This window comes from Aethalodelphis obliquidens, unplaced genomic scaffold, assembly GCF_003676395.1.
Source record: "Aethalodelphis obliquidens isolate GAN/ISIS:26980383/991018 unplaced genomic scaffold, ASM367639v1 scaffold11, whole genome shotgun sequence".
Lineage (NCBI taxonomy): Eukaryota > Metazoa > Chordata > Mammalia > Artiodactyla > Delphinidae > Aethalodelphis > Aethalodelphis obliquidens.
Genome location: NW_020837955.1, coordinates 41,108,383 through 41,252,561, shown reverse-complemented (window position 1 = coordinate 41,252,561; position 144,179 = coordinate 41,108,383). Strand labels below are relative to the sequence as shown.

Sequence of the window (144,179 nt, the reverse complement as noted above, 5' to 3'; positions counted from 1 at the left end):
ATTACTTTTCTATGCATTGGGGAAGAATAAAAAGAAGAAGAAAGATGTATTTTCACGGTAAAGGAGAAACAAGCCCAGACCTTTCCCAAGCTTCAGGGGTGAATATACTTACACATGAGAGATTTCAATAACAATTGTAAGACCCCCTGAAGCAGGAAAATGTGTGGACTCAGCAAGTTCCCCTGTATCCACAGCCATCCCGCCTTTTCAGAGAAGGCTTTGCTTGTTAAAAAGGAAAAGATGCAAAAGGGTACTTTTCATCATAGCTGCTGAAGGTTGGAACTTAATTGCTTTTGGACAAAGGTAACTGCACAGGTCTAAATGTCAAACCCTTGAAACATCAATAAAAGGAGACTAGCAAGGAAGCCCACGTGTTAGGAGAGAAAAAGGGGGAAGACAGCCAGGGCGAAATGAAGGAGGCAAGCCTGGGCAGTTCGGCCAGGCAGGGCCTGCGTCGCCCGTCGTGTCCCCCAGGGTCCCCTCGTCTGAACCTCCCCTGACAGCCGCCCAGAGAGGCGGGCGCCACCGCTGCCTCGGACAGACAAGGACAAGGGAGGTCAGAGGGTGAGTTGCTGGCCACCACCCAGGCTGTCAGGGCAGAGAGCACTGGGGGAATGAGGGTGCCCTGTCCGCAGCCTGAGGCACGTCCTGGGCTCAGCGAATCCCCGAGACAAGAGAACTAGAGAACTCAGCTCAAGGAGAGGCTGGGTCCTGAGTGAGAGGACGCAGCGTGGGGAGACGGGTGTGAGGAAAGCAGACGTCACGGCCACCGTTAGGTGACGTTACTTGGCCTCGGAATAATGGATACCACAGTCTTTTACCAAATTTGAGGCCACGAGTTCTCAATCCGTTAGGAAAAATGGCCCTTCCGCAGAGCTAACTAAATTCTCTCCCTTTTAATTGGGGGAAATATCGATACAATAAAATCAGCTGATGTAATAGCATCTGAAAATGTATCTTGCCGTTTGATGACAAAGTGATATGTTTAGGAGACAGAGTGCTGCCTGCTTTTAGGAGCAGAAGGGGCCTCTCTGCTCTCCTCTGCTCTCCACTATCGAAGGTTTGCGTCAAGCTCACCGAGGTCCACGGGCCTCACAAAGAAAAGTAGATCCTGAAAACTGCGAGCAATGAGCACGTCGACCTATCGTCCAAGCTCTCTGCGTGGTTACTTTTCATCACTGTCCTCAGAGGAATGACTGGAGGGACTCTGAGAGTTCTCACCTCAGAGAGAAGATGGGCCACGTGTTTAATTCAAGGACAAGCGAGTCCTCGAAATGGAGCCCGGATGGACGGGTGTGGGTCAGCCCTGAGACACGGCCCCACTGGCTCCGGGCTTGGGCCACGCGTGCTGTCTCTGACGTTCTCCAGGGCTCTCTGCTGTCTGGCAGGAAGGTCTCTGAGCAGAGCCACCCTGGACCAGTGGGGGTGAGAAGTGAGGGCAGCTCGAGTCTGTGCAGCCTCCCATCTCCCACGGCGTCGGCGGCCAGCCTGGAGGGCAGCTTACAGCGTCCCAACCAGGCCGGTTCTAACCACAAACGGCAGAGACGTGAAGACACTTGGTGTGTGGGACACAGTGGGGCCAGAGCCGGAAAGGAAGTTGCCCTCCCCTGTGAACACCACGGGGACAGGCCCAGGGGACAGGCCCAGGCTGGCCATCCCAGCTCCCAGAGGCCCTCAGTCCCCACGCCCGGCGCGGGACTCTGGCACTCGCCCGCTCCCACGGGGCACACACGCTCGTGTACTGCACTGCACGTGGGGCTCGGCTTTTCCCCCGCAGGCCTCTTCCTCCCCACTTCTCTGCGCTCCCGAAGGGCAGCTTCCAAAGTGTAAAGATGCGCTATGAGGCTGCGGGCAGCGTGGGCAGGTGAGAGGTTTGTCACAGGTGCAGGGAGGTGGCGCTGGGGATGCTGAGTTGCAAAAGGAGTGTGCAGAGCTGCGGGCACCCTGCTGCGTGGGGTGTTCCCTGTCACTAAGGCTACAGCAAAGCATTCTGCCGATCTTTCCACCCTTGGGATTTTTGGGGGCTTTCCTTGCTGAGGCCCCTCGATTCCCACCCCTGTCTGTAAACACACACCCACCTGCAGCCCATTCATGCCCAACCCAGAGTTCACGATTTACCACCACTGGGGAAGCCCAGAGAACTCACGGCCACAGGGCAGGTGAGAGGCACCCCCCGCAGGCCGGCACACTGCAAATCCACACAAAGGGCACATGTTGCCGTGAGTGGGATACGCCACAGCAGAGGGACAGCAGGCCGGCCGCAACACAGCAACTTACTTTCACATATTTTATCTGCGAGGCCCTTTGGCTAAATGATGGGTCCGGTACGATGAGTAATTCAGGGCCGCTGGGACTGCTCGTCATGAGCGGGCAGTGACACAGCCACGCTGGGTGGTTTCCAGGTTTAAAAGCCCCGCGCACGGGAGAGGATAGGGTCCTGATGTCTCGGCGGAGCTCGGTGTGTCTGGAAGACAGCAGCACCCATGCAAGGAATGGGAAGGATCGGAAATGCGTGCCCAGAAAGACTGGAGGAACACTGGGAAGTAGGGCTGCCAGATAAAACGCGGAGCACCCCGATATCAGCACGCCCCGAATATTTCACGGGGATACTTATACTCATCCGCTGTTTACTGGGAACTCACATCTCGCTGGGCTTCCTTTGGCTGGTTTTAATTTGCTATATCTGGTTCCCCTATCAGAGGGTGTCAGGGTCGTGGTCTGTAACTCGCTGGAAGGAGGGGCGTATAGCCCAGAGAACAGAGAGGAGCTCTATGGAGAAAGTGACCTCGGGGAGGAGCTGGCTTGGAGGAGGGGCGGGACAGTGCCTTCAGGGTCAAGTCTGCAGCCCTGTGGGCCACCCGGCAGGTCACATCCATCAGCCAGGTGTGACGCTCCGAGGGGGTTCTGGCTGGAGGTGGAGCTTGGGAGCTGCCAGCAGGCAGGTGACCTTGGCAATGGCTAAGGACCTGAGAAAAGCAAAAGTGAAAGAAGAAATGGGGCATGGGGTGAACACTGGGACCGCTGACGCCTAGAGGCTCCCGGAGAAAAGAAAGTCAAACAGACTAGGAAGGAAGAGTCAGACAGATCTGGGAGAACCAGGGGACAGGCAAAGGAAGGGCTGATCGCTGCGAGGCCGTGGGAACCGGCAGGGCGGGCCCCTGGGCCCCAAGACCTGCCTGCCAGGGGGCACAAGTCCTTCCTCCGTGGTCGCTGTGACCCTGCAGTGCAGGGCTGTTGACGTCCTTTCTCCTCCAGTGGTCATGGCAATGGAGATTTCCACGTGTCCAGTTTGGGAGTTAGTCTGCCGTGACACTGACTTTCACTCTCCTTTGGAAAACTACAGCACAAGCTCAGATCATTCACCTAACGGGTCAGATTTTCCAGATTCTGGGTCTCACTGAAGTCCTGGCAATTCAGACCCTTCCAGACATGGGGCCGGAAACTGCACTACACCAATGCTAGTCATGAACATGGTCACGAGTAAGTGGATCTCTGGCCAGTCCTTGGTCCTGAGCTCCCCTGGCCCAGCCCAGGCAGACGCAGACAAGGGCAGCCCCAGACCCTCAGTTGAGATTCCCTGGGAATGTGGGAGTTTTCCCAGCAGAACTGGGAGTTTTGTTACAAACATCACAGGCTTGGTTTGAGGACTGTCTAAAGTAAAAGTCTCAACACGAAATTTTCTGTTTAGTAAAGTCAGTAGAATTTAACATGGTGATTGGACTAGGATCTTTCACCACTCAACTTTTTCCTAAAAAGTAGGTAATTTGTCCTCCATGGCAGGGCAGAGGGTACATGACATTTACTTTAATCTCTCTCTTGTCCTCATGGCACGTTCTTCTCTTGTGTTCATGAGACTGGGGGCTCAGAGGAGACCAGGTGTGCAGGAGCTGCCTGTAAATGGGCACGGATTGCTCAGGTACACAGGGCAAGGCTGTGTGGATGGGCTCAGGTCTACAGGGAACGTGCAGGCACGGGGCACACAGGACCCGGCTTCCATGCCCAAGTTGGCTCCTGTAAACTGAACTTTACATGATTCGAGAACAAGCTTTGATTTGTTGGATGAATGGGTACATTCTGGAAGAAGAGGGTGTACAGTGTGGGGGAATACGAGCCCTGGAAGTTCAACCTCTGCCCAAATGTGACTGGTCTCTTGGAAACTTTCAGTTATTAGATTCAGGGGGAGAAAGCAGGTGGCTGTGGACGGATGTCTCAGTTTACTTGTCTGGAAAGTGGGGCAATAAACCTACTGTTATTCCATCCTCAGCTGGCCGTGTGCTGAGCTTACCTCCTTAGTGCGAGGCTTAGAACCTGGAGAAGGCATTTCCCTGAGCAAAGCAGGGGCCCGTCAAGGGAACAGACGGAGGATCCCAAGCAAAGTGTCCGCACTGGGAATTCCACCCAATCTACTACCGCTGATGCCGACACCGCAACAGAGAGCGGCAGCCGCTCTTCAAGGAATTCAGGAAGTCCATTACGTCTAAGAGTAAAAGGTCCTTTATAACCCATCTCTGTGCTTTATTTTATACGCACTCCTGAAGACCTGTGTGCACACATGTGGACTATAGGCTGAAGTGGATTTCATCAAAGAATTCTGAAAAATCACAAGGACGACATAAAGCCCCTGTGTATCTGAACCTCCCCTGTACTGGTCCACACTGAATTCCCTGCCTGTCCAACTGAACAGGGCCTGATACTTGGGGCAGATCAGCACAGCGAGGGGCTGAGGACATGGCAGCACTCTTCCCTGGCCACTAGGAAGGACCCGTAAGAACACAGGCGTGTCTGTAAGTCTGTTAGGGGATAATTTCAATTTCCTACAGAAGTTGCAAGTTCCAATTATGCAACGTGCCCTCTATGAAGAAAAAGTGAAGAGCTTCTTCTGTAAGAATTTTTTCTCCATTACAATAGAGACAACAGACTGACAGGTGACTGAAGATCCAAGGAAGCTTCTCCAAAGCACATTTTCACCGACCCCAAAGCTGTACTTGAATGTGTTTAAACACCAACAACCCCACCGACCAGTCACCTACTAGAGAACATGAAACTGACCATGTTTCCACAGTTGGGGACAAATAAGACAGGAATGAAGTACAACTAGACTTTTATTGCAGAAGTTTTTTTTCCCTATCGAAAAGAAAACCATCCTTCTTATTATCAAAAAAGAACAAAGGAAGAAACCCCTGAAAACCTCGAAGTGTAACTCTCCATCCTGAGTGGCAGTTACGTAAAACCAGAGATGACAGACGAAGGTTCTGCTGCCTCACCTGAAATATTGTGAACAATGTCTCACAATCAGTTGTTCGTGAGCTTCACGAATTACCAATAATTAATTTTTCCTACACTTGCAGTAGCTGATTGTCATTTCACAGAAGATATAACATCACCGAATCCTTTCTTCGATAAAAATTACGACCTCAGCAGTGGCAAGACAGTTCTGTTGGGATAGTCTTTAGATCTTACCAAAACCAACCAAATTATTATCGCAGAATAACTGTTTATGAGCCAGACAAAAATGCCCAGAAGACAGGAAGTTAACCTCTACAGATACAAGCAAACAACGATTAATAGACACCGAGGATCCTGCCCCAATGCCTTCTCAGTTCCTGCTACTATTTCAATCAGAGATCGCCATGGCCCTAGGGGAGGGTGCTATCAACTTATGTGTAGCAAATACGAATGGTGATCTTCACTCCCTGGGAAAGGTACTAGGATTCTTTTTTGTTCTCATCATATTGTACCTTAATATTCACGGCGATGTCCTGGTGCTACAGCCCAAAGCACTACAATCTCACTGAGGGTGACTCTTCAGCGATGGTGGTTTCTTTCCACCCGAGCCGTCATTTCGGGCCTGTCCACGCGGCTCTCCTGGGCGGACGCCACCCATGCCTTCGTCCACTTGGGCAGCGCACCAACCTCCAGGGCCCTGTCCCTGCCCCTGCCCCTGCCCTGGGAAGCTCTGCTCTCTCCACCCTAGCCCAGCGCCCTGGCGGTCTCTGCTGGTGCCTACAGCGGGTGGGCTTTGATCCATGTGGCTTCCCGTCTGCTCCCTCTTCTGAACTTGAACGTGATCTCCTGGGAGTCATGCCATCTTGGGGTCTTGCATTTCCTGAGGGCGGGGAGCGTGGCGGGGAGGTGCTACACAGGGGGAGGGCAGAGTTTGCAAAGCATCCAGTAACATTGTAGGGACGTTGCCAGAAGGAGGCCAAGGGAAGGCCTGGGCCTCTGCCAGGGGGACGGCTTGGGGTCAGGGAAGGACAGGCCCTCACCACTCTGAAGCTGCCGTGCCTCCTTTTCTGGACCCGAATTTCACTAACAGCCGGAAGAACACCCATCAGGGCCACGTGGATCCACCTGCCGATGCAGGAAGATTCTGAGGCACAGACACCATTTTCAAAGAGCCTGGGGAGCCCTGGCCTGCCCTGCTTTCTCACTCGGCCCTCATCTAGGGTCCTGCCTGACAAGCGCACCTGCAGGGAGTAGGTGTGCTGGGTGGCCCTGGGGAGCCCAGGTGCTGCTGAGGGAGGAGGGGCTTGTGCTTTAAGTGAGGCATGTGAAGAGTTCTCCGGGGCTTCAGAATATGGTCAGGACACCTCCGAGGGGATGATCAGGTAAGACCACTTCCTCTACCTTGTGACTTCCACTCAGCTTTCACCTGGGCTGTGTCAGTAAATCAGTTTGTGACGTCCTTCAAACAGGGTCCGTAAATAAGCCAACACTTCCATCCCGACCTCCAGGGACGGTAAGCCAACACCCTCCACCTAATTGCTTAGATATCCTTGCTGTAGCCTTGGGTTAATTGAACTCAGCAAATATGCCGATCGCCTGGGCACAGAGCTCGGCCAGTGATCAATAACTAAATGCACGTTCTACAATCGTTCCTGAAAACTGAGGTTGATTACACTGGAGATCAAAGCCCTTGGGAACAAGACGTAGACTCGACAAAAACGTCAAATAAAGATGGCGACTCTTCACCTAAAAGCAGCCGCAGGAGAAGCAAAAGGGGAAAGAAAGATCCAGTAAGAAACTTGAAACTCCAGCATCATTTTTTTCCTTCTTTGCTTCCCCGCAAGAGCATTTTTAAAGGTGTCTTTGGACCTTTCTCTTCCCCTCTGTAGCAGGCAACCTAGGTCCTGTAATGGGTGGTGGCCAGACTCCTGGGCAGAGTGCAAGAAAGCAGAAGAGATCGCTGTGTGACCCTGGGTCCCGGCAGGAGCGTTGAATGACAGACTCTCGGCTTTGGAGGGGGCTGCAGCTTGACTTTCTTCCGAGTGCTCTGCTTGGGCTAATTCTGGAAACCGCGTGTGTTCCGGAGCGCCCACTCCCTGGGGAAGGGTGGAGGTGGCCCCGGGAGAAGGGCTGCAGAAGCCGCCCTGAGGCTGCAGGTGTCTGTGGAACAAGGTGCCAGCCGATCACTGCACTTTAGCTTCCATTAAATCCAGCCTCTGCCTCCATTCTGTGAGCAGCTCCCAAACCCGCAGGGCTTTCGCTCTGGCTGCCGAGGCTCACAGGATGAGGACCCTGGCCCCGCCGAGGAGGCCACAGTCTCCCCCACGCCAGCACAGCACATGGAGGATGGACGCCACCTGCACCCGAGACGTTGGGTCTCAGCGCCTGGGTCCTCTACCCTCCTGCGCACAAATGCCCTCTCCTTGGGTTGAGCAGGGCTGAGATACGGTTTAACCACGCCTCTCAACTCACGTGACTCCCAGTAAAGTCCATCCCTCCCGGTGGCCCCAGGCTGGACCAGGAGCCTCAGCGCTGTGAGCTTGTCCAGGGCTGTGCTCTTGGTAGTTCGATCCACACGAAACCGGAGGGAAAGGCACCAGCTGGTCGGAGTCCCGGAGGACAGTGAAGGCAGGGCTTCCCAGGGGGCGGGCCAGCTGGCCAGGGGATCCGCAGAAGCCACTGGCCATTTTGTCATTCCAAAGCCCAGTGTGTCATTTTGTTACCTAATATAAACTGAGGCGAGGTCAGATCCAGAGTTATCTAGTCATCCAGGCTCTAAGACCCAAATACCGACCCACGGCCAGGCTAAGGCGGTTTCTCTTGTACACTGAACCGTCCTTAAGTAGGTTTCTGTTGCTGGCGACCAAACGGCAGAAATTCAGTGGAAGAAAACTGCTTGTATTTGTGGTCCGATGATATTCTATCTGGATCTGGGGTCAAGAGATCAATCAGCAAAATCAAGTAAAAACTGGCTTTGCATCAGTGCAAGATGTCACCCTTGAGTCAAGAGCAAAGTCGGGATTTTCTGAAGCACAACTGTGCACCTTGTCGCATCTAAAGCACATCACTGGGTTGCTTAAATTCTGACACCTCAGTGAGAAGGCCCACCGTCAATTACCAGCGATCAGTTTTCCTGGCTTTGGGCATAATTTCTCTGCCTTTCATTCCCACAGTAGCCCCTTGCAGAGCACACACACACACACACACACACACGCACGCAGCTTCCACCTCCCAGCAAAGCCTTTTGGGAGCCCAGGGAGAGAATCCTGATCTCCCTGGAGAGGCTCCTGGTGCTTCCTTGTAACAAGGGTCCCTGCACAGGGACCATCACTGAGTTTGGGCAAAGCCAGACTGTCCATCCTCACAGCTCATATGCAGAAGGGCAGGGGTCCTTGAGGGGCACAATGGGTGCTGTCACCCTGCACCTCCCACGGGACCCTGCCCTAGCAACGCTTCCCACCTCCTCTCCATTCACCAACTTGTCTTTGGTCTGAAACCCCGGTCCAAGGGGAGCCCTGGGGACAATCCCAGGGCACATGGTGGGTACTCATTTGTTGAGCAATGACTAGATAAGTGAATGAGCAGATGGGCCGGGCTTAAGCAGGGCACGCTATCAAAGCGTCACAGAGCGGCAGACCCGTGCTCCACGCTGACGCTCTGGCTATGAAGGCAAATCCTACAGAAGACCCTGGACGTGCAGCATCTAGAGGAGCAAGAACACCACAGAGCAGAGCCTGGCCTGAGGGCTCGCTCCCCAGCACGTGGGGCCTATCGAAGGCCCAGGACGAGCCTGGCAGGGACAGAGAGGGGGAAACACCGCGATTATGGCGCAGTCTTCTGGGCGGCTCAGCAGTCCCACCCTATCCCACTAAACTTCTGGGAAAGGAAGAAATACGTGCATCGCCAAGGCTGCACAAGTATAGATTTTGGCTGCGTGAACAAGACCTGTTTTGACTGGACCACGACACGGGAGATTCAAGAGGCAGGACGGCAGGGAGCTGGCAGAGGAAGGCACCGTGTCTGACTTGGAGCCAGAAGCTGCCGGGCAGCCTGATGGCTCTGTTTGCTGTTTGAAAGGCCCCTGAAGACGTGCGTGCGACCAGGAGCCCAGGAAGCAGCATCGGGGAGCAAACGGAGCTTCCCATCCAGTCAAGGACTGTGATTCAGATTTCTGGACAGGACGCACGGATCTAAGAAGTCCCTCTCATGCTGCCCACTCCAAAGCTCCCATCGCCTCCAGAATCCACCTCCATCAGTCACTGGCTCTCTGAAAATGTCCGGAATGCACTCTCAGTCTGGGGCCGCGTGTGGCGGGCAGCAGCCGGTCTGGGGCATGTCGCGGGGATGAGAAGCCCACTGAATTTGGGGCCAGATCTGTGTGCGGTCCCTGTGGGCCCCGCAGGGCAGGCAGGAAGGGGCCCCTCTGAAGCCGACCTTCAAGGCTGTCAAGGTCGCGATTTTCATCAAATGAAAATCCTGCCACATCCTTCTCTTCAGTGGCTTCCACTGCCCTCAGGGTTGAGGCCAGACGGCCGGGTGGGTTTGGGCGGTGGCCCCATCTCCCCTTCCAGCCCCCCCTCCCCTCCCCCCCGCACAGCAAACGTGCCAGCCTCCTTGCTCCCCGTAGATTACTGGCTTCTGCTGTTTAGATCCCCCTCTGCACTTGCTCTGCCAGCCAAACTCCTCTTGGGTCTCAGCTCTCTGACCCCAGCCAAGCTCTCCAGCAATCCGTGCCCCGGGAGACCCGGGTACCTGCTTCCAGGCCACCCGCTCCCCACTGTGCACCCTGAGCAACTGCCTTGTCCGTCTCCCCCATGTCTGAGCCCCTCAGCTCCTTGGCTCTGCGGTCCCACAAGCACACGGCAGATGCTCCACGCGTGCGCCTGGACACGTCTGCCTCCTTTTCTCTTGGACGGGCACCCTCCTCGCCCACACTCCCTACACCCTTGCAGAGGAAAGGAGGAACAGGACGGACTCCACTAGATGCCGGGCTGACTGATCCAGGGCAAAGGTGGGCTTTATGCCCTCTGTCCCTATTCTCCCAAGACCCCAGCCGGCACAGGTCCCCCGACCAGGAAGACAGGAAGGCTGACAGGTCACTGTCACTTGCTCTGAACAAGGTGAACACATTCCTCTAAACTGCATTTGAAGGAAAGTTGAAATCCTAGCAATAAATTCAGAATGGTGCCATTGCATGGGCTGGGCAGCAACTTGGCGAGGGGGACCCTCCTGCCCATCCCGTCCGCCCCTATCACATCACACCACACCTGCTGGTGAGGGATGTGCTTCTCCACCTGGATGCTTCGAGGGGTAAAAATCCACTGAAGCACGGAAGTCACAAACCCAAGCCTGGTGACGCAGTGTGGTCCACGGACAGCCTAGGTTTGATGTGCGTTGGGTTTTGAAAGTTTTTCTTTTATTTTTAAAGATACAATTTTAAAGATATAATTCTATGCAGTCAAATGTAGACCTTTAGCCTATGGTTTGATGAGTTTTGACAAATGTATACCCCATGCAGTCAACATGAAGAGCACTGGCCACTTTTCCAGAAACTTCCTTCTTGTCCACTCTTCCCGCACCCCAAGAAGCACGCACTATTCCGGTTTCTATCTACAGAGACGGTTAGCTCTGCCTGTGCTTGAACCTCCTGTAAATGGAAACACAATACTCTTTTGTGTTCAGCTTCTTAAATTCAACAGGTTTCCAAGGCTCATCCTCGTGGCCACGGGCGTCAGAGGTCCACCCCTGTTCACTGCTGAAGAGTTTTCCACTGCACGACTACCACATGCTGCTTACCCATTCTCCTCTTGATACACACTTGGGCTGTTTCCCAGTTTTTTGCTATTATGAGCAAAGCTGCTATGAACTTGGGTGTAAGTCTTTTTTGTGGGCAAGTGTTTTTCATTCACTTCAAGTGAATGCCTATAAGTGGAATCGCTGGGTTCAAGGAGTAGGTGTATGCTGATGACTTAAAAGGATTTAAATTAGTTTGAAATATTTAAAAAGGGGGAGAGTCTACATAAAGCCTGGAGATCTGGCTTCTCTTGGGAAGAGCAGGTCTGCCTGAATTCCTGCTAGGCTGCGTGAGCTGGCCCCTTACCAGCAGCCTGGATGGGCAGCATGCCACACGGCTCCCACTCCACCTCCTTCATCACACAGCCTGTGACTGCCACTCCACCAGGGGACACCTGGGCCCGGTGTCCGGATTTAAAGTGCCTCTCCATCCCCAGCACTCTCGCTCAGAACGCCAACAGATGATTCTGAAATCGGGGTTGGGGGAGCCTGAATTTTCTCCTGACTCAAAGCAAGAAGTTGTAGTAATTCCAAGTGAAACACTTCCTTTTCAGACCACGACTATCCACAGCGGTGGGAGGATTTTAATTTGGTTCGATCTTCTTTAATATGTGGCAGATACACAGTTTTTAATCTTCTTTTATTAAAAGTAAATCCACCCTCCTCGTCCAGGTCTCTTGTGTAACTGCCTAATTAGGGCAGAAGCTTGGCCCAGCTCAACAGGGTGGGTCGCTGTCCCTTAAGAAGGAAAGACTTCAAAGAACTGCCGGCATCTCCTGAAAAATGATAATTGGGAAACAATGTGCATGAATTATTTATAACCGCACCTCCGGTTATTTGGAAGAAAATTTAGGCTGCAAATTGCAACTAAGAAAAGAGCTCGCCATATTTCGGAACTCAAAGAAGCTGCTTTGGAACCTCCCTGCACACCTCAACCATGGTGGATACACACACTATTCGTGTCTGGAGAGGAGGCAGGGGCCAGGGTCCCTTCTGAAGGCCTGGCCCACTTCACGCCTGAAGCAAGGTCGCTTGGGTCTCATCTAAGTAAGTCAACTGTTGCTTCATTTATTCATTCATTCAACTACTTACTGGCATCTACTGTACAACGGTGAACGAAATAAACAAGTCCTCCGTCACGGACCTTTCTTTAGTTATTTATCTTTTAATTTTTGTAAAATATTTGTTTATTTTTGGCTGCGTTGGGTCTTTGCTGCTGTGCGCGTGGCTTTCTCTAGTTGCGGCGAGCAGGGGTCACTCTTCGCTGCAGTGTGTAGGCTTCTCATTGCGGTGGCTTCTCTTGTTGCAGAGCACGGGTTCTGGGCAGGTGGGCTTCAGTAGTTGTGGCACGCGGGCTCAGTAGTTGTGGCTCACGGGCTCTAGAGCGCAGGCTCAGTAGTTGTGGCACACAGGCTTAGTTGCTCCGCGGCATGTGGGACCTTCCCGGACCAGGGCTCGAACCCATGTCCCCTGCATTGGCAGGCAGGTTCTTAACCACTGCGTCACCAGGGAAGCCTCAGGGACCGCTCTTTAAACACCTTCTCTTAATAATGTGGAACTGTTTGATTACAGGATTGTTTTTCTCAACAGGCTCTACCCCTGAATGTTGACTTTTATCAAGATATTTTCTACCACCAGCCCCCAGTGGCACTCAGGATTCAGACTCTCCCTCCATTTCTAAATCATCCCGACAGGTTTTCTAATAGACAGCCTACTTGCTATTTGTTTAGATCACACGGATTCAGATCCGTAGGACAATTCTGTGTTTCCCCTCCTTATAGTTTTGGGGGAGTCTATTCTCTCTGCCACCCTCCACTCAGCTAACTGATTAGTTTCCATCTGGTAAGGCTAAACACTTTAAGTAAAATAGTTCCAGGGTTACAGTTTTCGTTATCGATGCTCTGTCGGTAAACTACCATCAACACCATATAATTATGGAAAATTGTAACAGCAGCACAGCGGTAAACCAAAAAAGGTACCCTTTGGGAATATTAATAAATTGATACTCTTTTCTTTAACAGAAAATTCATGCTTATTTCATAAAATGGTTTGCTCTCACTCTGGGAAACATGATGGCACTCATGAATTTTTAAAGAAATGCTGATTTGAGTACGACCAGGAGCCAGTCATAGGGATTTGTTTACGTGTTTATTCACTCAACAAATATTTACTGAGTGTCTTCTGGACACAGAGCATAGGAGGTGGCCTTGTTAATCAACAAGATTAGACAGAGATGTTGCCTTCGGGGGATTTCTACTCTGGCCGGGGGCCAGCCCTCTCCTGAAAAGAACTTCGGTGGGTCAGGGTGGGGCTGTTGGGAGAGACCACACCAGACCACTTGAAGGTCTACTCTGCTTTTGCCTTCGATATAGACGTCCTGGGTACGGTGGATGCCTCAGGGACCAACGCCCCATTCCTGACTTTGGGAAGTTCCTGTGGGCAGGAAACCACGCCTCTACCTTGCTGAACGTAGTACGGGCATCATCACGACCCCTGAATTGAGCAGAAATCCAGGCAGTCAGCGGCATGGCTGTCGGGAGAAGCTGATGGGTGGGCTCCTTCCTGAGTCTGGAGTCTCCCCCTGTTCCTACCTTGGTCAGGAGCTCCACCTGCGGTTTAGGCAAAGCAAGAGAAGAAGGTAGCAGCGGATACTTCAGCTGTTGGGTCCTGGGGATTCTGCGTCTGTCCTCAAGAGCAGAGGGCAAGGAGAAGTTGGGCGTATTGGCCAGGAAGCTGCTGGGCTTCTCAGTGACCAGGATGGCAACTCTCCTCGGGGCATTTCATTGTCCCAAAATTGCCTTTGTGACTCACTGGGAGGCTCCAGAAGGTGGCCAGTCTAGTGCAAAGAGCCCTGACACCTGTTTCCTCTACCTGTCACCCCGGGCCAAGTCTCTTGCCCCCCTCCTCTGTGGTCTGGGGGCACAGGGCCTGCCTGTTAAGACCCACAGGGGACGCAAGTGAACTCTCGGCCCACGTTCTGCTCTGAGCAGGTGGGAGGGAGCAGCTACAGACACAACCCCCGTGTTCAGGGTGCCGCCCCTGCGCCGGCACGTTCGAGGCACTCACAGCTGCGTGGTACCCTCCGGGGGTGCAAGGTGCCCCTAAGATGCTCACAGCCTAATGGGACAGACAGACACACAAAAATGAGCGTGGAGTTAGAAAGCGGAATATCCCAGAGGGACAGGAGTGTCCAAGAAGGAGCTTTCAAGTGATTCAAGTGTTCTAATTCTATAATTTGTTTTACTGGCTCAACTTGCACCCGAATTTGGAAGCATCAAGAATGCTGGCGGGGGCGGGACCCTGCCTCCACGCATGCGCAGTCGCTGCAAACCCGGACGCGATGGCAGAGGTGACCAGCAGGTGGCGCAGGCGGGGAGGCCAGGGAACAGCCCATCCGCACCTGTCCGGGGCTCCCAGACTCCAACCCAGAATGTTCCCACCTCCTATAAGGTCAGGCTCTCACCCACCCAGCATCCTTCCAGGGTCACTCCAGAAACGGGGTTTCTGGTACCTGCACAGCGCCGCACAGCAACCCCACAAGCGCCAGGACCATTATTTGTTCTCTAATAATCCTCTCCATGCATTATAGTGAAGGGATTAGTAACTAGCATTGTGAGTTGCCTCTGAATTCTCCTGAATGGTCACCCTCACACCTGTTTCCCAGCCTGGAATTCTATTTCATAATCTGTGGACACTCTACCTCTCCCTCAGTTAAGAAATTTAACACTTGAACAGACTTTCCTCGCCTGAAGTGAGAGAGACTATGAATCAGACAGCATGCCACGTGCAGGAAACTGGCTTTGTTCCCGCCGTAGCGATTCTTCCAAACACGTTAAAATTAATTATACTGGAAACTATAACTCAAATTATGTACAAATAAAGTGGTGGCCGAGGGCAGAGGTAGCAGTTAATTAAGACGGAAGACTTCCAGGACATGCTGGCCTATCACTTGCTTCCATGTAATGGATCAGTTATCAGTTATTTAATAAACTGACTGACGACAACTGCTTTGATATTTATGTTTGGGGGAAAAGCGATGGAGAGAGCAAAAGAGGCCGGGAGGGCAGGGAGGAAAGGAAAGGGGGCAATGTGAGGGGGGAGGCCAGGAGCTGGACAGGGTGGGGCCTGCCTGTCCCTGGTGTGGTGACGGTACCTGTGCCCCAGGGAGCAGCTTCGTATTCCTCAGTCCAAGGAAAAATGTCAGTTCCCGAACCAAGCTGTGCTCTGCTCTCTCTTGCCGCCCGGGCTGGCCTCGGGAGCCCCCGGCCCTGCCACTTTGTCTGAGAGCCCGCCTGTTAAGTGGGGTGTCATCTCCACGTGAGGCTGAGACGAGGCCGTGAATGAACAACATGTGCAGCCGTGCTCCAAACCCACCAGGTTTCCAGGATGGGATGTGGGTCTGGTTCACGACCAGCAGAGGGCCTGGCGCCCAGGGGCTGCCCAGGAGGATTTGCAGAGTGAATGACCCTTGTTACTGTGAGCAGAGGGACCATACGCCCTGCTTGCCTTGGATGGTCTCAGTTATGCCCGTCACCGGCCTAATTTTCCATAGTGTCCTCTTTCCCTCTCAAAGCATCAGGGCTCCACAGATCCACTGTGTGTCCACCTGACTAGGAGAGACGGATGGAGGTGAGGTCACCAGGCTGGCATGAGACACGTCTTCGTATGAGACCTGACCCAACAGAAATGGCCTAAAATCCCCCTCAATCTAATTAATGGCATTTAAACAATTAGGGAATTCCAAGTTTTCAAATCCCCAATTATTTCATTCCTTTCAGCATCCTTTAAACCACAGCTGCCCTTCCGGCAGCATGGAAAGCACTGGAAAAAGCCTGGGCCACAGTTCAGGGCAACCTGAGCTCTGGTTCTCTAGCTGTGTGGCCTTGGGCCAGCTCTTTCCCTCTCTGGGTGTGTAAAATGAGCAAAACAATGACCTCATGAGACTTGGGGGAGAGTCCATAAGATAAGAAGAGAGCCTTTCACACCCTTTCTGGAATGCGAATAAACACTTTAAAATATGTTCAGCTCAAAGGCAACCAAACAAGAAGCAACAGAATCCATTTTATTTCTCTTATTACAGACTGGTGTTCTGAGTCGGGGAAGGAAACCTAAGAGGGGCCTCAGTTTCCAGTCCCAGAGACATAAACCCCCAGAAGGGCCCGGCAGTTCCGGGACAGTGAGATGTCGGGGGTTCACCCACCCACCACAGCATCTACCAAGCATGGCTCTGCCCAGGCCCTCAAGGATGCCTGAGACCCGCCCGGACAGCACGCCTCTTGGACTCCACAAGCCTCCATGCATCATCCCTGCTGTGCAGTGTTCCCACGGCAGGTGCTCATGGCACAGAGCCCGCTGTGCTGTCCCTTGGGTGGAGGCGAGGGCAGACTTCTTACCTGGGGGCAGCTGCCTGCTACCCCCAGTGCGAGCCCTGTGTGTGGCGGGGAGACACCAAGCTTTGAGTTCCACCCCAAGTCAGCACCGCGAGTAGGAAGTTCAGCCACGTAGCACTTGGGTACCGAGACAGAACTTGTGCCCTTATTTCAGAGACAACCATTTCCAGAAGCACAGTGAGCCGTGCAGGTGAGGGTCAAGTAAGGATGCTGAGGCTGATCGTGATGGTGACATCACAGGGCACTTGCTCCGGCCCAAGACATGGGTCCACGCACTTTACACACAAACACACTTGACCCTCATGGCAGCTCTCTGAGACAGTATAGGCACTCATCATGCCTGTCTTATGGCAGAGGACTTTTGAGGGACCAGAGAGGTTAAGTAACCTGCCCAAGGCCACACAGCCATAAAATGGCAGAGCCTGAATTCAAGCCCAGGCAGTCTCAAACAACCAGACTTTAGAAAACCACGTCTCCAAGGTCAAAGTGAGCTCACCAGACCTGGGAAGTATTCTGAAACACTGTAATGTTTTATCAGGACAAGCACAGGGAGTGCAGGACTCCATCTAAACTAAAAAGCATTTCCTTTCAAGACAAATGGACACACATTCTGTAAATTCCAAAACTTCACTGAAAATATTTACTTTAACTCCGCACCCTCCCCCCCCCAGAGGGGGTCATGGAACTCCATGAACTGTTTTGGCACTAACTGATGTTAGCATGTTGTGGGTTTGGGATTCCAAACAGGTCTACTCAGAAACTTCATTTTATCTATTATACCTGGGAAATGGCCCTGCATCATAAAATAAGTGCTTAATAAATATTTGTTCATTGAGGGAATGAAATGGCCAAAAAGTTTACTAAAAAAAAAAAAAAGCCTGAGTTGAGCTTTATTTTCCCCAACTGCTATCTCTATAAACACCAGCTGCATCTCCTCAAATACTTATCAATATAGAATTGCAGAACTTTACGTCCTTTGAGAGAGATTCCTTGTTCTGTTACTCCAAAAAAGGAAGAAAAGAAACCTCAAAGGAAATGGATGTCCCAATCTGCTAAGAAGTCAGGTAACAAGAAAATAGGAAACAGGCCCTGAGAATTTGAGTTTATTCAAGTGTGTTTAGAAACGCTGAGGCCAAGCAGAGTCTGGCCACTTTAAGCACAGCGACACTGGACCTGGCCGTGTCAGAGGGGAGTCTCTTGAGCAAAGAGCATCCTTTTATTTGAATGCCGATGATGAGAAGGAGGAGAAGGCTTTAGGGCAGAGCCACCCAGAAGGCTTTTTTCTGGTGAAGGAGCCTTTCACAGGGCTTTGGCACAGTCATGGGGGCCCGGGGGTGCGGGCCTTTCAATTCCCTGTGGGAGGCTTCCTTCTTTATTTTAATCCACCCAAAGGCCTGCTGATCGCCTTCCTGCTGTATCCCAGGTCTGGCAAAGTCACCCAGATGGAAAGAAAGGACAAGGGTACTGATCAGGTGTCTTCCGACTCCATGCAGGAAAGTTTTCAATAAAGACGCAACTCTGTATCGACAGAGCATCAATACCGCTCCATTGCCGGTTTGCATCTAGAAGCTGTGGAACGATGCAGCAAGCTTGAAAGACTACACTTCCCGACTTCTCTGTGGCTCAGACGGGAGGAAACAGACTTAAAATTAAGCAGTGATTTTCAAGTCAAAGTTAGTTAAGTACCTAAGGGGCTCCTAGAAGTGTGTAAAATTCTTGTGCTCAGATTGACCTTTGCCTGTGAGAGTCTGCTTTCTCCTTGGTCTGTGAAATCACGCCCACGGACCCCGAGGGTGCTGACCCTAACTGAGCTCCAGAGAGAAGGTCCAGGGACTCCCTTTGGTCTTAGGAAGCCCAATAATATCATTACCATTCCCAAGATCCGCAGCGGAAAAGGACAAGCAACAGATGCCACAGTGCGCTGAATCGTGCTCCCCCCAAATTCCTGTCCACCTGGAACCTCAGAATGTGACCTATTTGGAAACAGGGTCTTTGCAGATGTAATTCGTTATGATGAGGTCATAATGGATTAGGGTGGGCCCTAAATCTAATGAGTGGTGTCCTTATTAGAAGAGGAGAGACACACACAGAGAAGGACGTGCGACACTGTGATTTATAACATGCAATATACATCTGATCTTCCTCCTGGTTCCTGGCACAGGGCTCCTAAAATGCTTTGAATGGCCTGGGTGATGGGAATGTCTTTTGCTCTAATGAGGCAACTCTGGGGGAGCTCCTGGATGGGGGCTGGTCACGAGAAACACCAAGTCATGTTTAGAAGCTTGACGTTTTCAGCCCTGCCCACGCCCCTACCCCCCGCCCCATTCTCTTGAGAAGGGAGAGGAGCTGGAAACGGAGTTAATGATTGCTCGTGCCTGCTGAAGAGTCCATACAAATCACAATAGTACAGGGTTCGGAGAGCTTCCAGGTGGGTGAACACGTCCATGTACAGGGAGGGTGACGCACCCCAACTCCACGGGGACAGAGGCTCCTGCGCCCAGGAGCCTCCCAGACCTTGTCCTGTGTATCTCTTCATCTGGCTGTTCATCTGTATCCTTTATCGCATCCTTTAATAAACTGGGAGATGTGTTTCCCTGAGTTCTGTGAGCTGCCCTAGCAAATTAACTGAACCCGAGGAAGGGACTGTGGGAACCTTCAGCTTAGAGCCGCTCGGTCAGAAGCACAGGTGCAACCTGGACTTGTGATTGGCATTTGAAGGGGCAGCAGTCTCGTGGGAGGGATCCCTTCACTTGTGGGATCTGATGCTATTTTCAGATGATGTTAGAATCCAGTTAAATTGTAGGATGCCCAGCTGGTGTCACGGAGAATTGCTTGGTGGGGGAAAACCTCCACATGTTTTGTGACCAGAAGTGTCAGTAGTGAAGCGTTCTGTGTAGACGTGAAGGAGACACATAGGAGGAAAGAAAGGCTGTTTTTTTCCCCTAAAACACCATGTGAAGAAGGAAGCAGAGATTGAAGTGATGCAGCCACAAGTCAAAGCTCGCCAAGGATCACCAGGAACCATAAAAGCTGGAAGAGGCAAGCAGGGAACCTCCCCTGGAGCCTTCAAAGGAAACAGGGCCCTCCTGACACCTTGATTTCAGAGTTCCAGCCTCCAAATCTGTGGGAGAATCGTATCTATTCTTTAAGTGACTGAGTTTGTGTTCATTTCCTACAGCAACCGTAGGAAATGGATACAGACGCTGAGCTAAGAAAGTTGTGAAGAGGTTTCTAAAATGCCTCTAGTTCCCTGTCTGCCCGTCTTCCCCCTTCACTGGCTGTGGGATCCTTCCAGATCCTTCCAGGTCCTTCCAGACCTCCTTCCTGCTCATCCCCTACATCCATCAGTCCCCAACCTTCCACATTCTTCTCACAGTCGACTTGCCCACTTTTCGCTTGCTCTGTCTCTTCACCCTGAAGGTCAAGACCTTCTTCACCACACCAGGCAGTCATCAGGATTAAGTGAGGAACCAGAAAGAGCGGGGCCGGGTACACCCCCTAGGACACCCCGGGGAGGCCGTGGTGGCAGCCAGGTGGCCCTCCCATGCCCACTCAGCCTGGTACCTGCGGTCCACCCTGCACCCCATCCCCAGATGGGTGGTCCCACCCACCCCTCCTCTGTGCCCAGGGACCTTCAGGCAGTTCCCACGCATCTGTATCCTCTCATCACCATCACAAGCTTTGTCTCATCATTCACTCATTTTCCTAAAAAAACCAAATACATGTATTTAAAAGGAAACGCTTTGTTTTAAATTTTTAACATCTTTATTGGAGTATAATTGCTTTACAATGGTGTGTTAGTTTCTGCTGTATAACAAAGTGAATCAGCTACACACATACGTCGTATATCCCCGTATCTCCTCCCTCTTGAGCCTCCCTCCCACCCCTCTAGGTGGACACAAAGCACCGAGCTGATCTCCCTGTGCTATGCGGCTGCTTTAAAAGGAAACGCTTTGTCATTAGCGTAAATGGGAAAACCAGCATCGCTAGCCATATATAGTGATGATCTTGACAATCAGCTCAGTGGAAAAGGGGAAGCAATTCTTGCTAAACACTGGCCCCGTGGAAGGCTCTTGGACCAAAGCCTGTTCTCTTTCTGTTAAAAGATGTGTGAAGGTGTTGAAGACACAGTAGCATCAGACTGAGCCTCTCCCCGCTTTGAGCATGAGAAAGACTGGAAGGGGATGAAGAAGGGAAGAATTTCTCCCTTCATGATTCAGAATTGTTCACTGCTATGTTCTGTTTCCACCTAAAACCATCTCAGGACTTTTGTGCATCAAAGGGTACTAGCAAGAAAGTGAAAAGACACCTTCCAGAATGGGAAAAAGTATTTGCAAATTATGTTTCTGATAAGGATCTAGTATCCAGAATATATGAAGGGCCCTTACCACTCAAGGACAGAAAGACAAATAACCCAATTAAAAAACAAAGGACTTAAATAGATATTTCTCCAAAGAAGATACACAAATGACCAACAAGCACATGAAAAGATGCTCGACATCATTAATCGTTAGGGAAACGTGAACAGAAACAAAACCACAATAACATACCACTCATGCCCACTAAGACGACTAGACTTTAAAAAAAAATAGAAAATAACAAGTGTTGGCGAGGATGGGGGGAGGAACAGGAATCTCATACTCCGCTGGTGGGAACGCAAAACGGTGCGGCTGCTGTGGAAAACAGTCTGGGGGAATCCCTCCAACAATTCAGCACAGAACTACTCTATCCCCAGTAATTCCACTCCTAGGTATATATCCAAAAAACTTAAAACAGGAGTACAATAACTTGGACACCACTATTCACAGCAACATGCTTCACAATAGTCAAAAGACAACCCAAACGTCCATCAACTGATGAATGGACAAACTAAATGGAACTGTGGCATGTCCGTACGATGAGATATTAGGGCAGCCATGAAAAGGAAGGAAGCACTGACACCTGCTACAGCCTGGGTGACCCTCAAAAACATAATGGTAAGTGAAAGAGACCAGACAAAAAGCTCACATAATGTCTGATTTCATTTTTCTATGAAATACCGGAATACATCAAACAATAGAGACAGAAAGCAGATTCGTGATCCCAAGGGACTTGGGCGAGGGGGAAATGGGGATCGTCTGCTTAAGGGGTACAGAGGGTTCCTTCTGGGGTGATGAAAACGTGTTGAACTAGGTAGGCACAATAGCGGCACAACACTGAATATACTAAATGCCATTGATTTTTACTCTTTAAAATGGCTCGTTTTAGGTGATGTGAATTTTACCTCAATAAAGACGGAGCATCCCAGGACCACCCCATACTGTACTTTGGGATAAAAGCCACCCTCCCCAGCCCGGCATCCAAGATCGTCATGAATGACAACAGTCACAAAAGTGAGAGTCGGCGAGACACTGGTTGAGCGCTGCATACCCAGGGCTTTCCATTGTCCACTCATTTAATCTCCACGGCAACAATAAGAGATTGGGACCACTGTTGTCCCCACTTCACAGATGAGGAAACTGAGGCGCAGAAACACTGAGTAACTTGCCAGAGTCACACAGCTCAGTAGCTGACGCAGCTTCCTCTGGGGTGGGGCCGGAAGAGGTGTTGGAAATGGTGCTACAGGCGGAATATCCCAGTGGGCACGCACAGCTTCTATACAGGATTCCAATCTCCAAACTTCATCCCTTTCTGCATTAATCATTTCTCTTGATTAAATACTAGTCCTACATTCCGTGGGTCCCATTGTGCTAAATTACATGGTGAGCATGCATTGCAAATTACACTCATTATTAGAAGTCACACGGCAACATTTATACTAATTAAGTTGGGTCCCATTTCCTTTGCTCTAATTTTAAAACCCTGGCAGAACCCCAGCACCTTATGTCTGCGTGTGAACAGCCATAAACGGATGGAGTAGAAATGCACTTTTAACTTCCAGCTATTTAAGATTATTTTAGACTTAAAAACTGCCTCAGTATTATGCTGCTTTTAAAATCGACAGAGCAAATATTTTCTTTAACACATTAGAACACATTTTTGAAAGTTTGTTTCCCCCGAGCGTGGTTGACTTTTTTTTTTTTTTTTTTTTTGCGGGACGCGGGCCTCTCACTGCTGTGGCCTCTCCCGTTGCGGAGCACAGGCTCCGGACGCGCAGGGTCAGCGGCCACGGCTCACGGGTCCAGCCGCTCCGCGGCATGTGGGATCTTCCCGGACCGGGGCACGAACCCGTGTCCCCTGCATCGGCAGGTGGACTCTCAACCACTGCGCCACCAGGGAAGCCCATGGCTGACTTTTTAAATGTGTTTCCCAAAGAAATACAAATGACTGCTACCCAGTGCAATTAGGAGAATATGAAGGAAGAAATAATAACAATAACAGTGATGCTCTACAGAGGCTGTTCGGGGCCAGGCAGTTTGCTGAGCGCTTTACAGGAATCATCTCATCTCAGTCCCTCAGCCACTGAAGAGGAAGGTACCACCTTCCACAGCTCAAGTCACTCCCGAAGTCTCAAAGCAAGGAAGTGACAGGGCAGGATTTCAACCCAGCCTCTGATCCAAAGGCTCTTGCAACGCTTTTCCATACTTCAAACTACGTAGCTACGCATGCCTGTTCGTAGGGAGGCAAAACACATCACACATAAGACGTATCACCCCCAAGTACTGCAGAACCAACTGAGGTTGCTTCGTTCACCAGCTCACGTTCGTTTATGTAGAAGCAACTGCGCGAACACCTGCTATGCGCCAGGCAGGATGCCGGGAGCAGGGACGACGACAGTGAGCAGAGAAGCAGCAGCCCTGCCTTCCTGGGTTCTGAGGTCTCCACTTTCTCCGCTCTTCCGGCCAACGCGCCCACTGCTGCGTCTTCCCTCCTCGGACCCCCCCTTGCAATCGCTGGGGCCCTGAAGCAGAGTGATTCCCACCCCTGCTTCCTCCTGAAGAGTACTCTCTCTCTGCCCTGGTACCTCTGGAGCCCTCCTGCACGGGGGGCCACCTTTACACAAACTTCCTGCAAACAGGAACCTTCATCACCTGTTCCCAGGACGGGCTCCCTCCCGCAGCTTCCCCGCAGCTCAGGTAAGCAAACAGAGGTGCGGTCCAACGCGGGGGGGACACTCACACTCTGTTACAGCTCAGCTTTCCGCTCAGCAGACACACGGCTCCGGATTAGGGAGGGGGCGAGGGCTGGAGTGTGCCTGCCCAGGGGTCACAGACTGTAACTGAAGTCCCGAGGCAGTGGCCAGCCCTCCGGACATCAGACAGGAGGGGCGCTCTTCCTGCAACATGAATGAGGGAGTTTATTTAGGGGGGCCAGGGGGAGGGGAAAGCAGGTGAGACCGTAAGCCCTTCAGCCCTTAGACCCCTTATTACAGAGGAACGTCAAGCTGCCGCGTGGCGGCCCTACTCAGCAGGGGCTGACTTTCACAGACTCCGTGTGTTCCTCGTTCTGAGAACTTTCCCATACGTTATCTCCCTCAGCGCCCCCGGGAGGTCCCCAGGGGCAGGAAACGGAAGGCGCAGTCCTTAGTCTGCCTGTGTTACGGAGCGGGGCCCTGAGCCCACCCAGGATCTGGGGGACAGAGTGGGAGCTACCCCAGGCCACCTCACAGCCCCCAAAGCCATACTGGGAGTAGGTGGATTTAAATCACATCAAAAGGCAGAAAAATCGTGCAAAATTCACCCTGTGCCTGATTGGGATAAGGTACCGTGGGAAAAACAGCTCAGGTTCTCCTAACCGAGAGCCTTTTTCCAGGACGCCAAAACCCACGCCACTCAGTGTGAAAGAACAGGACTTTATGACTGGATGCTCTTAGCTTCCAACTCCCAGAGAAGTGGTCCCTTGCTCTTTTCTGTGTGCTGCCCCATACACAGCGCGCGCAAACACACACACACACACACACACACACACACACACACACACACACACTTCTCTTTAGTGACGAACAGCCAGACGGCACCTAAGTTGGCTGGAAGGTAAGGGACGCACTTTCACCTAAGAGGCAAAGTGCTATGAAGTTTTTCATTCATGATGTTTCTGGGGGCCCACATGCACAGGGGTGCCCTTCTAACGGGGCTCCCGGGGAGAAGGCCGGCCCTGGCACGGCAGTTTCCAGCCACCGGGCACAGGCGCCGCCAGAGGCATGGTCCCGAGTGAGCGAGCAGGTGCAGTCCTTACGGCAACACTGGGATGAACGGCCATCCCTCCAGGAGTGTACAGAGCCTGGAAGGGTTCCCTCTACTTTGCCGGGAAAGACTGACGTTCCAGGATAAACTGATTAAATGAACCACCTCGTAGGAAGCAACCTAATGTTTTTTTCTCAGCAGGAAGCCTGTTCTCACCATATGTATCCAAAGTAGTTCAAAGGCGAGTTGTGTCTGAGTTACCCACAGAGCAGCATTAGCAACTGAAAGTAATCTGAGCATCTATCAAACATACAGTCACTGTGAGAACAGGTGCAATTACAAAATGATACAGCCTTAACTGTAGCAGTAGGAGGAATAAGAGAGAAAGAAGGCAGGAAGAAAAAGAAAGAGAGAGAGACAGAGAAAAAGAAGGAAGGAAGGGGGGAAGGAAGGAAGGAGGGAAAGAAGGTGACAGAGAGAAAGAGAGAGAGAGAAAGAGAGAGAGAAAGAAAGAGAGAAAGAGAGAGAGAGAAAGAAAGAAAAAGAAAGAAAGAAAGAAAGAAAGAAAAAGAAAGAAAGAAATTGAAAGAAAGGAAGGAAGGAAGGAAGGGAGAGAGAGAGGAAAAGAAAGACGGAGGGAGGAAGGAAGGAAAGAAAGAAAACAGCTAGAAAAAAATCTCTTCCTCCCTTTTTTTAATTGGTTAGTCAGCTTTCATGTCAAATATTTCCTAAAATGTCTTTATAATTTCCACGTTAGCTGAAAGATGCATGTCCAAAATCTTAAGCACGTTCTCTTTGCTTAAAGAACATTTAGATATTATATTTTAAGTGAAAGAGAATACTTATATGTTAAATAGCAATTTAACGCATAAGAAGACAGAAAATCTGCACAAATCGTTTGTAGAAACTGCTCACCCACCACCTGCACGGATGTTCCATTTTACAAGCTGGTCGCATAAGCTCACACACAACCTTGACCAAGAATAGAATCGCTGTGACATTCTTAAATTAACAGTGAGAGGCAACATTAGATATTACATTTTAAAAGCTGTTGGGAAATGCATTTTCCTCCCAACCAAAACCAGCGACATAAAGAACATTCCAGAAATCCCTTTTCCCGTCTGTGTTGTGCATCCCCAGATACTTACAGAGCATGGCTTTCTGAACAGCCCCTAGGTGATCAACTCATTCAAACCCATGTCCACAGCACTGGAGTCTCGCCGGCTGACAATTTGAACATTTCCAAGCAGGCTACTGATGCAAAAGGCAATACGTAATTTACGCGGGGATTCCCTCTGTAATTCTCCTTCTGAGGCTAGCGGCTGCAGTACCCAGACTATGTCATCAGAAACCAGAGCCCAAAATCCAGCAGGGGAAAAAGTGTCAGGAGAGATGGCTCATCTCTAGTTGAAATCAACACTTGCAAATAAATGTATAATTTGCAGTGGTGGAGTGCCCTTTTTTCCTTTTCTTTTTTTTTAAGTTTAAAATAAATCAGGAAGAAAGGTGGCAGAGAAGCAGTTTGGCTGCTGGAAGCAAGACAACCCAGCTGCTGGCTGCTGCAGTTGGCGGTCCCAGCTGGGTCATCAAAACCCTCCGGTTCACTGCGCTTGAAAAGGCAGAGGAAGGGAAAACACCCAGCGCCCAGGACAAGCGGGGTTCACAGCCAGGAGACAGCAAGCACAGACATGGCAAGATCATCACGAGTCCGGCATGCTTCAGATTGAGTTTCCAAATAAAAGTTACCACTAATGTTATCCTTTCCCCCGAATTCTTTCAAGGCAAAACTAAATTGAAAGACAACTGAAAGTGAAGAAAACGTGCAGGAAAACTCTTCCACACACGTATGATGCGAGCCTTTCCCCCAAATAGGCTTTAAAGGTAAAAATCTTTTATTCTAGAGTTTTCCACTTAGCTTAGAGAAAATTCTAAGAGAAAATTCTATTCCGGGCATGATGCTGCTTTGAAGAGAGAACTTCTTATAGCAGAAAGATCTCTGTTTTCTCTCTAGAGCACTTCCTAAAATAAAAAGGGAAACGGACTCCCAAGTGTTACTCTCAAGTCTGTTATCTGAAAAACCGAAGCTGCCGAGCTGCTTGTTCTCACCAAGTTCTCCTTCTCTTCCGTTAAAGTGGAAGTTTTTTTTTTTTTTTTTTTTTTTTTTTTTTTCAGATCTTCTTTATCTCACATTCTGTGGGTCAAGCCGTATCCCTGGAAATGTGGCCCCTTCATAAAGAAAGTGCCTTTCCCATGGACACGGTTATCAGTGCACGAGGCAAAAGGCTGCGCAGACAAGTCTGACCAGCTGCACATCTTCAGGAAGGAGCACCGACATAAACGCACCAAAGCGGCACCCAACTTCTCGAGGATGGTTTGCTACGTGTCACCTCTGCTGCTGTCGTTGTTGTCAATACTATCAATTACTCCGACCAGCCCCAGGCACTTTCATTTCGTCCTGAGAATCTGATGTGAAGCACTGTTTACAAAGTGCTTCCTATGTACCAAGGACTGTGCTAGGTAGTCATGTTCTCTTTCACTGAATTCCCAATTATTTCTGCCTCCAATAAAGCAAAAAATCCAGACCGAAGTGGAAAGCCTATAAAAGAAGCACAGGTCGACAACAGTCCTACAGACGTGTTCTGTGTAGCAGGGCCAGTGACCAGGCTTCCAGCAGCTACTGGAATAGCGGCGCGCACGGAATAGATCGCCACCCTGCCTTCCTGGGTGCCCGAGATGAGCACGTTAGTTGCCTGTAAATCCATTCATTTTCTGAAAACGCCACTTCTCGTTCATTTTCTGTTGATAAGGAATTTCTGAAACAATCATCAGAAACCATCTCTACGGCAGACAGCCAATGCTACTCGCCTGCAACAGGATTTGAGATCTCTTTTATTCCCGAAGGGGGCCATTATTTCCACCGGTTGCCATGGTGATGCTGCAGTATCGCTGCTGGGGTTCCACTGCTTCCCGATGCAGTCACGCCACACACTTAAATCAAACCATTTGTATCACCCTGCACGGGTTTTTTCGGAAAACGAACACCTGGCTGCGTAAAACTTAGTTAATTGAACTCATCTTCATCTCACAGTGGTGACGGATGCGGACGGCCGAAAGCGTCTGTGTGTGCCAGCACCCACGTGCGCAGCAAGATCTCAAACAACAAGAGGACACATCCAAAAATTTCTTATTTTTTTCCCTTCATTAACTTAAGGAGAGATTTCTTACTATTTCCAATGACTTGAGAAATGCTTTTCAAAAAGCAAAAGTAAGGAGTTTAGGATGAGCAGATCACACTACTGTATATAAAATAAACAATAAGGACCTACTGTATAACACAGAGAACTACGTTCAACATCTTGTAATAATCCATAATGGAAAAGAATCTGAAAAAGGATTATATATATACAACTTAATCACTTTGCTGTACACCTGAAACTAACACAACATTGTAAATCAGCTTTACTTCAATAAAAATAAAAAATAAATTTTAAAAAATGGGGAAAAAGAAGATGCAAAGCAATTAGTTGCCTGAATCTACTTACATTGGTACTCAACAAATGTTTCTTGAATGCAAAAAAAAAATAAATAAATAAAGGCAAAAGTAATACGACTAGAAATGAGGAAGTGTACATTTTTATTGTTGGGAGTTTATGTTAACTGAACCTCTGCCGTATTCATTCTTAAAGTCTCCTATCTTACTTTTACTTGTAACTAGTAGACACAGAACTGCACACTAATACATGTCCATGTACTTATTTATTAACTCCTGAGGTCTCTAACCTGTGAAGCTTAAATAAATGAAACTACTGATTTGACTTTTCAGTCTTTAAGCCCTGATTTCCTGAGCATGAACCGTTCAAGTGCGGAACTCACTTTGAACTCAGAGATGCTGGTTCTCTGAGGCTCTAGCCCTGACTCCAGATTGTGGGAGGGGTGTCCACCGCGTGACAACCCCAAAGCAGAGGAGGGAAATGGGAGATCGCCAGGAAAATGGCAGGTGGGAGCCTTCCTTTGGAGCACACGGACTTCACCACGTTTCCTTCTGAGCAAACACACAATTTATCTGGACGCTCAGGGTGAGCAGTCGGCTCTCCTTACCTCCTACTGCAAAGGGTCTGGAGAGCCGGCTTGGACTCCTGACACCACAGTGTTCATCGAAAGGGGAGAAATCAAATCACCGGGATTGGATTTCAGAGGTCACGTTTTGGAAAAGGCAGGTAGGTCATTTACCAAAGCCAAACTTCAAGGAAAATGCCAAATCTAAGTTTGGCCCCAATTCATTAAGTTAACCTGAGTTGAACTCATGTTACCTGTGCACTCTGGTCTTTTTTCCTTCCGACACTCTATTTGTTTGGTGTTTGTTTTCTTTTGCCTTTTTCCATTTCTGTTTTTGCCATGACACTAAGATTGGCCAGGCTCAAAGCTGAGAAGCTTGTTGTTTTAGGGACAGAAAGAGAACTCTCTCCACGTAGGAAAGAATGCCGTGGGGGCCTAAGAAACTGAGGCTGCAGCGATGAATAGACACACTTCTCACAACTCCCACTTCATAAAGAAATGAGGGGGAGGAGGTGGGGGAGGGACGGCGTGGGAGTTTGGGATTAACAGATGCAAACTATTACATATAAAATGGATAGGGACTTCCCTGGTGGCGCAGTGGTTGAGAATCCTCCTGCCAATCCGAGAACATCCCACATGCCGCGGAGCAACGAAGCCCGCGAGCCACAACTACTGAGCCTGCTCTCTAGAGCCCGTGCTCCGCAACAAGAGAAGTCACCGCAGTGAGAAGCCCGCGCACCGCAGCAAACAGTAGCCCCTGCTCGCCGCAACTAGAGAAAGCCCGAGCGCAGCAACGAAGACTCAACACAGCCCAAAATAAATAAATAAATAAAATAAAATGGATAAACAGCAAGGTCCTACTGTATAGCACAGGGAACTATATTCAATATACTATGATGAACCATAATGGAAAAGAATATTTAAAAAGAATGTATATATATGTATACACTACCAAATGTAAAACAGATAGCTAGTGGGAAGTAGCCGCATAGCACAGGGAGATCAGCTCAGTGCTTTGTGTCCACCTAGAGGGGTGGGATAGGGAGGGTGGGAGGGAGGGAGACGCAAGAGGGAGGAGATATGGGGATATATGTATACGTATAGCTGATTCACTTTGTTATACAGCAGACACTAACACGACAGTGTAAAGCAATTATACTCCAATAAAGATGTTTAAAAAAAAAGAATGTATATATATGTATAACTAAATCACTTTGTAGAGCAGAACTTAACACACTAAATCAACTAAACTTCAATAAAAAATTAATTTAAAAAATAGCAAAAAAACACCACCAGGGCAAGTCGAGAGAGGCTGTGGAAGAAAGGAACAAGCTTTATATTTTAAGACCCTTAGTGCTTTTTTTCTGCTTTGTGTGCCTTTTTCACTGTGCACTGGGAAAGAAAGAAAGAAAGGGAGGGAGGAAGGAAGGAAGGGAGGGAGAAAAGAAGAAAGGAGGGAGGGAGGGAGGGAGGGAGGAAGAAAGGAGGGCTGTAACATTCAGAGTGATTCCCAGCAGCCAGGGCGCCTCAGCCTGGGTGTGTGAGTACACAGCCTGAGTGTGTGTGGTCTGAGCCATCTCTGCACCTCTCTGACTCCTCCTTCAGGGGAAAGAAGGGTCTTCCTGAGCTCAGCTTGGACACGGAATGAGGCAGAGGGTGGCCGCTGAGAGCTGGGGGGTGTGCTGAATGGAGGGGGACCCACTGACTTGGCTTCCGTATTGAGGCACCACCATTACAAAACCTGGGGAAGCCTCCAGTGCTGATGTTCTGAAAAAAAAAAATCCTTAAGCTGGAGTTTGTATGGTTAGAATCCTGAGCAATTTGAATAGACTTTATCTAAAGTTAGTATAATGCAGGAGAAATGGGGGAACCAGTATCTCCCTCCACATGCCACCCCCTGGTATGCAGCATGCAGCCTGCCCCCATCCGCAATCTTCCCCTAGGGGTTTATTTTCTACGGTGGAAGCAATGTTTTTATCAGGGCAGGTTGAAGATATGCCCCTCTACTATCATATGCACGAGAGTCTTCAGCCCAATTAACTGCCTTTGGTGAAACAGAAGTTAAGTTACAATGTTGCGGAGCGATGGAAGCTTCCGACACCATGCTTCTTAGAGGAGCTTCTTAGAGGAGCTCTCCCCCTTCCACACAATTAGACATCATTCACTGCTCCGCATCCACGCTGGGAATAACTTGTGAGACTTTACATCATCTTGAAATGAAAAGTGAATGGTGCGCTTCCTGGCAACAAGATGTCCATGACATGAATTTTCCCAGAGAAACCTGGCACTCTGATACCCAAGGTTGGCAGCTAAGACAGAAGCAGGTGGAGTAGACTGCTTGCTGAACCCTCAGAGAAAGCTCCCTGTTTCATGCTAACACACATTTTAGAAATAGAGGTCAAAACCATTTCGTTCAAGGTGGTCTGGGATTTTTTTTTTCCCAGTGTGTAGCCTGAGTGTAAACACGGACAGAATGCCAAATGAGACAAGTTAAAAATGATTAGGCTCCTGACCTGACAATTTTCCTCTCATGCTCAGCAAATTCACCACAACTCCAAGCAGTGCTTGCTTCGGTCATCCTGTGATGCCATCCAGAAGCATTAATCAAATATTGCAGCATCATTGGAAAACAGGGGATTTCACAGGTGTTTATAACTATCTATTGCACGGAGCTATCTGAAACTACAGAAGCCTTGGGTACCGTCCGGTTCCAAACCCTGCCTCCAGGCTCTGGGCCATCAGCTGAGTACCAGTAGTTCTGTGGTGCTATCCCGGATCCACAGACCCCGAGAATTTAGGGGCCTCTGGGACCTAAGTCCTTCACATGGAGGCCCTACAAAGCACAGGACTCACTGGTTGTCAGGCAGCCCCTGGTGATTGAACTTGGCCTTCGGGCTGCGACACCCACATTCTGGCAAGCCCCCGGGCTGCACCCTCTCCTCCTGGAGAGGGACCACCATGACCTAACCTCCTCTGCTTCAGAGGGAGAAAAATAGCTCCATCCAGTTCCGATGTATTTCAAGATTCAAGGGCTATGCCCACCAAGCAAAGCCGCCTACTGGCCTTGAAATCCCGTGCCTTGAAAAGGGATATGTTTAAATCAGTCAACTGAAGATGCAGTCTGAGATGAGAGCCTGTTATCAACCATAGGTTTTACACACCAGGAAGAATCACTCTGCCCTCAGCACCGATCCCGTGGTACCACCTTCCATCAGAGCAGAGAACTCTCCGCAGCCTTTCCCAGGAGCCAGGATGACCCCAGTATTCAACCCCCAGCCACACAGATCCGAAGTCATCCTTCTCAGAGAGGAGAACCCCAAGCATGGCTCCTGGCTTAAGGTGCTCTGAGTTCTGAGGATAAGGAGATTTTGAGAGGCACCAAGTCTACTCGTGAGATATACCAACCCACTCGGCTATAGGCAGTTCCCTTGTTTTTGTTTTCCTGGATTTTGCTCCATCCATTTCCCTGGAGAGATGGTGTGCTTTGCCTCTTACTCAACGTGTCTGAAGCCCAGGCAGCAAGGAGGAAGGCCCCTGCAGCCAGGAGCTTCCGGGATGTCACAGAGCCGAGTCCGAGGTCCAGGCTGCAGGGCTCATGAGGGCTGTGGGTCGTGGAGGGGATGGCGCTCTCACTCTCTAAAAATACAGCGATGTGGTGAGACTCGGCTTCTGAATGTAACTCCTTCTATGACAGTGGGCTGCAGAAGTGCTAACAGCTTACCTGCCTGAAATTCAGGGGGTTCTGACCAACCCCCCTGAGCGATAACACAAAACACACTGGGTTTTTTTTGTTTTGTTTTTTTATTTTATTTTTTTTACCTCTTTATTGGAGTATAATTGCTTTACAATGGTGTGTTAGTTTCTGCTTTATAACAAAGTGAATCAGTTATACATACACATATGTTCCCATATCTCTTCCCTCTTGCGTCTCCCTCCCTCCCACCATCCCTATCCCACCCCTCCAGGTGGTCACAGAGCACTGAGCTGATCTCCCTGTGCTATGCGGCTGCTTCCCACTAGCTATCTATTTTACGTTTGGTAGTGTATATATGTCAGTGCCACTCTCTCACTTCGTCCCAGCTTACCCTTCCCCCTCCCCATATCCTCGAGTCCATTCTCTAGTAGGTCTGTGTCTTTATTCCTGTCTTACCCTAGGTTCTTCATGACATTTTTTTTTCTTAAATTCCGTATATATGTGTCAGCATACGGTATTTGTTTTTCTCTTTCTGACTTTCTTCACTCTGTATGACAGACTCTAGGTCCATCCACCTCATTACAAATAACTCTGTTAATTCCGAGATCCTATCCTACTCCACACCGCAGGGGCAGTTCAGGCTAGCATGACTTATTTTGCACATTCAGGTCTTTTTCACCTAATTTCCTTGTATTTTCTTCAGTTACCCATGTCACCTATTCCCCCAGGACTGTGGGAGGGTAAGGCTGCGACCAGCAGCTTGGTGTAGGAAGGTGATAATTAGGGGTCCCAGGCAGTGAGAGCTCTCCGAACCCAGGTGCCTAGCCCCGCCTGCCTCTCCCCCTGGGTCCTGGGGCTGCTCTGAGAGCTGGGTCCAGCTGCCACTCCCCACCGCTCAGCCCTGTGCTGTGCGGGGCTTGAACCTCGGTCATTCTCCTTGGTGTATAAAACCTTTGGTGGATAACAGGTCCTCATGTTAGACTACACCTTTAATTGATTGACCTAAAGCACATCCCTTTCAAGACAAGGAATTTCAAGGCGTGTAGGTGGCTTTGATTGGAAAGCATACCCCTTAGCTCTTAGGAATCTGCCTAAAATGAGTGCAGGGGTGGGTAAGAGAACTGCCATTAAAAACCCAAATGGAGGGCTTCCCTGGTGGCACAGTGGTTGAGAGTCCACCTGCCGATGCAGGGGGCACGGGTTCGTGCCCCGGTCCAGGAAGATCCCACATGCCGCGGAGCGGCTGTGCCCGTGAGCCACGGCCACTGGGCCTGCGCGTCCGGAGCCTGTGCTCCGCAACGGGAGAGGCCACAGCAGTGAGAGGCCCGCGTACTGCACAAAAAAAAAAAAAAAAAAAAAAACCCAAATGGAGTTGAAACATGTAGTTCTGGCCTGGTTTGGGGACCAGTGCACACCTGGAACACTGCTTTCCCCCGAGTTCAGGCAAAAAGTGGGCCAGAAGTACCAGCATGCCCATTTGACACCTGCCATGCAGGCACAAGAGAAAACAATACCAGCTCAGCCTCACCTGTCAAAGAAATCACTGAAGCCAGTCTGGTGTTAGACAGAAGAAATCCTGGGGGATTTACTGGAAATCTTGGGGGTGTTAATTGCCTTCATTTGTTTATTTATATCCCTCTTGCTCCAAAATGGAGCTAAAGCAGTGTCAGGAGTATTAAAGCGTATTCATTCATTCACGTGCCAGCACCTGCGTGCAGGGACAGAGGGACACGATCCCTGTCCTCACAGGGCCTACGTTCTAGAAGGGGAGAGAGTGGGTGAATATGGCCGTTCCAAAGAGTAGTGAGCGTTTCCACAACAATATAAAGAAATCGAAACAGGGTGGCAGAAAGTCACCTGGGATTGGGGGTCAGATACGGAGGGCTGGCAGCGCTGGCGGTGGCGGAGGTGGGGGGGAGACCTTTCCAGAAACTAATGATGGAAGCAGGGAGAAGTAAAGATCTAGCTGGAAATAGATCATGTTCCGGGGGGGGGGGGGGGGGGGGGTGAAATCCTTTATCGCAAAATGCCCCGGGGGAACATTCCAGTGCTCTGACCACCATTTCTCACACCAGAGCCTGCTTCGGGGTCTGAGACCAGAGACTCAGAAGGGGCTCACGGCCTGGGGCTTAATGCTGCAGACACTTTCTTGAACTTGGAAGAATTTTATCTCTGAATTTGTGTTTGGCAAGTGAAGTCTGACGGAACAATTCTGCATCCTGCCAGGGGCTTGGGGCCTCGACTCACACCTTCTGCCCCCTTCCCAGGACTGGTTCCTAAAGGTCCATTTTTGGCCCCTGATACGCAAACGCCACCTGCCAAGTTCCAGGGCAGGTGCCAGGCATCTCTGAGGGTCTCTACTGCCTGAGAGAATCCCCATACCCCCAGGGAGCATGACATTAAGTGGAAGGTATAAAACACTCTGGCAGGTCCAGAGACCACGGAAGAAAGGAGAAAGCTTTTTTCCTGCTTTTTGAACAAGCAATCTGGCATCTTCTGTAGGTGGCCCTGGTCTTGCTAAGTGCCGCCCCAGGCGCTGCGGAGAAGGCAAAATGCTGTTTTCTTTCTGCTAACTGCCTCGCTCCCCACTCTCCCTCAGTCCATTCATTCATTTACTCATTCATCCACTGTATGCGGAGGTCTGCTAGGTGCCAGGCCACCCCTGGGGATTTGAATTAGGACATTTGCTGTCCTCCAGGAGCTGACACGCCCCTACGTGTCACAGGCAGCCATGAGGGCCAAATCCATTGTTCTCTGTCCCTCTGCAAGGATCCAATCAAGCATTAGTTTCACGTTAAGTGTCACACATTACATAAATCATGGGAAAAAGTAGAAAACAGAAGTTTTATATTTTGAAATATGCATTTTCTAAAGCTGAACAGGCAGTCCTATGCCATCAGACCATTCTCTGAATTTGACTTTTCATTCCTCAAGATTAGTATTTAATTCTCTCTTAACCATACCCTTGAAGGAAACCCTTTCCTGTGGATTTTTGGAGAGCACTGCCACGATTTCTCAGACACCACTGATATGGTTCTCTGACTTTCCCAGAATCTGGTGTAGAAATTTCAAGGAACCGTTTCCTCGATCGTCTGTTCACCGTCAGTCCAGCCCGCTGGGTTCTGTGATCAGGGTCGATTTCAACACTTTTTTCAGATTCGCCAGGGACACTGTGATATATACAACAGACACAGTTTTTTTTATAAGGAGTGTTACAGCCCAGCTGAAATAAAAGTTAAATTTTTTAATCTCTAAAATGAATCTCAGAAAGGGCTCACCATGGTCTGGTGAAAATGAAGACTCCCATTTGTACCATCATTACAAAGGCCCAGATACAGTTCTCGATTTTCTGACCAGGTCCTTGGGTTTCCCGCACAGTATTTGGATTTCCGACATGCTGTGTGGATTTCGGGCGCGGTACCTGGATGTCTGGTGTGGTAGCTGAAGGTCTGACAGTGGTGCACCTACACACGGATGGAGCCTCGGAGGTTCCTGCTCCAGGCCTGCAGTTTGGCTCTCAGCGAAGCTGGTTTTCCTGAGCTTTACCAGGCCCGGGAGCAGCCACCCTGAGGAAGGGGTGTCTCTTTTGCAGGGAAACAGCTCGGGGAAGCCCTGAGCCTGAACCTAGGATGTTGGTTAAAGGCAGATCGTCCCTAAAGAAAAGCAACCCCCCAGCCATGGCCTCTTGCACTTTCCAGTGTCCTCACCCAGAACACAGATGACTTTTTGTGCTATTAATGTTGTAGTAGAATTTTGCTATCTCCTGGGGTCCCATCTTGGATGGAAAGAATGCCGGAGCCTTCCAGAGGTGGGCGATTAAGGAGACAGTGCTCTTAGGAGGTGGGCGACTTGATTAAAGCCACTCAGCCAGTCGGGAGAGACGGCGAGCCTCTGACCCCTAGGCCGGCCCCTCCTCTGCTCCTTTTCTGGTCATGCTGTTTGGTTGGACTGACTCCACAGAGCTGCCCACCTGCCCTCCCGCCGCATCCTCATCTTCCTTTGTTATTCTTCTCTGACTTGTACCGTCTCCTGCTGCCTCCGGACCTTTCTGGTCCCTGCATTTGCCATTCTGGTGCTCACCCATCTGGTCAGGCAGCACTGTGGAGATCTGACGCTGGAAGCCCTGGGCGCAGGGCAGGCGCCTGGACTGCTTCTCTGGAGGATCCCTGGTCTGTGCTCGGGCCAGGAGGGAGTGCCTCATGGTAAAGACAGATGATCTTCACTCCTCATGCATCTCAAGGAGCAGGGCTGAGATGCCGCTGAGTAGAAACAGTCTGGCAAGGACTGAGCCTGAGACGGGAGCAGAACAGCTCTGCGGTCCAGAGCTACTGTCACTTAAGGTGATGGACACAGGGGGGTTACTAGAACCCAGCCAGGCAGACAGAGGCCACTCGGGGGGAAAAGCGTGGACCTGCATGGAAACTGATTCTGTTACTAGGCTTTCTGTTAGGGAATCCTACCTACCATGTGGCGTTCCAAGTGGAATGGATTTGTTGCAAAGTGAAAAAAATGTTTAAAAAAATCACACAACTTACAAAAACATTTTTATAGAGAGAGATGTTTTTGGCTGTTTGATAAGACGCAGTCCCCTCTGGGGGAGAACATCCCAGTCACAGGGTGACACCATCACTGCCATTTTGTAAGAGCCCGGGGAAGCTAAGCGCCTTGTCTTAGTGATACTACTGTGTCCCTTAGTCTCAAACCCTCTGAGTGCCACATGGCTCAGATTCTATCAAAAATAATTTTTAAAAGGAAACATGACTTAATCCTCAGCTGCACAGGAGGAAAACATACAGCCATGGGTAGTGAATCACTCATGAAAAATTAAATAAATCCACCCACAGCGGGAAACAGAACGTCGGGTTGGCTTCACATTGGAAGGAAGCCAAAAATAGATCCTGGAAAGAGTGATGCCTCTGAACCTGATCACGCTCACGTTGTGTGCTTTCGGGATCTCCAACTTCATCTCAGCAACACACACTTTGCAGCTGGGATTGTTTTTGGAGGACTCTCACAAGAGGGGAGCAGAGTGGTACTGGGGTTTCCATGGTATCTGATGAGATGAAGCAATTCACCTTCCCCGTCCATCAGTTCTTCAGGTAAAATACACCATAGCAGGCTCCCAGAACCCTTTGCCAGGATGGATTGCAAAACAGTGGAGAAAGGACCTTTGTTTTGTTAACTAATGTATCTGCTTAAGTTTTAAAATCAAAACCCACGGATTCCCAGCTTTTACTTCCCGCATATACGTAAGCACCATCACAGAAAGAAGAAGATTGCTTTTCCAATATTGTTTTCCAGGAATAAAACCCTCTTTTACAGGTTCTTGCTTCTTTGGGGGGGCAGCAGGAGAGCACATACAAATAAGAGAGAGAAGGGACGAGCAAGCACCCACACAGCGGCTTCCTTTCCAGAGCAAAGATCATAAAACCTTTACATCACAATGGACAAATTTCATCTCAGACGGGAAGGCAATGAAGGTGACAGCCCCCAAACACGGAGGATATGCAGCAGTGGTTACTTGAGGGGCATTTCTGCTGTTAACTCAAAATCCAGAGAAGCATTGCCCTCGATCACAGAACTTTATGTCATGAAGGGACCTTTAAAAAGTCCTCACAGGGCTCTTTATGTTTTAAACAAAGAAGGTGTGACTCAGGGCGTGAAGGGACGCGTCCAAGTCATTCAGCTTTCTACAACTAAACTTGATTTCTGACCAATCCTTTTCTAGGCTACTGCACAGAACACACAGTCAGAACTGCTAAAGAAAGGGCTCCAATATCCACCCCGCAGGCAATATTTCCTGATATCAGAACTATAGGATCTCCTGCTGCATTTTTCAAGACCTGGTGGCACAGTCAGAAGCCTGCAGGAGACACCTGATAAACGCTGGGCGAGTGAATGGACAGACTCCTGGCCACGCCGAAAGGAAGCCTGGCAAGCGTGTGGGAAGAGATTAGAAAACTGGATTCGGTCAGCAGATAACACGAGGAAATAGTTTGGAACCCTGGCCAAGATCGACTTAGGCGATCATGAAAGTGTTCCCAAATATAATTATTTACCAGAAAACTGTTTGCAGAATCCACAGGATATGTTCTTAGTTAGTAATGAGCTCTGCTACTTTCATAACAGAAAAATCACATTTTCCGTAATGGAAAATGCGTTGTTGGGTGGTTTTTTTTTTTCTTTTTTCGGCAGGTCTGCACCTTACCTTTGGAGGTGGTCATGAGACCTGACTGGTTTTGAGGTTTGAGAGGAACCTGGGCTCAGTGCAGGGAACACGGGGACCTGTGAGCCCCTTCCCACTGTACTCTCACCCCTCCATGCCTGCCCAAGTCTCTGTCTCCCCATCTTTATGGCGGAGGTGAGAACGCACACCTAGACTGCGCCCAGGTGTCAATGAGGCCCAAAGAGGACGATGAACGCACGTGAGTTACCAGCAATGCCATTTAGGTTTTCAGCATAAGGCATTTACGACGTTATCCGGCCAAACAGGAAATAGATCAAGTCCTGCTTTTGCAGATCATAATTTCCAGCAACGTGACGTTTTTAAAAAGAATTAACTTCTCAGCAGCAACACGGCAGCTTTAAACATATTTACATATAGGTAAGACCTGAACACAAAATCTGTACCATTTCTGAGAGCAGATCAATCTTGGGAGAGTTGTCTGAAATCAGTTGAATACCGTCAACATATTTTTTAAAGGTTGTTAGAATTCCATCAGTCCCCATCATGAAATAACAGGAATCCAAGTTCTGGTTTTAGATTATGTTCATTTCGATTCAAAAAAAGGAGAGAAGCTACTCAGAGAAACCATTATGTGACACATTTTTGTTCAGCAATTCCACAGGGACCTTTCCTTTCCCAACATTTTAAATAGTTTATAGCAAACTCTGCATCGCAATAAGCAGTCTTTAAAAAGTCACTCCCGATTGGCAATTTTGAAACAGAAAGCACCGAGTCTCCTGCTGGCTGAATGTCCCGATTCACAAAGGGACGTCCCCCGTGGATGGGACTGCAGCTGGGGGCGAGGTGCCATATCCAGTGGAGGCTGGTCCGTGACCCTTCCCTGTGGTAGCAGGACTCCTTCCTGACTCTGTGGCCCAATGGGTCTGAGAACGTTCTCTGTAAGTCACACACCCAACGGGTTTATAAACATCTTGTCTTCTTTCCCCAGTGTGAACGCTGCCTTTAGCCAGGCAGTCGGCACAGATCTGCAGCTGACGATGCCATCTGTCCCTACAACGTCAGCTACACAGACGGGACAACCTTGGCCCCAGACTCCTGGCCCCGCCCTCGTGAACCCAGACACCAGCTCCTGGAAAACCAGCTTGCTGCCCGGCCACCTAGGTACCTCCCACTTTCTCAGTGAGTCACTTTTAACTGAAATGCCACTTCACAAATCTAGTTGCTAAGGAAAATTAAGAGGGCGGTTTTGATTATAAAAATAGAAAATGTCCAACTTAAAATGGGTGGGATTTTGATGTGTCATCCAGGCAACCCAGGGCCCCAACAATAGCTGGGGATTGTTTCCCTAAAAAGTGAGCCTTACTCGGTTTCCTAGCAGCCCCAAAGCAGACCGTTCCTCTGTACCATCCCCAGGCACCACCTGGCCGAGCCGCGGTGCATTGAACAGTCTCCTGAAGCATGAGTACCAGATTTCCTGCCCAGGGCTGCACAAAGTTAACCCAAGTGCGTGCCAACGTTGCATTTAACGGAGGCGTCCTGATAATATTCTTTAAGCCAATTTTTAAATATCTTAGGAGTTACATTACATAAAAATAAACCATGACATAAATCCCAAGGGACAAGAAAGGCTCCCCTTTCAGTTTCCCTTTACCTCTTGTCCTACGGGGACGATGCTGGGGAACCATCCTGGCCTGCGAGAATCCATGTTTTCCTGTCAGCAGGAACAGGATTTCAAGAAGAACAATTCCAGCTCTGAACTGGGTCTGCTGGGAGCTCAGAGATGAGACACGCGTTTATATAGGAGAGCTATGTTCCTGTTTCCTCTAAATGGAAACTCTGACAGCTCAACATCCATGCCTTTGCTATATGACAAACAATTACTTAGTGGACGCTTTTAGGAGGTACTTCTTGGAAGAATGTTGAAACTTTCCTGGGGGAAAATGGAAATGGAAATAAATGAGGGATTGAGCTGTTTGTCACCATCAGATCCAAAGGCATTCTTCCAACTGGCTGTCAGTTTCTACTCTCAGTTTGCGGGAGAATAACTGCTTTGTTGTTGGGAGAAACACATTTTGCTTGGATAGGAAACCCACGCAGTCCATACATGCTAATAAAACCCCGAGAACGTGGCAAAGGAAGGAAACAGGGATTGAATCTCTTAGAAAGTTTTCAAATCTCCTGTGCTCTGCCCATCCTGCTTCTCTGTTCTTCCTACAGATTCAGAAACCAGGACAGGACATAGAGCACCTGTTCTGCCAACAGAAATGCAACCCCAGCTGAGACGGGCAGAAAGGATGCTTGAAGTATTCACCCCACCCTGGGAGAACAAGGCCCCTGCAGTTGATTTAAAAACCTTCAGGTTCTTTCCTTTTTGCCTCTCTACCATGGTGACTGTTCAGACCAACACCAAAGAAGAAACATGACTTGGAAGAGGAAAATCACATGCGTTGAAACTGATAGAGTTGGAATCGTAGATCCTTACAGAGGACAAGGCTAGTGAATGAATATTCTAAGTTACTTTTAAAATTAAATTCACTGTTATTTAACATTAGCACTTCAATTTGGTTTTCTTTTACTCCTTGGGTATTTCCATGAACCAAAGTGAGATCGCCAAACTGCAGTGTCATTTAATTTCACTTACTGGTGGATACGCTTTGGTACAACAACGTAAGACCTCAACGAGCCTGGAGAAAATATTTAAACCTTAATTATGTGTCTTCCGTACAGTCTTAATTCTGAAATTCCACTGCATTTTTTGAACGCTATGCAACCGAGACCCACAGAGTTGCAGGCATTCCCCAGTTGAGGGAACTCTGGTCGTACCTGATGATCGATATGAACTATAGTATTACTTCCCAAATCTATTTTTAGATACTGAAAAAAAGAAGAAGAAAAATATGAGAATGGGTGGTTGTACTAAAAAGACTCCTCTTCCTCCAGTTTAAAATCGACTTTTTTTTTTAAAAGTCAAATATCGGGCTTCCCTGGTGGCGTGGTGGATAAGAATCTGCCTGCCAATGCAAGGGACACGGGTTCGAGCCCTGGTCCGGGAGGATCCCACATGCCGCGGAGCAACTAAGCCCATGTGCCACAACTACTGAGCCTGCGTGCCACAACTACTGAAGCCCACGTGCCTAGAGCCTGTGCTCCACAACAAGAGAAGCCACCACAATGAGAAGCCCGCACACTGCAATGAAGAGTAGCCCCCGCTCGCCACAACTAGAGAAAGCCCGCGCGCAGCAACGAAGACCCAATGCAGCCAAAAATAAATTAAAAAAAAAAAAGTCAAATATTAACACAGAGTGTCTTTTGTTAAACGAAAGATCAGGGATTATTTCTAGACAAGGAAATGCCTTTAAATATCCATTATAATACAGCGAATACATCACTACCCAATTAAATTCCTTCTTTAAACAGCGGAAACAATTTGCATCATTTTCTGATGACGTAGACAAGAACCATTTTACTAAACGCTTAGACTTTGGGTTATTTCACTTAAATGTCACACGAATCCTAGGAAGAGCTGACACCTGAGACGCTGGCATGTTCACTCCTCTGGAGCCACTGCACCGAGTGTGGACGGTGGCCTGGGGTGGCCAAACCTCAGGGCATTTACTCTCTCCCCATCTGCCCAAGGTGACCTAGTTATTTAGTTCTAACTGACTCAAAAGCAAGTTTCCAACCTCACCAATTAAAAATAAATTCCTTTCTATTGGCTGAAACCCTGACGCTCTGGAAGGATTCTGAGATGTTTGGCAGTGAACGTGCCATGGGCTAAAAGACCTTCAATTCCAAACACAGGCAGCGCCTAAGGTAGCCACGGTTGGGGAGTTCGTGCTTCCAACACACTTTCCTCACGTGGAAGAGAAAGACTCTGGAAATCAGAAACGCTCTTAGTCTAAGGACTCACAGCTCCCTAAGCACAACTTTACTTTCCTATTGCAAAGGAGGCAAAGGATGGGACCAGGTGGAAGAGACGCTGCCTGAAGCTGGTGGCTACTAAGCACCTGTGATAGAACCAGAGGTCAGAAGTCGCCTCCCGGACACAGGCTCAGCTGCCTTTGGACGGGGCATGCACTTCTGAACGTGGGGCTGGTTTGAGACACTGGAGGCTAGGGGCCCCTAGAAGCACAGGTCATGGGCTCACTCAGCTGAGAGTGGCCAGGAAATCCTAGAGCAGGTGGATGGCACCTGGGGGTGGAGGGGCCAGTGCTGAGTCGAGAGCTGAGGGAAGCAAAGGTCAGACACTTCTAACGCATCATAACCTGCGCCTTGTATTTCGGAAGGAGATGAGTCTGCGGGGCCTGCCCTCAAATGTTTAATTTCAGCGTGGTCAGGATCCACTGCTTTTGATGGCAGCAGGTTTAACATCCATCCCAACCCACACGAGCGAGCAAGACCTCTCACTTGGGCTTCTGAGGCAAAGGCATTGCTGACTTCCTCTAAGTAAGCCTCCATCCCAGTAATATTATTCCAGTAATGACCCTTCTCTTTGATCCCACCGTGACCATTTGCCCAAGCAAAGCGCGCCATTCGGAATCATCAACATCCGATAATTACAGGGTAAAGAACATGGACAACAAACTCAGTTGAGCAGGTAGGAAGTGGAAGTTTTCCTCTTCTCTGTCTTGATAAATCTTTGACTATATTTAGCATTTTTTGAGATAAGGAGAAACAGTCTGTACAACCAAAATGCCCTTGATCACACCAGGAATCACCATATATGCACTGATGCCCAAACGAAAGGCACACCCCCGAAAAGAGGGGCCAGCCGGGGCCAAAGAATCCACCCGTCAGCCTTACACTCATTCTTAACAGAGTCAAGGTATTTCAAATAAGGTGCTTCATTTGAGAAATGCAACATCCCAGCGGCCCACACCCTGGTTCACTCATAAGAGGTGCGTGCCTACCAGGGCAGACCATGTGTTCCCTGCCCACAGGCTGCAGCCAGTTCAAAAGCTCTTAGATGGTCTTCGCTCAATTTCCTTAGGAAACCTGACAGCATTAAGTTGATTAAGCGGACACAAAAAAGGCGATGGTGTTTCTTTTACTAAGTACTAGGACCTGGAGGCCATGGAATATTGCCTCAAAAGGTAAAAAATTATGGAATGCCAACACTGTTGTTTTTTTTTTTTTTTCCCACTAAAAGTGCAATCTGGAAAAACTCCTTTTCAGCAGTTTTCCCCACAGCAGATCAATTTAAGAAGCAATTACCATCAATGCAATTATGTGCCACTGTGCCGCCAACAGTCCCCGAATGCGTGCCACCGCGATAAGGCGAGGCCCTTTCAAAAGTAAGGACAAGTCAGTGAGGGGCAGGCGTGTGGAAATTGTGTTCTCAACAATACATTTCAGGATTCTGAGCAGCTGAGCCAGATTCTGAACGCGAAAAAAAAAAAAAAATGATGTAACCAAAAGTGTGATATGAGCCTGTTCAAGCCAGTGAAGGCATAAAACTCAAATATAACGCGCTGACCATATGGCCTTCTTTCTCTAGAAGATAATACTTCTCAAACATTGAAAGCCCAAACATTTTTTTTTTCACTAGTTAACTACACATCAGAGAAAATTTTTTAAAAGTTTTGTACTTACCAAGGGAAAACGAAGGCTATAGTCTGAAAAAGAAAGAAAAAAAGAGAGGGTCAGTTTTCTGGTTTAAAAAAAAATAATGCTCGTTCTAGCCACTGCTTTTGCTACAGCACTAGTTGAATGTGCCCGTCTTTGCCTCAGGATTTGGGGTCTTCTTGAGGCCTTTTAGTCTCTGTGATAATAACTTCTTTTTGCTGCCATCATCAGCTTTCAAAAGTGTCCTGCCCCGAATGCTCCTGTAGGCTCTGGTTGATGGCGGAGCCTGGCAGCTGCCCTGGATCTGAAGTGTTAGCCTCTGGCCCCTAAGGCGTTCCATCTGTTAGCGGCTCCTTCTGTGACCTACAATGTCCCCTCCCACCCCCAGCCATCCCTTCAGCCCAGCTCCCCACAGACAGCCTCTTAAAACCCACACAGGACACCCGCCTTCACCCCAGTTTTCCAGCTCAGTCAGGATCCAGCTTGCTCGTTCCCCATTCAGTTAGCTTCCATGCTCTTCTGGCTTTCAACAGCTTTACTGAGAGATAATTTACATCCCATGAAGTCCACCTGCTTAAAGTATACAACTCAATGGTATTTAGTACCGTCACAGAGCTTTGCCACCATTCTCACCATCTAATTGTAGCACATTTTCATCATCCCAAAGGAAACCCCCTGCCGTTTAGCTCATGACTCCCCCACACCACCCTCTCCCCACCCACTGGCCCCTGCAACCACTGATCTATTTTCCGACATGGATTTGCTGATTCTGGAAATTTCATATAAATGGGATTGTATAGTATGTGGCCTTTAGTGACTAGCTGCTTTCACTTAGTATGTTTTTGTTTGTTTGTTTGTTTGTTTGGCGGTACGCGGGCCTCTCACTGTTGTGGCCTCTCCCGTTGCGGAGCACAGGCTACGGACGCGCAGGGTCAGCGGCCATGGCTCATGGGCCCAGCCGCTCCGCGGCATGTGGGATCTTCCCGGACCGGGGCACGAACCCGCGTCCCCTGCATCGGCAGGCGGAGTCTCAACCACTGCGCCACCAGGGAAGCCCAATGCTGAGTCATTTTAATGTAAAACAAAACCCAGCGATAGGCAGAAGCAGGGCTACAGCCTTGAGTCAAACCCAACTAAAAACCACAAGGCAAAAAAACCAGTCAACGGGTGGTTAAATAAATGAGTAAAAGGACCGTGGACTAAATCCCAAACGAGCCCGATTCATAATTTTGAATTAAACTTTGAAGTGATTTTTAAAGCAAAGCAAAAATACATGAAACAGTGGGCTCTACAAACAGATCACAGATTATATTGGCCTGGGGCTCACACATGTTCACATGAAACCACAGCCATCAGCTTCTCTAAAGTGCAGAATTAGAGCAAAAATGAAGCAACCAGAATATCCTCTGAAGTCAGCCTTTATCACACGAACACTTCCCCTAGCCCACGGCCCTCCTGCAGATGGCTACCGTAATACTGAGCGAATAGCTAAATGGTGAAATAAGCACATTAAAAACGGGGGGTGGGGGAGGCTGGCTCCATGGACAGACCCACGTCCCTCTGGAGGGGGTTGTCTCTGAGGAGCTTGCACGGGGCAGTGCCACAGCTGGAAAGGCTCCTGGTCTTAACTAGAACAGCACCATCCTCTGAAAACGGAAACGAGAGAAGCTACTGATTCATTGGGCCCGTCGAGTGCGTCGGTGGCTCCTGTGGCATCTCACCCACAGCCCACAGCCAGTCCTAGGAGGCAAGATGAGACCCATTTTAAGGATGAGAAGACGGAGGCTCGGTGAGCTCCTTGACCTGCGTCACACAGAACAAGGAAGCAGGGATGCTGAGACCAGCCTACAATGTGGTTTCCTCCGGTTTGCTTGTTTTTTCTTTTCTTGTCTCCACCGCCCCCCACCCCCCGACCCGCAGCGAAGCTGTAATTCCTCCAGGGACCATCTTCCTTTTCTTTACATTCCTAGTGTGTGGGGCACTGCCTGCCAGGAGGAGGGCCCACAAAATGACCTTCTGTTCAGGGCGACATGCATACTGCAGAATTTTGAAAAGTCCCTTCTAACCCTAGAAGGAGCTCCACTGTGGTCTATGGGCCGGAAAGATCTAGAAAGGCCCAGGCTGGCCACATACTTCCTGTGGGGAGAAACAGCCCTATGGGAGCGGCTGGGTTCACAGAAGCCCTGGGCCTCCTGACCACGGAAGTGTGGAGGTCTGGCCCTGGGGCCTACAGGGGCAGCCGCTCTGCTTCCAGGGAGCAGAGGCAGGAGGATGCCCAGCTAGACCCTGGGAAAGAGGCCAAGCGAGGCCACGGAGCAGGGGAAATCCACCGTGGGGGCGGGGAGGGCAGGCGAGGTCATGGGGGCAGGCACTCCCACAGGAAGTGGCTGCACTGCAGGGTTGGTCCTGATCGCTCATGAGATATGGAAAGACCCGGCAATGTTATTGTGCGTGCAGACCTTGCTAAGGCTAAGCAGAGAACAAAACGGCACAATTTAGAAGCAGTCCATCGGACCTGCTCTATTTAAGGAAACAATTAAAATTATTCCGACTTGTCAAGCTCTGAGATGGACAGAACTTGGTAATCTTTCCAAGCTCAGACAAAAGTAAGATGCCTTTTGTACACACCCTGGGCCTGAAGCATTGTAAACATTCGAGGGGGGGGGACTGCATGCTGCCGAGGGTGTATCTACAGGCTTCTCTTTTAAATGCGCAGCAGCATTTTAAAAACTTGGGGATGCTCACCCGCATTTTACTTTTTTTTTTAATATATAAATGTATTTATTTTTGGCTGCATTGGGTCTTCGTTGTTGCGAGCGGGCTTTCTCTAGTTGTGGCGAGCAGGTCGTTGTGGTGTGTGGACTTCTCACTGCGGTGGCTTCTCTTGTTGCGGAGCACAGGCTCTAGGCGCACGGGCTTCAGTAGTTGTGGCTCGTGGGCTCAGTAGTTGTGGTGTGCGGGCTTAGTTGCTCTGCGGCATGTGTGATCTTCCCGGACCAGGGCTTGAACCCGTGTCCCCTGAATTGGCAGGCGGATTCTTGACCACTGCGCCACCAGGGAAGCCCCTGCATTTTACTTTTAAATGTTTATATATGTATTTCTACATGTACAGGGCACCTAAAATGTGAACTTTTAACGATGGGTTAAAATCTTAAAAAGCAAGGCCACACAAATAAAAATCTAACACACATAATTAGACACTATGGACCCTAGACTTGAAGTAATCTTTCTGGAATTATCAGACCCCAGAGTGAGGCTCCTCCATCGTCGTGGCACTCTCCTGGGCTCCCGTGTTCCCCAAGACCGGCTTCTCCTGACTCACTGGTCAGAGCCCTTGGAATAGCAGGAGTGTCATTCACTCTCAGTCATGGTGACACTCAAGCACAACAACTAGGACGATTGGGGGTCCAACGAGCAGGAAAATCACTACACATGGGAAAGCAACTGAAACCCCATCACATCCACCAAAGGCAGTGGAAATGGATGAAACCACTGCTGCTTCAGCATTGTGTCCAAGCAGGACCAAGTTCACCCTGCTTCCTGCTGCTGATTCAAAGGACAGGGAGAATGCAAAACGCCTCTGAATCATCCCTTCAGGTCCTCACTGATCTCATACTCTGCCAAGTCTCACAGTTTCCTTGTTTACCTTCCAGGCATCAGCAAAGCTGTTAATTTCTGTATTTTCTAACGCATGAAAGAAAGGCTGAAAGGAAACCTCTCTGAATGATGAGCAGTTTGGGAGAATCTTTTGCCCATCCTGGAAAAGGGGGAGGGTCCTTAAAACGATGTTGCCAAGGCTGAAAAGAAGTCCATTTCCCTAGGCACCCGTTCTGTAAATCTATGACGAACGAGCTGGACTTCTAAATATTTGGCAACTTTTAAAAATTATTCATGGGCAGCTGCTCAGAAGACCCATGCGCATCGCTGCCTGCTTCTCAAGAGTGTTTTCTGAAGCACAATCCCCAGCCCCCAAAGTGCACATGAGGGCACCTCCCTACCCCACAGTTGGGGGTCCCCTCTTTGGACTAGGAAACTACGCAAATTAGCACGCCAAGGACTCCGTTTTTGCAAGTACAAACAACTGCTCGTTTCCCCTTTTCCATGTCTGTCTATGCCATGATCACTGCCATGGAATTTAGGAACACAGGACGTGGATTCTCTGTGCTCGCTTCTGAAGCCCCAGAGGGGAGGGTGGTCTATCCTGGCTCCCGTCTCACGGGCCATCTGTGCAGGTTGCAGGTGTGGGTCAAGCACATGTCCTGCCCCCTGCCTGGTGCCAGCGCTCTCTGGGCTCGTCCTCCTGCCCCCAGCTTGGGCGTTATTAATTCACATGCCCACCTCTCTCATTCGGCACAAACGCTTCTTATATAGTGGCAGTTGGTCACTGTCACCTTTCAAAAAGTGTTTTCGCCATGAGTAGCTTCTTCGTGGGGGCTCCAGTGCTTGAGGGCAGGGATGGTGTGAACATCTCTGGAGAAAGTATCAACCCTGAGGACAGGTATCCTGCCAGGTGCTCACTTAGCCAGACGTCCTGCTAAGTGCTCACTGAATCCTCTCAATACTCTGATGAAGAGTCTGGTTTAGACCCACTTTGCAGATGGGAAGACTGAGGTCTAGAGGTAAAGTAACTTGCCTTAAGGATCCCTCTCCAGGGCCTGGGCACAGGCTTCCTTGCCTCCTGGAGTCCTTGGGAAACGGAACCAGCTGCACTAAGTACTAAAAAGGCACAAGGGCTTTTTGCCTGGGCTGTGGGGTTTTCTGGGCTGTGGGGTCTGTGCATGTCCCTAGGTGGGCCTATTGCTGTGAGGCCCACCCGGGGCTCTGAGCAGGGCCTGGTACCCACAGCACACTCAGCTCAGCCTCCGCTGGGGGAGGTTATCAGGACCAGAGGGCAAGAGGAAGGCAGGTCTATGAGATCCACAGCTCGCCCCTCTGGCCCCTCCCCTCCCCCCCAACTCTACACATAGCCAGGCTCAGGGACAGGTTTACTGTCCTCCTGTGTGCACATGTCCACCTGCTACTTTAGTGATGCTCTTTCTCTCTCATTGTGCAGAGCTTGGCTCAGAGCCCTGCCGGAGATTCTGAGCATCGAGAAGCAGGTGAGGAGATTCAGAGGATGGGAAACAGGAGTCCTGAAATGCACCTGTTCCCACAGGTAAGGCACGTGCTCTCCCACCCCACCCAGCCCACCTCGAGGAACCCAAAAGGACTAAAGCAGGCCTAGTCCCACCGAGATGCAGCCCCTGGGCCCTTGACTCCCCCTGGATGGTCACTCCCGCCCACATGTAAAATCCAGTCCCAATACCAGGGATCCAGCTTCCCCCTCTGCTTTGTTATCTTTGTCTTGGAAACTGCCCAGGGCCCTTAAGTCTCCTAATGTTGGGGTTAGGGGTGCAGATTTCACACTTTCCGTCAAAAGCTTCCAAGAGGGGTGCAGCCACTATGGAGAACAGTATGGAGGTTCCTTAAAAAACTAAAAATAGAGCTACCATGTGATCCAGCAATCCCACTACTGGTCATATATCTGGAGAAAACTCTCATTTGAAAAGGTACATGCACCCCAATGTTCACAGCAGCACTATTTACAATAGCCAAGACATGGAAGCAACCTAAGTGTCCATCTACAGAGGAATGGATAAAGAAGATGTGGTACATATATACGATGGAATATTACCCAGCCATAAAAAAGAACCAAAAAATGCCATTTGCAGCAACATGGATGGACCTAGAGGTTATCATACTAAGTGAAGTAAGTCAGACAAAGACGAATATCATATGATATTGCTTATATGTGGAATCTAAAAAAATTGATACAAATGAACTTATTTACAAAACAGAAATAGAGTCACAGATGTAGAAAACAAACTTATGGTTACCAGCCGGGAAAATGGAGAGATAAATTGGGAGACTGGAATTGACATATACACACTACTAGATATAAAATAAATAACTAGTAAGGACCTACTATATAGCACAGGGAACTCTACTCAATACTCCGTAAAGACCTACATGGGAAAAGAATCTAAAAAAGAGTGGATGTATGTACATGTATAACTGATTCACTTTGCTCTACAGAAGAAACTAACACAACATTGTAAATCAACTAGACTCCAATTAAAAACGAAAACAAACTTCCAAGAGGGAAAAAAGTGGCTATTGTTGGAAACATACGAGCACTGGCAATCCTGCCTCATAAAGGATGGTTCTATCTCTTCTGCAGTAGTGGACAAACAGACATTTCTCATCGACAGAGGAAACCCAGGAGCCCTTCGGCTTGTCAGCAGATGACATTTCTTCAATCCGGTCACCTCCTTGGAGGTCCGCCCCTTCCTTATGAGTCACGTGTGAGCCAGCTCCCCCTTCACCCCCGTTTTTAGTTACACGCATGTGACCAAGCCTGCTTCACTTTGCACACTCTTCTTATGAAGCAGGGTCCCACCCTAAACCCTGGCCCCAGCCCTCTTGCTTCCTGGGTGCTGGCTCTTGTACCCCCATCCCATCCCACTGGACCGCAGTAAACTGAGTCACGCTCAGCCAGGTCCCAAGACAACGCTGGCACATTCTTTGCCCTGCGCCCGTGGACCTCAGGGTCCTGGTCTGTAGGATGGGCACCCAGGCTCCTCAGGTTGGGTCACAACTTTCTACTAAAAACATCAAATGTCAGCATCACTTTCCAGTTTACAGAGCAATAAGATCAGTAGATTAATTTGATCGCTTTACTTTTTCTCCACGAACAATCACTCATCTGCCAGTCAGTTCTTCCCGGAATAAAAGGACTGAAATACAAATTAACCCTTAATGGCCCACCCCTCATTAGTTGAGTTGCTCCTGGGGTCCCCAGAAATTCTGGCTGGGCCACATGCAGGCCAGATATCCTCTGTGACCAGAGATGTCCCTCGGGCAGAAAGAGACACAAAGCAGCCCCCTTCCAACAGGACTGTCTGCAGGGGACTTCTGGGTGGCCTGGGGGCTCTGAGCACAGCTGTTTGCTCTACCCTCAGAGCTGCTCTAAATCAACAATGCAGATTTGGGGAAGAAAGGCGACTTTGGAAAGTCCAAGTACGAGAGCATTACCTTCAGCACATCACTCACAAAATACTCCCTGAATCCCTGTTATGGACCAAAGTTCTCCAAGTACGCACAGCGCTGTCCCACACACTGTAGAAAAACCCACAGACAGGTGTGGTTCTTCCTAAGCATCAAAGAGCAGAAGGAAAATGGGAGAGCTCATCCACCAGAGGCCAGGACACCTCACCCTAGTTTCCTAACACATTCAACTCACAGCCTTCCTTTTATGCCTGAAAATACTCAAGACTCTCTCCAAGCCCTTAGGATCAGCAGAGGATGGGGCCTGAGACAGAGAAGAGAACTGTAGCCATGGGCTACAACCTTTAAAAGGCTCTGAAAGGGGACTGAACGACAGGTGCTGGAACACTATGATCTCCTTGTTAAATGAGACTTTATCTTTCAAAACGCATACCACGACCCTCATACACCGCTGGTGGGATTGTAAAGTAACAGAGCCACTTCGGAGAACAGTATGAGAAAGGTTAAGCGCAGAGTTACCACAGGATCCAGCCATTCCACTCCTACGCAGAAACCCAAGAGAATGGAAGACACACATCCACACACAAACTTTCATATTTATAACAGCCAAAAAGTGGAACCAACCCCAATGTCTATCAACAAATGAATAAATAAATAAAATACGGTTTATCCATAAAATGGACTATTGCTTGGTTAAGAAAAAGGAATGAACTTCTGATGCACTCTGTAACACGGCTGAACCTGGAAAACATTGTGCTAAGTAAAAGAAGTCAATCACGAAAGGCCAGATTCCATTTGTATAAAATGTTCAGAGAAGGCAAATGTACATTGTCAAAAAGTAGAGTAGTGGTTGCCTAAGGCTGGGGGGAGGGGTGGAGGGAAGGAAGAGTGACTGATTAAGGATACAGGGTTTCTTTTGGGGGTGGTGCAAATGTTCTAAAATTGATTGTGGTAATGGATACACAACTTGAAAAACATACTAAAAAACACCACATTGTACACTTTTAAAAGGTGAATTGTGTGGTGTGTGATGAGTATCTCAATCAACCTGTTATTAAAAAACAAACAAACAAAAATCCCCAAATTAACCATTAGTATAAAAATCAGAAACCACAGTCGGTTTCTCAGCCTGTTTTTAGTAGACTCACATGCTTAGAGATGTGATTTTATGATATATACACAGGGCCATGAGTTTTCCTAGTAACACTAGAGAGAAGTATCCCACACGCTGAGAACAGTGCTGGCCCAAGACCAGCACAGACCTTGCATGAATTTCATGAGCTCCGAAGGAGTACCAAAACTCCTGTGATTCTAAACTTTCTGCTGCCCAAAAATGTCTGAGGACCGTTCTTACCTTCCAGGTGATTCTCTAAAATCGAGTGACCCTCCAGGTTGGCGCTAGGGGCCAGGCGTGTGTAACGTGGAACCAGTAGAGTATGAAGGGGTCCCAGTGACCACCCCTGAACACACCTCAATGTCTCCAACCGGGTGAGGCAGGGGAGAAGGTGGGCTAGACAGCCAGCTGAAGGTGGGAGTGAGACCTGACCAGAGAACAGCCTACTCCGCATGCCCTGTGCCTCCCTGCTCGCCTGTGGCAGAGCCTTGATCACACTTTACCTGACATCCTGCCCCTCTGCAGGATGGGGCTGCAGAGGGGCTTTCCTTGAGAGCAAGGCCTGTTTCACTCCTCCCACTGGGCTCAGACTGTGAAAGGTACTCAGGACGGGCTCGGCTGGTGACGGTCCTTACACTCTGCTGTGAACAGCAGCAAAAGCTGCAGAGGCCAAGGGCAAAGCCACGTTCCCCAAGGCAGTGCAAGGGATGGGCCACGGCATTAAGTAATTATTCAGGGGGATCATTATTCCCGTGGACCCAGAATGAAAGGAAACTTACAATGTGCTTAGTTTTAAAATATCAATTGTTGCTGTTAATTAAAATGCCAGTTACCAACAATCATATACAAATAGCAAAGGGACAAGTAAAACGTGCCACTTTGCTAGTATTAAGAGATGCAATATTATGATGACATAATGATAACTATTGTTACTGAATAAAGACAACAGCATTTCTGCGCATCAGATTGGCATCGATGAGAAAAGTCGAGTGTGTTGGTAAACGACCCCCTGGATTGCTCAACAGAGCCTGGAAGTTCCCGGGGAAGAGTCTCAGGATGTGGAAAGGCCACAAGTGAGCAGCACGTGGTACCCAGACACCCTCCAACTTGGGGGTCCCCTTCCTACTTCTAACGCCAAGCTCCCCCCGCTTTCAGCAGCCCCTCCGAAAGCCACGGCATGCTTCTCGCAAGATTGTGCAGGGCGGAACTTTCCAGAGGCTCCTCACCCAAGGAAACTGTGTTTTACTGTCCTCCAGACACATCAAGGTCTTCCCCACATCATCACTTTCCTCATGCTGCTCCCTGACCCAGAAAGCTCCCCATCTCCCCCAAACCCCGCCCCCCTCTGCCCAGGGGCCAATTAAGCCCCGCCCTCTTGTCCCAACCACCAAGCTACCCTGGTCTTATCCCTCCTGCTGCTCCAGGAGCACAAAGCTATTCTCTGCTGCACCCTCTGTGTCATCTTTTTCCAGCCCCACCTTCATAACAACAGGATATAGAGGATGGTGGATCGAGATCAGGCCACCTTTGCCATGGTCTCGGCTGCCCTATGATGTGGGCAGGCACAATCCACATTTTGCAGATGACAAAAGCAAGGTGCGCTCACCCCCATATCCACAATCTGTGGCTAGTTTGCTACCTTCTGAACAGAAATCCTATTATCTCTAACTTGAACTTCTTTATTATATACAAAGTTCTGTGCACTTACCAGAAACTCAGAAAATATTAGTTGGAAGAATGAGTAAGTGCTTTAAATCAGACGTTACTGTTCATTGAGTGTCTACTGTTCACTGAGCGTCTACTTACGTGCTAGTGTCATGCCAAGTGCTGAGAATTTAAGTGATTAAAAAAGTACGTGGACGGAAGCTCCGGGTCTTTACTCTAACGGAGTCCAATGACAGGCTTATCAACAAGTCACTGAAAGGCAGGGGTGAGTGTTCTGATCACGGTAGCCCAGGGGCTGTGAGAGATGGCAGCGGCAGCCCGTAACCCCTGTGGGCCGAGGTCAGGGCATCTTTCTCAAGAATAAGATCTCCAGGCAGATGACAAAAAGGCGAGGAAGCTGGGGAGCTCACGGAACATTCTAAAAATGGCAGATGATCTGAATCCTGGCTCTGACCTTGGAACAAGTCATTTAACCTTTTTGAGCCTCCGTTTCCTCCCCTGCAAGATAAGGATAAGAATCCCTACTGTGCTGGGTGAACAGATGAGGTAAACCCACATACAGGATCCAGCACTGAACTCCGTAGGTACCCGGCGAGTCACTAATACGGATCTGGAATGTGAGATGGGCAGGGCCCGGGAAGCCGCAAAGGCATCTGGATTGGGGTTGTAGCCATGAGGGGGCTGCAGAAGTCTGGCAGCCTGGACATCGCCTTCTGCTCTCTGCAAGGAAGGTCACTGTGCTGGCTGCGGAGAGGTCAAAGGCTGGGGTGAGCTGAGCCTCGCCAGTGGATCCCACGGGGAGGTGCCCCTGAGGGCACTGGCAGTAGGGGTGGAGCCGGGGAAGGCGGCTATCTACAGATCAAGGGGCGAAGAGCCCACCAGCCTTGGGGAATGGATGTGAAGAGGAAAGAAAGGGAAGGAAGAAATCAAGGTAACCTTGGACCTGAGTTGGGCACCCAGGTAGAAGGTTTGCCATTCCTGGAGGTGGGGTCCTAGTCTCAGAGTCGCCAGGAAGTAATGTGTACGGGAATCCCTCACAGACACCCAGAGCATGTCACTGAGAGACTAAGGACATATATAAGCATCATAAGAAAAGGAGAAAACCTTTTTGAAAATGGCGCAGTTCTTTTTCAGGAACATGGCCTCCAGAGCAGAGCAGTTTGTTAGTAATAACGAACTTGGAAATAAAGTCTTCCAAGAAAGACTTTGAAACCCAGTAAGCCAGACAACTAAGAGATCTACTCATCAACAGGTTATTTTGCCCAGAACCCCTCCAACATTTTATGATTTTTTTCCCCACCTTAACTGGCTGATCTGAACCATCTAAACTAGTTCATTCTTAAGAATCCGTGGAAAATGCTCAGAGAAGAGGCGGCTTTTAAAACAACGAGGGGAAAGAGAACATCTCGAGCATTAAATGTGTTGTCCTAAAGAGGAAAAACGAAATGTCGCCATTTGACAGAGAGCTCACGATGGAAGGGGAGCTTTGGGGAACTCATACATCACTGAGCTATTAACAAAAATGTCTCCAGGCTTGATATATGCGTTGTTGCTGAGGACGGGCGCCCATTTTCCCCCTGCCCCGCCACAGGAAAAGTCCTGTGAACTTGTAAGGAATCCCTCCTCCACACTTAAGAAAACTGCAGTATTCATCTGAAAACAAAAACGGCATTATAACACAAATATGCCGCGCTCCATTCGGGAACAATAGACTGCAACACAAGTGTCATGTTTCACTGGCATTCTCCTTCATCGACCTAGAAAGGTCAGCCCTCCTCTCCCACTGGCAGGCAGCGTACCCATCATTCTCAAAGAAAATGATTTTCTTCCTTTACCACTCAAGGAGTCATCTGAAAATGAAGGGATTTGAGCTGCTTCCACAAACAATCTGTACAGTCCCAGGCACTGGGGTAAACGTGGAGATGTCAGAGGCTGGAAGTGGAGCAGGGGCCCCAGGGTCCTCCCCGGCCTCACGTATGGCCGGTGGTCTGCCCTGTGACCCAAGTCTGAGGGAGGGAGGGAGAAGCAGCGCGTGTGCTCCCCAAGCCAGGCCCCAGCACTGCTGCCACGGAAGGCGGGTGACCTTCCTACCTAGGTGACCTTGGGCAGGTCCCACATCCTCTCTGTGCTTCAATGGCCTCTACACATGAGGTCACAGACGGCTTCAGGGGAAGATCCAAGCACGCAGCGCTGAGTGAACGAGCTTGTGAGCTGTGAAGGGGAGAGGGGAAGGTCCAGGTAACGGGCGGCTCAGGACAGAGAGGCCACTGCTGGCCCCCTGGGGGTGGCAGTGGGCTGGGGCCACGTGCACAGGGGTCAGAGGGACACTGATGACCTGTCAGGCTCAAGGCTGGACACCCCCAGTACAGGGGCCTCTCTAATCCACACGACGACCTGGAAGCCAGTTGCACGTGGTCAGAAAGAGGTCAGGCCTGAAGCGATATCCCCTGGGCATCGCCCCTGGGCAATGATGCCCCCAACGTCTGGGAATCCTGATGCTTTGATGCCCGGGCCGGGAATCACTTCCTGGGAGACAAGTTGCATGCAAGGAGCAGTGCCCAGGGCCACGGCCGAGGAAGCAGTCGTGACCCAGCCGGCCAGGGGAAGGACGCTCCAGAGATGCCTCCCCAGCCACAGCGCCCTCGTTTCCTTAAACGACCACCGTTTATGGGATGTGTTGCAGCGAAGGACACCAAAGAACCACCTTCCCACTAAGCCCAGACTCAGACCAGTGACTCGTGAGCAAATTCAAAGAACGTTCAGCTCATTTGAAACAGAGCTGGGTCTCTGAAGAGGTAAGAGCTCTGGAAGTTGAATTTGGGAAAACGGCCCAGAGCTCAAGAGCAGGCCTGAACCTGGCAGGACCTAAGGGCACCGAACAGACCCTGCCTCGGCCCGCTGGCCACCCCAGCAGGTGTCCCCGACTGGCCCGAGCGAGCCGCCTGCCCCCCGGCCCGTATCTTTGTCCAGCGGAGAGCTGGGAGTCTCACTGCAGAGCAGCCAAGTTTCCAAAGACCCCGCTTCCACGTTAACTGACCCAGAAACCACGGGCTCTTGGGACCCCCTCCCGGAACCACCTCGTGAGGGAGAAGCACTGAGGGCAGGGCTGGATGGCGCCCGCCTTACCCATTTGGTCATTCTACCTGAGAACTGAAATCACCGTGACCGTGAGGACAGCAAGGCCAGGCTGCTGTGCACGGGCTCGCGTACCCCGTGGCCGCGCTGCGTGTCAAGCCCCGGGCAGGCACCTCCTCCCCGAAGCCTCCCTCTCCTTAGAGCAAAGGGCCAAGGACGACCCTCCCCACGACCGAGGAGGAAACAGGAGCTCTGAGACATGGGTGACCTCCCTCAGTGAGGACAAACCTCACCCTCCACCCGAGCCTGTGAGTCTAACAGCCGTGTTCCCAACAGTTCCCTGACCCTTCTCCCGGGGCCAGAGCCCCTGTGCCCAGCGGGGCCCTTCTGTGCAGTGGACTCAGCGGGCCCTGAGCGTTTGGGTGACCCTCTGTGCAAATGTGCCGGCCTCAGTGACCGCCACGTCCAACCGTGTGTAACCCTCGCGATGAACGAAGTTCACACCGCAGGTCACGTTGGGGAGTTTGGGACTGACACGTACACACGGCTGTATTTAAAACAGATAACCCACAAGGACCTGCTGTACAGCACAGGGAACTCCACTCAATATTCTGTTAATAACCTAAATGGGAAAAGAATTCAAAAAAGAATAGATACATGTATATACATGCATAACTGAATCACTTTGCTGTACACCTGAAACTAACACAACATTGTTAATCACCTATAATTCAATATAAAATAAAAATTTTTAAAATACACATAACACAAAATGTATCATTTCAATCACTTTCAAGCGCACAGTTCAGTAGTGTTTAGTACATCCACGTCGAGCAATATGCAAGATGAGCTTTTTCATTTTGCAAAACAAACTCTGTACCCATGAAACGACAACAGCAAAAAGATCTTCCCTAACATTTCCGTTCCGTGTGACATACGGGCAGACCCTCTGCGTGGGCCAAAGGACACAGCGGCCTTTGCTGCCGTGTGTTAGACAGGCAGCCCTCCGGTTCCGTCACAGATATGGGTCGGGATAATGACCCAGTTGACTTTGCTGTGTCAACTAATTTGAATGGCATAGAAGCCTTTCTGTCCAACCACTAGCCCCAGATAAATTTCACCTGGGGGGATGGGTTATTTTTTAAATGACTAATCGTTCATAATTAAAACAAAATGGTCTCTCTCCAATAAATGGTTCTTATGACTTGAGTAGGAATATTATCCACCTAAAATCTTCAACATGGGAGACATCAGGTTATCTCGTTCATGAACGCAGCTGTAATGAAAACTTTAGAGTCCATTAGTAAACTTAGACTGCTGTAGGATTAATGAAAGAATCGTCAAAATTTTCAAGCTCCAGAGTTTAGAATAATAATTGTATAAAGTATTTTTAGGAGGTTGTAGGATCGTTCCATCTGTGGCTATAACACGTAATCAGTTGATCAGCAGATATTTCTCGAATGCCTACCATGTTTGAAGCATCTGATGAGATGCTTTGGGCTACACAAAAAACTACAACAGATGAGTTGTCAACAGTGGTGAAGGAAGGGTCCCCCCCCCACCACAACCCCCCGGGACAGGCAACAAGGGAGGAGAGATGGGCTGCCTCTAAGGACAGGAATCTGGACTCTGGTCCTGGGCGGGAGTAGGGCGCTCCAGGTCTGTAGCTCTGACTCCAGCTAATTCTGCAAATGCAGACCTTTCACCTGCAAAGCTGTGCTTACAGTGATAAGGCCCCTCACTGCCCTTCCCTGGCTTGGTCAGCTCCGAGGTCTAAGGCACTCTTGCTGTCATGTAGCAGCTCTGCTCTCGAAGGCCCTGGGAGGACAGGGTCCCCAAGAACCTCACTGTGCAGTGACCCCTACCTTTCCCAGCCCCCTCACCTCTGCCTCTCTTGGTCCAGAGTCTGCATGTGTGTGTGGTGGGCTCCCAGGCCACTGCAGGCCAGGGAAACACCTTGGTTACACACTATTCTATGTGCGTGTGTGTGTGTGTGTGTGTGTGTGTGTGTGTGTAAGTTCCTCTAGGAGAAAAACAAAGAACTGCAATGTTTTGGGCAAAGGAATCCAAATTCTTGAGCTGCCGGGCAGGGGAGGAAGACACCCACGCTTCCCTCTGCAAGGCTCCTTGCCCCCTGGACCCGGTGTCCGTGAGCCCGGGGAGCAGAGCCCACCACAGGCACCAGCACGTCCACAAATGCTGAGGACGGTGGCGGCCGCTCACTCCGGTCTTGACTAACTAGCTTACACTCGCTATGATTCTACAGACCCCTAGTGCGATTGGTTCCTGTACAGATGCCGACACCAAGAGACCACCGGGCGCGGTTACGGATGTCACCTCCTTCACCCACACGGTGACCCTGGAAGGCTCCAGAGCACTGGGTGAACCCAGGGTCCCCTCTAGTCCCTCCAGACTTTACGCTCTTTTGCTTTATGTTATTATCATAAGATTCCACGAAAAAGCGATGGTGAAAGAAATGGAGAAACAGAACTTACTTAATCCTATGCCAAGGTATTAGCTTTCCATACTTAATTTAGTACTATACCCTCAGTTCAGTATTTCTTAAATTAAGGGATTAATACATGCTGTGGAGATAGAACGGGGATTTCTCCATCTTCTGGAGAAAAAAAAATCATTGTTGCAAACACCATCAACTGAATGACTCTGGCTTTCAAAATAAAGCCGTCTTAGAAACTAGCACCAGGAAAGTGTTGATGCTTCCTGGAAAAGCGGGAACATTCTTTTAATCAGACTAGAACAATACGAACCATTGTGTTTCCGTTTTTGCCATGTCAGCCAGGAAGCTTAGGACCGAATTTAAGGTACAACTGCAATCACAACTTATCTCCAGGGAAAGGGAGCTGGCATCTGTGGAATGCCTACTTGTGCAGGGTGCTTCCACGAAATATTTTTAACTGAATTCTCGCGACCGCCTGGTTATTATTCCAGCTTCACAGGGTAGAAACGCAGAGTTAGAGACGCAGACTCAGGAGCTCAAGGCGAAGGCAGCACGCAGACCCAAACCCGCCCAAATTACCACCATCCTGACACAGTGCAGCCTCCCTTCCCTAAGTTGCCCCAAACCCTTCTTGGGGGTAAAGAGCACAGATTACACCAAGATGACACACCGGTAACGCCCGTGCCCAGGATGGAATCGATGGGCATTTCCTGCCCCGGGCTCTGACCCCACAGCTCTCTGGTTGTCAGAGACAACCCCTGTGGGTGGCCAGGGTGGGCGAACATTTTGCTGGGTAGAGCCGGGGCTGGCCGGGGACCGTCTGTCGAGATGGCTGTGCCTTCACTGGACATCAGGTCTGTGGTAGCTGCCCTGTAAGATGACACCTGAAGGCCCCTCCCCTCCCTCCTCCACCCCCCAGGCGGCTGCCACTCTTCCTCGTGCCAACTTGCCTGCTGCAGCCCAGAGCGCAGGCAACTGCCACATCCCGAAACCTTCCCAGGCGCACAGTGCCCGAAGTGCTCTGCCGAATTCACGGTCACGCCGAATGCTAAACCATCGGTGCACGTGGTGGCGACGCCTTCCTGAACACACACGGTCTGTGAGCTGGTCGTCGGTGAGCACGGCCTTTGAGGGCTGGCCGCTAAGACGACTCTGTGACCGACACAGGGACACACGTGTCCACAAGAGCCCACTGGGATGCCATCAAAGCCACGTCATGGGGACTCACTGAGAAACTGCAGAGTGCCTTTTGCTCATCGTAGGTTTTCACAAAACATGAAAAAAAGGTGTTACATACTCTATGATTCTATTTACATAAAGTTCAAAAGCAAGTCAAACGAATGGAGGGCTTAGAAGTGGGGAGAGTGTTTGCCCCGGAAGGAGGAGAGGGAGTGGGGATAAAGCAGCAGGAGGCAACCCCATGTTGTCCCCCGGCCCTGCTGGTTACTCAGCGGCTCGCTCTGTAAGTAAACCCACATCGGGAGGGATACTCCATGGTAGTAATTTGAGCTACTATTTTAGATCATTGCTGGTATTGCTTTTGACCCTGTATAAATAAGCAAACAAATTAACTAATGTGTCTTTAGATGAATGGATAAAGAACATGCGGCACGTATATACAATGGAATATTACTCAGCCATAAAAAGCAACGAAATTGAGTTATTTGTAGTGAGGTGGATGGACCTAGAGTCTGTCCTACAGAGTGAAGTCAGAAAGAGAAAAACAAATACCGTATGCTAACACATATATATGGAATCTAAAAACAAAAAAATTGTTCTGATGAACCTAGGGGCAGGACAGGAATAAAGCCACTGACATAGAGAATGGACTTGAGGACACACGGAGGGGGAAGGGTAAGCTGGGACGAAGTGAGAGAGTGGCATGGACGTATATACACTACCAAATGTAAAATAGATAACTAGTGGGAAGCAGCCGCATAGCACAGGGAGATCAGCTCCGTGCTTTGTGACCACCTAGAGGGGTGGGATAGGGAGGGTGGGAGGGGGACGCAAGAGCGAGGGGATATGGGGATATACATATGCATATAGCTGATTCACTTTGTTATACAGCAGAAACTAACACAACACTGTAAAGCAATTATACTCCAATAAAGACGTTAAAAAAAAAAAAAAGCAATTTGCAAATATGGTCAACTAAGAAACATCCTCGCTTTACCTGCTCCTCGCCCAACAGGGTGACAGATGACCGTTAGCATCAGGAGACTTAAGGGGTTGAAGGGCACAGTGCCCCTGGCCTGGCTGTGCCCTTGGCGTGTTTGCTTGTTTGCCATCAGAAGCCTGATTTCTTATGAAACAAGCTTGTTTACCTTTAGGCACGAACTTTATTTGAAATGACTTTCTGACTTTTATTTGTTTTCAGAAGGACAGGAATCTTCAATCTGCATGTAAATCTTTTCATGATGTTGACCCTACGGATGACCTTGACCCTTCAGTGGTGGGAGGGAATTGCCTTTCAGGGGCTGATCAGGTGCTGTGGTCAAAGCACATGGATTCGGATTGGTCCTTCTGCCAGGGGAGAAAGGCTCCCCGTTCTGAGCTGTGGGGTTTCCATTTACAAAATGAGGGAAGTCCCCCTTTTCCCTGGGAAAGTCGGAAATGTGGTGACCGACTAGCCCAGCTTTGCCCCGGACCTTCTTGTTCTACACTGAAAATCCCACGGGCCGGTGAACCCCTCACTCCCTAGAAAACTGAGTGGCTGGCCACCTTGTAAAGAGGTGGCATGTGCCAGGTAACGTTCATAATGGAACTTCTACGATGTCCGGCTCAGGCCACAGGCTTAATAAATACTGACTTTTTATCAGAACCAGGACCACAACCTTCTCCCAAAAGTTTCCCTCTGTGTGTATTTCGACTGCAATATCTGTTGACGTATTATACCTGAGACACCTCCCCTAGTCCTACCTTTCCTTCAGTTTCCTGACACACTTTAAAACATAAATGATGGGTAACCTTCGAGCAGTTCCTATCAGAACAGTTCCTATCAGAACATGGACATCCAGCCAGAGACAGCGAACCCTGCCGACCCAAGATGCAGCGCCTGGACCGCTGAGTTCCACGCCTTGTGTTAAAATGAGGATGCAATGCCCGTCCACTTGTTCAGGTGTCTGGATGCGTAGTGAAGACCCGGCGCACCTGCTCATTGCCCTGTTCAGTGGGTGTGGGAGCTGGCACTGCACTCAGCCGGGGCCACCTGTGGACCAGCGACCGTGCGGAGGCATCCAGGGGCCGGGCGGTGCAGGCAAAGGGGCCAGTGAGGAGGACCTGAAGGAGGACACCTGAAGGAGGAGACAGGAGACCTCAGCGTCCAGGAGTGTGGTTCACAGCCAGTGAACAAGGTGAGAGACGGGCCCAACCCCAAGCTGGCTGTGCTCTAAAGGCTCCACAGTGGGTACCAGACAGAGACAAGGTTTCTGGGCTCAGACCCTCACTGTACCCAACGAGGGGGTCCCCCTGCTCAGTTCAAATTAAGCCAGGTTTCTCATCTAATGTCTGGCCACTAAAACACATTTATATTTATGTTTTCATATAAACTGTAAGAGGAATACAAAATGAAATTGGTTACGTACTTATGTTTTAATATAAACGGTGGAAGAAATACAAAGGGAAATCATGACTTCTTCCTAATGAAAGGAAATGTAAACATTTCTGGTTGGGATCTAGCTCTTACCTTCTACTGCAAATACCTGGGGAAGAATGAAAAGAACATGAAAAAAGAACATGAGAAAAACTCCCCAACTCCCAGCAGAGTGGACGAACTCAATCCATGCTTTTTTCACATCTCCACGAGGATATAAATCAATTTAAGTACTTAAAATAGCCACAGAAAGGGTAAAAAAAAAAAAAGATCAACCTCTATTAGTTACCATGGGAATTACTCATTGAAGCACTTCTTTTGTCTTTTCAACATCCTTGCCATTCCTGTGACATTTAGAATGATAAAAGTAAGGGAGCCGGCATCTATTTCCTTCCATTTGGTGATTATAAAAATATCGTTATGGAAGTTCAAATTAAAGAAGCTTCTTCAGAAGTAAAACTCACTTATTGTTGTAGGGATGTGCTTATTAAGGAAATCCATCTTGGACCGAATGTCACATGTAGAGTGCAGGATCTTCACAGGTTTATGAGATTTGGGAAAAGAGACTTATTTAGAACCCAAATGCTTCCAGGACATTTCAGTGGGAGAAGACGTGAAAGGCTGTGGCTGGCTGGACCCTGTCGCTCACCCACACCACAGTTTCCTGCAATCCAGAGAACTCGCCAACCTCCCAGCATGACGCCGACATCTACAAGAGTGCTGCTGAGCCCGTGTTCTAAAAATTGGACATCTGACCGCAAGTGCTTATTGGAAATGAAACTCTTCGTGGCATTCATTGGTGCAGAGTGCTCTTTAGCTTTGCTTGTTAAATCATTACTTGCACAGAATTTGCATTCCCCAAAGCATTCAATAATATTCCCGAATGTTACCAACCTGTGTCTTTGCAGGAAGGATTGCCATGTAATGCAAGTACCCTTGCAATATGAAAAGGGTTGCTGTAGCCCTTAGGTTTATGAATAAAGAAGTAAATCTTTCCCTTAAAATTGAGAATTGTCTACTGTTAGCCACGGGAATGAGGCATTTCATTAATTCTTATAGATGGCTAGAAGTATCACCTATAAAAATAAATCCCTAAACGTTTAAATTTAATAAAGGAAAAGGATACCCTGCCCACCAGGAGGAGGTAATGGACTGCAATTACACTGGGTTCAACTTCAAATGCAATTAGCTTTGCAAGGAGTGGCCTCAACAGGAAAGAGGCTAGACAACACCGGGAGGAAGATTTTAAAACCTGGGGGCCAGCACTAACCCTGATTCTTGCTTTATGAAAATAAGCCTGAACCCCTGGACCAAAGGATGAGCAGTAAGAGAGGTGGAAGGTATGGGGCCTGCTTTCTCCTCCAGGAGGGAGAAACCACCTGTCCCTCTCAGCACAGAGGGCAAGGCAGCTGGGGCACAGGGGTTGGAGACCCTTGGCCGGAGCAGACTCTGCTTCTTCTCTCTCACAGAGGACCTGGTATCCAGGGCTTTCCCAGAAGGTGAGCATGTGCTGTGGCCTCAGACTGCTGGAGAACACCCCTGGCCCAGTGGCTTCTGCACACACACACACACACACACACACACACACGCGCGCACACATGCTGCCCCTCTAGGTGAGGCAGGGGTTGGGGGAGACCTCTCCAGGATTGGAAGTGCTCCCTCTGACCACTTTGGATTTGTCAACTCGATTTTGCCATACAAGTGATGCAAAGAAGACTCTTTCTCAGTTATCAAGGACAAAGTGCGCTCATTGATGAAACATTTTCTGAGTGCCTACTATGTGTTGGGCTCTGAAGATATCACGAGGGGCCAACTCAGAAGCCCCTCTGGCTCTCAGGCAGCTCACAGGGCAGCGGGGGGAGACACATGGGAATCACGTGTTTACATTAACAAACAATTCTTTGAGAGGATGCAACCTGAGCCAGACGAGTAGTCAGGGAGGCCTTCCTGTAGGAAGCGACCTTGGCTGAGAGTTAAAGGAGGTGAGGGAGTTAATTCGATGCAGCCAGCGTATGGAGAAAGGGCCCACACCACAGGCCTTCGGCTGAGTCTGCTTGCCCCAGCCCCTCAGGGGCAGGTGAAGGACCCTCGGTATCTCGGTGTCTGGACTTTCACGTGCCTCGGTGGGGGCGGTGCCTAGCTGCCACCTCAGCGGCTGTCCCTCATGGACCCCCTTCCTCAGGCACATCCTTCCTCCAGCCTCAGCCAGGTTTCTCAGCCCAGACCTCCCCAGCCAAGGTCTCTGTCTGCACATTTCCACTTCCATATAGGAATCTGAAAATACCCTGACTCGGCAATACAGAGACCCCAGCCTAGCTCCTCCCCCAGGCCCTGGTTTCTGCGGAGGGTAAGATCCCTTCCTACCAACCTAGACATTACCTTAGCCTGGAGGTTCTCTGCTCTGGCAAGATGACAGTTTGGACCAGATAACCCTTTGTCATAGGGTCTGTCCTGGGCATCATAGGATGTTTAGCAACATCCCTGCCTCTACCCACTAAACGCCAGTGACACCCTTCCCCCCACCTTTCCAGTCATGACAATCAAACATGTCTCCAGCAAATGCTCTGGGGTGGGGGGCGAGGGAGAACCACTGCTGCACTCCTAACCCACACAGGGCATCCTCGGCTTCCTCCACCACCCGTGAGGCTGCTGAGGGCTACCTGCTCTCTACTGCCTCTGGTCTCAGTTCAGCTCTGGCTGCCTTTGTCTGGATTCAGTCAGAGGCATCACCATTTCCAATTCATCCTCCCAGCGCTCAACACAAGCCTGGGTACGTAATCTGTGTGGTGAACAGACTCCTGCAATAGTGTCCCCAATAGCCTGCAAGCCTCTCCTCCTCTTGGCCAGTTGCTATCCTTTAAGGTGCAGATCTGACCTTGCCATGACCTTGCTCTAAAACATTCTATGGCTCCCCACACGGACGTCTCAAATTACCAGGCTGGCAAACTTCCTTTCCAAACCACCTCTGCCTCATCCCCATGTTTATCCCGAACTGATCTTAAGCCAAATGAAGCACTGCTTTGTCACAAATACACCTTTTCTTTCTCCCAGTGGTAAATGCTTGAGATCCCAGAGAGCTCAGGAGGTGGCCTGGAACATACTGATGGAGGGGATGGATGGGAGAATGGGAGAGTGTCTGGGAACTCCCTAGGATAAAGCTTTGAGGTCCTTTTGAGGCCAGGAAGATAATCCTTAATCTGTGGGACTGACCCCAGTGAAGAAAGCTTCACCCATCCTAACCAGCCACGTTAAGGGAAGCACTTGCCGAGAACACTCTCTCTGCCTGGACCTATTAAGTGGTCCAGCTTAGGCTCTCACAGAGGCCTGGCCCCAGAGATCAGACTGTAGGAAAAAAATCAACCTTCTTGATAACGAGCATCATTAGTCTCTCAAGGACATTGATGTGAGCAGTCGGGGGGTTTCTCGGGACAGGGCTTTGTTCCTTCTTCCCCTACAGAATGTGAGGAACCCTAACCCTGAGCGCACACCCCCCTGGGCGCTGGCGTGGGCAGGGATCCCAGAGACGGAGCCTCCCATGTCTGCCCCAGAGCACCCACTGCTGCGCCTTGAACAGGGCATTTGTTCTATAAACATTGAAAGTTGTTTGACTGCAGCTGATTAAAAATGCACGGGTCTCGTTCTGACAGTGAGCTGACAGTGCAGGGGACGTGGAAGTGCTGGTGAGAACTGGAGGGTTGCCTGCAGGCTCGGCCAGTCCCCAGCCCCACAGACTGCACATCAGGGCACAACCCCTCCCCTCCAGATGACGGTGGCCTCTGTTCGCGGGCACGGGTCTGTGCCTGGCAAAGTAGAGCAGCTGCAGGCAGAGGATGTAGCAGTGGACATGGGCTCACTGTCTGGGGAGCAGAGACAAGTCACCTGACCCTTTGGCCTGGGCTCCCTGACCGGCCTCTCTGCCGGCCTCCCTTTCTCTCTGAGAAGGACACACGACCAGGCACGGGGCCTGTGCTCCGCTGGTGTCAGCCTTTCTGCAGGTTTAGGGGCAGGAAGTCTCTCCTGCTGGGGGCCAGAGCCACGTGCCCTGGTGTCCAGACTTCCCTTGACCCCTGGGCCCTGGCGAGGAGGACTGACTGGATGTTTACTATGTTTCCCTGTCATTACCTAAAACTTAAAGAAAAGAAAGATAATGAAGGTTTATTGTTCAATGAAATTAAAACCACCCAGTAATCCATGAAGGAAAGTGCGAGTCTCTCTCCCATCCAGCAGAGCAAGCATCTCCTGGGTGGTCATTACATGCCAGGCAGCGTCCAAGGTGTATTTCATGTCTTCTTTCATCTGTTCATTCATTCATTCCACAAGCACCTGCCTAGTACCCGCACTCATGCCAGGCCCTGCCCCACCTGGGGACAGCATGTGCGCAAGAGGGTCCTGGCCCCGCTCAGCGCTGCCTGCAGTCTGGTGGCGTTGCGGGTGGAGAACAGGAATGAGAACATTAACACACAGACACACACGACTACCAAGTGCAGGAACGGACAGATGCCGGTGGAGAGGGTCACACAGCTGTAAAGGGCGGTCACCCGATGAAGGGGTGCCCGCCTTAGTCAAGATGCCTCTACCCTGTGCACCTGCCTCGTTCGTTCTCAGGTGCCAGGCCACCCCACAGCCTCCTGGGAGAGCCCCCCCCACCCCACAGCCTCCTGGGAGAGCCCTCCCCCCACGATCACTGTCGTGCTGCACTGTCCCCAGTCCTGGGCACGAAGAGGGGCATCTTCCCGGAGGGAAATACCAAGGCTGCTGTTGGCCTGTACCAAGCTCCCCCCGCTTCCAAACACACCCTCGTCCCACCCAGTCCCAAAGAAAGGCCTCTAAGGAAGCATTCGATTCTCCACGCCGGGTGCCCCACAAACAGCTCCCCAACAAGCCAACACTGTTCTCACTCCCCTCCCACCATCCCAGCTCCAAAGAGGGGAGGCTGTCACCGATAATGATATGAAATAATTAGACTGCAGCTGGGATATTCTGCTGAATGTCTAATCGTTTTCATTTGTGGGAGCTGAAAAAAGCACTTGTATGCCCCGGAGAAGGCCACATGCATGCGGGACACGCTGGGGAGGAGGAAAGGCCCCTCTTACACCCAAGGCTCTGCCTCGACCAGCCGAGCCGCTGGCATCATCTGAATGTGTGCCCACAGCCAAGAGGAGGGGCCAGTGGGAACCACCTGTTCCCGTAGAAGAAAAAGTCTCACATTTGGGGGCTAATGGAACTATGGGCTCATAAATTCCAGCAAGGTCTGGGTGATGGTAAATTCACACACTGATTGAGTTAGGGGTCCAGACATGACTTGGACCCATTCCAGGCTGCAGGGACACAAAGCTACAGTTGTGAAAAGATGTGTGTGTGTGTGTGTGTGCGTGTGTGTGTGTGTGTGCGCATGCGCGTGCGTCTGCGTCCCTAGGAGCTCCGGGTCACAGGGGACCAGGTGAAGTCACAAATGAGACCCGACCCCAAGGAGACTGGAGCTGGATGCAGATGAACAAGAATGAATCCTGCGAGGCCTAAGTTATAGCAGGGAAATCGTCCAAGGGCCCAAGGCCAGGAGAAGTGAATACAGGAGCTTTTGAATGTGCAGATAGGAAATCATGGCTCTTAGCAAACAGAGGAGGCTTTCCCCTCTGTGCTTTCTCTTAACCTGTTCTCTCTCTGTGAAATCCAACTCATTGCCCACATGCTATGTGCCTGCTCCTGTGGGCTGCAGGTGGGTACGGTCCGCTCTCCCGTGCACATCCCACCTTGCCCTCCAAAGGCCACTTCAGATGCCACCATCTGACCATCCAGCGCCAGGCACCCTGAGTCCACCAGGTACTATGCACACCAGTGAGCCTCGACCACACCGGGGGAGGGGGTCTCCTTTCTGACCAGCTTCTGCATTCATTTCCCCTCATCTCTGATCACTTTCCATCTTCTATAGTAATAATCTTCACTCTGTCCTAGCTTCCCAAGCAACTGTATTCTCTGTGAGGACAGGAACTTTGCATCCCCTGCAACACCGAGGAGAATCTCAACACAGCTCCCCTCAATACAGCTTCCCTCACTTTAATAAGTACAAGAGTGGGCTTCCCTGGTGGCGCAGTGGTTGAGAGTCTGCCTGCCGATGCAGGGGACACGGGTTCGTGCCTCGTTCTGGGAAGATCCCACATTCCGCAGAGCAGCTGGGCCTGTGAGCCATGGCCGCTGAGCCTGAGCGTCCGGAGCCGGTGCTCCGCAGCAGGAGAGGCCACAACAGTGAGAGGCCCGCGTACCGCAAAAAAAAAAAAGGTAAGTACAAGAGCTACCACTGGCAGCCTGCCAAGCCTTGGGCTAGAAGCTCTGTAGCATTATTCCATCTATCCTCACAAGCGGCCTGCAGGGTTGGTATTATTACTTGCATTTTACAAGTGAGAGAAGGGAGGATTAAAGAGGTAAGGAGACTATCCTAGGTCTCCCTCCTGGCAAGTGGCTGAACCAGGGTCACTCCAAGTGGGTCTGACTCTAGCGATGTCCTAAACCCCTACGGAGAATGTGCTGAACTCCATTTGAACAGCGTGTGGTTTAAACACAAACATCTTCCCGGCAATGGACTTGCGCTTCTGTCTTGCCTGGCAATCACTTTGTTTGCAAATTCAGGAAGACTGCCTTTTATCAAGCTAATTTCAACGGTTATTACAAAATATAGACTAATTAAATCTAAATTATTGAAGATGTGCAGTTACACTTTAGAAACAAAAAAAGGTAAGGAATTCAAGAAAAAGCAGAGGAAGACCTAAGAAATGCATAGGCTGTCATCTTGACGCAGGGTTTGTTCCTATTAAACAGGTTCAGTAGGTGGCTGTTAAATGAATGAATGTGAAAATGAATGATGAATGAGTATGCATGAAGTGGGTGGACTTTTAGGATGAACATGCACTGTACTTCACTCCCCTCAAGCCCTGACCTGTAATTAACCTGGATTTCTCTAAAATAAAGGAATAGACCAGTTGAACAGGACTGTATCTATTAAAGGAATTGAAACAATAATTAATAACCTTCCAAAGCGGAAAGCAGCAGGCACAGATGGTCATTGGTATATTCTACCAAACATTTAAGAAATTGTACCAACTCTTTACAATGTCTTCCAGAAGACTGAAGCAGAGGAAATACTTCCTAACTCGTTCTATGAGGCCAGCATTACCCTAATACGAAAGTCAGACAAAGACTTTACAAGAAAACCACAGACCCATATCCCTTATGAACATAAATACAAAAATCCTCAATGACATATCAGCAAATAGAATCTAACACTGTATAAAAAGAATTATATACCATGACTAAGTAGGATTTATCCTAGGTATATAAGGCTAAGTATGTTCAACATTTGAAAATCAATGTATGTAATCCATCATATAAACAGGCTAAAGAGGAAACATCCCATGATCATATCAATTGAAAGAGAAAAACCATCTGACAAAACACAACACCCATAAATGATAAAAACTCTCAGCAAACTAATAGAGGGGAACTTCCTTAACTTGATAAAGAACATCTACTAAAAAAACTACAGCTATCAATACTTAATGGTGAGAAACTAGAAGCATTCCCACTGAGATCAGGAACAAGGCAAGGATGTCCCCTCTCATCACTCTTTTTCAACATCATAGTGGAAGTCCTAGCTAATGCAATAAGACAAGAAAAGGAAATAAAAGGTATACTGAAAGGGAATAAGAAGTAAAACTGTTTTTGTTCGCAGATAATAGTAATTACTTATGTAGAAAATCTGAAAGAATTGACAGCGGGGAAAAAAAAGAATTCCTGGAACTAATAAGCAATTGTAGCAAAGGTGCAATACACAAAGTTAATATAAAAAGAGTCATTGCTCTTCTATATACCAGCAATGAACAAATGAAATTTGAAATTACAAACACAATACCATTTATACCAGCACCCCTCAAAATGAAATAGGTATAAATCAAACAAAATAAATTTCAAAATCTCTATGAGGACAACTACAAAACTATGATGAATGAACTCAAAGAAGAGCTAGATAAATAGATATTCCATGTTCATGTATAGGAAAACTCAATATTGTCAAGATGCTAGTTCCTCCCAACTTGATCTATTGATTCAATGCAGTTCCAATTGAAATACAAGCAAATTGTTTGTGGATATTGAAAAACTGATGCTACTTTTATAGAGAGAAGCAAAAGACTGACAAGAGCCAGCACACTACTAAAAGAGAAGAAAAGCTGGAAAACTGACATTACCTGGACTTCAAGATTTACTGTAAAACTATGGTAATCAAGACAATGTGGTATTGGCAGAAGAACAGACAAATGGATTAATGGAACATATCAGAGAGCCCACAAAGAGACCCACATCAATATAGTCAACTGATTTTTGACAGAGGAACAAAGGCAATACAATAGAGCAAAGACAGTCTTTTCAACAAATGGTGCTTGAACAACTGGACATCCACAAGCAAAGAAATAAATGTAGGCACAGATCTTACACCCTTCACAAAAATTAACTCCAAATAGATCACAGTCTTAAATGTAAAACTGAAAACTATAAAACTCCTAGAAGATAACATAGGAGAAAATCTAGATGACCTTGGGTATGCTGATGACTTCTTAGATGCAACACTGGAGGCATGATCCATTAAAGAAGTAACTGATAATCTGGATTTCATTAAAATTAAAAATTTCTGGGCTTCCCTGGTGGCGCAGTGGTTGGGAGTCTGCCTGCTGATGCAGGGGGCACGGGTTCGTGCCCCGGTCCGGGAGGATCCCGCGTGCCGCGGAGCGGCTGGGCCCGTGAGCCATGGCCGCTGGGCCTGTGCGTCTGGAGCCTGTGCTCCGCGGCGGGAGAGGCCACAGCGGTGAGAGGCCCACGTGCCGCAGAGAAAAAAAAAAAAAAAAATTAAAAATTTCTGCTTTGTGAAAGACAGTGTCAAGAGAATGAGAAGACAAGCCACACACTGGGGGAAACTATTTGCAAAAGGCATACCTAATAAAGGACTGTTATCAATAATATACAAAGAATTCTCAAAACTCAACAATAAGAAAATAAACAGCCTGATGAAAAATTGGGCAAAAGAGCCAAAAAGATACCTCAGGGAAGAAATATACAGATGACAAGCATATGAAAAAAACGTTCTACATACATGCCACCCTCCCCCACATCATTGCCCTGAGCTCCAGGAACACTGAACTTTGGTGATCCAGCGCCAACCATGTTTTCCCCATCCCGGTTACAGGGTAAGGCCGGTTTAGTTTGTATACAAAATTTTAAAAGTCAGGGACTTTTCCTGAGTGTATGTGGTCCAGTACAGATACGTGATAACCTGCACACCTTTGTCCTTGCCCACAGTTAGAGTCAGACAAGTGCTCACAGGTGCAGGCTTTGGGGAGAGGACAACACGTTGATGTATCTTGTTCTCCTCATTTATGAAGCGTCGCAGACACCCCACCCTGTCAGCCCCTAGAGGTCCAACGCACGCCTCTGAAGGGCAGCATTTTGGTCCATGATGCAGAAGTGGAAACAATCTTTTATCGACCTTTCCCTATTGATGGGCCTTTACGTTTTTTCTTTAATTTTATTTTTGGCCACAGTAAACATCTTTGTGCATGTGCTCTTACTCACTGGCCCTGAAGTGAGGGCAGAGTCTGATTTTTCATCTCTTCCTCCTACGGCCTTGAGCAGGTTTGGCCACTTAGGAGGTGATCAGTCCCCATCACACAAGACAGGCACAGATGGCCATTCACCTGCCATGAATTTTGACACTTTTTTTCTTTGTGTTTAGGCCCTGTGGCAGAGTCTCCAATCAAATAAATAAATAATTTAATTTGATAACGAAATTAAATTGATACATACATTTATTTTTAATCACTTGAGGATTTCAACGCATTCTATGTATCTATCTTTTAACATAAATATGGAATCATTTAGGAGAACCATCATTTCATTCACACCACTACAATTCGTCCCAGGGACAATGTTCCCAACATACAGCACCAACTATGTTACCACATCTTTGGGACAGGATATCGAGAAAATTGAAATTACTTTGAAGCAAGATGAGGGAAGTTCAAAAAATATAAGTGTTATGGTGTGGGTTTTCTCAGAATGAGCTGAGCTTGTGGAATCTTTCCTCTTTTTAACTTTTTATACTGGAGTATAGTTGACTTACAATGTTGTGTTAGCTTTAGGTGTACAGCAAAGTGATTCAGTTATATATATACATATATAGATAGATAGATAGATAGATAGATAGATAGATAGATAGATCCTTTTTCGGATTCTTTTCCCCCATAGCTTATTACACAGTACTGAGTAGAGTTCCCTATGCTATACAGTAGGTCCTTGTCGATTATCTATTTTATACATAGTAGTTTGTATCTTCTCACCCCAAACTCCTAATTTATCCCTCCCTCCACTCCTTTCCCCTTTGGTAAGGGGAATTTGTTTTCTGCCTCTGTGGGCCGTGTTTCTGTTCTGTAAATAAGTTCATTTGTATCTTGTTTTAGATTTCACATGTAAGTGGTACCGGATGGCACTCGTCCTTCTCTGTCTGACTAGGAAGTCAGTATCACTTAGCATGGTCGTCTCTAGGTCCATCCATGTGGCTGCAGATGGCATTATTGCGTTCCCTTTTATGGCTGAGCAGCGTGGCATTGTGTATTTGTCCCACACCTTCTTTGCCACTCCTCTGTCGATGGGCACTTAGGTTGCTTCCGTGTCCTGGCTCATCTTTCTAACTGGACCTTGACAAGAGAAGCCCACCAGGCGCAGCTCAGCTACTTCGTTTGGAAGGTCAGCTGGGGACCCTGGAAGTCGTCTCTGACTGTCTCAGAAGTGCTGAGGGAAGCAAACATATCCCTGGAATAACGATGAGAAACAAGGAGCTCCCTCTTTCTTCTGTCACAGCAATGAATCATCAGCGTAAGTCAGGCTGTTGGAGAAGCCCCACCTCTGACCCTAGAGGGAAGATGCCTCGCCTGGCCTGTCAGACCTCATGAGCCTCCCCAAAGGATCTGACGTCCTTCTCCAGCCTGCTCCCTGCCCCATCCCAGCCACCCGGGGCCGCCCTCGCCTCCAGGAGAAGCCGCCGCAGAGCAGGCCTCTCTCAGAAGCCCGAGGAGACACCCCAGGTCAGCACATGGCCCCCAGCGGTGACCCACCGCACTCTCTTCTTCAACTCCAGCGTCGGGCCAGGGAAAAACGCAGGGGTCAGGACGGAAGATGGATGAACCAGACGATGCATTTCTGTGCAAGCATACGAGGAGGGGGTGATGAATCTTGGGCAGGAAGTGCCTCACCGACAGGAAAACAACATGGCCGTGGCCTCCACCCTCGGAGCTCTGAGGGAAAGCCTGGCTCAGCCCAAACATCTCACCCTCGATGGCCTCTGTGGCTGCCCTGGGCACGCAGGACCTACTTCCCTGAACAGCGAGTGTGTCGGAACAGCGAGTCTTTGGTTAACTGCCCAGCCCTGCTCTTGCGGAGGGAGACGGCACACGCTCTGTCCACAGTAGCTTCCCCCGCCTTCAGTGTTGGCGACACTTGTCGTGAGCGAGGGGACTCCTCACGCAAGTGCCCAGAGCGGGGAAGCGAGGCGGGGGCCTCCGGGCGAGGACCCGAGAGTCTGGCTGGCACACGGCCCGGGCTTGAGGCACGCGGCCAGACAGGGCCACTTGGCCCTGGAGGCTTCTCCGTGTTGACCTACCAGCTCCTCAAGTGACCACACTCTGCCCCGAGGACGTGTCACAGGAGTGGCAGAGATCAGACGGGAGGAAGGCTTTTAGAGGTGCTCTGATCGCAGCTCCACATTCACTAGGGAGCCCACCTGCAAACGCCCTGAGCTAGGCTCTGGGGATGCGGGGCCTGCCGTCAGGGTCCTGGAGAGGAGGTGGCCGCCAGCAGATCAAGGCCACCAAGTCCGCAGTGCTGTGACCATCACCATAATCCCTCCTCTCCCCAAACCTGACCCTCCCCCTTTCCTGCTGCCCCCGTGGAAGGTGCTGCTGTCCCCCCAGCTGTCTAATCAACTGGGGGTCATCCTGGTGTCTCCCGCTCTTACCCCAAACATCTAAGGCACTGTTATCTGAGAATCATGCTTCCTGAAATTTGCGGAATTGGCCCATTTTCTCCATCCCGTTGTCACTGACCTAACTGCAGGGCACTGTTATCTCTCACTGCATCAACCTTCCAAGTGGTCTTTGCTTCCATCAGCCTCTTACCCACATGGCGCCAGCAGCACTCTTCACAGACACAGATCTCGGGCTTACACTCTGTAAATGGCTTTCAGACTATCCTCGAGCTCCTTATGAGGCCTTCAGGATCTGAGCTTTGCCTACTTTCCTAGCTTCATCAACCTACGCATCCAGCGGTAATTCACTCACCTACCTATCCATCTACCCATCCAGTCAACGTCTTACCTCCCAGGGCTGCTCCTCTGGCCCTGACCTCATGGTGACCATACTGTCATTATGACACAGCAGCTAAGGTTTTACTCTTAATCCTAAGTCCTGCTTCATCCCCCAGTGTGGTTCCTGAATCCCCCCCAGGCCCTCTGCCCACCTGGACCTCAGCCTTCCCGCAGGAGGGCCCTGGTCTGCCGCCGCCCTCCACCCCGTCCACTGGCTGATGTGTTTCCCTGATGGGAACACCTTCGCCCGCTCTCGAGTTCCACAGCGCTGAGCTCCCCAGCTTGCGGGGACAGCCCCAGTGCTTCCTATGAGACTCTGCAGCCCCAGTGCCCACGCGGACCCCCTCTCCTTCCGCAGAGTCTACAGCCAGAGCAGCCCTTCCCCTCCGTGTGCGCACGGCCCCCCAGCCCCACTGCCCATGCCAGCAGGCAGGCCCAGCTCCGGCATGGTCAGTGCCAGTCCAGTCCGCCTGTCCGGCTGCTGAAGAGCAGAGGCCTCCCCAGCCCTCCTCTGGCAGATGTGAGGGCTGGGAACGCCCGGAATTAGGAGACATGGGAGGACAGACAAAACCCCTGTGGGAAGTGCTGGCCAACTGCAGAATAAAGTGGTACAAGTCTCTCCAACCCCATCTGCCTGAGAAAATGATAGCGGGTGCAGCTCTCCCGCCGCCGCCGCCGGGGAGGCCTCCAGAGCACTCCAGGCGGCGAGACTCCGGATGCCTGGGGCCTCAGTCGGGGGGTGGGCGCGGGGGTCCTCGCGTGCCTGCAGCCTGGCCCCGTGTGGGAGGGGCCTGCCCCGTGCTTCCTCCGAACAGGGACCCTGAGATGGGCTGTCCCCAATCCCTGCCCTTCCTTCCGTGTGGGAGAAGACAAAGCAGGGAACTTCAGGAATTGACAGAACCGCAACCAGAACCGGAGGGATCCCCAGGCCCTTGGGCCTAATGGGAGAGAGCGGCTAAGAAGGGACCAGCAAGGCGTTATTCCTCAATACAGATGTCCCAGAGGAGACGAGACCGGACAGGAGAAAGAATTGAAAGCATCTTGATATGGTCTCGATTTCTAGAGATGAACACATACCACTGCAGTATTCAGAAAAAATACATTTCTCAAAAGTTGATGGAGACATGACCGCGTTTTGCTTGGAACGCACACACAGGGAAGGTTTCCTTAAAAGACCTCTTTCTAGTTTAAAGAACCTGATTGTTTTCGTTAGGACAGGATGTGGTGATACCTGGCAGAGTAACAAGAGAAGGATAAAACTGAGAAAAAAAAAAAAAATCATTGAGGTTTCTGTTAGACCAAAGAGGGATAAAGAAATCACTCAAGAATCCCGGGCTGTGTGATAAAAACGACTTCCAAGTCTCAAAGACGTCTTGGCCTTGTGATCACAGACGCCACCCTAAGGTTCCTGCTCTTGCAGGATTCTTTTCAAAATTGTGGTAACATATACTTAACATAAAATTTACCATTTTAACCCCTTTTGAGTGTACAGTTCAGTGGCATTAAGGCCGTTCACAGGGCAACCTTCACCACTAGCATCTCCAGAATTTTTCCCAAAGTGAAACTCCACATGCATTAAACAACTCCCATTCCCCTCCCCCAGCCCCTGGGAACCTCTATTCGACTTTCCGTCTCTGTGAATCTATTCTAGGGACCTCGCTTGAATGGCATCACACGGTATTTGTTCTCTGGCTTTATCTCACTGGGCCCTCAAGGTTCATCCCCGCTGTAGCTGGGTCAGAACTTCCTTCCTTCTCAAGGCTGAATAATACTCCACTGTGTGGCTGGACTTTGTTTTGTGTATCTATTCATCCATCCATCGATGGACACTTTGCATGCACTGGCTTTCAGGTCTAAAGACAAAGGGTCAAACTGAATTCGATCAAGTTGACCTATCAAAGGCACGGGCTTGTTAGTTAAGTCAATTTTTAAAATCAAAGCGATCATATAATTTAAAGAAAAAATTTCATTTTATACAAGTTCACTTTAGACAGGCAGACACACAGCACCCAACCCCCAGACTTCCTCATTTCCCCAATTCCCTTCCATCCCTAGTGGTTTTTACAGCCTCTGAGCTGCTAGAGAGCAGACGGAGTGAGATTCCTTGGTTCCCTTTCCTTAAAGTGCCTTCCTGGAATGCAAGGCTCTCTGTTCATTTCCACTCATTCTCATTACTTCTGGCACGGTGACCCCCGGCATGGCAAGTGGGGCATCTACACACTCTTGATTTACTGCAGGAGAAGTGGCCTGCATTGGGGGATGCTGACCTACTTTCTCCCTGTGAGATATTATAAAAAGACACTCAGCTTTGCAGATAAGTGTCAACATTTTGCCCATTTCCTTTGCCTTTTTTCCCACTGGTGACACAGTGCACAGTCTCGCCGTGGCTCTGCACTTGGCCCGGGGGAGGACTGGGCTGCCTTACCACCTTACCTGTTCCCCGCTCTGCAAATCGCCTGTCTATAGGTAAGGGCCCCCGGGCCTGTGTCCATGAACCAAAGGAGCCTGGATATAAAGACAGAGCCTTCAAGGATGCCCACGGGGACTTGGCTCGAGTGGTTTTAGCAAGACGGAGGAGGCGGAGTTAGATTGTGGAAAGGGCAGAGGAATGGATTTCCGGAGGTAAAGAAATGAACGAAGAATTCATCAGTTGGGGTGGAAAGCTGACTGCCCAGAGACCAAATGCAGGCAAGAAAGCCTGTTTAGCTCACCTGGTGTAAAAGAATATTTTATTCAGTTGTCCACATTTTTATTTTTTATTTTATTTTATTTATTTAAATTTATTTTATTTATTTATTTTTGGCTGCATTGGGGCTTCGTTGCTGCACATGGGCTTTCTCTAGTCGTGGTGAGTGGGGTCTACTCTTCGTTGCGGTGCGCGGGCTTCTCACTGCGGTGCCTTCTCTTGTTTTGGAGCACAGGCTCTAGGCACACGGGCTTCAGTAGTTGTGGCACGTGGGCTCAGTAGTTGTGGCTCTTGGGCTGTAGAGCGCAGGCTCAGTAGTTGTGGCGCACGGGCTTCAGTAGTTGTGGCACATGGGCTTCAGTAGCTGTGGCTCGAGGATTCTAGAGCGCAGGCTCAGTAGTTGTGGCTCACGGGCTCAGTTGCTCTGCAGCATGTGGGATCTTCCCTGACCCGGGCTCGAACGCATGTCCCCTGCGTTGGCAGGCGGATTCTTAACCACTGCGCCACCTTGGAAGCCCTGTCCACATTTTTAAATTGTAGCGTTTCACACAAAAAAGATGTCCAGCATCTCTTGAAAACTCAGACATACCCACCCAGGCTGCACTGGGCTGAACCTGAGTGGGGCAGGTGCTGCTCCGCCCAGCCTGGCTCTGCCAGTCCCTGAACCACACCTGCCTGGCCTGTGCCCTGTGACCCTCCTGCAGCTATGGGGCCGGGCACACAACAGAATGGGCACACAGGAAATCTGTGCTGTTTCCGCTGAATGGTGGCTGTCCAGGAATCCGGGGATGGAGAAGAAGGAGATTCCAGTTGGAAAGAAAGTTTAATCTGAAGTTCTTGACTTTAACATTTGGAGACATTCAGAATCAGTGCACCCTCCACAGCTTGGTGCAAGCCCAGCCTTTTCAGTGGTCCTGACCTTGACCTTGACCTGTCAGACACCGCAGGACCTCCTGTTTATACCAACTCTCCTGCTCTTTCCCATCTTGGCCAGCCTTGTTCCAGGAGCGCCTACGGACAGACGTCTGCCTTGGCCAGCTCAGTGCCTCCTTCCGGCCGATGTTCTGCTCTGCATGGGCTCGTGTGGGAAGCCCTTCATCTGTCCATTCCCAAGCCCACGCTGGGCCCCTTGTGAGTACCGAAGCGTGCCTGGGGACGGCGGGATGGGAGGTGTCCAAGGTCAGCAGGGGCCTGGTAGGGAACTTGTCCCTGGGACTAAGCAGATGGGATTCTTGCATGAAGATGACCAGGAGTCTCCAGGGTGTTTAATCAAGGAAGCACCAAGGTCAGGGCAGAGTTTTCAGAGAGATGTTCTGGGGATGGGTATACGGGGTAGACCAGAAGCCTGGGCGGGCTGCAGCGCCAGCCATCCCAGTGGCCCACCCCCAGCTGCCTCCCTGCTGGGGTCCATCTCTTCTCTCTGCCCTCCAGGTGCTGCCCCCTCCCTGGCTGTGTGGAACACGTCTCCATGGCTGTTCTTCCCACTTCCCGTGTACCTGAACTGCCTTCCCACCTGGACTGGAATCCCAGTGAGGGCCGGGCCATGCTTTCCCTCCCCTCATATCCCCTACGTGGAGATACAGTGACCTGTGCTCAACTGAACCTTCAAAATGTGCGTTGCGATCACCAGTGATCACAAACAATTCTTCGCTTGGGCCTCTTCTTGTTTTTTTTTTTTTTCTGGAATAACTAGACCTAAAATGTAAGATTCCTTGTTTGGAAAATCACACACTGCAGTCATCTTCCAAAGATAAAGTTTAACGTGTCCTGGGTGTTTTTGCTACAGGAGGCTAGGATGTTTGAAAAATAAAGAAAGATGAAAGAATTTTTAAAAAAAGATCCCAAGAAGAATTCTATAATTGATGGAATGGGTCCCTTTTGTTCATAGGAGTGAAAAGTTCTAAAGTCATATTTTACTGAAAAAGCTATAATGTGAAGCACAAGCAAGTGATTTCAGTTGCCGAAATACCTGGAAAAGCATCTTACTGGAATGTTATTATGCTACTTAAAGATAATGAACAATGGGGATTAGTTCATAGCCTTTGTTCAGAAAGGCAGGCACACAATTTTGTTCCAAGAGAGGGAAGCATCCCTCTGCGGTAGCAGGCTTTTTGCATGTCGGGTTCCTCGAGTTCTTCATGGAAGGTTAGATAACATGACATCCTAACTCATGTCAACATGGAGTGCCCTGGGATGTGCAGGTCCAGGCAGGGTCAGAGAGCACATATTTGGGGCTTGAGGATGGACATAATGCCTTGACAAAGGTGACTGGCTCTGTTTCTGTTTGTCCAATTCCAAATGCAGAAGCAATGATACTAATTTTTATCCATTTACATACTTCCCACCAGTAGCAAAAAAGAATATTAAGAGGTAATATCATGTGAAATGTATCATAAAGCTGTGGAAAAAAATTTAAAAGGTAATATCTATCCAGCAACCCCAGTTCTGGGTAAATATCCAAAAGGAGTGAAATCATTACCTCAAAGAAACATCTGCCCCTCCATGTTCACTGCAGCATTATGACAAGATACGGAAACAAACAAGTGCCAACTGATGGACAAATGGATAAAGAAAGTGTGAGACACACACACGCAAATATATCATATACATACATATATATATATATATATAGAGAGAGAGAGAGAGAGAGGGACAGAGAGAGAGACAGAGAGAGAGAGAGAGAGAGAGAGAGAGATGATGGAATACTACTCAGCCTTAAAAAAGACAGAAATCTTCCCGTCTGCAAAAACATGGGTGAAACTGGAGGGCAGTACGCTGAGTGAAATAAGTCAGACACAGAAAAACAAATACTGTATGATCTCACTTATATGTGGAATCTAAAAAGTGTCAAATTCATAGAAGCAAAGAGTAGACTGGTGGTTGCCAGGGACTGTGGGTGAGGAAATGGGGAGACGTCGTTTCATAGAAACTTTCAGTTATAAGATAAGATCTAGGGATCTAATGCACAGCATGGTGACTATAGTTAGTAACACTGTATCGTATACTTAAAATTTGCTAAGAGAGTAGATCTTAAGTGTTCTCACCACATAAAAGGTAATTACTGGAGGTGAGCTGTATGTTAATTAGCTGGATGGTGGTAATCATTTCATAATGTATACATATCAAATCATGTTCTACACCTTAAACATATACAACAAAGAAGTAATATCAATTCTAAAAATGTTCTGGATTGAAGAAAGTATAAGATTACTTTAAAAATGTCCAGTTAACCAACAATTAGTCATGACTGAGCTGTGCTCCATGATTAGAACTTAGAGGATTCCAGCTGAATGGCACACCCCCCCTAATTAAGGGGCTGCCATGCTGGCTTGTTCGCAACTATTATTTCATTGAGAGATTTTGTTTGTCAATTCCCTTCACAGTGAAGAAACTGAGTCCCAACACGAAAGCAATTTTGCACACAACAGTCATGGCGGGACTTGGCGAGTATAGCAGGGCTCCTGACTTTTAACCAGCTTTGCACCCTACTAGGCTGCTATTCGGAGACATAGGGGAATGAAAGCTTTTTTAAAAGAATATGAGATAGTATCATCTACTTGAATATTAGACATACATCTTTATTAATATCTATAAGTAAGAGCCATGGAGTTTACACACACACATGTATACACACAAACTTACAAGAAGCTTATTTTAAAAAGGCATACTCCAAACTATTATATATAGAATGGATAAATAACAAGGACCTACTGTATAGCACAGGGAACTATATTCAATATCTTGTAATAAACCACAATGGAAAATAATATGAAAAAAATATATATATATATATATGTATAACTGAATCACTTTGCTGTACACCAGAAACTAACACAACATTGTAAATCAACTATACTTCAATTTTTTAAAAACAGGCATACTTATGGAATTCCCCCTTTTTTCCCAACTGAGATATTGATTCTACCTAGGTTAGAAATGACCCCGGAACCTCTGTTTCCTCATCAGCAAAAATGCCATCCCTGGTTGGGCAACTGCTAGAACCTCCTTTCAGCTCAGAAAGTCCAGGATTCTAATTACAAATTACACTCGTGGTTTAATTTGGGCAAGTGCAGAGTTGCCAATCACCCGATTTTCACCAATTCCTATATGAGTGAACTGTACAGGGTGCTAGAGAGGAATTTTAGCCAAATGATTCATGACAAAGTGCCTTTGATTTCTTCCTGAAGTGGGGAAAATGCAGATATTTTTTCAAAAGGCATTGTCATCTGAATAAATACAATGTAAATCGCATATTTAAAAGCTGCATCCCATTAATAAAAATTTTGCAGCCAGATCACTGGAATCGGCACCTTTACTTTTGCATTGCGTTTGCCTGCCAAGCCTCTTCAGGAATAAAAATATCAGAGTTCTGTCTCCAGGAGAACAGAATACGGAAGGCGGAGGACGTAGATATGGGCTTACGAGTCTCAGCTCTCAACACCCCTGTTGCTTCCTACACAGGCCGCCTTCACTGTTTCAAGAATCATTATTCATGCCTTTTACAGGATGACAGCAACACTTGGTCATCTTTAAGCTGAACTGGAATTAGAAATTCTCAGCTAATTGCAACTAGATCAGCCAGGGAATGATTCTGCACAGTCAGCAATTTGAGTAAGCGGTTCGGGGGTTACGACACCCACCCGCCTGGGTGTCAGAATCAGTTGTCTCTTCAACAGGGCTAATGGTCCAGGCAAACTCAGACATGTGTATGTGTGTGTGCGTACATATATACACACTAGCCACTATTAATTAAATACCACAAATATTGAATAAACAGCTCAAATAATGTCGTTTCAAACTACATTTTTTAAAAAGATAAACCCCAAATCCGTACCCATTTATGAAACAGTCTTGACATGAACTTCACTATGGGATCATCTCTACCGTGCTGTGATTGGTGAGGTTTGTACAATTGATTTTAAGTATCACGGAGGATACAGTACTGTCACCATTTAAAAGATGACATCAGACACTCCTGGGTTATCTTACAGAGAGTAATTTTCAAATTTAAGTAAGAAATAAGAGGTGGGTTGTGTTCAGTGAAACGTGAAGGGCTGGGCTGCAGTCTGGGGAGCCACAGAAAGAGCGTCCCTTCACACACACACACACACACACAATGCTCTGCCACAACAGGACAGGGTGCCCCAGGGGCCGCATACCTGAGGCTCAGACGCCTCTGCCACCTGCACATCAAGGACGAAGGTTACTGACTTAGTAAGAAATCATGTGGTTTCAAGGCTTAGTTTAATGACCGACACCAGGTGCTCCTTCCAGGAGCTTCTACCTTGGTGAGGCCCTTGCAGGAAGTCTCTGTGACCCTCTGGACCCTGTCTTGGGCACTGGAGGGAGACCACAGCTCCCGAAAGCCTCCAGCCTGAAGCTGCCAGGGAGCTAGACCCATCTCCAAGCCAGGGTGCCCTGCAAAACGGGTCAGAGAAGGTGCCCTTGGGCGGAGACGGGGTGGGTCCTGTGGGAGAAGGGGGATCCCCAGGGACAGAACTGGGAGCAAAGAACAGAGCGGCAGATTTTAGATACCAGCCTGGGGGGAAGGGCCTGTGTCATAAAGCTTTGTATGGGGCCAGGGGAATCGGAGGGGAGCCTCACCCCCCACAGCACCCAGAGGGCTGCTCCGGGGGAGGGCGGCACCGTCAGTCACGTGTCCCTACTGCCGGCCTCTCCATGGAAACTGGAGGAGAGAAGGGCAGATGAAGATGGGGACACCTGCCAATTAGAGGGTTTGCATGAGGTACATGGGGGCCGGGGCGGGGCCGGGGAGGGCAGCAGGGGGAGGGGGGCAGGGCTGGCAGGAAATTCCCTCTCGGGAAGGATGCTCATCGCGGAACCCCAAATGCCAGCCCCACACTCAGCGCTGCCAGTGAAGGACAGAGCAGTCCCCTCCTCACAGGTCTAAAGAAGGAGGCCTCCAGCGGGTGCTGCCCTGGGCCACAGCCTCAGAGACACCTGGCTCCCTCCCGAGCCTGGGTCCCTAGAGGACAAGTGTCTCCTTTCCCATGAAAGCAAACATGGGACGGAGGTGTCTTGCTCATGCTGCATGGTGTCAGCTTCTGAGTTTCCTAAACCAAGGCTGAACTAGGGAGGTGAGGAAGGGCCAGCACGTTTCCTACAGATGTGCTTATCCCTGGGAAAAGATGCGGAATTCTGGGAAACTCAAACCATCCCCAGGCTAGCCATGGAGTAGATTAGGGTTCCCAGTTTGGAGAGATAGCCAAGCTCAGTTTGCAACAGTATCTTATTTCTTGAGGATGGATTTCAAAGACATGTCCCAAAAGGCAAGTGTGTGACTCTCTCTCCAAAGCAAATAAAATTCTAACACATTAAAGGACAGGAATATCCTCTTAACATAAGAGCTTCACACTTGGGCTCTCAACAGGGAAGCAATGACACGGAGACCAGGGAGCTGAGGACGGACCTGGTACCCTTCCCCTCAATGAACCCACTCTAGTGCTGAGAAAAAGGGAAGGCGAACCCCAGCGTTTTTGTTTTTGATTCCAAGATTATCCCCTGCAAAAAGCCTTCATTTGAGAAAGCCCACCTCCTCTATACTGGTTCCAGAATTTGTCAGAACAAGTGTGAGAAAGAAAGCTGAGTGACTTTCAATCACTTGCGTTCTCTCTCTCTTTGGTTGCTTAACGAGTAGGTGTCTAACTCTTCCTAATTCACAAATTCTTTTCTTTTTTTTGCGGTACGCGGGACTCTCACTGCTGTGGCCTCTCCCGTTGCAGAGCACAGGCTACGGAAGCGCAGGCTCAGCGGCCAGGGCTCACGGGCCCAGCCGCTCCGCGCGGCATGTGGGATCTTCCCAGACCGGGGCACGAACCCATGTCCCCTGCATCGGCAGGCGGACTCTCCACCACTGTGCCACCAGGGAAGCCCCACAAATTATTTTCTTAGACGTGACTTCATTAAAGTCTAGTCAGGATTATTATTCCCAGATGGTTAACACTGAGGCCTGAGAACACAGAACTTGCCCCAAATAGCCCAGCCAGGAGGGGTGGGGGAAGAAAACAGAATCCAAATTCTCTGACTCCAGCCCCTGTCCTCCACCACATGGGGTAGACCTGTCTTTCCCAGGTGACAGAGGTTGTCCTGGGCAACCCCATGGAGGAAAACAATGTGTGTTTAGCATTACTTTCTCTGTTAAATGCCAGGGGACCTCAGATACATGTTAGGATATTAGATGATATTATAATTAAATAGCTTTGTAATATTAATTTGCGATTACACTTGAAAGGAAATTCCTAGGAAACCTAAAATACGCCACACATTTGAGCACATTTCCATCTATCCTACTTCAGAATTCTCCCAGAGTTTAATTTGGCCCATGATGTAAACAATCCCGCATTTTCATCCAGAATGTGTGGCATGTTGCTGTGTTTTCAGGAAATAGACAAATCATCTTAATTTATGTAAAGAGTATTCGTAAAGATACGATAATGGAATCTGCGAGGAGTAAACACCGAATGTGTAAATATCACAGAATTATCTCTGCACATATTGTCTCCAAAAGGGAACCGAATCCCTTTGCTGCACACAGTCCCTCAGGAGAACCTGACATTTTGTTATTTTGATGTTAATGTGCACGTGCAGGGGCTGGGAGGCAGAATTCTAAAAATATCCCCCAGATTCCAACCCCTCAAACACTAGTTTAGGTGCTGCTCAGAAGGGACTTGGCAGGGATGGACCTAGAGTCTGTCATACAGAGTGAAGTAAGTCAGAAAGAGAAAAACAAATACCGTATGCTGACACATATATATGGAATCTAAGGAAAAAAAAAAAAGGTCATGAAGAACCTAGGGGTAAGATGGGAATAAAGACACAGACCTACTAGAGAATGGACTTGAGGATGTGGGGAGGGGGAAGGGTGAGCTGTGACAAAGTGAGAGGGTGGCATGGACATATATACACTGCCAAACGTAAAATAGATAGCTAGTGGGAAGCAGCCGCATAGCCCAGGGAGATCAGCTCAGTGCTTTGTGACCACCTAGAGGGGTGGGATAGGGAGGGTGGGAGGGAGGGAGACGCAGGAGGGAAGAGACATGGGAACATATGTATATGTATAACTGATTCACTTTGTTATAAAGCAGAAACTAACACACCATTGTAAAGAAATTATACTCCAATAAAGATGTTAAAAAAAAAAATATCCCCCAGATTCCAACCCGTCAAACACCAGTCTAGGTGCTGCTCAGAAGGGACTTGGCAAGGGGGTTACAGTTCCCAACAGCCGACTTTACAATAGGGAGCGCATCCGGGATTATCCGGGTGGGTCCAGTGCTGTCACGCGAGCCCTTAAAGGCAGGAAAGGAGCAGAGGGTGGGCACAGATGGTGGGAGCAGGGGAGGGACGCCCCAACCCTGCTGGCTCTGAAGATGGGGGAAGGGGGCCAGGAGCCAAGGAGCTTCTAGAACCTGAGGCCCACCCTCCACCTGCAGCCAGCATGGAAACGGGACCTCGTCTAAATGACCTTGGAAGAGGACACATCCCAGAGTCTCCAGCAAGGAGCACAGCCCTGCCGACACACTGATCTCGTCCTGTGAGACTCCAAGCAGTGAACCAGCCAGAGAGAAGCTGCGCCCTGGGCTCCTGACCCAGGGAAACTGTGGGATCAGAAGTGGGTATTGCTTTAAGCTGCTAAATTGGCAGGAACTTATCACGGCGGCAACAGGAAACTGATGAGTGGGAGAGTGGCCGTGGGCACACACGTGTGCATGTGAGCAAAAGCGCCTTTTCCCACCCTCCCTTCTCTAAGAGAAAAACTGAGAAGTGACACTAAAAACTACAGTGATGCGCCCATGTGAGAGTCACAAGACTTGACTCTTCCTTATAACTGTCCTTGTCACTTTACCTGTGTGGCTCTTCATTTTCCCAGAGGGACTGTGCACAGCTGGAAGGTCAGAATGTATTTTTATGTCTCTGATTTCCCAAACGATAAGCGCTTAACATATATATATTTGCATATGCTAAGTGAACCAAATATAAAATGTAGGGCATCTATTCATTACTAAAACTCACTCTAAAGCAATAGCTAACACATGGCAGAGCTCTTCACCATGGCACGATTTTTTGCGTGTTGCCAAATTTTCAGCACACACAGTGCATTTACTTTTCTTTTCCAGTTTTTTTTTTCCTTCCAATGGGGAAGAAGAGAATCCTACGTAAGGCCTTTCATTGAATTAAAATATTATGGCACAAATTTCTGTACCTTGTATCTTCCTTATATTCCTTACTAGGAGAACCACAAAACGGATATATTGTTCATAAATAAACATATGGTTCCTAAAAACGTTAGCCACTGAAAATGATATTGACCCATAGATTCAGATACGACTGAGTCAGTATTTAGCTGCTCACTTAAAGAGTCCACAGAGGCTTTAAAAAAATAGCTCCACTAGATAAAAAAACATTTTTGCTGGGAGATGAGTTCTGTTGTGATGAAAAAGACAGAGATCAAGGCAGAAAAATATGTCAGCGGAGATAATCACAGGCCGTGATGAAACACACACACTTGTGTCCTGCCTTAAGAAAGAGCTCTTAACTTAAAAGGTGGAATAGGACCATTCTCCTGGAATATGTTGGTTACCATTTTTCCTGCAATTTAGGATTCCTTCCTTTTGGGTAAAGAATCAAGGACGGCTAAGGAATTTCATTAATAAAAACAGAAGAAATGCTTTACAGTTCACCAAAGAGGAGGGAGGCACAGGGGATCCCACCCACAGTTGAGAGCGGTTTTGTGAAATCCTATTTAATGTACTCAGAACAGAAAGAAAGAATGATGGCATGGTGGTGTATTCTACTGTGGGCAAGCTGCTACCTTGGAAACGGTGTGGCAGTCAGTCTTTGAGCAAGGTAGCTCTACCACGATAAAATGCAAAAATGTAAATAATAAAGATATTTTAAAGCTAGTGTGTCTCCCAAGGGTTCTTAATCTTTTTGCTGACATGGATCCCTTTGGCCATCTAGCGAAGCTTATTCTCAGAATAATGTGTTTAATTGCATAAAATGAAATATATAGGACTAACAACCCAGTATTTTTAATGGGCGAAATATTTGAACAGACACAACCAAAGAAGATGTACATTTTGGCAAATAAGCACAGGAGAAGTTGCCCAAAACCACTGGTCATTAGGGAAATGAAAATTAAAACTGCAATGAGCTACTACCACTCACCTATGAGAATGGCAAAATTAGAAAAGTAAACAACAGACAACAGTAAATGTTGGCAAGGATGCAGAGCAACTGGAATGCTATACACTGCTGATGGAAAAGCAAATAGTACAACACTGCGGAAAATAGTTTGAAAGTTTCTTATAAAGTTAAACATACATGTGATTCAGCAACCCCATCCTACTTACTTATCGAAACTAGATTCACACAGAAACTTATACGCACATGTTATAGCCATTTTATTCCTAGGTGTCCCCAACGGAAACAACCCCAATTCTCCCCATCTGGAGAATGGTTAACCACAAGTGAGTACTTCCATACATGGAATACTACTCAGCAATATTGATACACACCACAGCAAGAATGATTCTTAAACCCATATGCTAAGTGAAAGAAGCCAGACTCAAAAGGCTACATATTGTATGATTCTATTTATAGAACATTCTAGAAAAGGCAAACACTCTAGGAATGGAGATCAGTCGCTGCCAGGAGTTAGGGGTGGAGTTGGAGGGTCTGACTGTAAAGGAACAGCATAAGAGTAGTTTAGTTGGGGAGGCAAAGACTGTGTCTTGATTGTGCTGGTGGTCACGCATCTCTATGCCCTTGTCAAAACTCATGGAGCTGTACACCAAAAAAAGTGACTTTTAAATCCTGAAAAAAATTTTTTTTAATTGTTCGTAAGTGAAGTAAGCCAGGCAGAGAGAGACAAATATCATATGATATCACTTATATGTGGAATCTAAAACAAAAGATACAAATGAACTTATATACAAAATAGAAAGAGACCCACAGACATAAATTTATGGTTACCAAACAGGAAAGGTGGGGCAAGGGATAAATTAGGAGTTTGAGATTAACATATATATCACAGTACTATATATATAATAGATAACCAACAAGGACCTACTGTATAGCACAGGGAACTCTACTCAATATTGTGTAAACAACCTATAAGGGAAAAGAATCTGAAAAACAATAATTATACATGTATAACTGAATCACTTTGCTGTACACCTGAAACTAACACAACATTGTAAATCAACTAGACTTCAATAAAAAAATAAGTAAAAACTAATCATAAAGTAAAAATATATATATTGTTCCCACCATAAAAAAGTGTTTTAAGGGATGAGGAATATAGGATGACAAAGGAAGCCAGTTATATGAAAATAAAGTGTAAGTTTTTTCCCCATCTAAATTTCCAGACCCTCTGAATTCTATCCATAGACTCCCACGAAATCCCACATTAAGAATCCCCGAGTGCAGACCAACACGATCAGCGACGTTATGAGGAGAAGAGTCTCTGTGGCCAAAACAGTTTGGAAACGCTGGCGTCCTCACACCTTCTCAAGTGGCACCTGAGGCAGCTATAGCTCTCAGCGCACCTGACCACACGTGGCACTTGGGGAGGGGATACATGTCCCAGAGAACCCTCTGGAAATACCATGTTAGATTAGCAGATTCTTGAGGGCGGTGCCCACAGTTTCCTGACCTTTGGGTCCCCAGCACCTGGCCCAGGTAGAGACTCAATAAACACCTGTATTTGTTAAAACAAATAAAATATACATCTTTTTTTTTTTACTTCTAAAAAAAAAAAAAAATCGGGGCTTCCCTGGTGGCGCAGTGGTTGAGAATCTGCCTGCCAATGCAGGGGACACGGGTTCGAGCCCTGGTCTGGGAAGATCCCACATGCCGCGGAGCAACTGGGCCGGTGAGCCACAACTACTGAGCCTGCGCGTCTGGAGCCTATGCTCCGCAACAAGAGAGGCCGCGACAGTGAGAGGCCCGTGCACCGCGATGAAGCGCGGCCCCCACTCGCCGCAACTAGAGAAAGCCCACGCACAGAAACGAAGACCCAACACAGCCAAAAATAAAAAATAAATAAAATAAATAAAAAATCAATTTCACCTATTTACCATACAACTCAAACTTCCAAGAAATTTACTTAAAATACTTTGTTGCTTTAATACTAAGGATTTATATAATAATTTTAACATGAATCGGGATTGATAACTTTATTATGTACACAGCACACATCGTGGAAGAAATTAACCTGAAAAATTACAGTTGACAGAATCTAATTACAGAAGCCATCATGAATGCAAAGCACCTCCTAATTTTATTTTACAATGCATATTAAACTCCTGCCCCCCAAATACAATGGCTTAATGTTGTAACCTGAAATGTATGCCAATCCAAGGTTTAATTTTGCTTTTAAGATTAAGTAGCACATGTGTAATTTAAAAGTCATTTGAAACAGCAAACAATGTCATTGGGCTTACAATTAATGCACTTTTGACAACTGCAAACAAATTGAATGTGTAAATCTATTCACAACAATCTCTGTATTTAACAGACATGTCACTTTGCATGACTATACAGTTAATTTTCATTCTCCAGTGTGAAAGCTGATTTATGGCGACCTTGACCTCCAACACTGCTCTCAGCATTTTGTTCAGCTATAAAAGTTGGGCTGGACAAAAAACACTATGAAACCAAACGCTATGATTTTCTTTTCTTTTCTTTTTTCAAATTTTTTTGCCGCACCACACAGCATGTGGGATCTTAGCTCCCCGACCAGGGATCGAACCCGCGCCCTCTGCATTGGAAGCACGGAGTCTTAACCACTAGACTGCCGGGGAAGTTCCATTATTTTTTTTTCTGATGTGACATCGGTGAAGTCCTTATCTACCTAACACTGTGCTTTCCAAAATGTTATTTCAAAGATAGATAAACACATTTCCAGTATACACCTCCAAGTCTGTACTGAGGGTAGGATGTTTCCTATTCACTCAGCCTTGTAGGTGGATTCAGCATCAGACTAGCACGCTGTCTAACCCAGCACAGCAACTCTGTCACACACCCAGAACAAATGATTCTAAGCGCACAGAGAAAAACCAGGAAAGACATAAAAAGGGAATGGATTGGCACTGGAAAACTTCCAAAAGGAGGCCGGATAGAATCAATACAAACGGATGGTAACACGTGCATTTAAAAACAGAGAATTGCTGTATCTGCACTAAGTTTTCTACTATTTCCTTCCCGCTCAGAAATTCCAAGCTCTAAGGAAACAAACAGGCTTGTCAATAACAAACACAATTTACTGAAAGGGGGAGCAGGCCAGGAAGCCAGCACACGATGACAACTGGATAAACAAAACAAGAGCAACTCAGAGGAACTGGATAAACAAAACAAGAGCAACTCAGAGAATCGTTCCTCTGTTAAATGAAAGGAATTTTAAAGTCTGTTCAGATATTGCATGAGAATGGTTGGAAAATGAGTGAAAAACAGCCAATATCCCAAATAAATCTTCTTTAACGTTTTGCTTTAACTATAAATCTGAAGGCTACCATTAATGCAATTACGAATCTTGAGAAAAAAGGTAATTCAGGGTTATCGTATCTAGGAAATCAATATTCCCTCTGATAGTTTGTGCAGAGTGCGTTAATTTTCCTGGCCAAGAACTGATGGTGCTTTTTGTATTTTATACTGAAATACAATATAAAATATGGAAAAATCCATTTAAATAATAATAGTAATATAATAATCATAATAAATAACACATTAAAATGCACCAGATAAATGGATATCACTATTCACTCTTAAAAGTAAAATTAATCAGGAAAGTAATTCACTATGTCCCACCACGGAATCAGAATCACCTGTATTCTGATATAAAGGACCAAAATAACCCACTCACAAATGTGACTTATTGTATTTTCTTTAGCCACGTATTTTATTCAAAGATGTGGCCATCTCAGAATCATGGTCTGGAATTGTAGAAAGAGGCTCAAAACAAGCTGCCTGGATTTCCAGGCCCATCGCCTCCAAGCTGTTCTGCTCCTTACAACCCAGCGTGCAGGTCTGGTGACAGGCCCTGCTTAGAAAGCGGACAGACCCAGGTTGGAAGCCCAGCTCTGCCACCTTCTAGGGAAATGGCCCTGAACAACTCATGTCACTTGTCCAAGCCTCAGTTTTGCTAACCATAAGATGGCCTGACATCTTACACATATTCAACTTAAGAAAATTCAGCCACACGAAGTGAATCCACTGTGTCCCCCGGTGCCTTCTCAGAGGGGGGCATCTTGTCACAATGAGTATGATTCCAGTAGCTAAAGGAATGTATCTTTTAATAACACGGCCTCTGAAAATAGGTCAGTACTTCCTTTAGTGTCAACCAATGACACCTACGGGTTCCAACGCTGGAGGCAAAGGTAGCTGAATTAGTCTTACTGACATAGTAACACACGTGCCGCCCTCCTGCAGGTGTGTGACCTGCCCTGGGGAGGAGGCCACTCCAGTAAACCCGCCTGTTCCTGTAACTCCGTGAGGAAAGAGACAAGAGCTATGCACACGCCTGACACGTGGAGGCCCCTGAATGGCAGCTGTTACTAGTCCCTCTATCTCTCTCTGTCTCTGTCTCTCTGTGTCTCTCTCTGTCTCTGTCTCTCTGTGTCTCTCTCTCATCTCTGTCTCTCTGTCTCTGTCTCTCTAGCTCTCTGTCTCTTTCTGTCTCTGTCCCTCGGTCTCTGTCTCTGTCTCTCTCGTCTCCCTATTAGATCACAACAGCCGCTTCCCGACTGCTTCCCATTCCCCGTCTGCTGGTTCTCCCTGCCCCTGTACTCCCAGGACTACTCTGCACACACGGAACCTGTCACCAGTCCACAAGGAGCAGTGCCCATGTCTCTGTCTTGCTCCCCACGTCCCTGCCGTCCAGGCTCCTGCACTCAGTTAACCAGGAAACGTGAAAGCAGCTCTAGGAAATGGAACCAAATATTCCTGCTGGGATGTGAAAGCTTCCCACAGAAGGAAAAGAAACTAATATTAAAGGTGAATTTTCCAAATCTGACTTCCCAGACAGAACAACTATAAACGCTCGTTTCTTCACTCGTTCACCGCTAAACACGCTCACATTAAAACAGCCTCAGGGGTGAGAACAAAATAAAAACAAGCTCTTTAAAAATTTTAATAGCCTGTACTTCCTTCCAGAAGACAACCAGTTACAGTAGAGGAGAAAATGAAAAAAACAAAAACCTCAGGTTTTTTTTTTTCACACAGCACGAGACATTGCAAACAGTTATCTATAAAGCTGTAACGTTTCCTCACTACGAGCCAAGGAGGAAACCTAAAAGTTGGAAACTCTGCCTTGAGAAAACACAATAAAAAAAAAAAAGAAAACACAATATATAGAGTCTTGACCTTAAACAAAATTGTTAAGAAGTGATTATTTGTTCCCTAAAAGGATTAGCTGCTTTACAAAAGGATTATCTACAGACTTCTAGAAGGTATTAAGCTTAGCCAGTGCATATAAACCACGATTCAAATTAGCATAACTTTTCAGGAATACATTAATATGTAATACCGGGTTTACTTGGAGACAAAAATAGCCCTTGAGTTCGGTACAAACCAGGCAGCATGAATGCCTGTCTTTGGGGGCCGCCCTTAGCAGCCTCAGCTCTCGTCCTACTTCCTGGCATCCCTCTTACGTGCACTGTCAGTGGTTCAGAGCGCTCCACCCAGGGCAGGATCCTACCTGCGGTCCCACCTCCACTCACCGGCAGCCAAACTCCGGCAGGGAGGTGATGCAGCCTCCAACAATCGATCCTACCCAGGACTGACTCTTGCGGGCGAGTTGTGTATCCAGGGATGCTCTGCAGCTGCTGGTCGAGGCCACAGCTGCGAGGGCACAGTGGCAGCAACGTCCAGCAGACCCAGCAGCCACGGACCACAGGCCACATCCTCATCAAAACCTCCTGTGGCCTGGCCTGGACTGTGGCTCAGGCTGTGAGCCTCTGGGGTTCCTGCCCCTTTTCTGAAACCGGTTCTCCAGTCTTCCATTTGATTCTAAGGACTACTCAGTAACCTTCTGTCCAGTTGCTTTTCTCAATTCTGTGGTGTACAGCTAAAAGTCGTAACTCATACACCCAGGACAATAAACGAAGGAAGGGTCCTCACCAGCACCTACCCTGTGGAAAGGGCTGGTCATCCTTCCCTGCGTAAGTAGGGCTAACCTGAGTGACCAGCAGAATATTGCAGAAGAGACCTTGTGACTTCGGAGGCTAAGATGCTGCAACTTCTGCCTTGCTTTCTCTGGGACCACTCTCTCTGGGGGAAGCCGGCTGCCGGTCATAAGGATGCTCACGTTGTCCTACGGATATGTGTCCACGTGGGGAGGCGCTGAGGCCTCCTGCCCACAGGCGACATCAGCTTGGCAGCCATGGAATTGGATCAGCCAAGCCTCAGACGTACCGGCTTCAGAAGGTGAGCTGAGACCAAACTGCCGAAGGCCGCGTGTGCTTCGTCCGCAGGACCACCTCTTCGGTGCCTGGGAATGTGCATTTCAAATGCCTCTGCTTAAAACAGAAATGGTACCGATGGCTGAGGTTTTCTCACTTGGCTCATTCATTAAAGCAGCTACTTTCTAGCGAGCTCGGCTACAGTTGTACTCGATAACTTGTAGATTTAAAAATTATATATTATCAATAGTTTTTAGGAAAGATGAAAGCACTAAGATATGGGGGGTCCGTGCCAATGTTTCCATGTTCTGTAACCAAATGGGACCCTAGTGAACACTTCACCCACGTTGTGCTGGTTAATCTTGCAGTTTTTATTGCTTGGGTCATTAAATAACCCCCTGAACACAGGAAGGGACGCTGGGCAGAGAGGAACATACCGACCGTAGGCCAATGGTGAAATCCTGCTGACAAACATATATCTGTCCAATCACGCATCTCGAAAACATTCCCTCGTCCTTGCTGACGAAGAAGCAGGCCTGTGACCCTATAACTGCACCCCATTTCCAGCTCAAACTCCTTCTCGATAAAAACGCTTCAGAGTTAGTTCTCACGTGCTCCTCTGATTTGCTCAGTTTCTCAGAGACACGGTCCACCTCACACCGTGGTTAATTGTATTTTTTATGCATTTTGACACAGCATTTAAACCTCCACCCAAATACTCCTTGTACTCGTCATGGATGTTTTCTAGCTTAAGCCTCCTGCCGGGAAACCGTTCCCTGCCAGCCAGGCCAGACAGTGCAGCGATCGCACGGATTTCATCGGGATCTGCGCTGCTCTTTTAAGGGGCTGAGCTCCCACCTACCAGAAATCAGGCCGCGGGAGATGAGTGCAAGGGAGTGGGCACCCCACCTGAAGGTCAGCTCCAAGCCCGGGTTCATCCAGATCCCGCCAGAGGTAACAAGAAGTAACGTATGTGTGGTCCGGACATTGCATTAAAGAAAGACTGTGACTCCGATGCTAGGGTATCTTGATCGAATTTTTCCCAAAGTAGAAACTCTCCATGGAGCCCTTAAAACGAATCCAAAATGATTTTCGCATCAGGAGCAGCTGGGCAAAATCATTCTGTTATTCGGTTCTGCCGGGCTTGCAGCACTTAGCCCCGGGCATCTGTGGTTCCTCAGGCCTGAGTCAGGGTCTCTCCTGCAGCCCCTGGGGTGGCCCCTGTTCCCGGAAGCCTGTCCCCCTGGCCTCCTCATGTGATGAGGCCATCGGATCTTTTCATTTTTTGGAGACTGGGCAATAGGAGGGAGGAAACAATGGGCATTTCTTGAACTAGCTTTGCTATTGCTCGTTTCAAAAGAACGGCACGCCGGCCACTCTGAAGGTGAAGTGTCAGCTCTCGGGGCCACCGGTCTGGGCAGGCGTGCAGCGGGCGGGAGAGCTGCCAGAGGCACGAAGCCACTGACGCTGACATGGCCACTGCCACCCGCGGGGCCGGTGTCTGGGGTCAGGGCCCTCACTCCACAGCGCGAGTGGCCCCACCGTGAGAGGGTGAGCTCAGCGGGGTCTGGGGTTCTGGAAGAAGAAGCCCCAGGGGTGGAGCTGAGACTGGGGAAACACAAGAGAAAGAGTGGGGAAGCGGGGAGCAGAAGGGGAGCCTGGTGGGGGACAAGCCCGGCCACAGCCAATGGGTGGCCCTGCCACCCACTTTGGCCTTAGAGTCCGACCTCCTTTGAATGTTAAGGTTAGAAAGAGAGTCGCAGGAAGCTGTATTCACTACAAGATAGATGGGCTCTTTAAAGAGAGGCTGGCAACATTTCAGTCCCGGGCAGCAGCCACTCAGCCATCAACACCCACATGGAAATGGGGCCCCTAATGAACACACACTGCTCCGGATCCACGGGGAAGGGAAGCGGCACAGTTCCTGGCGCAGGAGAGCCTCTCAGTCCCACGTGGATGACACCAGGATCTCGGGGCGGCCCCCTCGCCACACACGGTCCCCAGAGCAAGGCTGAGCTGGGCGCCACCAGCCTCTTAGGGGAATCCTGGGGGCAAACAGACAGACAGACATGGAAGCCCAGGCGCCAGGTAGAGGATGCGAGGGCAGAACCCGTGGATTCTGTTCAGCACTGGAGCCCCAGCACAGAGTAGGTCTCTCGTTCATACGTGCTGAACGGATGACTGAATGGACATATGCACACGACTACAAGTCTCCCGGGGCTTCAGGGCCGCGGGCAGCAGCCTCCACCGCCACCAGCATGCTGCTGGGAATCCCACCCTCCACCGTTTATTCCGTTCAGGCCTCGGCTTTCCCAAGCTGTCGTCTTATAACAAGCAACGCTTGAAACTGGCCCCCACTGAGTCCCTAACACCTCGGTCATGGGTTAGTCTATCCAAGAGCTCTCATTTAGGACAGAAGCGGCCGGACTGAAAGGGGAGCAGAGCACGAACGAAGGGGATTCGCCGAGGATACGAGTCTCCCTCGGTGCAGGCACTCATGACTGGCCCCCTCCCGACGATGGTTGCATTTCAGTCCTGAGAGCCACGGGTACCAGGTACCATCTCAATCCTGCTGTTGGCCCTGCGAGGAATCGGTGCCTCTTCTCCACCTGCCCAGGCAGCCACGGGGCCGCCTATACCTCCGGGGCCACCCTCTGCCCTCTGTCACTGAGGAGAGTCCTGACCTTGTTCCTGGGCCCCTGCAGAAAGCCCCTGACGTCTTCCACCTGGCCACACATCGGGATTCCCTGGGGAGCTCTGTGAAAAATGCAGCTGCCGACCTCACGGCATGCAGGATGCTCTGGGCCCTCCCTGATGCACGGCCCACGGAGGAGACCACTGAGAGCCCCCAGCCCACCCCTCATCAGCCACCTCCCCTTCCTCAGAACCCCCCTTCACCTCCCCCAGCCCAAGATGGAGCCCAAGTCCCTCCTCTGATTCCAAGACCCTTCCCAGGAGGCCGAGGGGTCCTCACATCTGCTCCCTGAGTGGTCCAGCCTCTTCCCCTCCCCTGAAGGCCCCAGCCACCCCACCCCAAGGTGATCTGGAGGGAGCTGCTCCACCCCCGACCCCTGGCAGGACACGGGGCCCAAGCCTGGACAGTCAGAATAGGGTGAGCCCTGGCCACGGTGCAAGCCTTTGGGATGGCAAGTGGCCGAGGCCTGGCTCATCAGAGCCAGGGAGACCCACCTGGGAGCCTACGGCTGCACCTGCTGGAAAGGCTCTCTCCTGGGGGGATGAGAGGCTGCTGGGGAAAGAGCCTGTCCAGGCGAAGGGGAAAGGATGGCGGACCCTGACGGCAACGCTGAGCCACTGGATCCCGCTCTTCCCGAACCTTCGGTTACGTAAGTCAAGGAGGCCTCTTGTGAACCCGAGTGGAATGAACCGTGTCTCCACGTCTGACACCCTCAGATCCCTGACAATACACAGCCCGCCTCTTCCAGTCTGCAGGGTGACATCACACCTTCCTCTGCACTGGGGCCCCAGGGAAGGCCAGGGGAGTCGTGGAGGAAGGGTCAGCCCACACCCAGGTACAGACTCTCCAGCAGACCCTCCCACAGACGGGTCTGGGAGGCTACAGCCACGTCAGTAATGGGAGCTGCTTCTTCTGTCCCGCCACCGGGACCCCCACCAACTAGCACCGGTGATCAGAGGGGAGTGTGGTGACCTCAGGGCAGCTGCACACCCACCAGCTCCCTGGGGATACATACCCTGGCTGGGGGTGGGGAACAGAGTGGACCCTCAACCAGACTCAGAGTGGAGGCAGCAAGGGGCTCCTCCCTGAAGGCAGGCCCCCCTCAGGCTCCGGGGGGGCCAAGGGACTCTCCTCATGGGCGCCTAACCGATGTCTCGTTATCATTGGCAACAGGGGTTGAGCCCCAGGGTACCAGATACCAATCACTCCACACGTTTCAATGCATATAGTCACCATCAATCAAGCCCGTCACATCCACACAGCCACACAATCCCCGCCCAACATCGCTCAGGCCATCGGCTCGGAAGTCACTCTGGGAAGCACGGCCGCGCTCCCTGCCTGCCGGGTCTGAAAATGGACACAGCACGTGGAGCCAGGCTGTTCCAACGGCTCCAAGCTGCCGGTCACTAGAGAAAGCATAATCTCTGTAAAGCACTTACAGATCACCGCTGTACTGACACAAAACAAGACAACAAGAAAATCCAGTGCAAAGTAAAAGGACGAGGATTGATGTCCTTGATTTCTGCCGGCACTGCCTGCCCATTCAGGATGTGCATTTTACTATAAAAAACAATAAATCATTTGCTAAACAAAAGCATGCCACGTGCAAGAAACACACGTGACTGCCTTCTAAAATACCGCCTGGACGCAGCTGGCCGGGCCAAAACCACACCCAGAGGAACAGGCTGGCGAGAGTCAGGCCAAGCAGACACAGGATGGAGGCCCAGCAGTGAGGCCATAGCTCCTCACCTCCAGACTCTGCTAGAGGCTGGACCGTTCAACTCCTGTCAAAACAGACAGATAAGCTAGGCTTTCGTGTGGGGCCTCCACACGAGGGGCCCCCATTTCCCGAAGCCCCAAAACTGAACAGGGGGTCAGACACAAGAGGGAGGATAAAGGGGTCAGCCCACCAGGGTGGTGAGAACAGGAAAAGGATGCTCGGTTGGACTTGTTCTCAACTTGTCTGTTTTTCTTTTTGCAGACGCCACCCTGCTCTCATCAGTCTCTGGCCCACCATCTCCTTGAGTCCTAACACCATGCCTTCAATTAAGTTGCAGAGTTCTGATGGATAGATATTTGAAGTTGATGTTGAAATTGTGAAACAATCTGTGACCATTAAGACCATGTTGGGGCTTCCCTGGTGGCACAGTGCTTGAGAGTCTGCCTGCCAATGCAGGGGACGCGGCGGGTTTGAGCCCTGGTCTGGGAAGATCCCACATGCCGCGGGGTACCTGGGCCCGTGAGCCACAGCTACTGAGCCTGCGCGTCCGGAGTCCATGCTCCACAACGGGAGAGGCCACAACAGTGAGAGGTCCACGTACCGCAATGAAGAGTGGCCCCCGTTTGCCGCAACTAGAGAAAGCCCTTGCACAGAAATGAAGACCCAACACAGCCAAATTAATTAATTAATTAATTAAATTAAAAAAAAAAAAGACCATGTTGGAAGATTTGGGAATGCATGATGAGGGAGATAATGATCCAGTCCCCTTGCCAAATGTTAAGGCAGCAACATTAAAAAAGGTCATTCAGTGGTGCACCCCCCACAGGGATGGTCCTCCTCTCCTAAGGATGATGAGAACAAAGAAAAGCGAACAGATGACATCCCTGTTTGGGATCAAGAATTCCTGCAAGTTGACCAAGGAACACTTCTTGAGCTTATACTGGCAGCAAACTACTTAGACATCAAAGGTTTACCTGATGTTACCTGCAAGACTGTTGCCAATATGATCAAGGGAGAAACTCCTGAGGAGATTCGAAAGACATTCAATATCAAAAATGATTTTACTGAAGAAGAGGAAGCCCAGGTATACAGAGAGAACCAGTGGTATGAGGAGAAGTGAAATTTTGTGTCTGATGCTGTAACACTGTAAGGATTGTTCCAAATACTAGTTGCACTGCTTTGTTTATAATTGTTAATATTAGAAAAACGGTCCACAAATGCAGCAGCAAATCAGTTGTATTTTAGCAGAATGTCGTACTCATTGCATGTGTAGTTTCAGTACAGATTCCAAACTTATGGCTCAGTTTCTTCTAGTACGATCAAAAGTTATTTTTTCTTTGTTCTGAATAAAACTGAACTGTGGGTTCTCTATATAAAGTGGCATTTTGGGCTTTCCCTCTTTTTGTAAAGCAATTTCTGCCTAGCTTATTGTCCAGTTAACTTCAGTTTAGTGACTTTTAAAAGTTGGCATTGTAAATAAAACAACTTGCAAAAAATTTTCTGAAATAGAATTAACAACATATTATCTTTATTCATGAGTTGGCAACTGGAAAAAGGCTACTTGAGGTAAATGTTATCAGAGTGGGGTTATCAGAATGTCTTCCAGCTTCCTGGAGTCCACTGGTATCGATTAGCCTGTATGTAGCAGGGCTCCCTTAATTAGATCTGAGGATGTGTTTTTGCATTTTTAATCCTCTCAGCTTTGAATATGTTGGCTAGAGGCTCAGTTACTACTCAGTTTGTGGTTTGAGAGGAAATAGAATTAGACAGTTTGCTGGCTTTTCAATTAAAAAAGACACTTGACCCATGTGGTGTATCATCTTTTTATAAACAGTAATCCTATGTGGGGAAAACCATAAACACTACTTGTGTGTAAAAAATAATTTAACCTTTAATGTTAAAATGTGTGGCGTAACGCAGAAAGCATCAGTCACGAATGCAAGATACTTTCAATAAAAATTAAGTTACAAAAAAAAGGATGCTCAGTCCTGGTCAGCACATGGTACCAGGAACAGGCATTGTGACCCCGGCAAGTCTCAGGCTGCTCACCTAGGGCAGGCATTGTCCTCAGACTCTAAACAGGGAGCTCACACAGTTCCCCAAACTTCTCAAAGAGAAAATGCCTAAAGCAAAAAGGTAGACTTGGCTTTGGTATTTATTCATTTATTTTCTTTTCCATTACAGTTTATCCCAGGATATATATATATATATATATATATATATTTTTTTTAAAAGAAGATGTTGGGGGTAGGAGTTTATTAATTAATTTATTTATTTTTGCTGCGTTGGGTCTTCGTTTCTGTGCAAGGGCTTTCTCTAGTTGTGGCAAGCGGGGGCCACTCTTCATCGCGGTGTGCGGGCCGCTCACTATCGTGGCCTCTCTTGTTGCGGAGCACAGGCTCCAGACGCGCAGGCTCAGTAGTTGTGGCGCACGGGCCCAGTTGCTCCGCAGCATGTGGGATCCTCCCAGACCATGGCTCAAACCCGCGTCCCCCGCATCAGCAGGCAGACTCTCAACCACTGCGCCACCAGGGAAGCCGATATCCCAGGATATTGAATATGGTTCCCTGTGCTATACAGTAGGACCTTGTTGTTTACCCATTCTATATATAATAGTTTGCGTCTGCTAGTCCCAAACTCCCAATCCATCCCTCCCACACACCCCCTCACCCTTGGCAACCACAGTCTGTTCTCTATGTCTGTGAGTCTGTTTCTGTTTCGTGGATAAGTTCATTTGTGTCATATTTTAGATGCCACACATAAGTGATATCAGATGATATTTGTCTTTCTCTTTCTGACTTACTTCGCTTAGTATGATAATCTCTAGGTCCATCCATGTAGCTGCAAATGACATCATTTCACAGAATTGGCTTTGGTTTTTGGTAAACTGAAGGACTTATACGGAAAACGTATTTCTAGTTACTTAAAAACAAATGAGGGGGCTTCCCTGGTGGCGCAGTGATTGAGAGTCCGCCTGCCGATGCAGGGGACACGGGTTTGTGCCCCGGTCCAGGAGGATCCCACATGCCACGGAGCGACTGGGCCCGTGAGCCATGGCCGCTGAGCCTGCGCGTCCGGAGCCTGTGTTCCGCAACGGGAGAGGCCACAACAGTGAGAGGCCCGTGTACCGCAAAAAAAAAAAAAAAATGAGGGAGGTTATTGAGAAAATAACTAGAAATGAGTAAAAGTGTTTTCTTTTTTATTTGATGAAAATCAGTGGGAAGGGTGCCTCTTTAGTGTGCAGTGAATTCAGTTTCCTGAGCACAAAACCGTGGTTGCATTGAGCCAGGTCGTATGTCCGTCCTGGGCACTGTTCTGCACACAAAGGTACCTGGACCTGGCTGCATTTGTAAAATGAAGGGAGAAAATGAATTTTTTTTTTTTTTGGCCGCATGGCATGCGGATTTTAGTTCCCCGACCAGGGATCGAACCCGCACCCCCTGCAGTGGAAGCACGGAGTCTTAACCGCTGGACCGCCAGGGAAGTCCTGAGAAAATGAATTTTTAATGCAATGCAATTGCGGGCCTCACCATCATTCCTGACCTCCATGACTTTGAAGGGTGTTTTACAGCCCAGGGAGCCCTCAGGAAAACTCCCCTTCCCCGGCATGGAAGACAGAACTTGAGTTTCCCAGTTGGGCCAATTTGTGGAAATCTACCGGGAAGGTTCTCACTCCGGCTGGCTAAGAAATCGGCAAAGGCACTCAACCTCTGTCAGAAGCTCCTCCTCGGGGGCAGCCGGCCTTCTACGCTCTTGTAAGTGTGCATCTTTCCTCTCTTTCTGCCAGAGGGACAACTGCCAGGATGCTGACCAGCTGGGGCGGGCCAGCTGCATTAAGCATCCCTCACGTTTGGTTTGCGTAAGTGACCATGATTCTCTGAGCCTCTCCCCCAGCTGCTGTGTTCCACTCCTTTAATAAACGTCATTGCTTCAAATCTGGCTTTTCTCCACTTAAAAAGGAAACTTAAAATGTGATGCAGCAAGCTGGACTGAGGTCTGCAAGGCAAGAGTCCTGGGTGCAGGGAGAGAGTGGGGGGACTCCCAGTCTATACCTGTCAGAGGCCAACGGTGGCCACATGCAGGTTCATGAGCCCTTCCTACCACAATTCCTCTGAGTCGGCTTCTCTGATGACAACAGTCACCATTAAATGACCTATTTCATGTTATTTTATGAGGAATACTGTCCAATCCCCCATGTACAATGTACACTGTAACCAAATTCCTCATAAAAAGAAAGATAAATAGTTAGCAGGGTGATGCACAAACACTGTCATCACCAGTTTCAAGATGAAAAACTGTCCTCAAGCCTCGTTGGGCCGACTCTCCGTAGCAGCATCACCTGCCTCTAGTCACCAAATGCCTTGGCTCCCGGCCAGAGGCACCTCCAACTCAGCCTACAACCTGGTCTTATCATCATCCCCTAATCTTGCATCTGGCCCAGGTGCAAAGCAGTCTTCCCAGCCAAAAACGTCAGGGCCTTGGTCAGGCAAGACTCGTGAAGCTGTAAAAACAAACTGTAGACACATGCATTTTTCTGCAGGATGAGTCTATAGTCTTCCTCAGAATCTCAAAGGGGGACATGAGCTTAAACAGGTTAAGAACTGCTGGGCCATCACACAGAACCCAGACTCTTAGAAGTGTCTGGAGAATCCCAAGCTTTTCCATCTGTCTTGTCCCAGTCTCATCATCCCTGGGCTTTAGCCACACTCAGATACCCGCTGTTCCTCTGACAGGTCACGCTACTTTTCACCGCTGGGCAAGCACACGGAGGCCCCTCTGTCTGGAATGTTCTAGCCCTGTTGGCTGCCAAGAAAACATCCTTGAAAACGAAGCCTGCTCTATTTGGTGAAGCCCTTCCAGGCCCCCGCTTCAAAAGCCCGTCTTGACAGCTCTGTTCCACCTCTGCATCCACCTTTACATTATATATGCCCTGGAAATGATGGATTTTGCCCGCCTATGGGTGTGGGGCACCCATAGGACAGGCACTGTGACTTTTCTGTAACACCAGCGTTAAGCCCAGTGCAAGTATATCGTAGATACTCAATAAATGCTTAAATCCCCATTTGTCCCTTCTATGCGACCTTACAGACGCTTTTAAATACTACCCACATTTGATGAAAACCAAGAAACATCCTTTGAAAGAATGTCACTGGCTGGCTAAGAATAGGCCTAGCTTGGCCCAATTCTGTGGAAAATTATTAAATTTCTGGCTCTTGCATTTTTATATTATGTTGGGCCAAAATCAGGACTTTGCTCAAAGGAATTTAAATGAGCAGACTGATACCATCTCCAATAGATGACTGAACTTTAGCTGATGTTCGCAACACTGGCGAAAAGTAATTTATTGAATTACCGATGCACTTAATGAGGTGCTGCCAGAAGCTCAGGGGGAGACAGTGCTGAGCCAACTGTATTTGAACCTGAAGGACGGGGTGACTGTTTCAAAGCATTTTGGTGTCTGGGACTTAAATGTTCAGCTGTTTATAAAACTAAGGCCACTTTCAGAGCCAGAAAAACCACCTACTGAAGAAAAGCGTTCATTACAAGGAATACCTTTACTAGTAACCAGGCAGGTTTTGAGCTGACTTGAAATAATGTGGTTGCAAAGGAGAGTTTCTTTTGATTAGCCAATGTCATAGTGCAACTAAGATGGGTTTATTTTTTGCATGTTTAAGAAGCTAAAGTATTTTAATCTCTTTGAAAGAGCATTTATGTGTTTTCTAGTCATTAAAGCAAGTGCCCTAAGGCAACATTTTGTGAGCCCAGACTGAGTCACTGCAAATCCCTGAATGTCACAAAAGGATACAAATATCCTGACCTTTTGTTAACTCATACTGATTCCCTACCCCTGTTCCCCTGGAATTGTTGAGAGAGCTTCTGCTTCTGACATGCAGTGTGTTTGGAAGTGACAGGTCGCCCCCTTGCTCTCTGAAATCGTCTCAGGCTATGCCTTGGTCCTTAACTCTTGCCTCCAGGTCCTAGGATCCAGGGCTCCCGTTCTGGAACGAAAAGTTTGGAGGCCTCCTCAGAGGACAGTCATGAGAAGATAAAAAGCTTAGTATCTCAGGCTCCCATGGCGGCGCAGTGGTTGAGAGTCCGCCTGCCGATGCAGGGGACGCGGGATCGTGCCCCGGTCTGGGAGGATCCCACATGCCGCGGAGCGGCTGGTCCCGTGAGCCATGGCCGCTGAGCCTGCGCGTCCGGAGCCTGCGCTCCGCAACGACGGGAGAGGCCACAACAGCGAGAGGCCCGCGTACCGCAAAAAAAAAAAAAGCTTAATATCTTGATAGTCTCCCTGTTTTGTAACAAGTGGATTAGTATAAAATGGCTAAGAGCAGGCCAGCCCTGGGAAAAATTGCGACGTACGAAAAACTGACCACTGGTGTCCTCAAAGCCCTCAAAGCCCCTCCTAAGCCATATTTCAAACGACCAGAGAAAAGCTTTATCCTGTGACAAGAATCCAGCCAGACTGGTGAGGGAGGGAGGGGAGGCCCCAGGGCTGTGACATCAAATCATGTAAGTGGGTGTCCCCCTTTGAGGGCAGCCTTTTGAACAAGAGAGGAAGAAAGGGAGGCCGGAGCTCCCACGGTTTAATGGGGTACCTGCTGGGACAGGAGCTGGCACTGGCTGGGCTCTGCCCCAGCGGGCTCCCACCCCCGGCACTCGTGCACATTGACAAAGGAGTCAAGGCCAAGTCTGCTCAACTCAGCAGAGCAGACCCACGGAAGCCCCGTCCCTGGGACACAGCCTGAAAACGCCAAGTCCTTTTGGGGTCAGAAACAAAATAACAAGGCTAAGTACAAAGGTCACTCAGAATAACACATGGTAACCAAGGAGCTAGGCGACAGGACATTCAAAAATCTTAGTTGAGAAGAAAAATGGAAGTAATTTGCTCCCTAGTACAAAAATCCTTGACTAATGTTCAGCTGGAAACGACCAAATAGATTTAAGGACATTAATAACCAAAAACGCCTGTGTTTACAGAATGGAAATGGAGTGACTTGCTTTGAGGACAAAGCAAGTGTAGCTGAGCAGAAATCAGAGCTCAGATCGTCTCGAGCCTTTGATGCCAGTCCCATCGCCCCCGGACTCCTGGACATGATAGCAGTACCAGCGACCGTCTGGTAAGCAGGAGGCCGTGCTCTCTATACGTGACCTCAATCCATCCACACAACAACCCTGTTTGGGAAGTATCATTGTCCCCATCAGAAAGAGGAGGGATCACACTGGGAGACAGTAAGTCACTTGCCCACAGCCTCAGCGTCAAGAGCCCCAGCCTGACCCCATCCCTCTTCTCCAAAGCCTGTGCTCTGAGTCCTGGGCTGGGCACCTGCCAGTGAAAAGCAAAGCCCGGGGCTCAGATCCACTGCTGGTTCTCAGACAGAGTAAACTCACTGCTGGGGGAGCCCAGCATACAGCCTCCTCCACTGCCCGGGACAGCTCACACTCGGGTCTGTCACTTCCTCCCCTCCCTCCACTGCTCCACTTTCCACTTCTCTTGGAAGCCTGGATGCCCTGTGAGCTCCAGGCACCTGGCGAGCAACCCAGCATCCCTGGAGAGGATGACGCAGCCAGTGCACCTGCCGGGGAGCATGGCTGAACGCTGAACACTCATTCCGGCATGAGCCTTTCTGCCAGATCATATTTAGCGTTGCTGGAACCCAGGCTTGGGGTGCAGACAAGTTTTCCTATCAATTCTTCATTCCCCACCCAATAAACAGAACAGCGAAACACCTGCCCAAAACGCTTCGGGTTTTTAGCACATGACCAAGGATCATTTTTCTCCTTCAAACTCTCCTCTGTCCCCTGCTGGAGTTTATATTTGTTTCAGGGAGAAAGAAAACGTTGTCACCGTTTTGGATCTCTCATCCAATATACTCTTGATTATATCTGAAACCTATTTAAAAACACACATTAAAAAATATATATTTACTTACTTCTTATTTCGCTGGGAATCAATATAAAAGGGTATGTTTGTTTTTCTGAAAGATATTGCTAATTTTTTTTATTTCGTAAGCTTTGACAACTCCTTTGAAGTATCGGCACAGCTGAAAGAAAGATATCAGGCTCACATTTCTGGCTCCGGGCCGGGAGCCGTGTGAGTTCAAAGAGGCTGCGAACCACATCAAAACTCCCCAGGTAGAACACCTGGGGCGGCCCTTGATGGACAAGGTTTGGGGAACAGCAGCCAGACTGAGAGAAGCAAAGAAAGCCAGTCTGGTAATCCCCAGACTAGGGGTCTCCCAGCCTGAATCCGGCAGACGCTCCCCCAGCCCCACAACTGTACACCTGCATATCTGTTGGAGGATTTAGTAAAACTCAAGGAAACCCGTTTTCCTCTGGTGCAGCTGATCTAAAACTCCAGCCGTCTAGAGTGTTATCCAGCACTCTGCTTTTGGAGAAAAACCCAAGTGACGCAACAGTGAGAAGTTAACTCTCCCAAAAAAGCCTTTCGGTATGTCTGGGGTCAGCATGTGAAACTAACACCCTGCTGAACACACCCATGAGCCTAATCCTACTCTGGGTAGACCCGGTACCCAGCACAGAGAGGATGTGGCCCCTGTGATGAACCGGGAACGGGAGGCCGCCCAGCTGGGGATGCAGCCGGGCGTGCGGTCGGCGGCAGCACCGCCCGGACCAGCGTGGACTGGGTGAAATCGACCAGCACACCGGGGTTAGGAGGGGCTCAGAGATGGCCCGGTGCCACACGTCTCTCTTTGGAGGTAAGAAAAGTGAAGTTCTGAGCGTTTGGGGGGCAGTTGGTTTTCTAGTCTAGAAGCCATTCTCTCGACCCTGGGGCCACGCTGGTTCTAGACACACCGCTTCTCGATGCCGGGTTTGGCTCACTTGCATCCGGCACACAGCCTGGTTTAATGCAGCCCGTGCACCCAGGCTAATGCACATAAAACACTGCACCTCCGCCTACCAGGTCATTCGCACATTGAAGAGTCAATGGCGTGTGTTGAAGAACGGATCTGTTCATGGAGCACAGATTAAAATACTTAATCATGCAAATTTTACATCATCTTTCAAATTATCACGCAAAAAAATATCGTTAACTGGCATGTCCCACCGTATTGATTTGATCTAGCGCTGTGGACGGCACACAAAAGGTGTCTATCTACTCATGTGGACTCTGAGTTTGTTCATGTATTCATTCAAACATCACTGTTTCTTACTGCATGCAATACACAGCCTCGGGTATTGGAGGGGACTAATAACCACAGTTTACGGAGTGCCAGCCATGTGCCTCGTTCTTTATATGCATCGACTGTCACTCTCACAACAGTCCTGTGAAGTAGAGATTATCACTCCCATTCTACAGGAGAGAACACTGAGGCATGAATCTTGAATAACTCAGCCAAGGTCATACCAGAACCAGGATTTGAATCCATACCTGAACCCAAAGTCCAGGCTCTCAGAGACATACCTTCCACCCTGAAAACACAAATGACCTGGTAGAGGAGATAAACAAGTCAACTGGAAATCAAAACAGATTCTCATAGCTACTTCAGGACAGGTAACCTTCTACAGAACTAAAAGGAAGAGAGATATCTCTTATGGAGAGAGGTTAGGAAGGCTTTGTGGAGACAGGCATTTGTGGGCCTTGAGGTATGAGTAGGAGTCCCGAAGATGGAGATAAAGGGGAAGGAGATTCAGAGTAGGGGGCTGAGCAGGCTCCATCTCTGAGAATCTGGAAAGCATAGCGGTGCCTTCGGGGAGCACACAGCCATTGGTTCACTAGGAGATGGCACGCCAAGAGAAGTGCTGAAGGCGATCTTGGAACACACAGTTTCTTCCTAGTGATAATCAAATATTAAGAAGGCCAGTCTTTATCCTAATGGGTATGTTTGTTCTTGTTTTGAAAGCAGAACCTCTGTAAGTGTAACTCAAACATTATAAACGAAAAAGACATGTCAAATAAAGGAACGGAGGACGGCGTCCATGGGGCTCCTGACTGATCTCCAGCCCGCCTCCTTGGGAGGTCATCTGAGGTCACTCTGGTCCAGGTCAGACAGTCATTTTAGCAAGTATGTCGGGCATCTCCAGAAACACTGTCAATGTGGTCCCTGGACAGACCTCTCTTATCTCTCCAGGATCCAGTTCAATCACATTAAAAAAAAAAAAAAGAGTGGTTGCCTATCAACCACAACGGACATGCCCTAAAAAGACACAAACTCCCCACATCCGCAGATGCGTCCCTAAAACGTTTCAATCCGTCCAGTGATGGTTTTCAGAGCCTCCTGTCAGGTACCTGCCTGGCTAGGCACGGAGGACACAGTATGGTCCTCAGGGAAATGACAATCCAGCATGTTCTTCCACAGCAGGGTGGAGGCTAGTGTGATTAGACGGATAAAGAAAACATTAGGAAAGTGTTGGGCTGGGTCAGGGGAGTCCACAAGTTTGATTTGGGACATGTTAAGTTGGGGGCATTTGACATCCCAGAAGAAAGGTAGAGTGGGCACCTGAGCCTGGGAATTGCAGAGGACTGGTCTGGGCTAGGATGTGCCTCTGACCTGGAAGGAGGGAGTTTTGCTAAAAGGGGGATGGCTTGGACTGGGATGACGGCAGCAGAAGGAGAGACAAGTGGACCAACGGGGGCACAGTTCAAAGGAGACCCACCTTCACATTCCAGCTTCATTGCTAACCAACCATCAACTGCTGTCAACTCCTCACACATCCACCTTCAATACGCCCCCTCTGCGGACCCCGGACCCCCATCCTACGGCTGCTGCAGCCACTCTCAGGGGTTGATGATTTGCTCACACACACGTCCCTGGACGGGAAGGGGTAAAGCACGAGGACACAGAGCTCCGGGAGGCTTCTGCAGGCTTCCTTGGAGGCACTGTCCCTGGCCATCTCGGGGCCAGGTGTCCCTCCACAGAAGTGAGAAGTGGCCCCCGTGCAGGGATTGTGGACCTGACCACGATGCTTCACATTCCCTCTGTGCCTCCACAGGGGTCCCGGGAGGCATCACAGTGACAGTAACATGAACTTCCTCAACCCACAACTCACTTGGCTGGGGGCGCTAACTAGGTATGGCTTTAAATCTAAAACCATCTGGATTCATCTGGCCTTCTACAGGGACAAATCTAGCTCTTAAGTCTCATTGACACATGGAAAGTCTGGGGATTTTGTGGGGAGGGGAGGGGCAGTTGCTGGTTCACAGGCATCACTAACACCAATGAACAAAGACCTCAGCCCCTGAGATCATGGTCAGAGGCAGTGTCACATTGGGGAAGGGCCTGTTTCATGTCACCACCTGGCCCTTTGCTCCCCGAAGGCTTAGAGCCTGTGCTCAGAAAGCCCAGATCTCAGTCCTATTCGCACACAGAGCTCTGCCCCATACCACGAAGGATGAGTGACCATGGCAGTCAGGAGGCAGCCTGGGCCACCGGCACCCACACTTTCACACCCTCCTTTGGCTGCGAGCTCTGGTTCTGAAAAGGCACAGACCTCCCTTGACCCCCTCCCTGCCACAGTTTATAGGGGCATGAGTCTATTTTGCAGAGGCAGGAATTCACTGACCTTTCCAGACACAAAGACCTCCAGGGACCCTGGGTCAAGAGGCACCGGGGGTCAGGAGCTGGCTGGACATGGGCCCAGAGACTCTGAAACACGTGACCAGCCTTTGCCGGTTTTGATCCAGTTCTGCCACCTCTCACTCTAGAATACAAGCACACACAGAGCCGGATTCCGCTTGCCTTGAGTTTCCTGGGTTGAAACTCTGGTAGAGAGGTCCTCTTCCGCGACAGATCGATATCACAATTCTGCCAGTATAATTGTTTCACCTTTCTAGAAAGGTTTGCCATGCCAGGAAGTAATTTAGGTCAAGTCCAGCACAATCACTCAGGGCTTGGCTACGCCTCTCCATCCTAGGGGGTTGTCTGGCCTTTCCCAGATGGTCCCGGGAAGCCCGCGGGCTTGGCGTTGCACTGCCCTCTGGCCCAGGAACTCTGACAGGTCACCCCGCTGACGCTGCGGGCCGGCCTGGGCCAGCGGGGCCTGCCCACTTCCCCCACACTCCCTGCCGCATCTCTGAGCCCCCAGCGGCATCCCACTCCGTTCCCCTCCCTGGGAAGGCAAGGGGCGCCTGGACAGCAGCGCACGCCCCTCCGGAGTTGGTGCAACTCGGAGTCGCTTCCTCCAAAGGCACCCGTCTCGTCTCGACCCCTGCGTGCGGCAGCCCCCAACACACCCGCTTGGCACCCCCCTCTCGGTCTCCCCTGCTTTCACACGCGTCCTCACTGTCGCCGTCCCCCCAGCGCCGTCGCCACCCGCAGACACACACGCTCCTCTGGTCCGTTTACCCAGAGGGAACGCGAGAGCTGCCAACCTGGTCGCCAAGTTGGGCTGCGGGGGTCCGGGGCCCGAGGGCCGGGGTCGCGCGGTCCCTTGACGCTGGCACCGGACGCGCCGCGGGCCGGCAGGGACCGGGCTCGGGGACCCGGCACCCCGGCGCGGCCGCTCCCGCGGCGGCGGCCGAGGCGGCGTCCCCGGCCTGCTCCGGCCGCCCCGGGCGCGCGGCCCCCGGTCCGCACCCCACGCACGCTCACCTCGGGGGGGCCGGTCCGGTCGCGCCGATCCCGCCGCCGCGGCGGCTCCGCATCTCCCGTGCGCCCGCCCGCCGCCCTCCGGGGCGCCCCGCCGTCCCCGCCGGGCGCGCAGGAGGGTCGTGGGGACGCGCGGAGACCGCGGGGTCCGGGCGCCGCCGCCCGCCGCCGCACCCGCGCCGCCCGCTGCCGAGCAGGAAATTTGTCCGGCCGCTCCCGCTGCTCCTGCGCGCCGCTCGGCTCGGGCTCCGCGGCGGGGGCGGGGGCCCGGCGCCGCGAGGAGCGGGGGCGACGCCTGGTGTCCGGCGCGGGGAGCGCACCCGGCGCCCGCCCCACCTGAGGCCACGGCTCCGCCCCGCAGGGATGGCCGGCGCCCGGCAGGGACCCGGCCATCCTGGACGTTATAGCCCAGGCTGGTGCCCCACGCGGAGACCCTGGCCGGGGCCCCAGTGCCCGGACCCAGGCATCATGTAGGGGGTCAGGGTGTGACAGCCACTTTTACGAGCGGGAAAGGCCCTACCCAGCCTTGGCCCTGGACACCAGGAAGTGGCGTGGCTGGGCGCCAGCTCGGGGCCATGCAATCGGTCCAGGAGAGCAGAGGGCAGGCACCCTGTACTGCCTCTGGTTCGGAGAAGTAGGGAGAGCCGGGAAATCTCCTGAGCTGGTATCTTCCTCTGTAAAGCGGGAATAAGGGTGGCCACTTGGTGGATGTTGAAAAGGGCTTCCTTGTCGTTAAGGCAATATCCAGCACACGCAGGAGGAACAGCGACTGCCAGAGGGGTCTGGACCGGCTCTTCTGGGGGACCGCTTTCCAGGTGACCTCTTGCAAGCTATTTAGGGAGGTTTCAGAGTAAAGGAGATTCCATGGGGAAGGGCAGAAAGGATACATGTTGTCTCATCTTGGTTCTGAGCCTTCCTGCTGTGCCCTCCACGTTGGTCCAAGGCCCCCGCCCTCATGAAGGATAGTGCATCCCTGTTGCAGGGACCTCACTCATTATGGCTTCTGAATGAAGGAGCCAATGGTGAGAAGGTGCTATTCAGGGTGTGTTGCCCCACCTTGTATCAGTAGCCAGCAGACCACCTTCTGAGACACTTGGGACCTGTTCTGGACAGAGCTGTAGACCCCAAAGGCTGAGCAGGATGGCCACCTATTGGCTGAGACCGTCCACAATGCAACTTCCTTTCCACAGGGTGTAAAGAGGGGTCAAAGAGTGGAGAACTTGAACTCAACTTTCTTGCCTTGCCCTGTCCATGCTGTCCCTGGGGGATCTTGTCCAGCGCCAGGACTTTAAAACACCATGTCTATGCAGGGAGCTCCAGAAAGCACAGCTCGTCTGGTGGTCTCCTCCAGGCTCTGGTCCTCCTGGCTGTCTACCATGGCAGACCCAACTCTTGCTCTGACTCTGTTTCTCGGCAGGCATCCTGTCTCCGCCTCCCCTCCCACCTCTAATCCATCCCTACGTCTACTTCCTGTCTAGCTCCAAAACGCCTCTTGAATGTGCCTCTCCTCCCCACTCCACTGCCTTCACTGATGACTGCAGTGGTCCGCCAACTTCTGACTCACTGTTGTTTAGGCAATCCATTCTAAGCACACCATCCAGGGGGACCCCTATGAATGGAACCCGGTCCTGCCAGTCCTCTGCTTAAAAGCCTTCGTTCCGAATAAAATCCAAACGCGTGGGAGGCTCTGCCTGACGTCTCAGCGGCTCCTGAGCCCCTCACCCCGTTCCCTGGGCTCCAGCCCCCAGGTCCATCTCTCAGGGTCAGAGCCCAGCTCTTCCCCACCTGAGACTCCCCTCCTTGGTACCTGGCCTGCGCCTTCTTCCTGACTGCCTCTGGAAAATCACCCTGCACCCCTCCCCTCGGGTCCTCTCTCACAAGGTGTATTCACTTGTAGGGCATCAGTCACGGCCCCCTCCTTCCCCCTCTCTCAGGGCTGTGAGCTCCAAGAGCGTCCACGCTGTGCCTCTCCCCATCACCTCTCCATCTCCAGCTCCTGTTGCAGCAGGATAGCCAGGAGGTGCCCAATAAAAGCCTGTGGGCTGACAGAACAGAGGAGGGGCGCCAGCCCCAGCGCCAGGCAGCCTGGTCACCCTGGAGACCAGCAGGTGGGCGGCTTCCTCCTAAGCGCGCCCTGGGGGAACAGCCCAGGTCAGGTGGGGCTAGGTAGCCCAGTGACTCCACCCAGCTGTCAATGTCCCTGCCGTGGTGGCCTCCAGAGCCAGCCTTCTGTACAGGAGGCGATCATTTCAAACTCTGATGAGCACAGTTTTGCTTGTTAACCCTGCAGGGCTGCAGAGGCAGAGACTGTGATGCAAGAAGAGAGAAACAAGTTGCCTTTGTCAGACATCTGCTGTTGGAAAGTCAGCAGCTGGGGGAACATGATGAGGGGCAGATGGTGCCTCTCTCCGGGGGAGATCCTCTCTGCTGGACCCCAGCGATTCTTCCCGGAATTAAGCAATATCCCTCCACCTCTGAAGTCTAAAGACATTCATCATTGTCGTACAAGAGTGTGTCGTCAGAGACATCGATCCAGGGTTGTGTTGATTCCCATTCGGAAACCCCTTGACCCTCCATATCCATCTTCCTTCCATCTCTCATGGGCTCAAGGCCCCTCCTGACATCAGAATCAATTCCCTTTTTCCCCTCCTAGGCTCTGAGGACCACCCCCAGCCTCTTGCCATCCTGAACACCTACGTACTCTCATCTTTCGTGACCCCAGGACATGGCCCTTCTTACCTCCACAGCTTCCTCTTTAGCCCCTGACGCACTTCCTGTTTAAACCACCATCGGTTTCACATACGCCGTCCTCCCACCTGTCTCTCACCTCCTCCCCTTCACCAAGCCATGCAGCTCCTTTCCTTTAAAACACAGCTGGAGGCAGTTTTCCTGTGTCTGGTAATGTTAACTGTAGTTATGTGTCTCATTTTCCATTTTACTGGAGGACTGGAGGACCCTACCCGGCCTTTGGATTTCTCTGCAGTAACCCAGATAATGCCCGTCATGCTTTAAGGGCTCAACAGATGCCAGTCAAAGTTAAAATGCTGAGGCCAGAAATGGTCTCTAGAAGAATAAGCAAAAAAGGCAAAATTGGTATGTAGACAGAAATCAGAGTTTGCTTTTAAACATTGTCCAGAAACATTAACATAAAATTGCTCAAATTTGGGAGATAAAATCAGAAGGTCTTGGTGACTGTTGGCTACAGAACAGGGCAAGGAAGGAAGACTGATTTTTTTTCTTTAATTTTTATTTATTTATTTACTTAATTTTGGCTGCATTGGGTCTTCGCTCCTGCGCGAGGGCTTTCTCTAGTTGCGGAGAGCAGGGGCTACTCTTCCTTGCGGTGCGTGGGCTTCTCATTGAGGTGGCTTCTCTTGTTGCGGAGCACAGGCTGTAGGCGCGCGGGCTTCAGTAGTTGTGGCTCGCGGGCTCTAGAGCGCAGGCTCCGTAGTTGTGGCACACGGGCTTAGTTGCTCCACGGCATGTGGGATCTTCCCGGACCAGGGATCGAAACTGTGTCCCCTGCATTGGCAGGCAGATTCTTATCCACTGCGCCACCAGGGAAACCCAGGAAGACTGATTTCAGGACCTGTCCCCACATAGAGAAAACTCAGGATGGATGGCTATTCCAATCTCTAGAATGTGCCAGAATGAGTAACTCTAGTGGATCCAGAATTTTCCATTTTTACATTACCCATCTATCCTACTCCCTCCTCTTTTCCCAAGTTATGCCCAAGTATTAACATTTACTAATCAGTGAAATCATGAGGACAGACCCTTTGCTGGAATTTCCCTTTACCCTTTTCTTCTTGGATTACTTTTCATTGTTGAATAATATATCATGTATTATAGAGATCCTAAATGTACAGTTTAATAAATAAAGACAAATGCATCTATCAAGATATTGAACATTTACATCACCCCAAAAAGTTCTCTCATGCCTCTTCCCAGAAAATCTCCCACTCCTGCCAAAGACAGCCCCTGTTTTGATGTCTATTACCATAGATAGTTTAACCTGATCTAGATCTTCATATTAATGGAATCGTACAGAATATACTTTTTTATTTCTAGTTTCTTTCACACAGCAAAACCTCTTTGAGTTTCATGCTTTATTACCTATATCAGTAATTTAGGTAATGTATCTTTTTTCTCTCTTTGCTTCAAAGATTTTCTCATTTGTTTTTTTAAAAATTTGATTAAAATATGTCTTAGTGCAGTTTTCTTTGTCTCTATCACACTTGGGATTAGTTGTACTTCTTGTTCATAAGGTATATAATATAGTTTATAATACCTAGTTTATAGTTTTCATCAAATTTGGGAATTTTTCAGCCATTATTTCGTCAAAAATGTTTTCTGCCTGCCCTCATTTCTGGGACTTCATTTATATGTACATGGTATAGCCTAATATTGTCCCATAAGTCACTGAAGCTCTTTAAACTTTTAAGCCATTTTTTTCTCTGTATTTCAGTTTGCCTAGTTTTTATTGCTATATATTTAAGCTTGCTAATCTTTTCTTTTACAGAGCTTAATCTTCTCTTAAGTCCACCCAGTGAAATTTTTATTCAGATATTGTATTTTTAGGTCATAGAATTTTTATTTGGTTATTTTAAAACTAATTTTTATTTCTCTGCCAAGTTTCTTCATATGTTTATTTATTGTATTCAGCTTTTCCATTAAATCCTTGAATATATTCATTATAGCACTTATAAGTTCTTGGCTAATTTTAACATCTATGTCATCTTTGAATGTGCATCTATTGAGTTTTTTGGTCCTGATTATTTTCCTGCTCCTTTACAGGTCTATTTTTTTTTTTTAATCGTTTGCAGGATGCAACATTCCTGAGAGTTTAGATTGCTTGAGCTTTTGTTAGAATAAGTCTGTAGAAACCCTTTTAGGTGAGAGTAGCCCCAGTTTTATGACAGACTTCACTGAAGTCTCATCCTGATAATGTACAAGTTAGTATTCTATGGAAGACTTCAGGAGCTCTTATGCAGACCTCTAGAACTTCTTTTCTGCACAGATTTATTCTGCTTTGGCACCCTGTCTCACACATTCCAGCCTCCCCAGTAGCCACAAACTTTGATTTCTGTTCCTCTACTCAGACACAAAGCTGCTCTCTCTTTGGGCTTTACTTCTCTGTGCTGCAGTTCAGAAAACTTCCCAGTCAGAATGCTGGGGTTAATGTTGTAATCATTTCATATGTTTCCTTTCTTTCAAGGATCACAGCCTTCCACTGATCAAAACAAAACAAAACAAAAACAAAAAAACTTTACCATGTGTGTCTTTCCAGTCTTATACACTTTTATATGGCGGGAAGATAAGTTTGATATCCTTACTTTGTCATGGCTAACACAGGATTTCCTACGTTTATTTTAAATATTTATTGCATTGTTTTGTAATTATCTATATGGAGCCCTTCCCCCAAGGCTTGGTCTAAGTCATTTGTGCATCTTTAGCCCCTACCAAGCACCTTAAATGGTGCAGAGTGAATGATTTTTGAATGAATGAACTAATATATATGTGTATATATATATGTGTGTGTGTGTGTGTGTGAATTCAAGTTTTATGTTATGTGCTGTTTAGAATTGTAATAGTTTAGTTATGTGGTTATGTTATTTAAATAGCAGTTAACTTTATACTTTAAAAAAATAGGGAACACATATACATGGCTCAAAATGAAAAAGGTTCAAAAAGTGAAATAATGAAAAACATGTCTCCTTGCTTCCTTGTTCCCCAGACAACCAGTTCGCCTTTTTTTGAGACAAAGTTAGTTACCAGTTTCTTGTCTAATCTTCCAGAGGAATATTAGGCATTTGCAAACATACATATATATATGAATTTTCTGTTGACTAAATTGCAAGATATGGGTATTTTTCCATAGTGGTACTTATAGACCTACTTCATTCATTTTAGTCACTGGTTCATTTTAGCCATTTTAGCCACATTTTACTCAATATGTGGTTGCCCCAGAATGTATTTAACTCTGCTTCTGTTGTAGACCACATAGGTTATTCCCAGTCGTTTTCTAATACAAAAACAGCTATGTGGAATATCCTTGTTATATGTCATTCATATGTCGTTTCAAGTATATGAGTATATGTGTGAATATAGAATTCTCGGTCACTGGATCCAGGTTGTTTTTTTAAAAATAGATTAGCAGTACGTGTGTGTGTGTGTGTGTGTGTGAGTGTGTGCGTGTGATTCTTTGGAAATAAGTTTTCACTATGTGAGTATGAGTACAGTTACCATTCCACCTGTAATGACAAATAGCATTAATTACTTCTCTTCTTATATGATTAAGAAAGTTTGATTCAATCCCTTAAGTAAACTGACATATAGAAACTGGAGTAAATACCATTGGAAGGACAAATAATAAAACAATTCAGCACCTTCCATGATCTGCTTCAAGGGATGCATGGAATTCCCTCCTATTCCCCACTCAAAAAATCATAAATGTTTATGCTTTGGCAAAAGTATATTTTTTCCTCAACTTCTTTGAAAAACTTGAAGACCTTCAATGGATTTCTGGCAGAATGAAATGACAATTTCTTTATTTTTCACCACGAAATTAGTGTCTATAATCCACAGAACATTATTACTTGTGGAATGATTTAGTATCCACCTAGGTTTTGCCTTGTGTATACTTTTGATTTGCTTCAGGAATTGAGGAAAAATGTTGGTAATAGAATATAACACAGCACTGAGACACCAAGGAAAGTCTCTTGGTAAATAAGAGATAGACAGCTATTTCTTATCAGCTATTAAAGCAGGATAGAAATTTAGTTCTTAAATGTTTAATTTCCGGAAGTATTGCAATGTTAAGAAAGGCTTTTATGTATTAAAAGATTGCCTATTTGAAAGATAAATACCATATGATATCACTTACATATGGAACCTAAAATACCACACAATGAACTTATCTACAAAACAGAAACAGACTCATAAACGTAGAGAGCAGACTTGTGGTTGCCAATGGGGAGGGGTGGGGGAAGGGTGGAGTGGGAGTTGGGATTAGCAGATGTAAACTGTTATATATAGGATGGATAAACAACAGGGTCCTACTGTATAGCACAGGGAACTATATTCAATATCCTGTAATAAACGATAATGGAAAAGAATATGAAAAAGAATATATATGTATATAACTGAGTCACTTTGCTGTACAGTAGAAATTAACACAACATTGTAAATCAACTATACTTTTATAAAAAATAAAGAAATTAATAATGAAAGAAATTTTTAATTGCCTCTGTAATGGAAAATTATGAGTATGTCTAGGCAGTTTCTCTATTAAAATGATCCCAAAGTACACACAGTCTACATACATTTTATAACAAAAGTGAAATGTACACGAATTAATTAAAAATAGTAAAATAAATCCTGTTACATTCTCTAGAGTTCTAGGTGCTGTAAGATGTATACTTGCGATTTAAAAAAAAATGTTAACCTTTAATAACCCACATGACAAACAAAAGAAGAAATCAGCAGCCTTAAATTGTAGAAATAAACAAGAAAGCTAACGGCTTGTCCCAGTGCTTTATCAGCTAGACTAGCACTTTCCAAAGCAAGAATCCTTTAGTAACGATATGTTGTGGAGGAAGGTAGAGATGATTGTATATGGTAGACAGTACAAAACGGCCATTTTTAAACTTCAGATATGAGTTGCATATTTATTTTCATGTATTTATTTTCATATTGGTACATCATCTGAGCTTTTATGACAAGTAGGCTAATGGAGATAGTATCATAGCCAATTAATTTGTAAAAATATGAATATAGAAAAAATATTAAGGAATTAGAGGTGGGAATTCACATCTGTCAAAAATGGCACCAGTAGAGCTGGAATGATGGAATTGTGGGAAGTCTGGAGCCAGGGCCACTGCCCAGGCACTGACATGAACTTCAACCCAGATTTTGGTCTTGTTCTCCAGTCTATGAAGTCTTTGTGTTCCGGACTGTGCTCTATTTGCAGCAGCCTCTATACCACAGGCTCTGACATCACTTTTCTTTTGCCTGCAACAGCCAGCTCTGTCTATCTCAGCCCATACTTCATGCAAGCCCTGCCCCTGGAGGAGTCCCCGGACATCTTTCACTCTTAACAGAGTGGGAGACGGTCCCCAGTGTCAAGCCCTCTGAGATTCCCAAACCTAGTTGGAAAAGGTCCTTGACTTGAAGCAAGATCACAGATTCTGCCTCCCCAAACTCAAATGAATCAAAACCAAGACCACCTCCCCCCATCTCTAAGAGGTATGTGTGTGACAGCTTTAGAGCTAATAAAATGTCAAGAGATTTCTGGGGTAGAGGCATATAATTATTTTTTGCAATAACTTAAAGCTGAGAGGATAAAAGTTCTGGACAGGGATGAAAGTCCATGAACTCAGGAGCAGATCCAAAAGAAACATAACCAGGAGAGAGAACAAGACAGGTGACCTTGTTTGAGGCCCTGTAGCAGGTTATGCATGGGACTTCCCTTACCTGAAACGTATGTGAGCTTAAGTCAACTTGATTTAGGTATTTTGTCAAAGCTCTGTACATTCTTTCCTCCTGGATGCATTCAGCGGAAAAAGTGAAGGAAAGTCATCCAGCCAAAAACTGAAGCTTGGTGAAGAGAAGACAAAGTGAGCCCAGAGAAGGTAAGAAGAATATCAGTGGAAATCACTCACAATGTATTAGAACAAAGCAATGGTTGGACAGAACTGCCCAGGTTAAGCATAAGCAAGGTAAAAAGAAATGCCAAGGGGACTATGTAAGCATACAGCCAAAGGAAAGAAAGATGGAGTAAACCCTCTGGGGTTGGAAAAACAAAATCCAATGAAGTTTCCTCTGCATGTATTATGCTATGTAAAGACTTATAATAAGAAGAATTTATTAAAATAAGAAATGAATAATGAGATAATAAAACAATAGAAACAAACTGAAACTCCAAACCACACAATTTCAGGTTAAATACATAAGCTAGAAAAAGACTAGCTATTCCCACAGAGGAGAGTGATGGTGAGTGCAGAGGAAGAAGGTGAAGAGACTAAAGCAATTAGAGAGAGATGGTGGATGTGCAGGTCAAAGATAACCCAACCCAAGAATGACTGATGTGCCTCAAGGTAAGATTTCAGCAAATGGGGCTCACAATTCAGAAATATGATACAGAAAAAATGTATCTGCCATGAACTGAGGGAACAGATTGAAAAAATAACTTAAGAATGAGAAAAAAGATGATACAGAACAATCTATACAACATGTATTCAGGTCAAGCTACTGCATTTCATGAATAAAGGCTTTTATCACTATGCTATCAGAATAAGAAAGTCACAGTCAGAGAGAATAAATAAAGCTGACCTCAGACTCTTCCACAGCAACATTCAATGTCAAAAGACAACAGAGTAATATGCACAAAATTTTGAGGGGAAGAAAATGTAGCAGCCATGCTGTCGTTCAAGAATAAAAGCTGACTGCTTCTTCTGACCCTGATGGAGGAACAGGGACCAGATTGGCCGTCCAGTAATAAAACAGAAAATTATATATATTAAAAAAAAAAGGGTTTCTAGACACTGGACATTAGGCAGAATAGGGCTTTAATTCCTGAAAGAAAAGAAAAAAATGAGGTTTTACTGACCACTGCACCAGGGAGTTTTCAAGGAGGAATTCACAGGCAATGGTGCAAGAGAAGAAACCAGGAAGAGCCAGTAATCATCTGGAGTTGAAGAGAAAGAGATCAGAGTTTGGGGAAGCAAAAGTGGCTAAAATGGGTGGTGTAGAGTCCTGGAGAGAGATGGCTGCCCAGGCAAGCTCTAGAGATCTGCAGGGAGATCCCTCAAATCTTTGGTTGCGTGCTGGTCCATAAGGGTTAGAGGAAGCCATCTGAGGTCACAGGAAAAGAGCCACTGGAAAGCAGTGTGACAAACAGTTCCTGGAGTTGACACAGAGCTGGGAAGAAAGACTTTGCAATAGAGAATCCAGAAAGAGACCCACACAATGTGGCCATCTGATTTTCAACAAAGATGCCAGATGCCAAGACAATCTATCAGGGAAAAGAATATCTTTTCAAGAAATCAAGCTGAAACAGTTGCATCCCCACATGTATAAGAATGAATCTCAGCCATTACTTCATACTCTATTAAGAAAAAAACCTCAAAATAAGCAAATAACCATAAATGTGGGAATTTAAATGATAAAACTTCTAGAAGAGCGCATAGGAGAAAAATACCTTTGCAATCTTGGGTTAGGCAAAGATTTCTTAAATATGACATTTAAAGCACAATCCACAAAATGAAAACAATTGGTACTTAGACTTCCCCCAAATTAGAAAATTTTTCTCTTCAAAAGATACTACAAAGAATATGAAAAGATAAGCCAGAGACTGGGAGAAAATAGTCGCAAAACATATATCTAGTAAAGGACTTACACACAGAATGTACCATATGAAAAACTCTTAAAACTAAAATGTCCACGACAAGGATATGTATAAATAAATTCTGATTACTTCATACAATGGTAAACCTGATGTATTGGCATGAAAGGGAGTCCTATGACAAACTGTTGAGAGTTTTAACAAGATTATGAAATAGAACATGGAGTAGAACTTGATTTTAATATAAACGTGTATGGGCATAAGGATATGGGTATAAAAGTTATTGCCCAAGTATGAACACAATTTTTTCTTTTAGGATGAATTTTTAAATTATATTTGCTTTCTTCCATTTTTTGTGAGTTCCATTTGATATTTTTTCTAACGAGCATATATAATGCTTGTATCATGATATAAAATTATTTTCAGACTGGAAGAAGGACTAGAAGGACAGAACTATGGAAATTCTGTCCTATCCCTAAAAATGTAGTTAAAATGAATAGACTTAAGTAGAAAAAAACTAGTTTTCCCCATAATATACAACGTTGTGAAGATAAAGATGCACATTCACTGTGTTAAGGGTGTGTGGTTAACTTGGTACAACTTTTTCTGACGAGCAACTTAGCAATGCATAGCAACAGCTTCAGAAAACGTTTACATGCTCTGACTCCCATCTAGAAATCTAAGCAAGGAATTATTCAGAGATATGGATGCAGGTTTATCTAGAAGGATGTTCATGCTTGTTCTTTTTCAATTATAATTTAAAGTTTGGAGCATCATAAATGTCCACCATAGTGGAGTATTTGTACATATATCCCCGATAACTCATTCAACAAAAATTTGCTGAGTGTCTGCTGTGCCAGGCTCTTTGGCAGACCCTGGGTCTAGTGGTGACCCAAACAAACATGTCCACCTCCTGGTCCATAGTCTAGTTATTCTAGTGGGAAAGACAGACATTATCAACTCATTCCACTAATAAGTTAGGTGCTATCCAAGAAAAGTACAGGATGATAATGTGCATATACAATATTACTTTATAGCCAGATAAAGAATATAATATAAAGAAGTGTACATAATGTGCTGTGAACATCTATCTATTATCTCGAGAAATGATCTTCTTGCCAAACGGGGGACTTTCTCTGAGGGCCAGAAATGATCATTTACAAACTATTCGCCACTCAACAGGGAGAATGGAGTCACAAAGGCTTAAAGCAGAAATGTTCAGAACCACTTCCATCCGAGAACTAAAGAGAAAGAGAGATGAAACCTCTCAAGTTATAATTTAAATAATGTGCAGGTGTGATCCAATTTGAAAGAGGAAATTCGAAAGGAGCGCTTCTTTATCAAGGTCTAAAAATAAGGTGTCAACTTTTCTCTTTCCACTCTCCAGTATCTCTAGCAAGAGCTTCATCTCCTTGGGGTTTCCTTTTGGAACACTTGTTAAGGTCAAGTCATTAACCTTGGCAGGTGGGACTCTATGTTGTCGGCTGCTAGAATCAGCAACATTTGGAGGGTACGGATCCTCTGCTCCCTCATTATTTAGGAATTCTAGTTCTCTCCTGACGTGATAGGCTGAACTTTCTTCCAAGGCACTTGAAAAAGAGTTATAAATTAATTGTGTGATTGAGGAAGTCTTGGAAAGACCATGCCTACCCCCTTGTTCCTGCTGGTTGGCTGTAACCATAGCAACCTCTTACTCCAGACCAAAGTTCAGCTACTGTAAATCTTTATGACCGTGTTCATAGTCCAATGTTCGTTAGTATGACCCTTCCTCATGGAGAGAGAGGTTTTATATTTTACAAGCAAGTGTTAGACTCCATTTCTAAATACTGGACTCCAAATGAGAAGGTCCAGAAATATTATAAAAAGATCTTTGTTTTTTTACCCTAGGATCCTTATTTCCCTGAGAAGATGCCTACGGCAACGAAAAGATTGATGTTCTTAACCAGCTTTGTCACAAGCTTGGGGGCTTTAATCGTAATTTGTTCTATTCTTACAACTCAAGAATGGATCCGCAGTACGGTTGTCATTAGTGAGACTTCTTCGAATGGTAGCGTGATTATCACCTACGGACTCTTTCGTGGGAAGAGTATTCAAGAATTGAATCATGGACTTGCAGAATCAGACAAAAATTTTGAAGGTAAATCATAACTCATTTGAATGGATACAGTGAGATTGAATTAACTGGGTAAGAGTCATACCATCCTGTATTTCGGCCCAATAGCCCTTCAAAAATAATTTCCTTGTGAACTTAGCTGGGCTGTAGATATGAAAGCATAGCTTTAATTTTGAAAATTCATGGAATCATTATTTCAGCTTCCTCGGTTCTGGTTGTGTCTATTAGCAAAACAGTCTAAATCATTCTAGCAGAGGCTATGCTTAAACAGTACTACAGAGTGTATTGACAGGTAAACAGTTAAGCAAAAATATGGAGCACCAATGTGGTGCTCTACAGCCAGTAGCGACAGCATTTTTAACTGTATTGACTGTGGATTTTTAGTTGGAGCAAGAACCTCTGTCCAGAACTTAATTACTGGCATCTATGCAAGGAAAAAATAAAGTGGAAGATATGGACAATTTCTTAGCCTTATATCTCAAGTTCATTTCTTTCACTGATTTGAATTTGCAGTCTTACCTCCAAAATATCTCATTGCTGTTGGAATTGATATTAAATTTCCATTAAGTCTATTAATCGAATATTTTACAGGAATTCCTAAATTTTTTTTCTGATTTCATACACACTAATGTCCTACTCTCAATGGGAGGAAAACAAAAATTCCTTGAGAACGATAAGTTGAATTTAGCTATTTGTTTGGCATTTGAAGTTTGAATATATACCGTTATGTTTTCTAAATTTAAAACCAAATTTGTAACTTGTTTACCACCTTAAATGGACTTTTTTCGAAGGGTGTTGCGTGCAGTTCACTACACAGGGTTTATCAGGTATTATGCAGTCATTACCTCTTTCCTTATAAACATACATCATTTTCTGCCTTATACAAATGTAATGTTTAGCCCTCATTCCGTGCATAATGGTGGGACATTAGCTTTTGACATTAGCTCCAAGTTCTAGCTCTAATTTGTGACTTTATTAATGAAATGATTTCCTTAAATCCAGAGCAACATACTTATATTTCCAAATTACAAATTTGCCTTTTAGACTTTAGCAAAAGCAACGTCTCGCCCAGTATTTTAGCAGCGTTACACATCTCCTCCGGTACCAGCCTCAGGTCCTCAGGAAAATGAGGAATATTTTCTTTGCGGCGACTAGAAAAGAAGACTTTCAAAGGTTCACTACCATTTTCAGTTCTGTGAATAGCATTGGCGAAACCAAAACTTGTTCAACTTCCTGAATTTCCAGACACTTGTAAAATTTTTAAAATACGAGAAAACAGCCTGTGAATTTTTTGATTTTCATACAGTGTCTGTTTGGAACCAGTTGGCTCCAATTTGAGATAACTGGCTTCAATGAGATCCCTGACTCCCTACATCCAGAGCAGCACCGAGGAGGCCCGGGTGGGTCAGCGCCTGGTTCTAGAACCCCATGGGAGTGACGTGGGCACAGTGGCTTTGGGAGGGCAGGGACAGCTGTGGTCAAGGATAGCTCTGAAGGTGGCAGGCAGTCCCGTGGGCCCACAGAGGAGGTGGAATATTTGCATTTGCTTTGCCTGGCTCTCTATTTTTACTCTTTTCTTTCCTTTTCTTTTTTATTTTTCCTACTTTTCCTCTTTTCCCCAGAGAACCACATTCCAACTTCAAGTCACTGCCTCCAGTCACCCCAGGGGCTGTAGAAAATAAACGACCTCCCAGGCACTGAGATGCTGCACAATTGCCGGGCGTTCAAATCTGCTAGGGACACCTCAGAGCCCAGGGGGTCTTCAGTGTTGATGGTTTTAGCAGTCATTGAACTGGGAACACTTGCAAACAGTCCTCTCGGAGAGGGAAAAGTCACATAACCCAAATGTAGATGGTGGTTCAGCAGGTGCACGTGTGTGGGCATGGTCCCCCGGGAGCAGATCTGCAAACGTGCAGTGAGACAGGTTCTTTAGGACCACACAGGCTTATTTCCAATCAGAAACCAACCGTTGGCAGTACAATAAAATCATTGTATAAATGCCACTTTCCTGCCCTGCTGTGGTGGATTGCCTTTTCCTATGAGAAGTTAACCATGTCAGTTTCTTAGCTAGGATGAGTTCACACTGAAATCTCCAAAGAGTAATGAATATTGCAAAGCTCTGCTATATTTCTACATAGGATTTATCATATGGTGCCGATTTGGGGCTGTAGATTTTGAAATGAAGTGATGATGGCTGAGTTCAACTTGCCAAAATAATTCAGCCTACAGTACGCCAATTGGTGAGGAAAAGAATCAGTCCAACCTGGGGAGGAAACTCTCCGGGGTGTAGCTAGATTGTTCGGGCAGCTCAGGCTCACCAGAAGCTCTACTAGCCTCATCCAGAGGCATCCCAGCTGGTCCAACACCCAGATGAAAAGTGCCAGGTGTCCACCCGTGAGCACGTTGCCTTGCTACTCCAAAGATTCCGGATATTTAATTTTGCTTCAGAAAAACCTTCCTGAGCAACTACTATGTGAGTGAGGGGCTTGGATCCCAAGCGGAACTGCACAGAGCTGGGTTGCTCACCACCTAGTCTTTCTAGAGAAAGGCCCGGACCCCATCAGTTAAATCCATCAGCCCGCACTACCTGTAGGACAAAGGTGTGTGCAGGTCCTTATGAGAACAAGGGGCAGTTTCACCCCAAATGTGCCTCCCCCTGCCCACCAGTCTCTTTTCACTACCTACCCCTTTTGTTCCGGGGGAACTCAAAGTTGTACTATTGGCTCAAGCTAAAAATAATGAGGAAAGTGAGTCTGCTGCAAAAATCAATGAACTGCAAGATTGACTGAACTGAAGAAATGAGGTTTCTATCTCCAGAATTTACAAAAAGCCCCTTCTTACTTCTCCTATCTGTCCACCCCACCCCATACACATCCCATACTTTCCCTCGGGGTAGGAGCGACATATCATTTACCCCCAGAGCCATGACCACACTGGGCGGTGCAGCATAAAAGGGCAGAAAAAGCTTTCCCCCAACCTTCTTTCTGAGACACCCCTCGTCAATTTCCTAGAGGCTGAAGCCATCAGCTGGGACGTCCTGGGAGAGCTCCTAGGCCACACTCTGGGATCCATGGAGTTAATGAGCCCTTCCAGGGATACACTGTGGTCCAGGGACTGAGAAGCTCCACTGGGTCAGGCCCCCTGGTGACCAGGTGCTTGAGGAGGGGGTGGAGACCATTCCTCCGCACAAGAAAGCCACCAGCTCTCCCTCAATTTCCGAGGACTTCCCGAAAACCAGAGCTAGAAGGGCCAGATGGCCAGTGGGGCTTGAGTATAAATGTCCAGGCACAGGAAGCCCGGATGTCCGGATGACCCCCATTTGTGCGCTGCCCACCACCCAGTACATTTCGGCCTCCCAGCTGCGGGAGCCGTGGCCTCTTTCCCCGGGGCTGCCAGAATCCGGGCGATTAGCTTTGATTGTGAGGTGGCTTTCTCGATTCCGTCGCTTGACCCCTCAAAGGAAGGAAGAAGAACAGAATGTATTTGCTAATTTTGTAGGCAGAGAGCAGCTGTCAGATGCGGTGGAGGTTGATTGTGATTTCATTCTTGCCAACTTTCACTGAATTCCCAGCTTTCATTGTCTGAGTTCTGAGCCAGGAAGGGGAGGGGAGATACAGCTGTCATACCTGTGTGGCAGGGAATTCAGAAGGCTGAAATAGAATTTGGAAATACGGCTGTTAAAATTCAGATAAATTGTCACATGAATTCATAGAAAAGTGTGAGTCAGTAGGCTCCAAATGGACTCCCTTTTGAGAACTGATGTCTAATAGATGTTACCAACAGTCAAAAAGAAAGCCAAGGGCTGCCCTGGTGGCGCAGTGGTTGAGAGTCCGCCTGCCGATGCAGGGGACACGAGTTCGTGCCCCGGTCTGGGAAGATCCCACATGCCGCGCGTCCGGAGCCTGTGCTCTGCAACGGGAGAGGCCACAACAGTGAGAGGCCCGCGTACTGAAAAAAAAAAAAAAAAGAAAGAAAGCCAAACCTGACTGTCACTTTCTAATTTACTATGAAAAGGTGGAATGTTCACCATTTGCAAATGAACATCCATTTACAGCTTTTAATAAGAAAATTTCCCCAGGGAAACTCGGTGCCTTGGACACAGGACATTTTTCCCACGCTGAAATTTTTATTTTCTAGTTAAGTATCCAAATTTTGTCTTATTGGCTAAGGACAGAGGTCATTTAGTCCCCGGCAAACTTCTGATTCAATGCTGGAGTTCCCTCCTTCATGCTCAGGCAGAGGCTGTGGGATTGTGGAAAAAAGGGGAGTGGTTCTTGCCGGCGGTGACTAAGTTTGAAACATCTGCAGTGTTTGACCCTGCACCTCTGAACAGGTGTGTCCTGCTTCTTGTTTTTCCTATTCTGGTGTCATCTTCCACGAGCTGCAAAATAGACATCACAGCCATGCCAAGCCCTCACCACTGCATCTCTGGGGTGCGCCAGGCAAAGGAGCTAGAGCCTCGGGCTTGAGGGCAGGGCCTTCGGAGCTGTCCCAGCCCAGATGGCTTCCCGGAGGGCAGGGGGCCCATCGGGCCCCACCCATCCCCATGCAGGCAACAGGGGGTAGCAGAGAGGACAGCATTCTCAGTTTAACCAATGCCTTTCAGAGTTCTTACCTGGAGTGCATAGCAAACGGGACTGCGCTGAGAACTTAGCCCTTCCCATGGGTTAATAACAGAAACAGCGACAAGGGCTGGGCACTGCTAGGGATGAGCAGACTGGACGTGTGTGCACTGAACTTTGCACCCAGTCCTGTCTCACTGAGTGGTGAACTCATGGCCTCCGTGTTGCTGAACTGGTTTTTCCCTCTTCTGTCCTCTCTGGTCTCCCATGGGGTTTGAAGGGCTGTAGCTGTGCTCACGGGAGACCATACCCACATTTCTTTTCTCCCGCCCCTTGTCTTTCCTGACTCCTTTCTTGTCCGCTGGCCACACCCTCCTGCCTGCCTCTATCCCCGCTCTGTGTGGAGACACTTCCAGCCCTGGGCTTGGCCACGTGACGTGGCCATCAGGATGAATTCTCTCACACACGAGGGTCTTTACAGCCAGATTCCCAGCGTCCAGATGTCTGAAGGCAGATTTGCTGGCCAAAGCTCTCTCATGCCCACCCTCTGTCCGATGAGAGGAGATTTACCTCCCTCACAAAGTACCGCTGATTTAAAAAGAAAAACATCTGAACTAATAACATGTGGGTATTCAGAGGTAGAGAGAGGACGGACCCCGCACAAGTATTGTCACATCTTATCGGGAGAGTTGAGCCCGTCTGGCCAGCACGGGTAGGGAGGTAAAGTCAGACTAAATGTGTGCAGAGTCGGGGCCAGGCTGGCAGGGGCTTTGGAATCCCGTCTTATGAAGAACACATTGGGGTTTATATCCCTTTTCAAATACTGGGAAAGGCTCCAGGCAGGAGAGGAGGGAGTGGATTCTGCGTCGCTCCAAAAGGAGCGTTAGGATCCAGGGTAAATGTTGTAGAGACGCAGAATGAAAAACCTTTAAATGAATAAGGAGACGCAGTGATGGAAAAGGCTGCCTTGCAAAGAGAGGGCTCCTTGCTGCCAGGACACGTTTCAGGAGGAGGCTCCAGGTCTCCCCTGGCTCCCAGGGCCCCATTCCTGAAAATGTGCCACATCCAGAGCGGAGCAAGAAGGCTTCCGCGGCCGTCCTGGTTTCCGTTCCTTAAAGCTGCTCCGGGGTGAAGATGCGAGAGGCTCCTGCCCTCTCCCAGGGGACCTGAAAATCAGGAATGGAAAGAAGGAAGCTTTTCCTTTTCCCTTCCCACCCCCATCGTGGTTCTAACACCTTGTAATTCCCAGTGATGGTGTTAGTACATTACTAAAGACTCTGAAATCTTTTTCCCAATTTACTTTTTCCCTTCTGTCGTGCTGTGACTTTCACAGAACCTCTCTGTAAACACTCTATTGAATGTGGTGGCAATCTCCTAATGGCCTGAAACGAGAGGTAAACACTCTATTGAATGTGGTGGCAAATCTCTTAAGGGCCTGAGACACACTGGCTGCTCTTGGAGATGTTTACAAACGCATGGCTGGGTCTCCAGGTAAGTGTGGGGAGAGCGTGTCTCTGGTGTCTGCTCATTTTGTAAACAAAGGAGGGAGCGGAGGAAACAGATGCCTGGGGAGGCTGGCGGGTGGTGGTTAGAAAGGGGAGAATGGCAAAAGCAGGAACTGGTGGCAAACGGCCCAGGGCACCTGCGTTTCATTTTACGCAAGTGCATATCCACGTCTGGAGCTCCCCTGCGCTTAAGAAATATGCAAATTTTATGAAAAGGCTGACAGTTTCTAACCCCAGTGCCTAAGAGGGTAGAATGGGGAAGGAGGCAGCATGGGGTGTGTGAGGGTGGACCTGCCCTTGGTCCAGAGCTGGTCTTTGCATTCGGTGCCGCGTACTTACCAAACATTGCTTTAGTTTTAGGAACATTGAGCAGTTCTTCCCCAAAGACTCTGCACTTGGTGGTCATCCTGTTCCTGGTCCTTAGTTTGTTCACTTTGCTGTTGAGCTCTGTGTTCACCTTCTACAACAGCTTCAGCAACCCCTATCAGACGTTCTTGGGACCGATGGGGGTGTACACCTGGAACGGACTCAGCGGTGAGTATCGTTGAGAGGACGTGCTCTCTGCCTCTGTCCCCCTGCTTCCCTCTCACACTCGTGGACACACACGGTCACGGTCGAGCCATGGGCGTTAAGAGGGCCCCCTGTGTGCTGAGTTGCGTGCTGGGGGCTGAGGTTTATTTTTGTAAACTTACAGCATTTATTCAGTCTCTTTGGAAATAAAATTCTGTTTTAGGTGCCCAGGTAAGAGACCAGAGTGAGGTGAAGAAGGCGTGTTAGGTGTTAAAATACATGCCATACCGAGGCTTTGCTTTGGAGTATCTGGTGTAAGGAGTTGAACAAAAAAAACACATGCATCCACAAAACATTCACTGGGCTCCTGTGGCGTGCTTGACTCCACATTAGGCTCCACGTGATGTGTGGAAGTCAACACGTGAACACACATGCACACACATGCACGTGTGTTATTTAGTCTCCTCCTTGCCCTCGTAGAACAGCAGTCAACTTGAAAAATCTAAACCTGATCGTGGCACAGAGAGCCACCAAGAATGTCATTTTGGAGGATTTGGGGCCAATGCCCTTCTTGTGGGCAACCTGTGAGTCCCGGATGTTGCTGGGTGGTGTTGCTAGGTTGTGTTACTTGTTTGCTGGGAAAGGTATTGGGGTGAGGGATGGGAAGTGGAGCCCAGCTTGAGTCACAGTGTTTTGGACTTTCTCTGGGTCTCATGGACTCTGTGGCCACTGTGTCTGCCCAGGGACGTGGTCACATGGGAGCCTCGTTGCCCCTGCCGGGCAGCCGGGTTTCTCCTGGTCTTTCCCTCCCTCCACGAGAACCTGATCTCGAGATCGAATCAGAAGCAGCCCATCCTACGAACCGGACGGCTCTGGAGGTGCTCGCGTGTAAGCCACAGGTGGTGCATTTTTTAAAAAATAGGTTACTTTATTTATTTATTTATTTTTATAAATTTTTTTTTCATTTTATTTTTGGCTGCGTTGGGTCTTCGTTGCTGCGCGCGGGCTAGTTGCAGTGAGCTGTGGCTACTCTTCGTTGCGGTGTGCGGGCTTCTCATTGCGGTGGCTTCTCTTTTTGCAGAGCATGGGCTCCAGGTGCGTGGGCTTCAGTAGTTATGGCTCGTGGGCTCAGTAGTTGTGGCTCACGGGCTCTAGAGCATAGGCTCAGTAGTTGTGGAATATGGGCTTAGTTGCTCTGCGGCATGTGGGATCTTCCTGGACCAGGGCTCGAACCCGTGTCCCCTGAAGTGGTGGATTCTTAACCACTGCGCCACCAAGGAAGCCCAGTGGTATATTTTTAACACAGACCAGGAACGTTCAGGGACAAAGAAAGGTGCCCTGGATATTAGGCTGCAAGGAAGCCTCAGAGGAGGGGCTCTGGGCAGCAGCTTTCCCCTGTCCTCCTGCTGAGAGGCCATCCTCACACTGGTCGCTGCAGGTGGCTGGAGGGGCCCCTGTGCTGGGGCTCCCAGCGGTGCTGTGCTGAGAACGAACACCCGGCTCTTGGGGGAGGGAAGCCCTGACTGCAGCCCTGGCTGGTGCGAGTGCGTAAACACTTCCACTGCGGCCTTTTTCAAGCTAATGGTTGAGGAGATGTGTGAGCCAGTCCCAGCCCAGCAGGGACACAAGGGAGAGCCACGCAGCTCACTGCTCACGCAAGCGCAGCTCATAACTGTCGTGCACCGCAAGGGTGGAAACTGGGGCTGCCCTGGGCAAGCCTGCACCAGGGCCACGTCGCACGCTCCCCCCTCAGCTCTGAGCGTCGGGTGTCAGGCTGGTGTAGCCACATCCACACGTGACTAGCCCTTTCCTTTCTTTCTGTGATTTTATTTCCTGGTGGTAAGAACAAACAAACGCCCCAACGTAAAGGGCATCTGCTGTGGGCCAGGCACGACAGTCCCTCGGAATGAGTATTCCTGCTTCCTGGCTCACAGTGGAGCTGAGGGAATTGGCTCTAAACTCAGAGATCCTCATCCGGATGCCAGAGTTCCTTGCCCCACGCTGTTTCTAGGAGGCTCGTTCACCTCCGTCAACCAACGCAAAGGAAAGACTCATTGGCACTCGTTGCCAGGGTAAAACGTAGATTATTTTAATTTTTGCTCATATGATCAAGAAGCTTCAGGTACGGCTGGATCCAGGGTCTCAGCCAGCACCGTCGGAACTCTGTTCTCCTCCAGTGTCCCCTCTATCATTAAGCAGCTGGGCTGGTCCTCTTAAAGGCAAGTGGGCTGCCAGCCCTTCTTGGCCCATCACCGATGTAGCAACCCCAGGAGAAAAGACGACTTTTCCCCCCAAGTCTGACTCTCACTGGAATTGCCCTTCTCCATTTCTGGAGCAGCTCCATGGCCGGCAGGGTGGAATTCACTGACTGAGCCCCTTGGCAGAGAACTGGCCACCTGGGAGCTGGGGAGGATGGATCTGAGAGGAACGTCGGGCTCTTGGACCAGACGGGAAGGTCCGACGTGGGCCCAGCGGGACAAAGCCGGCCCCCATTCCTCGGTCTGCACCTGCAGGGCTCGGAGCACATCCCTTCATCTCGGCAGGAGGGAGCCCCAGGCTTTCAGCCTCTTTCTCCATGGCTGAGTCTAAGCTGGCTTTGCACAGGGCACGTTTGTGGAGGAAAACATGGAAAATGGGGCCTGCGGCCTCCCTCGCCGCCATCCCCACCTGCTTCTAACAACAAAGAATTGTTTGCCAGGCAGCAAACTCTGGCCACGTTCCCTCCCAGGCTTGGGGCAAGTTCTGACACACAGAGGGGCTGTGAGCTGGGCAGAAACACACTCGGAGACTTTGCCTTTGCCTCTCTGTTCAGCCTTTGGCTTTGCCTCTGAAGGCCCTCACAGCCTCCGGCTTCGATAGGGCAGACTTGGGCCCCGAGTTTGGTCGGAGAACTTAGTGAAAACTCAGCTCATGGGAGGCTCAGCCTTCAGGGGGTTTTGGCCACAGAGATGCCATCACTGTGTCCTTGGCTTGGATCACCGTGGGGAGAGGGCAGGGGTCAGGCTGCCCTCAGGGGTCCTGGAGGCAGAGGGAAGGGCCACACACCCCTCTCCAGGCTGGGCTTGGACACCCTCTCCTTGGCTGCAGGGAAGAAGAGGGAGTGGTTTGCTAGTTTGTTGCTGAAGGATCGGGAGGGGGTTCTCCTTTTTTGAAAAATTTATTTATTTATTTTTGGCTGCGTTGGTCTTTGTTGCTGCGCGCAGGCTTTCTCTAGTTGCGGCGAGCGGGGGCTACTCTTCGTTGAGGTACACAGGCTTCTCTTGTTGCAGAGCACGGGCTCTAGGCGCACGGGCTTCAGTAGTTGTGGCATGTGGGCTCTAGGAGCACAGGCTTCAGTAGTTGTGGCTCACGGGCTCTAGAGCGCAGGCTCAGTAGTTGTGGCGCACGGGCTTAGTTGCTCCACAACATGTGGGATCTTCCCAGACCAGGGCTCGAACCGTGTCCCCTGCATTGGCAGGTGGATTCTTAACCACTGTGCCACCAGGGAAGCCCTGGGATTCTGCTTTGAGGAGAAAAATACCAGCATCACCTCCCGGGCCACTGTGCCCTCTGACCCCAGCCTGGTATGGCGCAACCCTGACCCCAGGGGATAGAACTGTAGTCTGAGAGATGATGGAGCCGGAGAGAATCTTGCAGACGGTGTGTCCCAACACATTTGAACCTCAGTCGAGGAACCGAGAGCAGAGAGTAACCCAGCAGGTCACACGGCCCAGTGGGGACAGGCTGGGGTGGGAAGCCAGCGTCCCGAGCCTTCAGGGCCTCCTCCTTCTACCAGGGGCTCCCTCCAGGTCCAATAGCTCTTCTGTCCCAGAGGCCGGACGACAGGCTGTGAGAGGCGTGCCCTTTCTCAGGGGGCTCAGGTCAGCATCCGTGTCCATGGCGGCCCCTCCCAATTCAAATCTAAGCATCTACTTCAGGAAAAAGCATTTAACCCATTTCCATCCTACCCCTTTATGACTAAGCTTTCATTAGAAACTTCCCAAGAGCACGATGAAGGATAATTAAGGGGTGTGAGACGCATAGCACAGAGAGGAGGGGGTTTGTATGTACTCACTCCTTTTATTATTAAGAAATAAAACCATTAGGTTGAGGATGAAAGACCGTCATCACGGAGAGTGAGAAGTCCTCACGCAGAAGCCCTCTCATTAGGGCCTCTGGAGGGCCGTTCCCTGGGTGTGGGTTACGATCAGGACAAGTTTGATGCCAAAATGTCCTTCTAGTTCTGGGTAAATGTCAGCAGATGACGAGTCACGCAGACTGTGTCCCAAAGGACCTCCGTCCTGGGGATTCCCGGACCCGGCATGCTCAGGCCCCGCCCCGCTGGACGGTTCGCCGGCAGCATCACGCGTCTGGAATGTCTGCGTCCTGACCTTCCTTCTCCCGCCTTTTTAAACAGCTTAACTGAGATATGACTCACACACCATACAGTTCACGCGTTTAACCTGTGCCATTGGTTTTCGTATATTCACAGACCTGTGCGACCACCACCACAGCTGATTTTAGAATATTTTCATGGTCTCAAAAGGAAACTCCTCCCCCCAGGCCATCCCCAGTCCTAAGCAGCCATGAATCTACTTTGTGTCTCTAGCTCGCCCACTTTGGAAAACGAGGGATGAGGTTCAGAGAAGCTAAACTCATCTCCCAGCACCAGTAGCTGGAGCCCTTGAACCCTGCTCTCTCTGACTCCAGAACTATGTTCCTTAACTAGGCCAAAGGAGCTTTCCAAAGTCAAAATGGTGGAATGTGCTCTAGTGAAGGACATTGTGAAGAATAAAAAAGGGAAGCTAAAAATTTTAAATGCTCTTTTTTATATATATATATATATGAATTCATTTAATTCTTACAACAACCCTTCCAGGTAGGTATTATTATTACTTTCTTAAACATCTTTATTGGGGTATAATTGCTTTACAATGGTGTGTTAGTTTCTGCTTTATAACAAAGTGAATCAGCTATACATATACGTATGTTCCCATATCTCTTCCCTCTTGCATTTCCCTCCCTCCCCCCGTCCCTATCCCACCCCTCTAGGTGGTCACAAAGCACCGAGCTGATCTCCCTGTGCTATGCGGCTGCTTCCCACTAGCTATCTATTTTACGTTTGGTAGTGTCATGGACATATATAGACTACTAAAATGCTCTTCTAAAATGAGTTTAGTAAAGAGATCCTTCCTGGTTAAATGCTGTGCTCTATTGTGTGTAGAATGAAATCCCAGCTCCGGAGCCGGCATTCAGAGCTCTCCAAGTGGGCTCATCCTCTGTATCCTGTGCTCAGGACCCTCAGCCCCCCTCCCCATCAGATGAGCTTGTGCCTCACAGACCCGGATGCTCTGAGTTCATCAACCCCCACGAGTCTCTGTTTGGGCCGCCTTTTCTATTTGTCCTTCCTCAGCCTTGCCATCCCGCTGGTCTCTCTAGATAGTTTCCCCGTTGACCTCCGTGTTCAAGCATTTATTCATCCCTCATTCAGTACACCTGCTAGGTTCACTGCCCAGGGAAGTGGGCAGAGCAGCTCCTTCTGAAAGGGCTTGAGCTGAATGTTTGTCCCTGTCCACAACTGCCCTGCACCGTCTTTAGCATTTGGAGCCTAGAATCTAGCTCGCGCCTTTCATTTCTTTTACATTCCCCCTAATGCTTAAAAGAGAGTAAGTCCCAGTGTAGATATTCAGTGAATACCCATAGAGTACGTGTGATAAAGGAAAACAGTGACATTAAAAAATGTATCACCATGTTGTCTATGAAACTATTTCTTCCTTTCAGCATCCTTCGTATTCATAAGCATGGTGCTCTTTGTGGGGAACACACAATCCAATCATCTCTCAGAGGAGCTGGCCCAGAGGCTCTACCCACTTTATCCAGCAGTCACTCACCAAGGAACCTCCCACAGTTACGGATACTCATTCTGGCTCACCCTGCTCGTCATTCTTCTAAACGTAGTCACCGCGGTCATCATCGCCTTCTTCCAGAAGGCCAGAAAGCAGTGGAAGAAGGAGCAGAAAAAGCCCATGGAATATGCCCCAAGGGATGGAATTTTATTCTGAATTCTGTACCCACGTTTGGTGGTTAGGTCTACTCTGTTGTACGCCAGCTCCCCGAGCAGTAACTGGCTGGCTTGTCTGGGTGATCGGCAGGTAAAGCGCAGGCCTGTTTTACTGTCATTCTGTGACAGCTTTTGTATCTCATGACACTATGTTCTTCATAACTGATGTACCCTTGAAAAAGGATTCTTCCCATGAGGGTGGGGAAGATGAAGAAGAAAGCTCTCCAGTCCTTGTAGTGTTCAAAGCAGTAGAATGACTGTGAACCTGTGGACCCTTCTGACCTGGTCTCAATCTCTTAGGTAATAAAGGTTTGGGTTACGCACCTTCCCTTTGAGTTGCTCGAAGCACTTTGGTACCTATGATCTCATTCACCTCAGGAGAGACCATGCGTTTTTATTCCACTCTATGAATGAAGACTTCCAGGCACAGAGAGATTCAGAACTTTTTTTTCCTAGACCAGGTGTTGGGAGCAAAAGGAGAGACCTAGGGGTGTATGACCTGGTCCTCTGGACCCTCAACTGCCCATATAACTTAAAGCCAATGGTGAGTAGAAATGCTGATATTCATTTTTGAGTTTCCAAGATGGGTTTTATTTTATTTTATTTATTTATATTTATTTATATATTTTTTTGCGGTACGCGGGCCTCTCACTGTTGTGGTCTCTCCCGTTGAGGAGCACAGGCTCCGGATGCGCAGGCTCAGCGGCCATGGCTCACGGGCCCAGCCGCTCCGCGGCATGTGGGATCTTCCCAGACCGGGGCATGAACCCGCGTCCCCTGCATCGGCAGGCGGACTCTCAACCACTGCGCCACCAGGGAAGCCCCAAGATGGGTTTTTTGTAGGGAAAAGATTAGGAAGGAAGAATATCAAGGAAAGATTAAAATTATAGCCCTACAGCCTCATTCTAAGAAGGTTAAATATATTTTTGCTTTAAAAAGATTGTGGTGAATTCAGTCAAAAGAGAAATGTCATACTGTGGTAAGTTCTAAAAACCCCATCAACCAACCCTCTGCTTAGTTGCTGCAGTGTCCCCGACACAGGTGTAGATGGTCAGGTGGGAGTGTATCACCCATCAGCAGACTCCTGCCCAGCCAGAGGCTAAGAAATGGGTTTCAGCTCTATGGCTTGCAGGCATACCCTGATGGTTAGGTGCACAGCACAGGTGATGGGTTGCGCACAGCAGGGCAGGTGCACAGCACAGGTGATGGGTTGCCTTCTAAGAACAGGTGGGTGGAACGAGTTCATGGCCTCATGAGAGGACAGTGGGTGATCTGGAATATTTGAAAAGACACCAGATGGATTCGACCTACTTCGCCAGTAGGATATTCTCCCGGAAAATCACTTTGAGAATCTTTGGGGCTTGACAGAGCACTGACCGAATTCTGAAATAATCACCTTTCACGTCTCGATGGAACCAGAGCCAAAAGAAGCAGAATTCTCTTAGTGTAATTTACAAAGCAGCAGCTCTTTGGACAGGAGGATACATCCTTTATGAAACTAGCAGAGATTAACCATCTTCTTACCCATTACTTTTTAACAATCTGTCTTAGAAATAACATTTTTCATTCAAGAAACATGCACTGAATACCTGTGATGTGATTAATGCCTTGCTAAGCCAGGTACCTGCCCCCACAGAGATCAGACAGACATTCAAAAAGCAGTCACTAATTCCGTGTGAAATCCATTCTTAGTCACAAAACTGTGTTCATTCTTTGAAAGGTCAGTTCTCCATAACCTCCCTCCGCCAAATCCTACTAAAGTCAAAATTACTCTAATAAATCAACTTAGTGTGAAACTGAACATATTAAAAATATGATTACCCACAGCGAAACTGTTCTAAATTCTTTGAAGCTAAAAACATTAATGTTCTTTGGAAGTTTGAATTTTATATCAGATTTTGATAATAGGGTTGAGTAACAAAGAGGAAACAGATGAGGGTAACAAATTTGCCCTCACATCCTGTATCAGTACAAAAGATTCTGTAGCTGGGGAAGACTGTGTTTACTCATCTCAGCATTGGAGCAGAGCTTGCCTTCTTTAGAGGACAAACTATCTTAATCCTTATATCATAAATGGTCTTTGAGGAACCATTTAAGACACGGGAAAATCAGGTAAGTGGAACTACAGTTCACAGTCTGGGAGATGAAGAGCTTTGCTCTCTTACTACGTCTGAAGGTAGAAAGTAAAGAAGCTGCCTGTGTGTTCAGTGGAAATCTTCTTAAGGAAGGACAGGGCTTGCTGACTTCTCACAACCACAGGCAATGTGGCACGACCCAACTCTGGCCTCCTGCCCTGGCCCCCCGAGATGGGCCTTTTGGCGAATGTCCGTGGGGCGGGGAGGGGGACTGACTTTTTTTCAGGGAAAGAAGTACCGTTGAAAAGTAACTTGCTGTTCTAAAACTACTAATAAATGTGCATTCTCTTACTTTTCCTGTAACGGAACCACCTGAAACACTATTTTGAAGGGGTCCAAACTGGTCCATGAAATATGAATGTTTCAAGGGTCGTGATGTGACCCCTAATCGGTCCACGTGGTCCTGTTATGATGAGCTAGTTTACCATATAAAATATCGTGCTCTTCAGTTTTATAAGAACGTAGAGTCTGTGATCATAATTGTGGGGAAAGTCGTACTTTACACTAATGTCAAAGTGATGGGGCTCCTCTGGTGGGCTGATGCTTGCAGAGCACGGTGGCAGACAGGGGCCTCAGCCTCCAGTTAAGCTTCGCCTTCATCATTACAATTCGATTTGATCATCTCACCAACGCCTGTGGGCCAGGCAGGGCAGGGGCCGTTGTCTCCTTGGGTATACCACTTCTCTGGGTCTAATGAGCTGTCTGGCAGCCAGCCCCACGTGGCCGTACAGCATTGGTGCCTGTGGCGCGTAGCCATACAGGTAGACAGATCAGCAGCCTCCCGCCTTCTGATTGGTCTCTTGGAAGCCCTAGGGGCCTGCAGTTCTGCAAAGCATAGGCAGGTGCCAAGTAAAGTTCCAGAACAGGTTCTCCCTCTGCCGGCCCATCGCCCACCCAGAGTGCATCCTTCTTTTTCACTGAAACCAGCCACGGAGTGCAGACTTGAAGCCAGGTTCTTAGTTGTCTAATCTGATGTCTTTCTAGAGCCTGAACCAGGACGCAGAGCAGGCGTGTGTGGGACCGGATGTCTAGGAGTCGGGAGGCTTTCTGATTCTGAAACTCCAGCTTGGAGAGAAGCCAGGATCCTTGGTCCCTGAGCCCCACGGGGGTCTCCTGACCCTGGGACCCAGATGCCCCCCGAGGGCCTTGCATACATAGGTTCCCCCCGCCAGGGGCGCGGAGGGCTGATGCCTCTGTAGCAGCTGGGGCTGCAGTCTGCTCTCTGGGCCTCACTGCCTGTCCTCACCCCCAAACACCCCCCGACCCAGGACACAGGACCCAGTTGGGGGCTCCATTTGTACACTGCTCTGACATCTCATAGGAGCTGCAAGAAGCCAGCAGTCCCCCCTTCTCTGAGCTTTTCTCATGATGAAAAAATAAGTAATAAATAATAGAAATGACAACCAGCGTGGGATTGAGCAGGGAACGTCTGCAGTCAGGCTGCCTGGGGTGGAGAAGCTAATCTCAGCAAAAGCCTCATTCTAATCATCTGTGAAGTGGGATCGCAGTACCAGGCTTCGCTCTCAGCAATGTGAGAACGACCTGTGATCAGGGATGTAAAGAACTCGGGACCTTGATAACTGATGGCCATGCCTCTCCTCACAGAACTGGGAGCCCGCAGAGCGTGGTGGTGGCAACTTTAAAAGCTAGAGGATGTTGCCCCTTTAGCTACTACATTAATAATTCTTTTGTTCTGTAAATGAGCGACAAACAACTTCAACCCGGGGAGGCTAAGAAACTTGCCCAAGTGTCCACAACTGGCAAGTAGCAAAGCAGCACGAAAAACAGGTCTCGGGGCCCCTGTTCTTTTTTACTAACGTTTGATTCGGTTGCATAAACACCCGGCTGAGGGTGGACCGAGGGGACAGAGGAGAAGGTCCCTGCCTGTGAGCTCTGCCCGAGAGGAGGCATGGCCTTCGCGGTATTGCCCGTGGGGCTAAGCCGCACATTTCACCGCATTTGTGTGTCTCAGTGGATCGGGATCTGGTTCATTCAGAACACAAAGGAGCAGCTTGCTCAGGCAAAAGCGCCCAATTTGTTTCAAATAAATCCTCAGCTGGGCTGGAGAGGGCAGGGTCCCCTGACGTGACTCTCCCCCACACACTCAGATGAGGCAACGCCCCGTGACCTGAGGACTTTGTGCTTCTTAAAATAGAAGGCGAGGCCCAGGTTACTCGTGGTGAGCCGAGCCCAAGGAGGAACTGAGACCTGGGGAGTCTGTGGAATATTAAATGCCCTGAGTGCCACTGCACGAAGGTCAGCCCAGGCTGTTCTCCCTGCTCTTCCTGCTCTGTGATCTCACGCTGCCCGCAGATTCTGAAAATTCTTAGAGCATCACTTAGAATTCCAGACAACGTCCTAGTTACAAAAAAAGAAAAGTGAATCTGTCTTTGTGACAGGCTTCAGACCATGAAGATTTCATTTTCAAAATGTTTAAATATTTAGTTAAAAAACAAAAATTTAGGTAGAAATACGTTGTATTTTATGACTATTCCTTTTAAATGAACTACTTTAAAAATGAACACCCCTCCTACGTCTGTCTCCCACTGCTCGCCAAGAGGCGTAGACTTAATAATTTTTAACCTTGACCCTTTGTAGAATTCTCTGCCCCTCTGGCTGTCCTGGAGCAGGACACGCCCACAAAACGGTCCCTTCCGGAAGCAGGGGTTTCTGCTTTTCTAATTCAGTGCACAGATGGTGGGTCTTCCAGAAAAGAGTGTGGTCACAGCAAACGTCACCGTCTCTCAACGTGTGCTTCCCCTAAACGCTCTACAGGCGAGAATCCATTGAATCCTCCTGGCAAAGGCAGGTGCTGGCTTAGAATGAGCTCATTTCACAGATGAGGACTGAGGCTTACACTGGTTAAATGGTGCGTCCACAATCCCACAGCAAGGGAGACACTGAGCAGAGATTCCAGCGCAGACTGTCTGCCATGTCTCGGGTGAGGCACGTGCCCTGGGGGCCGATAATCTTACGGTGGCCCCTCGTGTCTGCATCAAAGCGTTGTAAAATGCCCCACGTGCACATCCACGCACTAGACCTTGGCCTCCATCAGGTGTCCTCCTGGTAAGTTTGCTGGATTAACTAAGTTTGCTGGATTTCTGAAGTGCGGAATCATTCTCCTTTGGCTTAAAAGTTTAACTACTTTCAGCAGACACTACGCACTGAGTGTTATCTTTATGTACTTGAGGCAGACTGACCTCTCCTTGATAGCTCCATCACTGTGCTAGGTAGAGGTTCAGTATTCTGTTGAAGGCAGGTGAGGCCGTGCCAAAAGCACATGCTTGTGTGCTGAGACTTAGGTTTTAGTGAATACGCAGTGAACAAATATTTATTGAGCACTAAGCCCATTGAAGATGGGTGGCCGAAGGTGGGAACCCAGCTGGACAGACAGACCTTGAGTCCACCCTGACGAGGCTTTCCAGCAGAACCTCTTTGGGAGCATCTTGAAGGTGAACCTAGACTAATTGGGAAGGTTCCCCGAGAAAGACGTGCCCTTTGCTCCACCCCGAATTCTGTGACCTTAGAGAGGATCTAATCCAGCCCTCGGGTTACACGGAAAGCAAGGGAAGCTCAGCTCTAGCAAGTCGAGGGTTTCTAATCTCTGCTTCCTCATTTGAAAATAAGAAATAAAAGGGTAGAGGAAGATTTAGGATCCTTTAAGTTCTTGGTTTTTTCTTCTTAATTTCATTCAGTTTATTGTTTAAAGAAACATTTACATAAACACAAAATGTGAACAGGTCAAGGTTCCAAGTATGCAGGACACGTGATAAGTGTTTCCCAGGGAACTTCCGTTCCTATAAAAATCTTGTTTTTGCGAATGCTGCTATTATATTCCATGAGGGGTATAACAAGCCTGCTCTGCAGGGGTCTTACTTTGCTGTCTAGTGTTGCTGAAACATTCCTTTCAGCATTTGCCTCACAAAAGTCAAATAACGCTGTCTGCAGCAACATGGGTGGACCTAGAGATAATCATACTAAGTGAAGTAAGTCAGACAAAGGAGGGCAAATTCCATATGATACCACTTATATGTGGATCTAAAATATGACCCAAATGAACTTATCTATGAAACAGAAACAGACTCACAGACATAGAGGACAGACTTGTGGTTGCCAAGGGGGAGGGGGGGTGGGGGAGGGATGGATTGGAAGTTTGGGATTAGCAGATGCAAACTATTATGTATAGAATGGATAAACGACAAGGTCCTGCTGTATTAGCACAGGGGACTATATTCAATATCCTGGGATAAACCATATTGGAAAAGAATGTATATATATGTATAACTGAAACGCTTTGCTGTACAGCAGAAATGAACACAACATTTTAAATTAACTATATTTCAATAAAATAATTTTTTTTTAAAAAAGCACACACAAGAACCTCAGAAAAAAAGGGCAATGAGTGAATGATGATGACGATCAGGTACACTTGATAGGATAAGAAAAATTCTCTTCATATTCCAGAATGAGAAATCTTTGAAAAAATTTTCTCATTTCCAGACTCTTCTATTTATATTTGCAAATGAGTGCCCAGGAGCTCGTGGTGCACTGTTGGGGAAACTCTGAGGTCATGTGTCTGGGAGCTGTGTGGCTTTTTACTGAGCGTACCGACCCACGCATGCTTCACACCCTGCAGTGAACGCAGTGCCTTTGGAAGGTGTTTTGGCTGTACTCTGACCCAAGTCAGTTAACGCCACTCCACCTGATAATCTGCCACCCCCAGCGTGGCTCGATGCAAACATCTAGCTTAATGCCTCCATGACAATTCGGCTGTCATGGACTCGTTCAATCAAATAAAAACCTGTAGAGAATTTTGATAGCAAGATAAATGATGCATCACTTTTTCAGAGGGTCATAGAGATGGATGGCCTTTAAGATGCCCATGGCTAAAGATCAGGAGTTCTTAAACTACTGAAGCCCATGCTCCTAGGGCCCGTGCTCTGCAATAAGAGAAGCCACTGCGATGAGAAGCCCGCGCACCGCAACAAAGAGTAGCCCCAGCTCCCTGCAACTAGAGAAAGCTCGCACGCAGCAACAAAAACCCAACACAGCCAAAAATAAAGAAAATATAAAAAAGAAAAAAGAAAATGAAGAGACACCAGAGCTCTCTGTCCCTCCGTGAGCACCAAGGAAAGGCCACATGAGGACGTGTGAGCGGGTTGCTGTCTGGAAACAAGGAAGTGAGTCCCCATCAGGAACTGAGTCTGCAGGCACCTTGATCTTGGACTTTCCAGCCTCCAGAACTGTGAGAAGTAAATGTCTGTTTTTTAAGCGCCCCCAGAATGCGATATTTCATTATAGCAGCCTAAGCTGACTAAGACAGGCTTTTTAGACCCATTCATGTATGGGAGGCATGGTCAACTTGAGCAGACAGGCCTCTCAAAGGTAACTGTGTTTTGTGGTAAGCCTCGCGGAGCACGGGACAAAGGAAAGCAATGAATTGGGAGCTGGCTCTCAAGTGGGGTAAGGGGCCAGCAGGGAGCTAACTTGGCCGCTGCTCACGCTCGTATGTGGTGGGAGTGTGGG

General features: G+C 48.5%; 1 protein-coding gene, 1 long non-coding RNA gene and 1 pseudogene across 2 annotated transcripts; 2 read left to right on the top strand and 1 right to left on the bottom strand.

Moving 5' to 3' along the window:
• Positions 1-35,394: 35,394 nt before the first annotated feature.
• LOC113623536 (uncharacterized) lies at positions 35,395-111,644 on the bottom strand. The gene is made up of 4 exons (XR_003433968.1): positions 111,447-111,644; positions 44,041-44,063; positions 40,100-40,378; positions 35,395-39,384 (listed from the first exon to the last, which is right to left on the bottom strand). It is a non-coding gene; the product is annotated as an uncharacterized LOC113623536 (long non-coding RNA).
• On the top strand, positions 98,985-100,690 carry LOC113623535 (S-phase kinase-associated protein 1-like; annotated as a pseudogene).
• Positions 111,645-123,696: 12,052 nt separating the features above from the next.
• CLRN3 (clarin 3) lies at positions 123,697-136,822 on the top strand. Its single transcript, XM_027113146.1, has 3 exons — positions 123,697-123,925; positions 130,323-130,502; positions 136,239-136,822. The coding sequence occupies exons 1-3, from the start codon at positions 123,697-123,699 to the stop codon at positions 136,517-136,519; spliced, it is 690 nt and encodes a 229-aa protein (XP_026968947.1). The 3' UTR covers positions 136,520-136,822.
• The last annotated feature ends 7,357 nt before the right edge of the window (positions 136,823-144,179 follow it).

Coding starts and splice junctions, on each gene's coding strand:
- CLRN3 (XM_027113146.1), top strand. CDS start 123,697: ATGCCTACGGCAACGAAAAGATTGATGTTCTTAACCAGCTTTGTCACA. Junction 123,926..130,322: donor ATCAGACAAAAATTTTGAAG/GTAAATCATAAC, acceptor ACATTGCTTTAG/TTTTAGGAACATTGAGCAGT. Junction 130,503..136,238: donor CACCTGGAACGGACTCAGCG/GTGAGTATCGTT, acceptor TCTTCCTTTCAG/CATCCTTCGTATTCATAAGC.